A 140,338-nucleotide genomic window follows, 5' to 3' on the forward strand; every position below is an offset into this window, starting at 1 on the left:
TGGCATGAGAGTTCCTGGGTATGAAATCCCCGAATTTTTTTTCTTCATTTTTTTGATAAATGTCTTTGATGACGTCATATCCGGCTTTTCGTGAAAGTTGAGGCGGCACTGTCACGCCCTCATTTTTCAACCAAATTGGTTGAAATTTTGGTCAAGTAATGTTCGACAAAGCCCGGACTTCGGTATTGCATTTCAGCTTGGTGGCTTAAAAATTAATTAATGACTTTGGTCATTACAAATCTGAAAATTGTAAAAAAAAAATAAAAATTTATAAAACGATCCAAATTTACGTTTATCTTATTCTCCATCATTTGCTGATTCCAAAAACATATAAATATGTTATATTTGGATTAAAAACAAGCTCTGAAAATTAAATATATAAAAATTATTATCAACATTTTTTTTTCGAAATCAATTTAAAAACACGTTCATCTTATTCCTTGTCGGTTCCTGATTCCAAAAATATATAGATATGATATGTTTGGATTCAAAACACGCTCAGAAAGTTAAAACGAAGAGAGGTACAGAAAAGCGTGCTATCCTTCTCAGCGCAACGAATATCCCGCTCTTCTTGTCAATTCCACGGGCACTGCCTTTGCCACGGGCGGTGGAGTGACGATGCTACGAGTATACGGTCTTGCTGCGTTGCGTTGCGTTCAGTTTCATTCTGTGAGTTCGACAGCTACTTGACTAAATATTGTATTTTCGCCTTACGCGACTTGTTTGTTTTTGCTGTGTTTTAAGACGCGTGCAATGATTGGATCAGCAAATGTTTGTGTTTTGGGTGCTTGTAATGCCGTATATGACATTTTATTTTCATTAATAATATAAACATCCGTCAAGCTTTCACATAAGCAGCATTCTCGGAATTATGTTTGTATCGTAATCCTTGTTTGTTTGTTTGTCAGCTATTCTTCTTCTTCTTCTTCTTCTTCTTCTTCTTCTTCTTCTTCTTCTTCTTTCATGGGATGCAACTCCCACGTACACTCGTGTTCTTGTACGAACGGATGTTTACGCGTATGACCGTTTTTCCCCGCCTTTTTCTGAGGAAAGTATCCCCACAGGGACTTTTGAAGCCAACCTTTGACATGTGGTTGTGCGGGTTACTGCCAAAAAATGGCATCGTCTCTCGTCTTTGATTATCATGACCGTATCTTGATACTTTGACGAGAAAAACCTAATGCTGGAGTGTCGAAGAAGACAGCAACAACGGGCTTGTTCGAGTCAAAGTATCACACCATATCCTCAGCGTATTACCAATACCTGTCCCAATGTAAGAGAACGTAAAACCCAAATGGTCAGTCAGTCAGCCATCAGAGGCCGAGTGGACAATGGCCAGGCGTGCCATGTCCAGTGTCTGTGGGCTGGACTTGAGAAGCACGGTGGGTGTTCCGGTGTTAAAATGGCGTACGCATCGGCGGGGATTGTTAAAATTGGGTGTACCCACTGATCGAAATCTTTGATGTGTACCGATCGAGTGTCCGGTGTGGTTTACGTCGCGCTTTGTGTGATCATGTCGCTTTGATAGGTGCCGATCGAGTGTCCGGTGTGGTTTACGTCGCGCTTTGTGTGATCATGTCGCTTTGATAGATACCGATCGAGTGTCCGGTGTGGTTTACGTCGCGCTTTGTGTGATCATGTCGCTTTGATAGATACCGATCGAGTGTCCGGTGTGGTTTACGTCGCGCTTTGTGTGATCATGTCGCTTTGATAGGTACCGATCGAGTGTCCGGTGTGGTTTATGTCGCGCTTTGTGTGATCATGTCGCTTTGGTAGGTACCGATCGAGTGTCCGGTGTGGTTTACGTCGCGTTTTGTGTGATCATGTCGCTTTGATAGGTACCGATCGAGTGTCCGGTGTGGTTTACGTCGCGTTTTGTGTGATCATGTCGCTTTGATAGGTACCGATCGAGTGTCCGGTGTGGTTTACGTCGCGTTTTGTGTGATCATGTCGCTTTGATAGGTACCGATCGACGGGTACTTACTACTGATTTACAGCCGGTAATATCCAGTAATCATGACTCCGATCCCGGTACACCCGAGTTTAGCCTCCCGTCGATTGGTAGGCCCTGAAAAGGCGATTCGACGTCTTTATAAAAATCGTTTGGTTTCAACTTTATTTTATTCTGAAAACATAGGTTGGCGGATCACACAATCACTTTGGACAAGACAGCAAGCTTCTATATTTTATATACGACTTGTGTGTGTGTGTGTGTGTGTGTGTGTGTGTGTGTGTGTGTGTGTGTGTGTGTGTGTGTGTGTGTGTGTGTGTGTGTGTGTGTGTGTGTGTGTGTGTGTGTGTGTCCGCGATGCACGGCCAAAGTTCTCGATGGATCTCTTTCAAATTTGGTGGCCATATTCAGGTACACCCCGGACACAACCTGGTCGATGAGATATTTCAACACGTGATCTCAGCGCGCAGCGCTGAACCGATTTTGGTTTTTCTCTGGATCCATTCCCAGTAACTCTTCCTTATCTTCTCCAGTGTTTTCAGTGTTTATCTCCCTTCCTTCGTACGTGTGGCGTCAATCCATATTCCCGTTTCTATTTTTAGAAGGTCACTGTCGACAACGCTCAATCCATATTCCCGTTATACTATTTTTACTCTTCTCCAGTGTTTTGCGCGTTTATCTCCCTTCCTTCGTGCGGTGCGCCGGCGAAGCCGGCGTACACCCGGCGCAGCCGGGTCCCCGGCGCAGCCGGGTATTCAGCTCGACTTCTTCCCGGCGAAGCCGTACCCGGCGAAGCGGGTATTCATCTAGTTGCTTATATCCCAAGTGTGGTTACTATTGACATCTGAACAGGAATTAAGTATTGATTCAAAATAAAGAACCTACTTAATGATTTTAAGCAACACTTGAAAGCAACTTATAATATTTCCATTACTATTCCCAGAGTATTGTCTGAGTAATGTTCACGCAGGTTAACTTGAGTAGTCAGTGGTGGCTTAGAGTGCTGTTCAGTCGTGGTTTAGAGTGCTGTTCAGCGGTGGCTTAGAGTGCTGTTCAGCGGTGGCTTAGAGTGCTGTTCAGCGGTGGCTTAGAATGCTGTTCAGTGGTGGTTTAGAGTGCTGTTCAGCGGTGGCTTAGAGTGCTGTTCAGCGATGGCTTAGAATGCTGTTCAGCGGTGGCTTAGAGTGCTGTTCAGCGGTGGCTTAGAGTGCTGTTCAGCGGTGGCTTAGAGTGCTGTTCAGCGGTGGCTTAGAGTGCTGTTCAGCGGTGGCTTAGAGTGCTGTTCAGCGGTGGCTTAGAGTGCTGTTCAGCGGTGGCTTAGAGTGCTGTTCAGCGGTGGCTTAGGGCGGGGACGTAGCTCAGTTGGTAGCGCGCTGGCTTTGTAGCCAGTTGGTCGCTATCAGCGTGGGTTCGATCCCCACGTTCGGCGAGAGATTTATTTCTCGGAGTCAACTTTGTGCAGACTCTCTTCGGTGTCCGAACACCCCCGTGTGCACACATGCGCACGAAAAAGATCCCACGTTCACAGCGAAAGTCTCAGGGCTTGGAAGACACGAAGACACGCATGCATCATCTGTCGTCTCCGATTATCATGATCGTATTTCGATACTTTGACGAGACAAACCCAATGCTGGTGTGTCGAAGAAGACAGCCACAGCGGGCTTGTTCGAATCAAAGTATCACACCATATCTTCAACGTATTACCAATACCTGTCCCAACATAGACCAGTTGGTCTAAGAGGACGTTAAACCCTAATAGTCAGTCGGTGGCTTAGAGTGCTGTTCAGCGGTGGCTTAGAGTGCTGTTCAGCGGTGGCTTAGAATGCTGTTCAGTGGTGGCTTAGAATGCTGTTCAGCGGTGGCTTAGAATGCTGTTCAGCGGTGGCTTAGAATGCTGTTCAGTGGAACCCCCATTTTAAGACCTTCTAAAATCTCAGAAAATCAGGTCTTAAAAAGGAGGGAGTCTTAAAAACGGAGGTAAATGTACAGAGGTTATGAACAGAAAATGTCAAAAAGCAAGGTCTTAAAAGGGAGGAACCGTCGCGATATAACCTTGAATGGTTGAAAACGACGTTAAACACCAAATAAAGAAAGAAAGAAAGAAAGAAAAGGGAGGAAGTCTCAAATTGACGGGTCTTAAAATGGGGTCCCAAGCGGCGGTGATTGAAATCGGGTGTACTGCGGTCTGAGCTCAGTGGAGGAATCGGGGGTTGAGGGGTTGAGGGGTTGGTTTACGTCGAGCTTTTGATAACACGGACTTTTGGGGGTCTGGGTCAAGTGAGGATTATTATTTCTGAGTGGAGTGTTTACTGATGGTGTGGCGGGGTAAGATCGGAGAGTACTTTCATAACTTCCTGAGTTACACCAAGTTATTGGCTGCTGTTGCCCCCGTTTGCTCGGTTTCTGAGAGGTCGAACAAGATCTTTTGACTTTTGAACCAGCACTCCCCCCCCCCCCACCCCCTCCCCCTCTTCCTTCCGCCACCACCACCCCCGCGTTTCTCTGGTTTATTCCCATTAGTGAAACACCTATCTTTATTCTCCCTCTCTGTCTCTGTTTCTCTTTCTGTCTCTCTCTCTCTCTGTCTCTGTCTCGCTCTCTGTCTCTCTCTCTCTGTCTCTGTCTCTCTCTCTGTCTCTCTCTCTCTCTGTCTCTCTCTCTGTCTCTCTCTCTCTGTCTCTGTCTCTCTCTCTGTCTCTGTCTCTCAGTCACCCACAAACTCACACACACACACACATACACACTACACACACACACACACACACACACAAACACACGCACACACACACGCACACACATACACACACACACACACACACACACACACACACACACACACACACACACACACACACACACACACACACACTAAGTGAACTGAACGGTTCGGGTGCTCGAGAAACGATTGTCCTTTTAAGGTTTGAATCCTGTCCGGTTGCCCTTGATAAAAACGAAAGTTTACGTTGAAATACGTGACGTGCGTCGGCTTAGCTAGGTGTGGTGCCCTTTCATACTCGAAAATAGAGCAGTAGGGCAAATCATTTATAGTCTTTATTCAGTTAAAGAATATGTCTGTGTCACGCTTTAAAAAAACACACACAAAAACGGTAGATACTTTCAAACGAAGACATTATCATGAATCTGACTTTTTTTCTTCTTCGAATGATTGCCCATAAAAGTTTAAATATTAGGCAAAAGCGAATATGAATGTCAAGGACAGTCATAAGGGCTTGGAACGTACGGCCAGAATAAAGTTCTTACACAATATTTGTTGCCTGAATTAGGAAACCGAGGTTGAGGACGACGACGTGATTTAAACAACCATTCGTGCCGACTCTCAACCCTCAATGCTAACACGATCGCGTCAAAAGACTTATCAGTGCTAACTGCGGGGGCGGGGGAAGGGGGGCTGCATGGTGCTTGGCTTGTTTCTGACTGGGAGTTCGTGGTAAAATGTGTGCTTTTATTCCGGTCGATGCTCAGACAGATTTAACTAGCAACTATCTGCACATCCTGACCTCAGGTCAAAATGAGTTCGGCTCATCAGTTCTCTCCCTGACAGGATGCCTTGAGTTCAGAGCTTGTTGTAATGTATTATTGATATAAGCAGATTCGCGATCGTCGATAATGATTTTTCATGGTGTTTTGTAATGTTTAAAATTACAGAGGAATTTTTATTTTAGACAGTTTCAAGCGAGCTATTTTTCGCGGATGTATTTCCTGTGCAAACAACTCTAAATATGGCATAAGTGTCACGTGATAATCAACCGTTTGGTTTCGCGCTCGCTGGAGCAGACGATTTTTTTGACAGTGATGCAACCATATTATTACGGTCTCCTTCCAGCAGCAGTCCAAAAATTTCGACTTGTTTTGACCTTAGAACGATGTCTTTATCATGACTGTGAAGAACAGAACGGAGATCACTGTCGAAGTCGGCCAATCTGCAATCATTTTCGTCTCGCGAACACTGATCTCAAATTTAGATCATTGCTCGCGAAAAACATATGGGAGATAACTCTTGTATTCTTGTTTTGATATATTCGCGTAGGACTGTAGCGTTCGGTCAGAGAGACAACTGGCGATAGCCGTGGAGCGAGGATTATCAGAATGCTATCTGCAGTAATGGCCGGCGATGTCATTCTACCCTGTAACAAAAAGTATTGATATTTAAACTGTTCCCCATGGAAAAATGCAATTCACACTTAGGCAGAAATAAAGTTGTGCCATTCTAACCTTCAGTGAAAAGTATTGCTATTTAAACAGACTTGGCCAGAACTAAAGTTGAAGAATTAGTACTACCCCTGCCACACTAGGCCTGCGTCCTCACGGCGTTCCCGCGGCGTCCAAGAAAAATGAAAAACGCAGAGGTGCGGCGTTCCTACCACGCGCATATCAGAACGCCGAGCGACGGCGCGTACTTTGTGCATGCTTAAAGTGCGCGCCATTGCATAGCGTTGTTGACGACCCCACCACGTCAAATGGAGATGCCGCCGCGTTGCTCCGGCGCTGTAGGAGACCCTACTGCGCGCATCGCGGCGTTCTTCATTTTTCTTGGACGCCGCGGGAACGCCGCGAGGACGCAGCCCTAGTGTGACAGGGGTTTAAGGTCGTGAGCAAATGCCAGCAAAGAGTGAACTTTCCGTAGGGCTACACTCTTTGATGCCAGAGTCACACAAAGATAATTTTAGTGATCGCGCCACGTGTTTTGTACACCCGGATTGCCTGAAAGAGTTCCACATAATTATTGACTAAATGTGTTGATTTTGCTTTACGTGACTTGTTTCAGAATTAATGTTGCAGGTTGACTTGTGTCTCATTTACGAAAGTAATTCAGCCACACACAAACACCCTGCTGGGCCCGTATGCATGAACTGGGGAAGTCAGAAACACTGGAAGTGGAGGCCTCTTTTGAAAGTGGGAACTCCCAAAGTTAACTTTCTAACTGTTCCCTATGCATGAACGCCGTAGTGCTGACTTCGAGAGTATTCGGTCAAGGTCGCGAAAATTGGGGGAATCCCAACTAGTACATGCGTTTGTTAACTGTAAGCTTGGCGACCAGAAGAAACAAGTCTCATCGCGAGTTCAAAAGGTCGGTTCAAACCTGTGATGATTGTCTTGGAATCGAATGACTGCCTAGCTATGACAATGACTTTGTTGACCTGAATGTTAGGGAGAAAAATAAATGATTATGTTGAACTTTTTTTTCTCCTTTTTTAAATTTTTTATCTCAGTTGCATGCAGGCAGCTTCAACCCTTTCTTTTTTGCCTCTTTTTTTTTCTTCTTTTTTTTGGGGGTTATCGGGGAGCATCCGTCTTTATTGATCTTTTTTTCTGTTCTTTTTTCCTGCTTTTTATATTAATGTACAGTTGAAAGTCAAGATTGGATTTTTTTGTGAAAGCATAGGACAGTTTCTTTACGCAATTAAAAAAAAATGAACACAGAGACAAAAACCGGTTGTTGCAGCCTGAATGCAATTCAGGCCTATAAAGAAAAAGATTAATAAAAAAAAATTAAAAAAAATGTTTGCTCCCAGCGGCACTTGAACCCAGAGCGCCGGATCGAATTTCCGAATCCGTAACCACTGCACCATGCTAGCTACTCATGTGAAAAATGCGTGATGATAAGATGTAATATGAGTTATTCGTCGTGATGGTTTGAAAGCTCGCCACCTTCGCCGAATGACTCGAGCTCGTTTTTTTCGGTTAGTAACTGATCGAACTGTCGCTTTTGAGCCACTCTGTTTCAAGCATTTCACCTAAATTAAACAAGAATGTCACAGTTCGTGTCTATGGTGCAAGGTAGCCGACCGTCTCATTGTAGCCAAGTTACGACAGTTGCTCGATTGACGCATTTCACGTCTTCGATATTCTGTCTGAGCTCATTTCCCAATGAGCTGCCTAAAAAACAGGAATGTCCTGCAATTGTAGTATGCGTTGGAGGTTTCTTTTGGATGGGTAAGGACCCTTAAGAAGCGATATCGTCGTATAATGATGTCAAGTGTGAGACCCTGCAAATTAACATTGAAAGTGGGAACTTCGGAAGCAAAGTTGCCAGCTACTCGGTATGCAAGAGCTCAATTGAAAGCCGAAGTAGTGACTTCGAGAGTTCTGAGGTCAAGGTCGAGGAAATTGGGGGAATCCCAATTAGTGCGCATGCGTTTGTAAACGGTAGGCTTGGTGACCAGAGGAAACAAATCTTATCGCGAGTTCGTAAATGGGCGAACGTTGATCGCGCTGCAGCTAAATTTACTATAGTTGTTTCTTCTGCCTGGTTGAACGAAAGGTTCGGTTCAAAGCTGTGATGATTGTCTTGAAATTGAATGACTGTCTATAATAATGATTTTGTTCACAAGAATGTTGGGGAGAATAAAACATTTTTTGTTTATGTAGTAGCGAAGTCTTAAAAATCCTTGAACTTACGTAAAAACTACCTTTCAACACTGTCATGTTGCTTTTGACTACTCTTCCCAGGCGAGTTTTCTGTCAAAATTGGTCGAGGGTAGGGGTAAGCGAAATCAATCTATGTAGTTCATCTATCGGCTTTTCAGAATGAAACTGAACATACTGAATTTTCTTCACCGTCTGGCTGGCTATCCGTGCTGGCGTCAGTCTCTTTTAGTTATTACAGTGTTCTAGATGATCGAACGTGTAGCAAAGACCTGTACTCGTGACGTGTACGTGTAGATATTACGTCACCCGTGACTCACTTTTTTCTCCAATGTTCCAAATCATACGTTGTTTTGCTCCCACCAAGACTGCAGATCTTGGCAGACGCGTGACGTAAAAACTAGATTTGATGACGTTACCCGTACACGTTCCCGTACACGTCCTGAAAAGTACTGTTCTAGATCTTGCTATTGTGTGTATGCGTAGGCGTGTAAAATTCAGTACAGTCGAACCTGTCTAAAGAGACACCCAACGGACTGAGCTAAAGTGGTCTCTTTAGACAGGTGGTCTCTTTAGACAGGTGGTCTCTTTAGACAAGGTGGTCTCTTTAGACAAGGTGGTTTACATGGTCGTAAAAATCGTCGGGGATCTTATGGGTGGTCTTAATGGGCAGGTGGCCTTTTTGGAGAGGTGGTCTCGAGGGCCGGTTCGACTGTACCTAATATTTTTAAATCTCATTTAATCAGGTGTAGGATTTCGACACATCACCATCCTTTAGCAGGTACAGTCTCACCTGTCCCTGCAACCACCTCTCCACAGCGACTACCTGCCCACAACGACCAGCCTAAAGGATGCCAGACTGACGAGCTTTTCTATATCATGTACGCTTCCATAGCGACCACCTTTCTTCAAAGACCACTGTTCGGAGATCCCCGGCTTCCCGGCTGTTTGTTTCAACAAGTTCCACTGTATCTGTGATTGCGACAAGAACTGTGACTGTGACAATGTGCACGTGCGTTTGTGAGCACGTTCAGTCGCCTGGTGTTTGGCGTCACAGCCAGTCACCGCCACAGGTCACTGCACTCACTGGCACACCTCGCCCACGTGTTCCTCCGCCGACGTAGTCATACGCACACAGGGGAAAAGAATGCAGCGTACACTTTGCATACGCACACACACATACTCACGCACACTACTATACAAGCTATACACCAAGCCGTCAAAGCGTACGTTGCATTATTTTCCCATAGCGCAGCGAGATTGGTCCGAGCAAAGCACATTCACAACTTACACTTGCGTGGGTCGGTGGGCGGGAAAGGGATCCGAAAGATGAAGCTCTTTTCATGTGATGACGTCATCTCGTAGTCCGCGTGACGATATATGGCTGTGTTGAGTAGTGTGAGTCGAGTTGGTCCGGTGTCACGAACTGAAACTTCTGCTGAACAATCCTTCTCATTGTGGTCAATGCGCATGCGCCAATCTTGGACTTAAAAAATGCGACCCTTTGACCGAACGAACCATGTAGGGTTAGGTTTAGGATTAGGGTAAGGATTAGGGTAAGGGTTAGGGTTAGGGTTAGGTTGTTCACGACCTGATTAATCTCCCCATTTTAGGGTAAGTCATTCTAACATTGGATAGTTAGTATAGTCATAGGATAGTTGGGGTCATCTCATTGACCGCAATGAGAAGGATTGTTCAGGCAGAGTTTTCAGTTCGTGACACCGGCAAAAAAACGCTGCATTCGGCAAAATGAGCACTCTATTCCGATAGTCTCCGGTCAAAATAAAAATAAAATAAAAAAGCTGCATGGAAAAATAAAATTCATTTGTGGTGCTAGTATGTAGGCTAATGGCGATTTTACATACACACGTTTTTAATAAAAACAACACACACACACACACACACACACACACACACACACACACACACACACACACACACACACACACACACACACACACACACCGTGACTGGCCGAATAGCCCTCAGAAATGTTACAAACATCTCATATCTGTTCCGCAAGCAAAGATCGTTTTCTGATCAGCTTGCTAGTCAGTGTTCATACAGTACAGACAAAACCTCACTTTCTGTTGCACATCAAAACGTGCACGTTGATAAGCTTTGCTTGTTGTGCTCCATTACATCACTGATTGAATGCGGCATCGTTTTTTGCAATTCCATGTACCTGATTATGTGCATGAGTTGTTAATGCGAAAGAATGTGTATGAGTGCGCCTTGAGTCGCCTTGTGGTGAGATATGTGCGCGTAATAAATTATCGTATTATTATTATTGTTAATAAAACTGTTTGAACCGAAACGTACTGCCTGGGCCGGGCCACAAGATGACGTCATGGCAGGAAAAGAGCTACATCTTTCGCATCCCATAATCATGACAAAAAAGTTGCCTTGCAGGAGAGCAGCAGGCAGTGCGAGCGGCCCTGGGAATTTTCCACCGCCACACTGTCATGGCCCTGCTTCACCCTGCGTGGAAAGTGAACGCTCAACCACACAGTAAAGGGCATGAATAAAAATTTTAAAAGTCAGTGGACAGTGGAGGTTTTGACAATCTGAACAATCATGGTCTGAGGGAGTCTTATATTGGGGATCGGGGGTCGGGGGGGGGGGGGGTGTTTTAATGGGTGTTGCACTAGTTTCTGTGATTAGATAACCTTCTCAAGAGAGAAATAGTCAGTAAAATGGCGGAGGGTGGATAGGGGAACAGGGGGAGGGGGGGGGGGGGGGTCGAGTGAGGACAGTCCAATTGTTCTTTCTGTGGCCAGGAATATCTATTGAACTTTGAACTACTACAGGACGAAAGTTCTTTCTCAGCGGCAGCGCTTTTTTTTTAACATTTTTTTTTTTACTTTCTTACTTTTCAATAAACAAAATATTCCAGTTGCGGTTTGTTCATTATGCGCCAGTGTGTTCTGTGTATGCATGGGGTACGTGAGAAGGATTTACTATCACTGACGTTGGCGTTGAAATGACGTTGGCGTTGAAATGACGTTGGAAAAAACGATGGTGAGGCATTTTTTTATGATCTCCGATATTGCACACGGAACGTGCGTAGGTAAAAGAGGATTAACATATTTCTCGAACTCTTTTTTTCCTGCTTTTATTGGCTTCCATTCAGGTTTTTCGGGGAGGAACAAACTTAAAATGATGTATTATCTCATCTCATATATATGACTTTCCATCCTTTACATTTTGCCTTCGGCTTCCCTTTCATTTTCTCCTGCTTGTGTGGGGGAGGGGGTGTGTGGTAATGTTGTTGAATAACACACTTCGGGAGATGGATTTCAGGCATTCTATATTGTGTCCCTTCAGACTTGATTAAACAGGAGTCTTTGCTTTCTTACTTTGTGTTAATAGGTGTTATTTCTTTCTGTCTTATTTTCATTCTTTCTTTTTTTCTTTCTTTCTTTCTTTCTTTCTTTCTTTCTTTTTTTTATTTCTTTCGTTTATTCAATTTTTCTTAGAACAATAGTAAAGGCAGGGGCCTGAGATTTGTTTTTAGCGGGGTTCTTTTTTTCATTCACGCTTCGTTGTTGCTGTTCTTTGCTTTGTGGTTTGTTTGGGGTTTTGGGGATTTTTATTTTATTTTAATTTTTTTTGGTTTTTTTTTTTTTTTTTTTTTTGGGGGGGGGGGTCCTTTGTGTCTTACGTCTCTCGGCGTCTTGTACTTTCTATGCCACCGTCACGTATCAATTTTCTGGGCTAAGCCGTCATCACTCCGACTGGCAAACGCAATTACGTCTACAATCTAACGTCACTCCCATCTCTACCCCCACCACCGAAATCTGCAACCATGAACTGCTTCCATCAGCCCACAGGTTACAAGACATGCGCAGTAGCACTATACTCAGTCGCGACAACATCCAGCACCATTTGGTCCCCTCTGTCTCAGTGGAGCGATGCCAATTCCAGAACAAAAGAGCGTGCAGCATGATCTCCGGTTCACAAAAGTGATAATTGGGCAATAAAGCGGTTTTCTGTTATTTGCTAATTATCCGGTGATTTATTCTGCTTTTTTCAACTTTGCCACGTCAGGATGGCCGATCGGTAAGTGAGATTGTTTTCGTTAATGTTGCGAATAAGTAATTAAATGTTTTTCAATTAGATTCATGAAACTTAATGTCCTAAAATGTTGATGATCGAAACAATTGCTTGTTGGGCAGAATAAAGGAAGGTCAGAAGAAAATAGCTGAAAATATCTTGGCATGACAATAATTAACTCACAAATATCCAAAAACAAAATAATGGACTGCCAACGTTTCAAAATTTTGAATAAAAAAAACAAGAAAGGTATGTTGTTTGAACGTTTAATTATTGACAAATGAATTATTAATTGTGAACGTAACGTTTTGTTTTGTCAACAATTAAACGTTCAAACAACATACCTTTCTTGTTTTTTGATTCATGACAACTCACACAAAAGTCAACAGAAGATCGAGCCAGTGCGAATTGAATATTATTGTGAACATCTGCCATGCTCTTGAGTCTATTCTGCTTTTAGCTATCGCCCCTTTTCTGCTTTTGTCAATATCAGCGTTTTCCTTTGCCAGCTTTTATGTGTGAATATTTTGTGCACCTGTGCTGTGTATTGGACTGTCACTGTATGCCTGCATTATTAGTTGTCAGTAATTATTACATGTGCTGATTGCTCTCTTTGTCTGCGCGCGTATAGTATGTTGGTTATGTTTGGTCATAGTATGTTTGCTTATGTTTGGTCGTTATCTTTGCCTGTGCGTGTATTGTATGTTTGGTCGTTTTCTTTGCCTGTGCATGTATAGTTTGTTGGTTATGTTTGGTCGGTTTCTTTGCCTGTGCGTGTATAGTATGCTTGGTCGATGTATGTATTGTAAAGCGCTAAGAGTAGACATTTTTCTAGAATAGCGCTATAAAAGTTTGCATTATTATTATTATTATTAAAAGCGGCGATGGTGTTGATTGGTGTATGCACACCACTGCGCGGATCAAAGGAAACGTGACGGTAGCGCTGCCAGGCGCCAAGCCAGCACAGGCGTTTGGAACAGACTGTTAGACCTCTCTCTATGAGTGTGTGCTCTATATTTTATTATTGTGTGTGTGGGGGTGGGTGGGTGGTTGATTGTCGGCAAGTCAACACAGGTGTTTGTGACGAAGAGTGGGAAAGGAAGACAAGAAATTGTTTGCGTGCAGGAAGAGGATAAAGTAGTGTGTGTGTGTGTGTGTGTGTGTGTGTGTGTGTGTGTGTGTGTGTGTGTGTGTGTGTGTGTGTGTGTGTGTGTGTGTGTTCCTGTGTGTGAGTGTGCTTACTGTCAGTTAGCCAAAACTGCAATGGTCTTCATTACTAACTATTTTGAACAGAAAAGAAGACTCAAGGAAGAGAGAGAGACGAGAGAGGCACAGAGAGAGAGGAGAGAGAGAGAGAGAGAGAGAGAGAGAGAGAGAGAGAGAGAGAGAGAGGGGGGGGGTGGAGAGAGAGAGAGGCAGACAGACAGACACACAGACACAGACACAGAGAGAGACGAGACACAAAGACAGCCAGACACTGAGAGAGAGAGAGAGAGAGAGAGAGAGAGAGAGAGAGAGACAGAGAGAGAGAGAGAGACAGAGAGAGAGAGAGAGAGAGAGAGAGAGAGAGAGAGAGAGAGAGAGAGAGAGAGAGAGAGAGAGAACTGTAAGTATTGACAGCGAAGATCGTTCAATGCATCACAGTGAAATAAAATGTGCATTTCATCCTCAGGTGCTTTTTTCGCAGAATGGGCAAAACAAGTCCTGTAGGGTATGTGGGGAGTATCTCAATTTATGTGAGCGTAATTCGGACACGCCAGCTCTGAACCTAATGAGCACATCTCTTATATGCTTATTTTTGACAAAAGTAAAATATGTTTCCATGCAAACAGATAACTTAAATACGCTGTAAACCTCAAACCTTGCGCTGGTATTAATGCGCTCTTGCCAATTTTGAATATTACAATCTATTAACCTCTGTCTAAAACGTTTCAAAAAAGCTTTCTCGCATTGAACACCTTGGTTTTCCCACACACATCCGAAACCAAATTTATACAAAGTTAATCTTACTTGGGATGTCCAACAAAACTTGCCTTGCCTGTGCAAATACAACTGCATATTATAGGCTTTTTTAGGGAGTCTGGAATCATTCATCTTGACTAGGCGTAACTAATATTTTATACATGCAACATGAGACAAAATGTACAACGGATAGCGACCAGTTTCAGCATATGCTATGTCGTTTGGTGTTTTTGGCGCCACGTTTAAAATCTTTTTAAGCGCAAACGTGTGAATGATCTTCTCTATCTGTGTTTGTGGGTAAAGACCCCAAATTTCTGAACCATATAACAGGATAGGCTGTATCTGAGCATCAAATAGTTTCAAAAACAGGTTTGGGGAGAGAGAGAGAGAGAGAGAGAGAGAGAGAGAGAGAGAGAGAGAGAGAGAGAGAGAGAGAGAGAGAGAGACCGAGACCGAGACCGAGAGAGAGACCGAGACCGAGAGAGAGAGAGAGACCGAGACCGAGAGAGAGAGAGAGAGAGAGTAGTCTGTATCAATGTAAACATTGAAGGAATATAAAATAATCAATATTTGTTTCTAATTCGTGACAATTTGTGAATAGCCTGTGCTTGGAAGCAAACATGAGCAAAGAATTCAGTCACTGAAGTTGCCCGAAGGCTGGTAGCGACCATGAACGACCCGTGAAATTACTTATAGAATTTACCAGCCTCGCTTTTATGTTCCGTAGGGTCAAGGCTAGGTCAGGCAACATCTCAATCATTCGCCATTTGGCACCAAGTTGTGATCATCCCCCAATGACTGAGGCAGGTGGACAGAAGCTCTATGAGTGTTTATTTGTGTGTCACTATGTGTGTATGTGTTTGTGTGTGGGGGGGGAGGGTGTGTGGGTTGGAGGGAGAGTCTGTGTAAATATCAGTGTTTTTTGTAATTGTAAGTGTGTAGGTGTATTTCAGTGTGTGACAAGTGTGCGTGCGTGCGTGTGCGTCCGTGCGTGCGCTTGCGTGTACGTGCGCGTGCGTGCTTATGTGAGCGCGCGTTCGAGCGTGCATGCTCCGCGTGTGTGTGTGTGTGTGTGTGTGTGTCTGTGTGTGTGTGTGTGCGTGCGTGCGTGCGTGCGCGCGCGTGTCAGTGTGTGTGTGTGTATGTGTTTGTACTCCCACGTGCAAAGTGTGTTTAACAGGTTATCAAAATAAAAAGTCCGTATATAGTTCAGTCCTTATATAGTTCAGTCCTTATATAGTTCAGTTCGATCTATCATCAATGACGATGACCTTCATGGAACTAAAGCTTCAGTCCACTAGTAGAGCTCACAGTAATTTTGCAGCGTCTGTCCGTTTTGGACGGTACGCTCATTATTATATATAACTATATACTCGCTTCTATCACGTGTGACCGCTTAATGAGCACGCTGGTGATTATAGGGGACTTGATGTCAACATAACTGGCATATGCCGGCAGTTTCCTGTGCACAATCACTGACAGAATGGCCGCCGGGTAACTGACCGGTGATTGAGTCAGTCAGTGTGTAATTTGGATGAGAGAAAAGCAAGCTTGTAGGGACGGTCTAATCCACTGTAGATGGCCAGGTCTGAGAGAGTGATCCCAACTGTTTTTACGGAAGTTTATCCAGGGCTCCCCACGGACGCCCCTCCTACAGGGTCCATGGTCCCCCACTTTCACGTTTTACAGTGTCCATGGACCCCACTGCAGAATGTTAAAGGGTTCTAAGGATCCAAAAGCCGAAAAGTCCTGGTGTACTTATAAAACATTGTGGTCACGCACAATACAATAGCTGACGATTGCAGTCTGAAAAAGTATCTCCGGTACGCACAATAAAAAAAAATTAGTGCGTCCCAGGACCCGCTCTTTTTAAAGTTTAGTGCGTCCCGGGACCCCCTCTATAAATTTCCAGTACGTATTTTCGGCTTCTTGTGCGTATAGGACACAGGGACGCGCACCTTAGGGAGCCCTGGTTTATCCATATTCGGGTCGCCATTTGGAGGTCAGTTACAGTGTCAAAGGCATCCGTGCAAACAAAATTGGTAAGAAAACGGGGGTGTCGTTATTAGGAGGGATCGTTATGGGAGATTCCACTGTATTATCTCACTCCTGACCAAATCTGTAGTGGTTAACTTGATCGTTGATACGGACAGAAGGTACCTAAGCCTGGCTAATTGGAAATCACATTATCCGACTCACGAAGTGTTCGATATTTCTCCCAATCTGTATATCATTTCATGTATTTTTATTAAAAAATCTGCCATACGCTTTTCTCACCACAAACATGTTATGTTTCGAGCAGGACACTCTGACTCATACTTCATTGTTTGTTGATGTGCTAACTGAATTTTATATATATTTTGTTTGTATTAACATTTAATCACAATGTGACGAAATGTACACCAGAAGACCGAGAATTGAGAGGAAGGTCAGGGTATACACTGAGCACAAAAAGTTGAGGATATTTTTTTCAGTGGTAGAGCCCGGATGTTAAACACCAGTCTGACATGTTAGGTAAGACACCAAATAAACTTTCTGATGTAAAAAATGTAAAATATCGTTCAGTTATAGTCACCGTTTTGACGGTTGAACGTGAATCCTGCCGTGTGTAAAAAAGACTCAATTTTTTAGGGTAAGCGTACTCAAGAACCTGTGACGTCATACCCAAATATTTCTCAAACCCAAGAAATAAATTTGTGAGCCGAAGACAGGAATATCTTTAAATACACCTATGTTTCTGACCAAACAACTGCTGTTTTACAACTGGGCAATACCACTCATAAAATAGACCGGCACGGTTGGCCTAGTGGTAAGGCGTCCGCCCCGTGATCGGGAGGTCGTGGGTTCGAACCCCGGCCGGGTCATACCTAAGACTTTAAAATTGGCAATCTAGTGGCTGCTCCGCCTGGCGTCTGGCATTATGGGGTTAGTGCTAGGACTGGTTGGTCCGGTGTCAGAATAATGTGACTGGGTTAGACATGAAGCCTGTGCTGCGACTTCTGTCTTGTGTGTGGCGCACGTTATATGTCAAAGCAGCACCGCCCTGATATGGCCCTTCGTGGTCGGCTGGGCGTTAAGCAAACAAACAAAAAAACTCATAAAATATCCTTAACTTGTTATGCGCAGTGTATGCATGCATGTATCTATGAAGAAAAAAGATGTGTTGGCATATCACATGTTTTCCATAATTATCTCGTGACAACATTTTTTTTTTTGACGCAGCATGATCAGTTTTTAGGACAAAATAATAAGAGTTATAGTTTATTGTTACGTGTCAGAACATAGCTACCTGTACAATGAATACTGCTCTAACATTGCATCTACAAATGAGTCATTGGTTTGGAATTTAATCAACGATCAAACTTAGGGAACTACAATAGTATTATGCAAAATTAATAGTGTAGTTAACCGGCATATAAATTGGAATTATTTATAAACATGCACACTGTTGTTTCAGTCGCTACAGATAAACATGCACACTGTTGTTTCGCTACAGATAAACATGCACACTGTTGTTTCGCTACAGATAAACATGCACACTGTTGTTTCGCTACAGATAAACATGCACACTGTTGTTTCGCTACAGATAAACATGCACACTGTTGTTTCGCTACAGATAAACATGCACACTGTTGTTTCGCTACAGATAAACATTTGATATTGTGTTGGTTTGTAAGCCACATGCTACTCTTATTTTGTTTTCATGTGTTTCATTTGTGTGTGAAATATAAAGACGCGATTTAAGAAAAGAAAAGAAAGAGGTATTCAGTAAAGAGGCGATTCAATAGATGAAACATTAACACATGCATGAAGAGTGAGTCACATGTTACACACACAGCACGTGTTGTTCTGGGTTAAAGTAGAATGGGCATAGAACGCCAATAACTTTGTGGTATATGCTGTACAGATCTTTCACAAAATGTGTCATTGGAGCAAGCTGTAGACATACCACAATGGTGAGTCATGGAAGATCGAATTTAAAAGGTGCTGTAAAAGAATGACATTCAGAACACAATAATGAATAACAAATATAAGAAAAAACAAGGACAGAAAAATTCGCACGCTCACATACACACACACACACACACACACACACACACACATACACACACACACACACACACACACACACACACACGTACACACATACACACACACAAACAGACACGCGCGCAAACGACCTTGTTCTCTTTCTCTATTTTTCTCTTTTTTCTATTTTTCGACACTGTCTATCTGTCAGTCTATCTCTGTGACTGTCTGTCTGTCTGCCCGTCTGTCTGTCTGTCAGTCTGTTAGACTGTTTTTGTGTTCATCCAACATTCTGTATGTCTTTTTGTCTATTTTTTAAAGACAGAGACAGAAAGAGACACATACAGATGAATAGAGAGAGAGAGAGAGAGAGAGAGAGAGAGAGAGAGAGAGAGAGAGAGAGAGAGAGAGAGAGAGAGAGAGACAGAGAAGGGGGATGTGGAGAGAGAGAGATTGATTGATTGATTAAACTTTATTACAGAAGGATGGAGATTTTAGGCGTTGCCTAGTCTTACAATCTGTCCTTGCTAACTAACATGAATACAAAACAGACATGAAAACATAAGAGCAAAAGAGGTTGACGGCAAAAATAATCGTACATATGATAATAAATGGCATTTAAAGGCAAAGAAAAAGTTATAGTATTTGATACTATTAAATACAATAACAGCAATAGAAATATGAAAATAGAAATAATGGTAATGATGATGATGTCATAACGATAATAACAATACTGACTGAAAAAAACCCACAAAAAAACCGGATGATGATAAGCAAGCAACAAACAGCAAGTCAAGTGTACTCAAAAGTAAAGTAAAAAAAAAAATTTAAAAAAATTTAAAAAAAGTCACGAGCACTAGAAACATAATTATGGTCCAAATGAAACAACAACGGCAAGCAAGCAAAATAACAAACAGTAAGTCATTTGTATTTTACAAAGGATACCGACAACATAGCAAAAGGAAGAAAAGAACTACAACAAAGGATATACCAACACAACAGTAACAACAGAAACAGCAACCCTGAAAAGAGACTGATATAAGATAACCGGTATGTATGATAACATTAGGACGGTTTAATACATCGGAGTAAACCCATTTTGAATCACCACTAGGTTACGATAACGGTGGAACGCTCCACTTGGAATCAGATTTGAAACAAATGTCTGTGTATTTGCTTTTTAAAGGCTTTGACTGATGGAATATATTTTAATGCTGTTGGAAATGAATTCCACACTGATGACCCTGAAAATGCAAGACTAGACTTGTACAAATCTAGTCGGGGGCGAGGTGGAATGAATTTACTAGAACCATACCTGTTGGTTGCTTTTTGAAACAGCGACAGAATGTACTCTGGGACTTCCTTGTTCATAACTCTAAACATGAATAATGATTTATTCAGTTTAAGCTGCTGGTTCAACGGAAGGAGGCCAAGCAGTTTCAATTTTTCGTCAGTAGTGACCGATGAGTTAGGTATCAAAAGTTTAGCTGCACGACGATGGAGAGAATTCAGTTTGATCATGTGAACATCACTGCAGTTGTCCCATAACGTAGAAGCATAACTTAAATGCGAAAGAATGTGTGCATGATAAAATAATTTAAGAACTGAAGTGTCGACATAATATCGTAGCTGCGAGAATAAGAACATGTTTCTCGACAGCGTTTTGTTTATATTGTTTAAATGACATTTCCAGTTTAGCTCAGAATCTATTGTGACTCCTAGAACCCAATGTTCACGCACTTGCTCAATCGGTGATGATCCAAGGAAGGTAAGCTTTAGAACAAGTGGGGCCAGCTGATGTTTCTGTCTAGAAGTGATTACCATACTTTTGGTTTTTGCAGGATGAACTAGTACTATCATAGTATTAGTGTTACACCAAGTAAACATTTCATCGAGGCTTCTTTGAAGTGATGACTCTAACACGTTCAGATTTTTTGAGAAAGTGTACACAGATGAGTCGTCAGCAAAAAGGTCATTGATAACACGAGGATCAGAAATATGGAGTGGCAAGTCATTAATGAATATACAAAACAAAAGTGGACCAAGAACGGAACCTTGAGGAACCCCACTTGCGACACGACCTGTAGTAGACAGTTTCCCATTAAGAAGGACATATTGCTTTCGATCACTTAAATAAGAACGAAAGAAGGCTAGAAATGGAGACTTAGGGAGATACGTGGATAGCTTTGAAAGTAATGTAGTATGGTCCACTGTGTCGAAAGCTTTCTTGAAGTCGAGGAAGACAGTGCCCACTGAGAGAGAGAGAGAGAGAGAGAGAGAGAGAGAGAGAGAGAGAGAGAGAGAGAGAGGGAGGGAGGGAGAGAGAGAGAGAGAGAGGGATAGAGAGAGAGAGAGGGAGAGAGAGAGAGGGGGGGAGGGAGAGAGAGAAAGAGGGAGAGAGAGAGGGAGAAAAGGAGAGAGAGAGGGGGAGAGAGAGAGAGAGAGAGAGGGAGGGAGGGAGGGAGAGAGAGAGAGAGGGATAGAGAGAGAGGGAGAGAGGGAGAGAGAGAGAGAGGGGAGGGAGAGAGAGAGAAAGAGGGAGAGAGAGAGGGAGAAAAGGAGAGAGAGAGGGGGAGAGAGAGAGAGAGAGAGAGAGGGGGGAGAGAGGGAGAGAGAGAGAGAGAGAGGGGGGGCTAAATAGGGTCAGTGTGGCTACTCACTCAGTTCCAAACCTCGTACTTTTGAGTCAATCCCCGAGCGTAAAATTCAAACCATTAAAAATGAAAACTTTAAACTTTGTAAACTTATCACCCTCATATCTCAAGCCAATGTACCCCAAAAATGAAAGAATTCGCCGATCAAATTTAGGAGGATGTTAGTGGGTTTTGGGGGTCATCTTGTACATTTCAACGCGAGATTTTTTTATTTTATTTTTTTCATTTCTTATTCTTCAAATGTTGCGGTTGGTGTGTGTGTGTGAGGGGGGGGGGGGGGTAGTGTTTTTTGTAAACAATTGTTTAACAAAAGAGACAGGGTTTTCATATTTCAAATGAGTATTTTGATTTTGTCCGCCATCGTGTTAACTTCTTTTATGTTTCCCCTTGGATTCGTTAATATTAGCTTTATGCTTTGGTTCGATTACTCAATGTTGAACATTACATTATTATTACATCACATCTTTATGCTTTGGTTCGGTTACTCAATGTTGAACATTACATTATTATTACATCACATCTTTATGCTTTGGTTCGGTTACTCAATGTTGAACATTACATTATTATTACATCACATCTTTATGCTTTGGTTCGGTTACTCAATGTTGAACATTACATTATTATTACATCACATCTTTATGCTTTGGTTCGGTTACTCAATGTTGAACATTACATTATTATTACATCACATCTTTATGCTTTGGTTCGGTTACTCAATGTTGAACATTACATTATTATTACATCACATCTTTATGCTTTGGTTCGGTTACTCAATGTTGAACATTACATTATTATTACATCACATCTTAATGCTTTGGTTCGGTTACTCAATGTTGAACATTACATTATTATTACATCACATCTTAATGCTTTGGTTCGGTTACTCAATGTTGAACATTACATTATTATTACATCACATCTTAATGCTTTGGTTCGGTTACTCAATGTTGAACATTACATTATTATTACATCACATCTTTATGCTTTGGTTCGGTTACTCAATGTTGAACATTACATTATTATTACATCACATCTTAATGCTTTGGTTCGGTTACTCAATGTTGAACATTACATTATTATTACATCACATCTTTATGCTTTGGTTCGGTTACTCAATGTTGAACATTACATTATTATTACATCACATCTTTATGCTTTGGTTCGGTTACTCAATGTTGAACATTACATTATTATTACATCACATCTTTATGCTTTGGTTCGGTTACTCAATGTTGAACATTACATTATTATTACATCACATCTTTATGCTTTGGTTTGGTTACTCAATGTTGAACATTACATTATTATTACATCACATCTTTATGCTTTGGTTCGGTTACTCAATGTTGAACATTACATTATTATTACATCACATCTTAATGCTTTGGTTCGGTTACTCAATGTTGAACATTACATTATTATTACATCACATCTTTATGCTTTGGTTCGGTTACTCAATGTTGAACATTACATTATTATTACATCACATCTTTATGCTTTGGTTCGGTTACTCAATGTTGAACATTACATTATTATTACATCACATCTTAATGCTTTGGTTCGGTTACTCAATGTTGAACATTACATTATTATTACATCACATCTTTATGCTTTGGTTCGGTTACTCAATGTTGAACATTACATTATTATTACATCACATCTTTATGCTTTGGTTCGGTTACTCAATGTTGAACATTACATTATTATTACATCACATCTTTATGCTTTGGTTCGGTTACTCAATGTTGAACATTACATTATTATTACATCACATCTTTATGCTTTGGTTCGGTTACTCAATGTTGAACATTACATTATTATTACATCACATCTTTATGCTTTGGTTCGGTTACTCAATGTTGAACATTACATTATTATTACATCACATCTTTATGCTTTGGTTCGGTTACTCAATGTTGAACATTACATTATTATTACATCACATCTTTATGCTTTGGTTCGGTTACTCAATGTTGAACATTACATTATTATTACATCACATCTTTATGCTTTGGTTCGGTTACTCAATGTTGAACATTACATTATTATTACATCACATCTTAATCATCATCTTAACAATGCATGAACCTTTTTATAATAACTATTGTTTTTGTAAGTTTTAACCCGATTACAAAATCAGAGTTAATTTGTTATTGCTTTTGGCAGTGTAAAACGTGTTATATGAATATATTTCATACATGTGATGTATAATGTCTTATATGTCTAAAAGGGACAGGTTGGAATATTAGGCATCGCCTAAAACATTCATCCCTTCGCAAAAAAAAGTTTGGTATCTAAATCTTAATCTAACCCAGACAAAAACACATACATACCTGGCATTCCTAGCATACCACTTAAGCGGGAAGTAGCCTCTAATCGATTAACCTCGGGCATTCTTCTGTGTGTCACCCAGATACTCTCTCGGCTCATCGAGTGTTTGAGATACAGAGGCCAAAGTTCGATGTGAACAGAATGTCTACGTAGAGGCTTGCATGCCTATTGGTGTCAGTGTGAACGAATTTCGTCATTTTCTCAATGCAGATGTGGATTGATAGGACGAGAACCGGCAACCAGTCCTCGGATCCCGCCCCCCTGTCTCCGCCTCTCTCTCCCTCTGTCCGTTTGTCTCTCTCTCTCTCTCTGTCTCAGTCTGTCTCTATCTCTCTCTCTCTCTCTCTCTCTCTCTCTCTCTCTCTCTCTCTCTCTCTCTCTCTCTCTCTCTCTCTCTGTATCTCTCTCTCTCTCTGTATCTCTCTCTCTCTCTCCGTCTGTATCTCTCTCTCTCTCTCTCTCTCTCTCTCTCTCTCTCTCTCTCTCTCTCTCTCTCTCTCTCTCTATTAGCGACCCTCCTCGTTCTTCCGTTTTCTTCCTCACTGAAACCAACTTAAAACACGACCTTCACCTTGCCCTAAAGATGTGGACTTAATCGAGATCCGGACGAATGAATTAAGAAGAAAAAAAAAGCGGATCCTGTTTTAACAGTTTCAAATTTGTTCACGTTCCTTCAATAACCTTGACACGAACTTCGTTGCGCGTTGTGGCCTTGAATGGGGATAGGTCGCGAGCGTGGCACGAGCGTGTAGGGTCGTGGACGTAAACTTATTTAAAAGAAATAATGGCGATCCCTTAGACGAATTTCGGAAATAACTCTGTTCGTATTATATTTAATTTTTTCCGGTTTTTTTCAAATGTTTTTGAAGTTAGGAAAAAAGTTACTTTCCCTTGTTTTTTAAAACAATAATAACCAACCAACCCTTGTTTTTCCTTGCTTGTCCGTAGAAGGTACACGTGACATTTTAGGCTTGCCTCAGTGTTTCTATGGAAACAAAGGAAAGCAATTCTTCCACAACCTATAACAACTAAACAGAGTTATTTCTGAACATCTTCTTTTGAGAAGCTTTGACACAGACAGGCAAACGGACCGAAGGATGGTAATCAGTTGATGTACGTTTGGTCGTTTAGGCCGTTCTTAACTGACCCCAAAGTTGACTTCGCGAAGACTTTTATTTTAAATTTCGAATTCAGTTCGAGAGCTTCGTGAAGTAGACTTTGAGAAGTCAACGACGCCCAATTAATATCATACTTTACTACCTGATTGAGTGTATAATGTACCTGCTGCTTATTGTGGCAATGATATACAGGCGAGGACAGGTAACTTGACGAAGGCAACAATTGACTGAGAGTACCGTAGAGCATGACCAATCACTCCATAGAAGTACCGGTGTCCAATCACCTTTGATTATTTGTCAAATCTTTTTCCACTTTACTTCTTTCTGAATTTGCTTTGCTTGGTTGTTTGTGGTTGTTTGTGGTTGTTGTACTTGCATTGTTTCTGTGTGTGTATGTTTCAGTTTAGCTTTTTGTTGTTGAGAGACAGAGTGTCGAAAATAAGGAATTTTGGGTTTGCAATAGGAATATTTACCGAGAGTTTCACTCGCAGAACATCTCTTAAAATGCTACTTGGGGTTTAGGAGTGGTATTATATACATCACTAGCGATCGGGCACTTCTCTTATGCACGTTTCTTTTGTACAGGTGATTTAAAAGCTCACACTGTACTGGCTTAAATATATAGTATGCTCAAATATAGCGCAAGGCATATTTGTAAATACACATATTTGTTGCCGGCTAAAATGGGAACTTGGCATTACAGGAGCCGTCACAAGGACGTTTGTGAACGACGTCATTGCTGTCGACGTCACACCACTACACTTTATAGAGAGGTGGGTCAAAGATGGCCGCTTTTAGGTTCATCATTTGCATGTCATTGTCCGATATGAAAGCATATCATCCCGTCGTGACATTAACACCATAGGCTTCAAACTCAGCCCATTATTAGCTAGCTCATTTTGGGGTGAATGTCCCCCCAGTTATGCTCGTGTCACTTTCTGAAGTCGGTATCCAAGCATGCATGGGCGTCGGTGTAAGTTCAGGTTTGAATCATAAACTGTTAAGGACATTAAGATAAAACGAACATCTGCAGAGCGGAATGTCTGCTCTTTGAGATAACGATGTGAGTACAACCTAGGTATTGTCCACGTTGGTCTTTTTTAATTTTTTAATTGTTTTTTTGGGTTTTTTGGTATTTATCTCTGAAAAGGCCACAATGTGCTTACAACTCAACAGTTAAACACAGGCTGAAAGCTCGAGAGAAGATAGTTTAGGGGCGGGTGCTGTGTTTTACATTTGGAGGTAGAAGGAAAGCACTAGCCTTTACCTGAAAGGAAACATTATGGGGAATGGGGTGGCGGGTACACGATGGTTGTTGGGGGGGGGGGGGGGGGGGGCAAAAGGGAGTGGTTGCAAAAGCAAAGTACGTTTTCAAAGTTTCTCTTTTTGTCTGGGCCGGGGGAAGGGGGAGGGGGAGAATGGCCTTCCCAAACTTCCTTCTTTCGTGACCATTTTGCCTACATGATCAACATACACCCCCCTCCCGCTTTTTTTGCCTCCCGCCCCAGCCAGTTCTCAATACACACCGAAACTGCACACGGTGACATGCACTTTCTGACAAACCGGGCCGGCTCAGACGGAAAGTTACCCAATCTGACGTCATGGCTCACGTGCCAGGGGTCAAGGTCAAGGCCGCTGGGCCTGCCGTCGAAATTTTCTTTACAAAGAGAGAAAAATGGTGTGTTAAACAATGGTTAAACTAACAGAACATTGCATGTGTCCATGTGCTACACAAAGTGTCGCTAGCTCGTTGGAGTCTAATCTAATCTGAAACCTGTGATATAGTCGATGGTGACTTTTAACAAAAGAATTTAATCAGCGAGATAAACTTGGGTTTTGTGTGCAGCAGTTTATCTCGCCCTTGCGCAGTTATAATTATCTGCCCGTCGCTTCCGCCGATCAGTCAATAAGCGACTGATATGAGGCGCGTGTATCTGCATCGTTACACTGACACAATCAGTAGAGTGCAGTCTGACACGCAGTCAAGTCAAGTCAAGTCAAGTAGTCAAGTATTTCAGTACCGGTACAGTGCAGTATGACCTTCACGTTCTGTTTGCCTCCACATGTCACTTCATTTGCTTTAATTTTACTAGGTTGGTTTCTACGTCACAAAACGCAAATGGTGATCCATGTTTTATAATATTATTGGGAATTATTTTGTTTAAGAATAAATTAGTGTGCTTTGGAAAATTCCATTGACGAGAGCTTAAAAAAAAGGTTGTGTGTGCAGATTAGACGCTGGCATGTTGCTGTGCTTCTGTGCAACTTTCCCACTGCACTGCACATGGTTGAAATGATAATCTTATGACTTCTTGCCTGTCAGAAACACAGTTTCACTGTACTGCTAAACTCTTACAGATACCATGTTGTTTGTTGTTGTTGTTGGTGTTGTTGTTGTTGTTGTTGTTGTTGTTGTTGTTGTTGTTGTTGTTGTTGTTGTTGTTGTTGTTGTTGTTTACACGTAATCACAACATCGTTGAATCTAGACTAGTTGTTTTTATTTTTCTTCGTGCTGTTTCATGTTTCTATTGTTTCTCGTGTTTATTTTGTTTGTCAGACGATGGATATTCACGCAGGGTTGTCATTTGGGTGTATAGTTATATACTGGAAAAATAGCTGCACAGAAAATCGGGGGGGGGGGGGGGGGTTAAAAAGCGATTTGTGTTTGACAAGGTCACAGTCACGAGTCGGTACGAACGTCTTACAGGATTGGGCAGTCACACTGCGTGTAAAAATGCCTAGCTTCCAAAGGAAAACTATTTTCAACTATCACTCAAAATGTGAACAAAATAGCTGACCGGTCACTGAGTCTCTTTTTGGCTGGAGGGGGTGGAAGTGGAGGAGGAGGGAGGGGCAAGAAAGGCCGAAAACTGGGCTCTCTGTTGTATTTTAGTACAAGAGAGTATGCAATATACCCGTATCCGATCACTGAGAGCTTCTTTTTTTCTCAGCAAACATACAAACAAACAAGCACATAAACAAACAGACTACAGACACGTAAACAAACAAGCACCTAAACAAACAGACAAACAAAAACAAAACAAAAACAACAACAAAAACGCCAATAAAAGCAGTTTATTAAGTTGTGCAAGTTGATCATCATCGACAAACCGAGATCGGGAGTGTCTGATCCACCAAACCACACACAAGCATTTTAACACGTGCCGTTCTCTTCCGCTCTACCTTCACTGTATGCTCTGATTCTTAGTACTCCGATGTCGTCTTCAAAATGAACTTGAACGCGTGTAACTTGACATTTGCTAAGAAGTCAGGTTTACTGCGTGGCATTCCTGAATGAGCGTATTTAAGACTGAATTACACGGGGTTTTCCCCCTGGGGCTTAACTGCATGTTTACAAAAGATAGTGAGATTCAGCGGTAAAATGAGACGAATTACTTGCAACATGTGAAATGCGTTCTACCCCCCCTGTCAGGCGCGCGCCCTCTCTCTCTCTCTCTCTCTCTCTCTCTCTCTCTCTCTCTCTCTCTCTCTCTCTCTCTCTCTCTCTCTCTCTCTCTCTCTCTCTCTCTCTCCCTCCCTCTCCCTCCCTCTTTCTCTCTCCCTCCCACTCTCTCTTTCTCTCTCTCTCTTTCTCTCTCTCTCTCTCTCTCTCTCTCTCTCTCTCCCTCCCACTCTCTCTCTCTCTCTCTCTCTCTCTCTCTCTCTCTCTCTCTCTCTCTCTCTCTCTCTCTCTCTCTCTCTCTCTCTCTCTCTCTCTCTCTCTCTCTCTCTCTCTCTCTCTCTCTCTCTCTCTCTCTCTCTCTCTCTCTCTCTCTCTCTCTCTCTCTCTCTCTCTCTCTCTCTCTCTCTCTCTCTCTCTCTCTCTCTCTCTCTCATACATCTAGACACACAGGTAAGTGTCAAAAGTTGTTGCGATCTCCTGAAGGCATTCATGGGTATCATCACATTATGGTTTAAAAAAAAATGCCGCTTGCCTTTTTTGTTGTTTATGTGTTTCTTTTTTTTCTTCATTTTTATTATGTTAACTTGCACCATCACTGCATGTTTCCTTCTGTCCATGCCCTAAATAAAGGACGCGCTTTTTTCGCTGAAGGTTACGAAAACAAACCAGTTCCACTTTTACATGCATTCCGGAAGCAATCGATCTTTTTTTTCCTTTTTTTTTTTAGGCATTCCGCACATCAGTGTCAAGGTCACTGCTGTCTGCGCATTTCTGAGCACGTGCTGCGTTTGCTCGTCCAGTTTTCGCTGATTTGATGCTTGTCTCGTTGTAAAAGACTTTAATGCGATGAAACCGCAGTAGCTCTGGGCCGAGGTTTTAGTTTATTTGATTGAAACGTTGATTGGTCTGAACGGGGTCGAAGCGACCTCTGATAAAATCAGTCACTGGAACTACTAGGCTCAGTGTTAAAAAAAGAACAAATCACGTAAAGTGATATCAAAACATTGAGTCACTCTTTTGACCTTTAACTTTGTTTGTGTGCTTAACGCCCAGCCGACCACGAAGGGCCATATCAGGGCGGTGCTGCTTTGACATATAACGTGCGCCACACACAAGACAGAAGTCGCAGCACAGGCTTCACTGTCTCACCCAGTCACATTATTCTGACACCGGACCAACCAGTCCTAGCACTAACCCCATAATGCCAGACGCCAGGCGGAGCAGCCACTAGATTGCCAATTTTAAAGTCTTAGGTACAGGGTGACCCAAAAAAAAGAGTACCCAAACAAAACGTCATAAATTGAACAAAAATAAAGCAATCTTCATAAAATGTATTTACACACACAAGTAGCCTCTGCATGATTTCAACAGAAAATGTTAGCGTTCTAGCTTGTCTTTCAGGAAAGTTATGCTCATTCTACAGAACATGCTCCAAATGGCCTCCCCCGGATTTAAATCCCCCAGATTTCTATCTTTGGGGGTTCCTGAAAGACGACGTCTACAGGAACAACCCACAGACAATCGCAGAACTCAAGCGAGCCATCACAACAACCATTCGCGAAATCTCGCAACAGGAGTGTGTGCGGGTGATTGATAACTTTGCGCGGCGAGTTCAAGTTTGCCTGAATCGGCGCGGAGGCCATTTGGAGCATGTTCTGTAGAATGAGCATAACTTTCCTGAAAGACAAGCTAGAACGCTAACATTTTCTGTTGAAATCATGCAGAGGCTACTTGTGTGTGTAAATAAATTTAATGAAGATTGCTTTATTTTTGTTCAATTTATGACGTTTTGTTTGGGTACTCTTTTTTTTTGGTCACCCTGTATGACCCGGCCGGGGTTCGAACCCACGACCTCCCGATCACGGGGCGGACGCCTTACCACTAGGCCAACCGTGCCGGTGACCTGAAACTAAGAGATAGACACTGAAAACCAAAGATCAGACATTAGAACTAGGCTCAATGGTTTAAAAACAAGTCACGTAAAGCGATATCAAAACATTTAGTCACTCTTTTGACCTGAAACTAAACGATAGACACTGGAAACCAAAGATCAGACACTAAAACTAGGCTTAGTGGTTTAAAAACGAGTTGCGTAAAGTGATATCAAAACATTTAGTCAATCGTTTGATCTTAAACTAAAAGATAGAACCAAAGATCAGCCACAACCGAAGACTGACACGGGTTGCGCTCGTCTCCGGGAAGCATCATGCCAACATGGGACAGTTTTTCTGGACTTCTGATCATATTATAAGAGTAAATATGGCTTAACTATATATTTGCGGATTTAAAGAACGATTAAGAATACAATACAATCATGTGTGAATATGTTACTACAATTTCAATGTTTATGCGATTTTTTTAAATTTAAAGAACTAATTATTAAATTAATTGTTTAAAGGGCAGCTGTCGGGTTGTGGCTCTCAAAATCTGTTCCTTAGAATGAGCTATCATGTAACTGAAACTATACTTAAAAGTTACTTGGTGATTTTGACAGCTTGATAACACAAGTCCGAAGACTTTAGACATGCTACAATGTCTTTAATCGAAGAAAGTTTGCATTCTTGGCCGAGTCAATGCAGCCCGCTCGAAAATTACTTCCCTTGGACGCGTGACGTCAGCCGCGGAATCGGCCGGGTTGAACGGTGCTCTCTTTATGCCGTGTAATGGGCGCAATCGGGTTGTCTAGTCAAGCCCTCAAGCATACTTCACGGGTAGGTGAAGAGAAACTTAGGATGGGGTGACTTCTCCCAGGCCAAAATTTCGCAGTAAAAAACGGAGTTCATAACATGTCGTCCGTCCCCCTCCTGCTTTTGTTCCACTTGAACCCTGTTTTTGTTCAACTTATTGGCAGATATTGTCACGCGTCGAGGAACACAAACACACACACACAAACACACTCACACACAGACACACACAGACACACACACACACACACACACACACACACACACACACACACACACACACGTGTTATCACACATATACACACACACACACACATACGTGTTATCACACACACACACACACACACACACACACACACACGATAACCATCACAAACACAGTTTGACAAATTCATCTTTGATTTTTTGCGGCCGAACCCCCCTCCCCCATTTTCCACAATAGATCCACTGTTTCATCTTTGTCTCCGTCTCTCTTCCCTTTATCTTATCTCGTCTATCTACTTGAGTGAGTAACTGAAGATGTATTATCATCATCTCTTTCCTAGATTTTCCCACCGACAGAGTTGGCTTTTGTCTTGAATTCAGTACCTCACACGTACACGGTAATTGGTGTGACACCTCAAGCGGACCTTCTTCATAAGTGTACAGTGTCTGCTGACAAGGGACACGAGGGTCTGTGGTTGAGCAACTTTATGGTTTAACCGGGTGGACTGGAGGAGTAGCAACAGCATGTGAACCACTTTAGAAATGACTTGTAAAGGTTGCAGTCGGTCAGATCAAAGAAGAGAAAATGTGAACGTGGGTCTTGAGAAGATATTACCATCCTAATACTTTACTTTGTGCAAGAATCAATCACGCGTACAGCATTACAGATGTCCAGCTGTAGTCTACATTGTACTGTAAACTTCACAGCGGCCTTATCGGCTTCCTCGAGTGACGTCACAGCAAGGCTAACGCTGCGGCGTCTTTCTTGTGCTGACAGAGTTGTCGGTCGCGGATTTTGAGTCGTTTCGGCCTGCCAACTGCTTCGTTTTTTTGCGGATTGTCAGAACTAGCAGAAAGTTTCACGCATTTTAATGGTTTCAAACTAATGATGAAAGTGTCTTCTTCTGGACCAAATCAACAGTCTTTAGTTGAATCAACTCGGAAAACTCTTAAACGCGTTTTTGCACGCAACTCCGCGCATTTTTGAGACCAGGCAACCCGACAGCTGCCCTTTAAGCTTCGAAATTGAAATGCAATCCCATTGTGGGGACTGAGGCAAAGTTTATTTGCCTAAAATGTATATCGATTTGATTGAAAAATGAGGTCGTGACAGTACCGCCTCAATTAAAAAAAAATATCTAAAAAAATATACGTCGAAGATGTGGAACAATTCCCACGCAGAGTTTCATAAGGATCTGTCCCATCGGTTTTTTTCGCAAACGCTCTTCGAGCACGCACGCGCACGAGCACACACACACACACACACACACAGAGAGAGCACGCACGCGTACGAGCACACACACACACACACACACACACACACACACACACACACACACACACGCACACACACACACACACATACAAACACGTGAGTGCGCACACTCACGCACGCACGCACGCACGCACACACACACGCACGCACGCACGCACACACACACACACACACACACACACACACACACACACACACACGCACCGTACTGTACACACAAACTGAGAGTTGAAGACCATTTTATGCGCACACTTTATCACTGAATGTACAAAAAGGTACAGATATAATGAATATAAACCTACACAAATTACCAACTTTTTGTTCTAAAAAAAAACAAGTCGCGTAAGGCGAAAATACAACATTTAGTCAAGTAGCTGTCGAACTCACAGAATGAAACTGAACGCAACGCAGCAAGACCGTATACTCGTAGCATCGTCACTCCACCGCCCGTGGCAAAGGCAGTGCCAGTGGAATTGACAAGAAGAGCGGGGTATTCGTTGCGCTGAGAAGGATAGCACGCTTTTCTGTACCTCTCTTCGTTTTAACTTTCTGAGCGTGTTTTTAATCCAAACATATCATATCTATATGTTTTTGGAATCAGGAACCGACAAGGAATAAGATGAAAGTGTTTTTAAACTGATTTCGAAAAATAAATTTTGATCATAATTTTTATATATTTAATTTTCAGAGCTTGTTTTTAATCCAAATATAACATATGTATATGTTTTTGGAATCAGAAAATGATGGGGAATAAGATGAACGTAAATTTGGATCGTTTTATAAAAAAAAAATTTTTTTTACAATTTTGAGATTTTTAATGACCAAAGTCATTAATTAATTTTTAAGCCACCAAGCTGAAATGCAATACCGAAGTCCGGGCTTCGTCGAAGATTACTTGACCAAAATTTCAACCAATTTGGTTGAAAAATGAGGGCGTGACAGTGCCGCCTCAACTTTCACGAAAAGCCGGATATGACGTCATAAAAGACATTTATCAAAAAAATGAAAAAAAAACGTCTGGGGATTTCATACCCAGAAACTCTCATGTCAAATTTCATAAAGATCGGTCCAGTAGTTTAGTCTGAATCGCTCTACACACACACACAGACAGACACACAGACACACACGCACGCACGCACATACACCACGACCCTCGTCTCGATTCCCCCTCTACGTTAAAACATTTAGTCAAAACTTGACTAAATGTAAAAAGAAAGGAAACACATTATGCTTTCTGTCTTTGCATTTGCTCGTTCTGTGAATCATGGATGTTCTAAAACTGCTCGCTGGCCTATTGATGTAACACATATCCCTCCAAATCCTCACAACGATGGAAAAATACAAACCCCACATTTTAAAAAGTCTGTTTGTTCTGTCAAAAATAGGTCAACAGCAAATGACTCCACTTAGGGAGTGTTTAATCAGCTAATATCAAGAACCATCGACCGAATTTCAACACCTCTCCAAAATGCAAACGGGTCACAAAGTGAGCTCTACAAATTGTCAACTGTCACCGAACGATAGGTTGATTGTTGGATGTGTCGTGTCCCTTCAACCTCTCTGGCCAGCAACAACAACAAAAATGTTGGTTTAGGATAACGTGAGGGTCGGAGGGAAGGCTTTTTTTTAATTTATTTGTTATTTAGTCCAGTTTCGAAGGAGGTTACTTCCCTTAGTCTCGGTGTGTTTCGCAAAATGTGCCAAAAGTTTTGAGAAATGGAAAAAACGTTTTAGGGTTGGCGGGGAAAAAATAGGGTCGGTCGGGTTACCCTAAACCAACTTTTTTGTGTGTGCCTAAAGGTATATTATTGCTCTGACCGTGTGGGTGGAGTTTCTGGCGAATCTGACGAATCTGGGGGATTGACTGTGCCTTAATCTAGACGCCCACGGCACGATTTGCTCAAATACGCTCACAAGTATACAATCAAACAAGTCGCGTGAGGCGAAATTACTACATTTAGTCAAGCTGTCGAACTCACGGAATGAAACAGAACGCGCATTTTTTCAGCAAGATATAACAGTTCCGTCAATCCCTGCGACAAGGAAATCCCTCATTTTTCACGTGCAAAGCGAAGTAAAGTTGACAAGCCGGTAAAGCGCAGTAGCTTCTATTGCGCTAAGCAGGAAAGCACGCTTTTCTGTTTAAAAAAAAAAAATTCTGAGCTTGTTTTTGTATTCAAACATAACATATATATATGTTTTTGGAATCAGAAAACAAAAGAGAATAAGATGAAATCATTGATGGATCGATTACTCAAATTTAAATTTTAATTAGCATTTTGAGATATTTAATGACCAAACTTATCAATTAATTTTTAATTTTTAAGCTTCGACGCTGAAATGCAATCCCATAGTCCGGGCTTTGTCGAAGATTGCTTGGCTAACATTTCAATCAAATTGATCGAAAAATGAAGTGAGGCCTCATCTTTCACAAAAAGCCGGATATGACGTCATCAAAGACATTTATCAAAAAAATGAACAAACTATCCAGGGATACCATACTCAGAAACCTTCATGTAAAGTTTCATGAAGATCGGTCCAGTAGTCTTCTCTGAATCGCTCTACACACACACACACACACACACACACACACACACACACACACACATACACCACGACCCTCGTCTCGATTCCCCCTCCTTGTTAAAACATTTAGTCAAAACTTGACTAAATACAAGAAAGGTAGGTTGTTGGAACGTTTGTTATTGACAAAACAATACATTCACAGATATTCACAGATATACGCTCACAAATATAGTAATTAATTAAATACCGATACCGCCCTCCATGACGCTGCAGCCTAGTAACACTATCAAGTACGCAAACAAGGACAGTAACTCAGGGAAAGTAACTTATTCCAACCCACAAAAAGAGTGCTGTTTCTTAGCCTCTTTTCTTCATTTTATTATGCTTTTAAAACACTTTCTTGTGCAAAGTGAAGGCAGTCCCCCTGCGCGGTACCCTTATTTGCAACGTATAATCTTATGGTCAAACTATTGAAGCCACAGAAATGTTGTACAAGCAATCTTCGACAAATCCCGGACTATAGGATTGCATCATAGTTTCAGCTTGAAAGCTTAATAATTAATTGATAAGTTTGGTCATTAAAATCTCAAAATGTTTATTAAAATTTCTATTTTAGTAATCGTCCCAAAAAAGATTTAATCTTATTCTTTATCATTTCCTGATTTTAAAAACATACAAGCTCATAAAGTTAACAAGAATAGAGAAAAGCGTGCTTACCTTTGAAGCGCAATCGCTATTGCATATTGGCTAGTCAATTTTTGTACGTTATTCACGCCGCGGGGAATCGACGAAGTTATATTGTCTTGGTAAAAAAAAAAATATACATTGTGTTCAATTTCATAATGTGCGTTTGACAGTAATTTTTAATTTGAGTAAAATCAGTAATTTCCCTTTACGCGACTTGTTTTTCTTTGGTCAGTATTAGACCTTTGAACGCCAGACTGAGACTTGCAGGAGGACAGTCACGTCTGCCACTGAGTCAGGTGTCTCAGTGTCGTCTGCCACAGACAAACCTCTACCAATGCCATTGGTCGCGGTGGCATGCCGTCTGCTTTTGGCCTGGATCTTTTGATTAAAAGATCGATACAGAAAGAATGCCATCACCCGGATCGCTTTTTCTGTTCGTAACGAAAGTCTTTTCAGTTTTCCCGGTCGGTGGTCACAATTAAAGCCGTGCTTGAGAATTATCAAATATTTATTTTTCATTGAAATTGCTGCAATCGCAGATTGTTGTCCTTAAAATGGGACTGCGCACGCAATGTGTACATTTAAATGTCGCGCAATACAAACGCATAGTTCTTACTTCTGAACGCGGGGAACGGCCTTGGCCTTGGCACGATGTCATAGGTAACAAGAAAATTTTCCAGACAGACGCCTACAGACGCGGCGGCGGGTCAGCCGGGAAGACTATGGTAGGCCAAAGGCGACAACAGTAAGCTGCGTTTCTACACACCCACCCCCACCTCCCCCTGAAATGAGGGATGATGATGGTGTCATGTCACATTAACGCTCAACAGGTGCCAAAACCCGAGTTGTTCCCTGCTGAATCATCACTCGTCGTTCAATTAAGCTAACCTGCTTTGACGAGATTTACAATTCCTCATCTTTAAAGTTGTCCCAGTGGAAATTTTCCGTAGTGATGCCCCAGGGTCGCAGATCTGGCATGACATTTCAGTGGCATTTATCCAGAGTCTTTCACCGGGCGCACACGCCGCGTCATTTGTCACCTTTTTCGTCGGCGTTTAAAAGCAAAACGAACACGCAATTAGGAGACTGGATCGGCAGGGGCTCTCCCGGTTTCCTCAGTTATTATTACTTGTCAGACTGAGATTCATGATCTGCAGAAAACTTCTAGCTATTGAGTTTTGTCCAAAAACAACAAAACTGGTACTGATTACTTAACATACCGGTATTTATATTACCGGTAGGTGTATTACTGTCTGTCCTAAGAACAAAACACGACTGACTTATATTGTTTCTGTGCACTCGTTTACGTATATAACGTGCTGCAGAATCACGCTGACAGCAGTTCTGACAACGCATTTTGCTGATTCGGCGTGAGACAAAGACTGCAAGAAAAGAAACTCGTGAGTTTTTGGCTGATTTTTTTTTCCCCACTAACAATTTATTTTGCTTGCGGTTTGTGTCTTTCAAAGAAAGAAGGGAAAAAATAGAGGAAAGTGATATTTTCATCTTCGCCGGACTTTCCTTGTCGTTCGACTCATCTTGGTCAGAAGCCGTAAACATCACACAGAGAGAGAGGAAATTCATCTGATATATCTTCATGATGGGGTATGTTTGTTATGCACAAATATCGGTCATCGGTTTGGTATCCGTATGTTATCGATTTTTTTCCCCCGTTGTCGATTGTCTTTTGGTTTCAGTGGTGGTCTTCTGTTTTCCCCTCGTGTGGCAATCTATGTTATGTGAGAGATATACCGACTCAGTCGATTAGTAACAAATGTAGAAGGTCTATGTTTTGGGCCATAATTATGGCAAAATATGTAACGCGAGGGAGGGGCCGGCTCAATTTAGAAAATATATATTTGCTGGAGAGAGCACAAGTAATGGTGCATGCTTTGTTCTTGTTGTGTATTATCTTTCAGTATTTCTTTCTCTTATGTATCTCTCTCTGGTAGTTTTTTTTAAAACTTTTTCAATCACAAGGTAGACAAGACATGCGGAATGTGAAGTTTCTATGGCGGAGACTTGAAAATTATCCCGGAAAGGGCAGACGTAATAATTATGAGCACAAAAATGTAGGATTTGTCTGTCTGTGTATCTCACAGTCTGTCTGTCTGTCTGTCTGTCTGTCTGTCTGTCTGTCTGTCTGTCTGTCTGTCTGTGTCTACCTGACACACACACCCTCCCCCCTCTCTCTCTCTCTCTCTTTCTTTCTTTCTCTTTCTTTCTTTCTCTTTTTCTTTCTCTCTCTCTCTCTCTCTCTCTCTCTCTCTCTCTCTCTCTCTCTCTCTCTCTCTCTCTCTCTCTCTCTCTCTCTCTCTCTCTCTTAAAACACTAGGCCGAGAGCTTGGTGCAAAAAAGCATGTACATTTGCGTATCTGTTGCCCTAAAATAAAGTTCGTTCGTTCTCTCTCTCTCTCTCTCTCTCTCTCTCTCTCTCTCTCTCTCTCTCTCTCTCTCTCTCTCTCTCTCTCTCTCTCTCTCTCTCTCTCTCTCTCTCTCTCTCTCTCTCTCTCTCTCTTTCTCTGTTGCCTTTTTTTTTAAGCAACCAGCATTTGTTTTTTCTCAATATATGTATAACATTTTTGTAGGAAAATTTGATCCGATAAAGAAACCACTGTCTGACAGGTTTGAACAGTCAAGGTCATAACATTGTTTTGTTTACAGGTATGACCTGATGAGAAAAAAAGTCCTACATTGATTCCTTGTCGTTGTCTGTGAACACTGTTGACCAACTTCTTCACTCTTATATAATCATAATAAGTAAAGACAGTTTGTGAGTCGGCATGTACTTAAATGATTGTCATAGCACAGCTGGCGATGATTTAATTTCGTTGTGGGTGTTCTTTCCTCTTTGTTACATTTAGTCCTAGGTTTTTGTTTGTCTTTTTGTTTCTTTGTTGGTGGTTGTTTTTTCTCCGAATTAGAAACATCTTGTGCTAAGTTTGTTAAAGATACCTTGATTCCTTCTAGTGTGACCGATCATGTAAAACAGAACAGATCTATCCAGGCTTGTACATATACTCAGAGCATGCTTTCTCATGGACACATATATTACAAATCGTATAATTCTGAAAACTTGTCTTGCTTCAAACTGAGCAAAGTGTTATTTGATTTTTGTTTTTGTTTGTTCGCTGTTGTTGACTTTGTTGTTGTTGTCGTTGTGGTTTTCTTGTTTTGTTGTGGTGTTTTTTTTAAATTTTGTGTGTGCTTCATTACTTTGTAACTCGCACTGATATGATATCATCAAGTTTTGCGAGATTGATTCAGTAGAAAAAGCGCTTTGCACAGAAAGCAGTTCGAGTGTTAATTTGTATTACGTATCCAAATGGAAGGATGCTTCCATCCCAATGTACAATCCTGCACAGATCGCGTACAATCCTGCACAGATCGCGTACAATCCTGCACAGATCGCGTACAATCCTGCACAGATCGCGTACAATCCTGCACAGATCGCGTACAATCCTGCACAGATCGCGTACAAAGGCAGGATGGAAATATTTTTAAATGCTCTGTTCAGTGGGGTACATGGAAAGAAACTTGTACGTTGACCTCGCTTGACATTGAAAGCTGACTTGGCATAAATACAAAATGTGGTGTCCATCTCATTAGACACGCACATTTGTGGTCATCAGGTCTGTAGTGTGCCCTTCAGAGGACATCACACGTGTCCTGTAATTGAGGATATTTCATTCCTCTCACGAGCGTTTCTAAAGAACTCTGACACCAACATCATGTGATGAAGGTTTTCATGATAAGCGTGTCTGTTTCAGGAACATGCCCAGGGCATGAGGAATTGTCATGGTGTTTAATTTCGGGGTCGCTTAAAATTCTTAAAGAAGGAGCGCAAAACACACACCCACACTGACACGCACGCACGCACGCACACACGCACGCACACACACATACACAATCACACGGACACACACACACACATACACAATCACACGGACACACACACACACACACACACACACACACACACACATCCGCTACCATCATACGTCACTCTTACTTTTGCCGATGTGTTGCACCGCGTGAGGTTGCGAAGTTGAATTCCATAAACTGACGTCATGTTCGCTGTTTGGACTTTACAACTGGGACCATTTTATGATCAGAAAACCGCTGACTTGATTCTGTTTTTGTGTTTATCTGTTTGTTTTGTATTGTATTGGTGGGTTTTTTGCCGTTGATCATCATCATCGTCATCGTCATCATCGTCATCATCATCATCATCATCATCATCATCATCATCATCATCATCATCATCATCATCATCATCGTTCAGCCATGTTTTCTATAAACAGGGAGAAGGGGAAATTCACATGTAGTCCAAGTCAAATGTCCGATTTGCCTGGGTTACTTTTGGTTTGTTTGTTTGTTTGTTTGTTTGTTTTAAAATCGGTCACACAATCGAAGTATGCTAACTGCAACTGTAAGCTGTGTCACTGCAAATGAAAAGAAAATGTGGCCGTAAATTACTTGCGAGCGTTTGGGAAACACCTGTTCAAGCTTTTCCTGCCAAAACGATGAAAGATCACAAAATAAAAGTAAACAGCTGGAAAAAAAAACACCACAGTGCACTCTCAACAAGTCTAGTAACGCAGAAGATGACACCATAAAATAATCTTTGAAGCGAAGAAAGATGCTTGTATTAAGTATATATCTTTGCTCGAATTTCCAACGAGTGCTTTCAACAGTTGGCAGGATTTTGTGGGTTACGTTTTGTTTACAAAATCGTCAAGGATCAATTGCTTCTATGTTCTGAGTATTAACGGGGAGATCAAAGACTTCGACAAAACACATTCCTTTGAAAGATACGGGACTCTCTCTCCACACTCTGGAACATTTGTCAGTGTCTGGTGTTTACCTATGAGGCTGATGAGTAATTTTCGTTGAACGACTTTCCAGCTTTTGCGCAATGTTCGTTCCCGTGCTTTCGGGACCTTTTTCATAATTTCCCTGTCAGTTTTCTCTTTGTTCCTTTGCGCATCTTCTTCTACACAGCCTACATGTCAGTGCCTCGTGACGTCCACAGCCTACATGTCAGTGCCTCGTGACGTCCACAGCCTACATGTCAGTGCCTCGTGACGTCCACAGACATACACGTCCAGGGCACGAGAGAGAGGGGCTTCCAAAATGAGGCAGGGGTACAGAGGCTGACCCAGCTGCAGTTGAAATTTAGCATTTGAAAGGGGTATTTTGGCCGGGTCTCTAACTCAGAAATAAGGTACATTTGCCTAACAGGGGGGGGGGGGGGGAGGTCCGGAACTCACCCCCCCCCCCCTCCCCCAACCCACCCTCACCCGAGATCCAGCGGCAGGATCCAAAATACCGACTTCAGGCTGCACTCCGTGCTCTTGCGAGGAAACGTCACTGATCTTCATCTTGTGTATTTGTTTATTAGTTGGCGGCTTAAGAAGGTACACAAACTGAATCTTGTTTGGATGGGGGTATTTAACCAAATATGCGCCATTGAGACGCCGATTGTCACAGCAGCGTGGAATTAAGCCTTGCCTCTGTCGCACTTTTCATTCCCCTAGCCTCCCCCCCTCCCCCCTCCCGCCTCCCATGTCTCAAATCGATTTATATATTAATGACATCACAAAAAGTGAAGAGGATTGCATGACCGGCGCCCGTCACGTGTTTGTGTGGGCGTGGTGTTTAGCTGTACAGGTTTCTCGCCCCCCCCCCCCACCCCCCCCCCCCACCCCACCCCCTTCTTTTGTTTCTTACTGACTGGGTTTCCCGTACTTTGTCTTCGTACCATATGCAAAATGCAACCGGCGAAATTGCGCAGTAAACATGTGCACAGTCTTCTCTTCCTTCCCTCCCCCCAGGCATCGTGAACCACTTTGTGTTTCTATTACGCAGCAACATATTCGTTGGCCTGAATTCACTCTTAATTTTATACTAGAGTGTTACAATTTTGCACCAAACATGAAACGATTATACGTTTAGATTGGTAGTTGATAATTGCGGTGAAGAATTCTCCGTGCGTATAATACCATACGGTCGACGACCTAACCGTCTCGTCGCACTAACCCAAGTCCAAGTCAGAAATTGTGCCGTCATTTCAGGCTACATCTCAGGGCTCACCAGTCTGTGCATCTCTGCGTCCTACTCGCACTTGAAGCCGACAAAAACGTTCTAGAAATTCATAAAGGGGATCCCGAGGTGCACTAAAACTGAAAAAGAGCAGGTCCCGTGACGCACTAAACGTGAAAAGAGCAGGTCCCGTGACGCACTTAACGTGAAAAGAGCAGGTCCCGTGACGCACTAAACGTGAAAAGAGCAGGTCCCGTGACGCACTGAACGTGAAAAGAGAAGGTCACGTGACCACTAAACGTGAAAAGAGCAGGTCCCGTGACGCACTGAACGTGAAAAGAGAAGGTCACGTGACCACTAAACGTGAAAAGAGAAGGTCCCGTGACGCACTAAACGCCGTGAAAAGAGCAGGTCCCGTGACGCACTAAACGTGAAAAGAGAAGGTCACGTTACCACTAAACGTGAAAAGAGCAGGTCCCGTGACGCACTAAACGTGAAAAGAGCAGGTCCCGCGACACACTAAACCTGAAAAGAGCAGGTCCCGCGACACACTAAACCTGAAAAGAGCAGGTCCCGTGACACACTAAACCTGAAAAGAGCAGGTCCCGTGACACACTAAACCTGAAAAGAGCAGGTCCCGTGACACACTAAACCTGAAAAGAGCAGGTTCCGTGACGCACTGAACGTGAAAAGAGCAGGTCCCGTGACGCACTAAACGTGAAAAGAGCAGGTCCCGAGTTGCACTAAAACTGAAAAAGAGCAGGTCCCGTGACGCACTAAACGTGAAAAGAGCAGGTCCCGGGACGCACTAAACATGAAAAGAGCAGGTCATGTGACGCACTAAACGTGAAAAGAGCCGGTCCCGTGACGCACTAAACGTGAAAAGAGCAGGTCCCGTGACGCACTAAACGCGAAAAGAGCAGGTCCCGTGACGCACTAAACGTGAAAAGAGCAGGTCCCGGGACGCACTAAACATGAAAAGAGCAGGTCACCGGACGCACTAAACGTAAAAAGAGCAGGTCCCGTGACGCACTAAACGTGAAAAGAGCAGGTCCCGTGACGCACTAAACGTGAACATAGCAGATCCCGTGACGCACTAATCGTGAAAAGAGCCGGTCCCGTGACGCACTAAACGTGAAAAGAGCAGGTCCCGTGACGCACTAAACGTGAAAAGAGCAGGTCCCGTGACGCACTAAACGTGAAAAGAGCAGGTCCCGTGACGCACTAAACGTGAAAAGAGCAGGTCCCGTGATGCACTAAACGTGAAAAGAGCAGGTCCCGTGACGCACTAAACGTGAAAAGAGCAGGTCCCGTGATGCACTAAACGTGAAAAGAGCAGGTCCCGTGACGCACTAAACGTGAAAAGAGCAGGTCCCGTGACGCACTAAACCTGAAAAGAGCAGGTCCCGGGACGCACTAAACGTGAAAAGAGCAGGTCCCGTGACGCACTAAACGTGAAAAGAGCAGGTCCCGTGACGCACTAAACGTGAAAAGAGCAGGTACCGTGACGCACTAAACGTGAAAAGAGCAGGTCCCGTGACGCACTAAACGTGAAAAGAGCAGGTTCCGGGACGCACCGTGCTAAACTTGAAAAGAGCAGGTCCCGGGACGCACTAAGCCTGAAACAATCAGGTCCCGTAACGCACTACAAATCTCTTGACTCCGGAGTTCTCTTCAATCCATCGTCTTTGCTTCCCATTAAGCGCCATTCTGATTTCACCAAAAATATGACCAAAGAGTGCAACAGAAATATGTACGATTTTTTTACCACCTGTTCATCATTTGTATTGAGAGAAATGAACTACATTTTGCACGTGATCGACCAGCGATTTGTTGTCGGAGAGCTTTGTACTTCTGCCACAACAATTCGAAACTGCAACATTAATTTTATTGTGGTTGTTTGCTTGCTTAACGCCCAGCCGACCACGAAGGGCCATATCAGGGCGGTATTAATTTTATTCGACTGATGATAATCTAAATGTCAATAATTTGAAATAATTATGTTGATTTTCTAAAATGATACTTTTTAAAACTGCCACGTGTTCTATTGTTCTTAAGAAGTGAAAAGACCACAACTTTGCTGCACATCGTCACTGAACTGGAAATGAGACGCTAAAAAAAGACCTGATGAAATTGTAAACATTATTTTTTAGAAAACAATCATCCTAGCTTCTGTTTTGCTTGATAACAGGCATCATGGCTTCAGTTTTATTTAAAAACAAGCATCCTGGCTTCAGTTTTATTTGAAAACAAGCATTCTGGCTTCAGATTTATTTGATAACAAGCATCTTGGCTTCAGTTTTATTTGAAAACAAGCATCATGGCTTCAGTTGTATTTGACAACAAGCATTCTGGCTTCTGTTGTATTTGAAAACAAGCATCCTGGCTTCATTTGTATTTGATAACAAGTATCCTGGCTTCAGTTGTGCTTGAAAGCAAGCATCCTGGCTAAAAAAAACACCTAAGAAACAAGTCGCGTGAAGCAATATCAAAATATTTAGTCAATCTGTTGGCCTAAAACTAAGAGATTGACACTGAAATCTTGGCATCAGTCATTTAGCCAAAACCCGAACACAGAGACGGGTCGCGCTGGTCCACTGAGTGTGATAACATAGGACCTGTTTCGCATTAACTGACTTTTTTTTAGTTTTCAGAATGTTTTCAGAGTTAACAGGAAATATCTATATACTAGCCTGGGACACTCGATTGTCAGATTTTGCGCATTAGGGGCATTTTCTACTGCTGGGTATCTGGATTAGCAAATGAATGAGCTTTAGACTGGGAAGGAGATAAACACAAAAAAATTCTCACTTTTTGAGATTGTTTGAAACTAATTGGCATTGTCGACAACGGTTGAAAAGGAGCTGCATTCGTGTTGTCTATATTAGTCTAAAAAAACACGTTTTAAATCAAGAAAAAATGTATTAAATATAATCAAACAGACAAACAAAAACAAACAAAAAAACAATAATAAACAAACAATGCATGCATAAAACAATAAACAATAAACAAATTTATAAAATAATTGATAAGTAAATAAATAGACAAAAGTAAACGAAATAAATAAATAAATAGATGTACACGAATACACATCAAACCTGTTTAAACTGCAAATAACTTACAATTAAGTCGCTGTCAAAATACTGACAGAATAAAATATACCAAGAGATGCAGATAATTCATTATATATGCAGTCAAAACATAAAACTATTATAGGTGTCATTCCTTGTGCTTGCAAAATATGAAGTCGAGGCTGACATTCAAATGTTTGTTTCTCTGTGTATCGTGAAGTCGAACTATCCAGCCATCAAATCTTCGCCTTCAAGAAATGTTTTAAGTGTATTATTGTTGTTTAAGGTTTTATTGCCCTTTATAACCGACATTCGTGCCTTAAACTCAACAACAGCAAGAAAAGTCAAGAAATGTTTTAACTGTATTATTGTTGTTAAAGGTTTTATTGTCCTTTATAACCGACATTCGTGCCTTAAACTCAACAACAGCAAGAAAAGTCAAGAAGCACATAGGTCTAGCAGCGTCATTTATTTATGCAAATAAGCTTATTCTAATTGGTCATAACTTTTGTAAATTAAGTACGTGACTGGAGCGACTGCATTAAATCTGGGTTAAGACGTTCCACCAGAAATAAATCAAAATATGTCAATGAGTTAACTGGTTGTAATTATAACGCTACAGGAAGCGGAGAGTATAATTATATGCGTGTCCATTTTTATCATGACACTATTTTGGGTTCGCAGTGTCACGTGAACATCCAGAGTACTAGATATATAGATACATAGATAAAGAAAGAAAAAATGAATTAATCAATAAATCAATACATCGATAAATGAATAAATAAATAAATAAATGAGAATATCAAATGTATAGAGAGTACTTCCAGATCAAGTTATCGTTACATGTGCATTTCCAAATCAGTATGTTTTGTTTGTACCCATCTTTGGTTGGCAGTATTGTGTGAAGACAGTATCTGGAGTGCTGAAACACTTGCCGTCTTGCGGATTATGCAGTGCCGGAGTCAGAGAAATCAGGGCGAGTTATTTTGTTTACCTCCATCTTCTTATGCTAATGAGATGCTGATGAAGTCTGACGTATGTGTCACGTGCTAGGAGCTGAAGTTGCTAAGTGTATACATACATCAGAAAATCTGGGGTGACAGGGAATATATCTCCTCCCCCCCCCCCCCCTCAATCCCCAACCATCCGCACACCTTAATTCCCCCCCCTCCTCCACCCCCATTTCAGACAGACAGACATACTGTGACATGTAGGCAGAACACTGCGCACACACACACACACACACACACACACACACACACACACACACACACACACACACACACACACACACAAACAAGTTATACAAGATCTCTCACTAGAGCAGTGACTTCATGTCTTCCTGATGATGCAAAAACCACATATTATGTTTCTGTGTGACTGACCGAACCATACTTAACCGGTTACTGATCAGGGAGCAGCTGAGGTCGGCAGTATTTATTGTAGTACAAATCGGGTTATAGCCATGAAGTTTTGTTGTGAGCCTGTGGTCGGTAACTGACCGATTTCCGGGCTTCATTTCAAGGCGCGGGTTCACTGACGAGATTGGGGGGTGGGGGTGATAGGTTGGAGGTTACCAAAGCAAACAAGCTTTTGTTTTTTTATTGTTGTTGTTACATCCCCCGTATATTCGGGGATGTATAGGTTTCACTCTGTCTGTCTGTTTGTTTCTTTCTTTGTTGGTTGGTTGGTTGGTTGGTTGGTTGGTTGGTTGGTTGGTTGGTTGGTTGGTTGGTTTGTTCATCTGTTTGATTGTTTGTTTCTTTGTTGGTTGGTTGGTTTGTTGGTTGGTTGGTTTGTTTCTTTGTTGGTTGGTTTGTTCATCTGTTTGTTTGTTTGTTTGTTTCTTTGTTGGTTGGTTTGTTCATCTGTTTGATTGTTTGTCTCTTCAGGTTGTTAGTCCGCACTGTCAACTCTGGTTGTAGCTTTATTGTTATCTTGATTGGTTCGAAAAGCAGTATTGTGTAACATAAGTTTGGGAAATGAAATTAGAAAAAAATAACTGTTCATAATGAACGCCTGTCCGACACAGAACTTTCTCTGAAGTCAGGAGTCTGTCCAGTCTCCATCCACAACTTTGGAGGTGACGAAAATCAGTGCGTGCACTGACTGAAAACACCTCAATAACCCCGATTATACTTTGGAATTGACGAAAATCAGTGCGTACACTGACTCAAAGCACCTACAAATACAGCCGAGAATACTTTGGAATTGACGAAAATCAGTGCGTACGCTGACTGAAAACACCTAAAATACAGCCGAGAATACTTTGGAATTGACGAAATTAGTCAGTGCGTGCACTGACTGAAAACACCTAAAATACAGCCGAGAATACTTTAGAATTGAACACCTCAAACGAAAATCAGTGCGTGCACTGAGTGAAAATACCTTAAATACCGCCGAGAATACTTATGAAGTGACAAAAATCAGTGCGTGCTTCCACTGAAATAATAATAATAATAATAATAATAATAATAATAATAATTGTCAGTAAGTACTGGTGTCACATGACTGATGTGAACCAGTTGATTGGCTAATGGCGATGCGCTAAAACTGTTAGCGCACTCTTGGAGTGCGCTAACTTTTCCACAGAGCGTATTCTTCCGCCCTTTGCTTAAATGAGAGTGTACTCTCATCCTCAGAATTAATTAATGACATGTAGCTTATATTCTCCACAATACCAATGATTAAGACCATAAATTTCCTGCTTCTCAATTAAAGCAGAAGATGGGTTTTTTTCTGACAGATTGCATGTGCCTGTGCCACAGTTGCCACTGATCTAAAAATAGAACCCGCTGTGTCTAATTTTTCAGTTTCGACTTGCGAAGATTCCTCTAATAATTATGCCATGTTAGTGGCATGTAGTTTATTGTACACATTACCAAATGATGAGTTAGTATACAATTCCCAGCAGCTAACAGAAAACACAAGTGTTATTCCGATAACGTAGCAGCAGAGACGGTAGGTAGCAGCTAGATCCGCACGTAGCAGACTACACTGAAATACGACTGCATCTGTTCTGTAAATGAATGTTTTCCGAATTATTATTTCAAGGCAAGAACAATCGGAATCGAAAACGTGTAGGGTTTAGAACGTTCTTACCATATATACCCGTGTGACCTGGAATAATAGGCCGTGAAAGGTGGATGCAGCGCCCAAAGGCAGTCGATCTACTGGCCGATGTGAATGCGTGATATATTGTGTAAAAAATTCCATCTCACACGGCATTAATAGGTAACATGCGCCTTGAGTCGCCTTGTGTGGTGAGATACGTGCGCGATATAAATCCTCGTAAATAAAAAATAAAAAAATAAAAATATAAGACTTATTACCAGCCTGCCTCATGCGTGCAGACTCAGTGCAACGTGACGAGCAATTTTAGTTTTTGAGATGAGACTCAGTGCAGTAGCAGACGACATAAATCCCGCTCAGCAAATTAACATGTTGGGCAAATGTGAACGATAAAACGATGGGGATATAATACGTGTAGGGTTCAGAGCATTCTTACCGTTCATATTTAGTACCAGACTCCCCGATGAGTGAAGATACCACACGAGAAACATGCCACATTTATTTTGAAAATTTGCTTTCCGTCGACCTTGGCAAGGGGCAAAACTCTGCACTGTGACAGTCAATCTGTCGAAGCTCGAGGAAGGTTTCGAATCGCAAAGAACGAAGAGCACAGTCCTTTCTCCGAGCCAGTTTAAATGAGGTCTCTATGAAAGATCATCACTTTTTAGCTTAACGCTACACTGGAATTTACCAACAGAAATTAAAACAAGAGTTTGCGTGTGACGGAAGCACGACACACTTGAGACAGCCCACACAAAAGTAGATCCAGTGACACAAACCTGACCACACAGTTACGCCTATCCAAATGCGCGTTGCAAAATGTGCGTTTTGAATCTTCTTTTTTCTCTGGCGGTACTGACAATATCGTTATTGAAACAATCCCAGTGCACTAGGGGATTTATAGAGCAAATCTCGAAAATAATTATTGAACTCAGCGCTATGCGCTTCGTTCAATAATGAATTTTCTCGATTTGCTCTATAAATCCCTTAGTGCACTGGGATGTCTCAATAACTTAAATAATAATAATAATAATAATAATAATAATAATAATAATAATAATAATAATAATAATAATAATAATAATAAATGAGCATTTATATAGCGCAACATCATAACTTTACAATTATGCTCTTTGCGCTTGACACATTTAAAATTTAAAACACAGTTATACGTAGAGGTTACATGCCGAGTCTCAGTGATTATTAAAAATAATGGTCGAAGTTAGCGGATCATGAAAAATGCGAGCTTCAGCGAGCTTTTTCATGACCGCGAACTGAGACCATTATTTTTAATAATCACTGAGACGAGGTGTGTAACCTCTTTATTCCCCCTTTCTTCAGTTATTCAAAGAAAACAGGAGTTTTTGTGCGAAAGTTTGATCGAATCCGAATCACTCAACCAGTCAACCTGCGCAGGCGATCGATTAATGCGCGGTTGTATAGTTCCGTGCAAATCATTCCATTCTGTTAACACTTCTTGTCAGTTTCCCTGTTTTAGACTAAAATCAAGTACACAGATGTGCTTTTATTCTGCTGTGGCGGTAAAGGCAGATATTGTGTGTTCTGTTTATGTTTTAGTATCGCTTGAGATAATGTTCTTTCGTCAAATGGGACTAGCAGACGAACTTTTGCACCCGTGTTCCAACGTTAATTACTGTATGAAGTTCAGTTTTCTGGGGAAAATAGTGTATGAAACCGCTTTATGTTGTTTAAATTGATGAGGTGTGTGCATTTGGTTGCGTGTGATCTGTTTATAAAATGAAATATTGTTGAAAACTGACCGTCGGATTGCAGTCAGTGTTGTCGAAGAAACTGCGTTAAAAGAAGGGGAACTACTCTTGTCGGCTAGAGTATGAGTTACTTGCCTTGGGAATTTGCTTGTGATGAACGGGTTGTGCACGGCAGATCTAGATTCAGAAAACAACAACACTCATGGATTTTATATGGAGATTCATGTGTTCAGGCCTGTAGTTGTTAATTTAAACGCGGTATGTTTGTATTGTTTGCTCCAGAGATGTATACTTCGTACGTATAGAGCGTTCGGAACTTTTCAGTCGCAAAAGTAGTACCAAAACAGAACAGCTTCTCAACCCATTGCACTATCGAGGATTCAGGCTGTTGCTGGCTCGTTATTTGTTTGGTTGCTGGGTCATTATCGAAAAATAACTAGCTCTACAAGTTTACAGAGGTAAAGAAGCAGAGGGGGGAATAAAAGCATTTACATCTACATTCGTAGTCAGCAACGCTTAATTAAAAGCATACACCATCAAACATTCATTACAAAAGATTCTTCCACTAACTAAGTAATAAAAACATGAATAAAATAGGTAGTGAAAAAAAGGAAATACCAGCTGAATACCCTTAAAACAGAACATGTTATCAACAATACTGAAAACAGCCCTAGATGTTTATATACATTATCACATTATCACTAAAACAACAAATACACTACATGTAGCCTACTGATGGACTGAGAGAACAAAATCAGGGGTTGTATTTCTTGAAGAGGTGCGTTTTAAGTGCTCGTTTGAATGCTTGGGGTGACTGAGAGTGGCGGATGTGAAAGGGGAGAGAATTCCATTGTGTGGGTGCGCAGAAAGTAAAAGTGCGTTGTCCGTATGTTTTGGTTTTGCACGGTGTGTGGAATGGTGAGGATGCGACAGTCAGAAGAGGCACGGAGTTGTCTTGCTGGAGAATAGACGGTGAGGAGTTCAGAGAAGTAAGCAGGAGACGAGCCAGAAAAGAAGTTAAAGCAGAGGGTGGACAGTTTGTAGTCAATGCGGGCTTGAATAGGTAACCAGTGCAGTGTGTGAAGAAGTGGTGTTGCGTGATCTCGTTTTCGTGCTTTCAGAATGAGGCGTTCTGCCGAGTTTTGGACTTTTTGTTGTGTATGCAGGAGGTACAGAGGACAGCCAGAGAGAAGAGAGTTGCAGTAGTCAAGTTTAGAAAGAACAAAGGCACAGACAAGAGTGTTAGTTGTTTGAGAGGAGAGTGTGTGGCGAATGGTGCTGATCTTACGAAGCTCAAAATATGCTGCTCTACAGACTAAAGATATATGTTTGTTAAGGGTCATGTCAGATGAAAGGGTGAAAACACTTCAAATACAGCCAATAATACTTAGGAAGTGACGAAAATCAGTGCGTACACTGACTGAAAACACCTAAAATACAGCCGAGAATACTTTGGAATTGACGAAATTAGTCAGTGCGTGCACTGATTAAAAACACCTCAAACGAAAATCAGTGCGTGCACTGAGTGAAAATACCTTAAATACCGCCGAGAATACTTATGAAGATACGAAAACCAGTGCGTGCTTCCACTGAAAACACTTCAAATACAGCCAAAAATACCTTGGAAGTGATGAAAATCAGTGCGTGCACTGAGTGAAAATACCTCAAATACAGCCGATAATACTTTGGAAGTGACAAATATCAGTGCGTTCATGGACTGAAAATACCTCAAATACAGCCGAGAATACTTTGAAAGTGACAAAAATCAGTGCGTTCATGGACTGAAAATACCTCAAATACAGCCGAGAATACTTTGAAAGTGACAACAATCAGCGCGTTCATTGACTGAAAATACCTCAAATACAGCCGATAAGACTTTGGAAGTGACAAAAATCAGTGCGTTCATTGACTGAAAATACCTTAAATACAGCCGATAATACTTTGGGAGTGACAAAAATCGGTGTGTTCATTGACTGAAAATACCTCAAATACAGCCGATAATACTTTGGAAGTGACAAAAATCAGTGCGTTCATTGACTGAAAATACCTGAATTACAGCCGATAATACTTTGGAAGTGACAAAAATCAGTGCGTTCATTGACTGAAAATACCTCCAATACAGCCGATAATACTTTGGAAGTGACAAAAATCAGTGCGTTCATTGACTGAAAATACCTTAAATACAGCCGATAATACTTTGGAAGTGACAAAAATCAGTGCGTTCATTGACTGAAAATACCTCAAATACAGCCGATAATACTTTGGAAGTGACAAAAATCAGTGCGTTCATTGACTGAAAATACCTTGAATACAGCCGATAATACTTTGGAAGTGACAAAAATCGGTGCGTTCATTGACTGAAAATACCTTAAATACAGCCGATAATACTTTGGAAGTGACACAAATCAGTGCGTTCATTGACTGAAAATACCTTGAATACAGCCGATAATACTTTGGAAGTGACAAAAATCAGTGCGTTAATTGACTGAAAATACCTCAAATACAGCCGAGAATACTTTGGAATTAACGAAAATCAGTGCGTAGACCGACTGAAAACACATCAATACCGCTTAGAATACTTTGAGCATGACAGCATCATCATTTGACTTATTATTATTCTGCGATATGTTGTTTGTATTTTTGGTTGTGTTTGAATGTATTGAATATATTGGCAGGCAACATTGCTAGCGTGTTACACATGGTTGAAGCAAAATCTTTAATTTTAACATCTGAAATCTTAATATTTTAATATTGTTGGGGTGTGTGGTTTTTTTTGGCCGAACAAAAATCACCTTTATAGATAGAGAGACTGAACATTCCTTTCGCGTTAGTTATGTCAAGACAAGGCAAAGTAATTATTCAAGACACCCCATAGAGAGACTGAACATTCCTTTCGCGTTAGTGATGTCAACGACAAGGCAAAGTAAGTATTCAAGAAACCCCATAGAGAGACTGAACATTCCTTTCGCGTTAGTGATGTCAACGACAAGGCAAAGTAAGTATTCAAGAAACCCCATAGGGAGACTGAACATTCCTTTGGCGTTAGTGATGTCAACGACACGACAAAGTAAGTATTCAAGAAACCCCATAGAGAGACTGAACATTCCTTTCGCGTTAGTGATGTCAAGACAAGGCAAAGTAAGTATTCAAGAAAACCCATAGAGAGACTGAACATTCCTTTCGCGTTAGTGATGTCAACGACAAGGCAAAGTAAGTATTCAAGAAACCCCATAGAGAGACTGAACATTCCTTTCGCGTTAGTGATGTCAAGACAAGGCAAAGTAAGTATTCAAGAAACCCCATAGAGAGACTGAACATTCCTTTCGCGTTAGTGATGTCAACGACAAGGCAAAGTAAGTATTCAAGAAACCCCATAGAGGGACTGAACATTCCTTTCGCGTTGGTGATGTCAAGACAAGGCAAAGTATTCAAGAAACCCCATAGAGAGACTGAACATTCCTTTCGCGTTAGTGATGTCAAGACAAGGCAAAGTAAGTATTCAAGAAACCCCATAGAGAGACTGAACATTCCTTTCGCGTTAGTGATGTCAACTGACAAGGCAAAGTAAGTATTCAAGAAACCCCATAGAGAGACTGAACATTCCTTTCGCGTTAGTGATGTCAAGACAAGGCAAAGTAAGTATTCAAGAAACCCCATAGAGAGACTGAACATTCCTTTCGCGTTGTTGATGTCAAGACAAGGCAAAGTAAGTATTCAAGAAACCCCATAGAGAGACTGAACATTTCTTTCGCGTTATTGATGTCAAGACAAGGCAAAGTAAGTATTCAAGAAACCCCATGGAGGTACATGAAAAAAAAAAAAAAAAGAATTGCAACCTGTTTCATCCCTATACATTTAAGCTCATTCCGATGGAAAAAAAGAAAAGAAACAAGTCGCGTAAGGCGAAATTACTACATTTAGTCAAGCTGTGGAACTCACAGAATGAAACTGAACGTACTGCATTTCTTTTACAATGACCGTAGTCCGTCGCTTGTGCAAAACGGAGTCTTTAGCGCGGTAGTGGTTTCGCTGTGCTGCATAGCACGCTTTTCTGTGCCTCTCTTCGTTTTAAATTTCTGAGCGTGTTTTTAATCCAAACATATCATATCTATATGTTTTTGGAATCAGGAACCGACAAGGAATAAGATGAAATTGTTTTTGGATCGTTTGATAAAAAAATAATTTTAATTACACGTTTCCGATTTTTAATGACCAAACTCACTCATTAGTTTTTACCCCACCAAGCTGAAATGCAATACCAAACCCTGGCCTTTGTAAAGTAAATTTTAAGGGGCTTATTGTCCGTCAGGTCTTAATTGCCTATATTGGACATGAATTGGTTTATACGATTCGAGTTTTACGCCCTCGCGGCTTTTTGATGTTTGCGTGTTTAGGTGGTATCAGCCATCTGCACTTATGGTAGAATGACCAAGATCTTTAACGTGCCATTGTGGTGACACGGGGGTGGGAGATGGATACCGTCTCTGGGTCTGCACATAAAGTTGACCCGTGTCCGTCCCGGCCCGGATTCGAACCAGCGACCTCTCGATCACAAGTCCAGTGCTCTACCACCTGAGCTACCCGGGCCTTTGTCTAAGATTGCTTTGCAAACATTTCAATCAATTTAATTGAAAAATGAGGGTGTGACAGTGCCGCCTCAACGTTTACAAAAAGCCGGATATGACGTCATCAAAGACATTTATCGAAAAAAAGAAAAAGCCGGATATGACGTCATCAAAGACATTTATCGAAAAAAAGAAAAAAACGTCCGGGGATATCATACCCTGGAACTCTCATGTCAAATTTCATAAAGATCGGCCCAGTAGTTTAGTCTGAATCGCTCTACACACACACACACACACACACACACATACACCACGACCCTCTAGTCAAAACTTGACTAAATGTAAAAAGGATTTCATAACTCAAAAATAGAAATGCACGGGTTATATGACTATATATGCATGTTTACATATCATTGCGGAAACAGAACGGACAATATCATTTTAAAATACCAGCACCAATTTAGAATTCTTTTAAAATTAATTTAAATAAAGTGAATTAAGCTTAACAAAACCTTGTTCTTGGTTTTGGAAAACAAACGTTGGAACTTAATCACATTTGCGATACTGAAATAGAATAAATTTTTTCTCAGTTCACAAAAGAAACTGCAATTAAACACATAATGAATCGTCGCCTCTGTTGGATACTGACCCAGCGATGCGTGATGTACCTGTAGGATACTGACCCAGCGATGCGTGATGTACCTGTAGGATACTGACCCAGCGATGCGTGATGTACCTGCAGGAAAACGAGGCTGTGCCAAGCATGTCATGCAGTTGTGACTGATCAGGGCAAGAAAAAATATTCAATGTTTCCGATTCCCCAACTGACTCTTATGTTTTTCTTCTCGACCTTAGACCTTTGACAAGGAAAATGACGCTTCTCCCACACCCAGGCCGGGGACGCAGCGCACACGAGTGCCGGTTTCACGATTTCATCTTTCGCCTGTGTACATATTTCCCCCTCGATATATACTCAAGACTGAAATGTTGTTTCCTGGTAAAATTAAGAAGTGAAATTATTTATGGACGAAAAGCATGTCAGTTTCTTGCATGTGAAGAAAATTGGTGGTGAAATTTAATAGATTTCACTCCCAAAATCGAATTCTTCGAAAACGTGTACCGAGTGGTTACGTTCCCTGAATAAGAAGGGAAACATTTTAGGATGAATCAAATTTCTAAGTTAAATAAAAAAAATTGGTTGGACAAATTTGGCCCCATGAATGTAAGGTACACAAGGTCGCTCATCAGTACTATCGAAGGGTGGTTTTTTGTTCAGTGTAGAGTTTATACTAGATCAACGAGGCCGAGAATCGAAATATCAACACGGCGAAAGATGAAAACGCCACACCGGTCAGTAAAAAGTCACATGCGCCTGTGAAAAAAAAAAAAAAAAAAAAATTGTAATCAAACACCCCCCCCCCCCCCCCCCCCCCCCCCCAAAAAAAAAGTCAGTGACCTACCGACCGTCATATTGTTTTTGCCTTTTCGTCGTCGGAAAACAAACTTTTATTGTGTGTCTATGTTTTCGTTTTGTTTTTCCAAAACTCTAACCCTAACCCTAACTGTGTCAGTAACCAGAAACAGATCTCATGACGTAAAATTGCGCCTCACCCCCCCTCCCCCTCCTTACACTTAGCTAAATTCTGTAGTCATCTTATTTGACATTTTCGGAGAGGTCGTTAGCGTTAGTCGACATTCGTTATCATTTTAGTTGTGTTGTTCTGTATTGCTTTAACTACCTTTTAATAACATGGAATATTATTAAATGCAATTAACAAATACATTAATGAATAAATAGATGCATGAATGTATAGATAATTAAAAGAATTCATAATCAAATTAAATGATTAAATACAAAAACAATTCGAGAATAAAGGGATTGTAAGATAATTAATTTATAGTTAAATATGAAATTGAAATAATGAAAAATAAATACATGAATGTATAGATAGAAAAAACAATGAATAAATACATAAACAAATGATATAGTAAGATAAATAACTTAATAGTTCGATGACAAATGACATAGTAAGATAAATAACTTAATAGTTCGATGACAAATGACATAGTAAGATAATAAAGCAACATTGAAATGAAGAAATTGACGAATGAGTAGATACACCAATCAATAAACCGGATACATATTCAGGTAAATGAGTAAATAAATACAAATTTAAAGAAGAAACAAATACAATATCAAATAATATACGGAATACTTCTAGATCAAGAGCTGCAAATGTGTACCTGATTTTCTTTATATCATTAAATAGCTAAATGATGCACTCTTTCGTGGAATGATTGCATGAATAAATAAATAAATAAATGAGTAATACATAAATGAGTAAATAAATAAATGTAAAAGTTTGCTGGATAGTTTGCACGGTAGTGTAGTGACGTTAGACTGACCAGCCTGTATCTGATCTGTTTCAAGACAGTTTCACTGGTCGGATCAATTCGGAACGCAACACGCACTGAAACTGACAATGTATCACTAAAATCAGATGGGCAGTTTTTGGCGGGCAGTTGAGCATTTTCCTTTAAAATTACGCTCAAAATCTGCTCATTCAGTCACTCGACGCCGGCGTAAGGGCTTACGTTCATAGTTTAAGCTAAGCATAATTTGTGGCCAATCAGAGCACAGCTTGATAGCAAGGCCAACTGCTAAAGGGGCGGACAATATTTGGACTCTTCCATTTGGCTGCCGTAATGATCACGTACGTGAGGTATGCCCTCTATCAATTGAATAATATTGTTAATTTTATCAAGTGCTAAACGCTGGTGTTAAATTACCGAACCTAAAAGCGCAACGATTGCTTTGTAGCAGGCGTGAAAAGCCTGTCACCCCCGGCTAGAAAATAGAACGTTCCAGGAGAGGTGTCAGAAAACGGGCAATTTGCTTGGCTTCCCGTCAGTTGTCGTCTGCGCTCTCTCAGTGACCGCACGAGGTTGCGAGTGACTAAAGTCTCAGCGAGTTATAGTATTTTGTGTCGTTTGTGTACTTCATTTCTTCACCTTTGTGCCTTGAAGACTCTCAGTCTGAAGGTAAATGTATTTTCATTTCTCCTTCTTTGTTAGATAGTCTGTCGGTTTCCCCGATCGCAGGTATGATTTGCATATAAGCTTGCGCGGAATATCCCCAGCTGTGTTAAGGGGAAACCACGTGTCATGGCCGCAAGGGGGGAACGAACGCTGCTTTTGTTGAGAAATTGCAGCTTATTATCGAATTCCCGAAACGATTGCTCTACTTATGTGAGAAAGTATGCAAATGAACGTCTCAGCATTGCTGTAAAGCCGCAACGCAAGCTTGTCTACCTCCGCGCGCTGCTGTTGCGCTTGAAACATGCTCGTGCCCGACTTATTGATTCTCCAAATTTGGTATCAACCACGTGACTGCTCGGTGAATTTCCACTGCGGGGTCTAAGGTCAATCACTTCGCGCCATGCGGTGTACTGTGTACTCTATCTTGTGTTGTTTTTCTGCGTTGTCTCTCATCTCTGTTGATTGTTCGTTTGCTAATCTATTTTTTAACTTTGTTTTTGCAAGCTTTATTGAAAGGGGTATGACAAAGGAGTCATATTAATCATCTGGAAGGTTTTTCCCCTTCTTTTGCTCACGGCAGTCTGTCAGTGTCATTTTCCTCTCTCTATTTGGTATCGCCGCCTGCTTTCAGTTTCATTCTGTAAGATTCATGGAATTGGAAGACAGCAATAATTTTGCGCCTTCAATTACGTTTCAGACTCGATGTAATAATGTATGAAGTTAATCTCTTTTGAGCATTGGTGACTGATTCCGATTAACCGTACATTATAGTTACACACCCCACACCCCCCCCCCCCCCCACCACCACCATTTTGACTGATACTGATAGGTAAATGGTAGTGTGTAAAACAAAACAAAAATACTTGGCACGAACGCCACTAGGACCGCTAAAATTATAAATTCTTTTCAACAACACCGATAGAAAATCGAAATATGATCCACCGGCTTTAAATGTTCTCTTGTAACGTGTAATTGTAAGCGGACATGAGCTATTTTAGAATGGCTAATTAGCAACCGGTAACTGCAACAATAATGTCTGCATTGCCCGCCACAAATATAATGTTCTTCCTTGTTTACGTGGAAAATGTATCTGTGATTCTAACACCTGCCTTGACCCTTGCATTCCACGACCCCCCCCCCCCCCCCTCCCTTTGTTTTGCCAGAACGTGCATTTCAGTTTATTTTTGCGCACAAGAGCTACTCATTGTGGACTGTGTAGTATCCTGTTTTCGTGTCTTTGTGAAGCAAATGGCAAAGAAAGCAATGCGGAGTATGTATACTTGTTGGAACTGGAGTGGTGTAGTATCTTGACGGCTTCGATCTTGAAACGATCTATGTCTGACGGTGTGCAGTCCGTCTTCCTCTTGTTTTGTGTGCTGGCAACAAGCTTGAGAGTACGGTACATAAAACTGTTTTAAGTTCATACAATTGAAGAAACATGCCACTGATAAAGGACAGCCTGCATGCCGCCGTGCACATGGAATGCACGTTTGAGTGTACTCATTCTTCGTAAACAACATGTGTCAGATTAGAATGTCGTTGGATTAAAAGAAACAAGAAATGTATGTGAAACCGTGACAAATTCGCTGTCAGTGTCTGTCGCTTCCTGTCTCAGTGTCTGTCTTTCTTCAGTTCTCCCCCCACCACCCCCCCCCCCCCACCACCACCACTCAGGCTTTCTCTCTCTCTCTCTCTCTCTCTCTCTCTCTCTCTCTCTCCGTGTTATAATAATTATATTGGTCATCTTGAGTAGATGGTTTCAGTGTCGGAAGCACAATGTACGATGTCGATCTCCTCGTTGTATTCTCTCTCTCTCTCTCTCTCTCTCTCTCTCTCTCTCTCCGTGTTATAATATATTGGTCATCTTGAGTAGATGGTTTCAGTGTCGGAAGCACAATGTACGATGTCGTTCTCCTCGTTGTACTCTCTCTCTCTCTCTCTCTCTCTCTCTCTCTCTCTCTCTCTCTCTCTCTCTCCGTGTTATAATATATTGGTCATCTTGAGTAGATGATTTCAGTGTCGGAAGCACAATGTACGATGTCGGTCTCCTCGTTGTATTCTCTCTCTCTCTCTCTCTCTCTCTCTCTCTCTCTCTCTCTCTCTCTCTCTCTCTCTCTCTCTCTCTCTCTCTCCGTGTTATAATATATTGGTCATCTTGAGTAGATGGTTTGAGTGTCGGAAGCACAATGTACGATGTCGGTCTCCTCGTTGTATTCTCTCTCTCTCTCTCTCTCTCTCTCTCTCTCTCTCTCTCTCTCTCTCTCTCTCTCTCTCTCTCTCTCTCTCCGTGTTATATATAATATATTGGTCATCTTGAGTAGATGGTTTCAGTGTCGGAAGCACAATGTACGATGTCGGTCTCCTCGTTGTATTGTCAAGTTTCTCTCCGGCTTCTTGTCTTTTTCGCCTCTGATTTTCAAGTTTTTCGGTCGTTTTTGTTAACACATTCAAAGCCAGAGTCTCTCCCTCTCTCTCTCTCTCTCTCTCTCTCTCTCTCTCTCTCTCTCTCTCTCTCTCTCTCTTAAGTTGGAGGCTTTCACTCAATGTCATGCAAGACTTGCATCAGTTCGGGCCACCTCAGTTGTGGGTAAAGGGGGGGCATGCAGCTCTGGCAAGGATCTAGGTCAGTACATAGTGTACAGTACGTATTTACTGCGTTTTACTGTACATCAGTGTCTACGCGGCAAGTGCAGCACGTGCGTATCAGCTGAGCAGACGATGACATAGGATAGGCTACTTGACTTGCACACTCTGGTTTCCCGGGGGAACAGTCGTGGGCAGACAATAGGTAGTGTGACGGGTACAAATCACAGCCGTGCTACTACTAATCATGATTTAGCCAAACGTTCTTCTAGCTGCGATAGCGCTATTCCCCTCCAGATATAGCACTCTCAAGGCACTTACAAGAAGCTATCCATGTCAAACCCCATTACCGAGCATTTTTAGTCACCGTGGCGTAACGGTAGAACAATACATATAATTCTGTTGCGGTACACTTCTCTAGACAAAACGGATTAGTGTCAGTAACCTTTGTGTATGAAACTTCTCTTTGTGTAAAACAGCTGTCTCTGCTCCTTTTGTATATTCCGCATACAATAGCTCTGCTTGAGCCTTCTGCGGTATATATATATCGGCCCCCCAGTTGTAGGTTAAAAGTACTTGTGAGGACGTGTAGCAGGAAATTTTTTTCTCTTCTGTTTAATACGTCATTCTTTGCCCTTCTGTATAAAAACCCTATTCCATATATCTAATATAGGTCTATGCTCTATGTTACCGCTTTTTCCTCACATGAAAGCGCAGTCAGATCGGCTTACAAAATGAATCCTTTCAGCTTTAGGCGGTGTGAGATCCCGTAGCAGATATATGTATGTGTAAGCTATTGTGAACGAGTTGCGAATTTAGAGGGGAAACTGAGACTTACTGTACTCGCGGCCAGTCTATTGTGCATTGTGGATTTGTGGCCTACGGAGTAGACGCACGCTGTGTAGACTGATATAATACAGTGTATTCCTGTACAGTTGCCGCGCTGTGTGGACTGATATAATACAGTGTATTCCTGTACGGTTGCCGCGCTGTGTAGACTGATATAATACAGTGTATTCCTGTACAGTTGCCGCGCTGCGTGAGAAAGTCGGTAAGTATGACGGTTTACAAGCGCCAAAACTAAAAATTAGTAATTAACCCGTGAACGTTACTAATTTTCACGAGAAAATTACAATTCTGACGGGAAAATTACTAATTTTCACGTGTTAATTACTAATTTTCTAGTGTTAATAACTAATTTTCAAGTGTTAATGTCTAATTTTCAGTTTTGGCTCGCTTCCTGACGGCTTACTAGTGCCAAAACTAAAAATTAGTAATTTTCACGCGTTAATTACTAATTTTCTTGTACCTCGTGACTGTGGGGGCTCAATGCGCATGCGCGACTGTTTCACCTGCCAGAGCAAAACATCCTTCGATTCGAAACTTTTCTGGTCCATAGTTCTTTAATTAGATGCAAATTAACACTAAGAGCTGAGCGCATGTGTAGATAACCGTGACATACAACTGTCTGTCCGAAAACTTGTTGAATAACGAATTCTATCGGAAGATATTTGTGAAAGTGTGTGAGTCTCGATGAAGAGATCCGTCTGCTAGTCGTCGGACCTTTTGCACATGTCCGACCGGCCGCCATTTTTCCTCTCTCGGTTCGAACATTTTCGGATCGATTGTCCTTCCCTAATACACTTTTAAGCAAATGTATGAGTGTGGTAGTGGAAACAAATATGAAGTACAGCTGTCTGCCTGACAACTTGTCGAATAAGGTATTACAGTGAAACCCGGCTATATTGAAGTGGCACGGGACCCGGGAAGACCTTCAATATAGCCGGAATTTCAATATAGGCAATTTTCGGTTATATTGAATTTCCCTCCTTGTTCCTTCAGAAATTCAATATAACCGAACTTTTTTTCACTATACGTTCTTATTTCCGTGTCCACACATTGCGTTTGATGTGAGATATATTCCCATTAATCTTTCACCTGTTGGCTGTTGTTCTTCGAGCCTCCTTGCTTTTTTTCTGTACACACACACACGGACACACACTCACACACACGCACGCCCCCCCCCTCCCTTACACACACATTCCATATTCCTCAGCTACTTCCTTTCTTTTTTTGCAGCCAGTTTCCAGCTTCTGAATAAGCTCGATTTTTTTTTTAATTGTCAGACTCACCCTTTTTACATTTAGTCAAGTTTTGACTAAATGTTTTAGCATAGAGGGGGAATCAAGACGAGGGTCGTGGTGTGTGTGTGTGTGTGTGTGTGTGTGTGTGTGTGTGTGTGTGTGTGTGTGTTTCTGTCTGTCTGTGCGTGTGTGTGTATAGAGCGATTCAGAGTGAACTACTGGACCGATATTTATGAAATTTGACATGAGAGTTCCTGGGTATGATATCCCCGGACGTTTTTTTCATTTTTTGGATAAATGTCTTTGATGACGTCATATCCGACTTTTTGTAAAAGTTGAGGCGGCACTGTCACACCCTCATTTTTCAATCAAATTGATTGAAATTTTAGTCAAGCAATCTTCGACAAAGGCTGGACTTTAGTATTGCATTTCAGCTTGGAGGCTTAAAAATTAATTAATGACTTTGGTCATTAAAAATTCGAAAATTGTAATTAAATTATTTTTTTATAAAATGATCCAAATTTACTTTTATCTTAGTCTTCATCATTTTCTGATTCCAGAAACATATAAATATGTTATATTCGGATTAAAAACAAGCTCTAAAAATGAAAAATATAAAAATTATGATTAAAATTAAATTTCCGAAATCGATTTAAAAACAATTTCATCTTATTCCTTGTCGGTTCCTGATTCCAAAAACATATAGATATGATATGTTTGGACAAACACTGTACATAAGCCCATTGTAGTTTCTTTGGTTTGGATTAAAAACACGCTCAGAAAGTTAAAGCGAAGAGAGGTACATAAAAGCGTGCTTTGCAGCACAGCCCAACCACTACCGCGCTAAACAGGCTCGTTAATTTCACTGCCTTTTGTACGAGCGGCGGACTACGGTCATTGTGAAAAAAAATGCAGTGCGTTCAGTTTCATTCTGTGAGTTCGACAGCTTGACTAAATGTTGTTATTTCGCCTTACGCGACTTGTTTGTTTTGCAGCCATTTTTGCTAGTGTACAAAGGGAAACTACTCGCATGAACAAGAGAAATTAAGTCGGGGAAATCTACGCACCACAAGACTACATGGCGTAGCTGTCAGAGGCCCGCGGCATTGTTAGACTGTAATGTTATCAGAAACCTCCTGACTCGAAAGTTGATGCTGATCTGGCCTCTCCCCTTCCTCAACTGATTGCGCTGACAGAGGCGTCTCATATCATTCGGCGCCCGCGCAGTCATTGTTCTTAAAAATAAAAAGTTAAACAAATCTTTGGAGCAAACATTTAATATAGCCAGGTAAAAACGTCCCGTGGGCTGAATTTTTGTTTCAATATAGCCGGGATTTCAATATAGCCGACTTCAATGTAGCCAACATTTTTTAACAAAGAAAAAGTAGAGCTTCAGCCGGGACCTGAAAAATTCTTCAATATAGCCGGGATTTCAATATAGCCTACTTCAATATAGCCGGGTTTCACTGTATATTGTAAGATATCTGTGAAAGTGTGAGACCACAGCCGATCAAAAGTCCGTCTGCTACGAACAGCTTCGTTTCGAAAGTTTTCAGGGTCGATTATTCTTTTCTAAGATACCCAAAACAACGTTTAGGATAGCGCTATTGCAGAAAACAGTGACATGCATCTTCCCGTCGAATTACTTGCTCGATAAGGCCTTCTATTAAAAGATATTTTAGAAATAGTGTGAGAGTGATGTTTGCCGGGCGTTGAAGCCTCTCAGTGCGGACTCTTAAAATCCGACTACTGTGACCGAAAACGAGGCAAAAATGAAAATTAGTAATTAACACTGTTAATTACTAATTTTCACGTGAAAACGATAACCCTAGGTTTTGGCACAAGTAAGCCGTCATAGGTAAGGCCAGAACATGTACTACAATGTAGCAGGTATTTATTCGCGTGGAATACAGAATGATATTACACAGGTGCGGATGTTGAAAGCACATGTATAAACCCGTCCTTGGAAAAGTCCACATTGCAGGTCACTTGCTTTCATGGCAGGGATATTTTGGTCAAAATAACAGACCAAATGAATGGCTTTATTCTCATCGCACTTACCACTATACAGCTTCAAAGACACGCAAAAGGGTCGGCCTATTTCCTTTGTTGTATCGGTCTCATATAATCTATACATATAAATAAAAGAGAGTGTCTGTGTGTGTGTGTGTGTGTGTGTGTGTGTGTGTGTCTGTCTGTGATCGCCAAAGCTCCGAGAAGGGAGGGGGCAGGAAGACGATGTCGTGCATGCACACTCTCTAGGTGCCGCAGATGTGCACCTGGGTTTTAGTTTCTTGATTTATTGTTTCCTTTCTCAGATTATGGACCTCCCATTTATTGAATACAGCCTATATAATGCAAGGCCAGTTCAGTGCCTGGTGTTCACATGTAGTAAGCACACTATGCCAGGCATATTAGAGACTCTGTATGGCTCCTAGTATAAGGAGAAGAAATGAAGAAAGAAAATTAACTGGACAGTTCGAGAAATTTCTAGAAGCTAAGGGAGGTAACTCGTGCTTTGTTATCCATGGACAGGAGGTAACTCTTATCACACCAACACATCGCATCTACGGGTGTAGCATGATCAGTTGAACCTGCCTGTCAATTATCTGGAATTTTCTCAAGAAAGGGAGGTAACTCATTCTATAAAAACCATGTAAGTAGGAATTGAATATATATTGTGACACTCTCAGTGGGCAGCACATGCCTTTCAATGCTTTTGAGGCCACCCCCGGGCGAAGCCGGGCCCTGAGCTCTCTGAATGTAATAGTGGCGTTTTAATTTTTATTGCTGGGCATTATATCAAAATGGCATCTATCTATACATATAAATAAAAGAGAGTGTCTGTCTGTCTGTGTGTGTGTGTGTGTCTGTCTGTCTGTCTGTGGTCGCCATACCTCTGAGATGGCAAGAGGCAGGAACAAGATAGTGTGCACGTACACTCCCTAGGTGCCGCAGATGTGCACCTGGGTTTTAGTTTCTTGATTCATTGTTTCCTTTCTCAGATTATGGACCTCCCATTTATTGAATACAGCCTATATGGTGCAAGACCAGTTCAGTGCCTACTGTTCACCTGTAGCAAGCACATCATGCCAGTGATATTAGAGACTCGCTATTGCTCCTATGAGGGGAAGAAATGAAGAATGAAAAATTAACTGGACAGTTCCGGAAATTTCTAGAAGGTAAGGGAGATAACTCTTTTTTTGTCTGTGGTCGCCATACCTCTGAGATGGCAAGAGGCAGGAACAAGATAGTGTGCACGTACACTCCCTAGGTGCCGCAGATGTGCACCTGGGTTTTAGTTTCTTGATTCATTGTTTCCTTTTTCAGATTATGGACCTCCCATTTATTGAATACAGCCTATATGGTGCAAGACCAGTTCAGTGCCTACTGTTCACCTGTAGCAAGCACATCATGCCAGTGATATTAGAGACTCACTATTGCTCCTATGAGGGGAAGAAATGAAGAATGAAAAATTAACTGGACAGTTCCGGAAATTTCTAGAAGGTAAGGGAGATAACTCTTTTTTTGTATCCAAACAAAGGAGGTAAAGCTAATGATAATGGGATAGCGAGCGTCTTAAATTGCTACAGGACTCCGCTTACAGCCGGGCTTAACTGCTAGTATTTATATATATGCAGGCGATGATGCAGATCAAATCGATTCGGTCGCTGCATCGCTTTATTATAATTCATATATTATACACGTACACATTTTCGCGAGTATGAGTCAGTGTAGAAATGGGTCGTTGGGGGGGGGGGGGGGGGGGGGGGGGAGGGGAGGGAGGGGGGGGGGGGGGTGGGGTGAGGTTGACCCACTCGCCGTATTGTTATGTTGTTTTGTTTCTTCTCCCCAGTAATCATTGTTCTATGCCCAAGAGCTCTCTGGAAATCTGGGCTAACGGGTACTGAGCCCGTTTGGCCTTGGCTTCTTGCACGGTTCAGAATGTACACTGACAGAGAAATGCGATAGAAGTGAATGTCCTTTTGGCGCTTTTGTTCTTGTTGTTGTGTTATTGGCTTGAAGCGGTCTGAACAGGTTGTTGTTAATCTCTTTAGGGTACAGAACAGCGCATACACGCCAACCGGCTCGGCACTCTTGCTACAGTTACTATATATGTGAACACTGAACAAAGATATGTATAGTGCCTGTTATAATTCCGGTTTCGACCAGTGTAGGCTACAGAGAACGCTTCCGTGTACAATTACATTGCTTGACCAGTACGTACAGACCCAGTTTAGCCGGGACCTCTCTTTCTCTCTTTGTATGTTGAATGGACAGGTTGGAAGATTAGGCTAAGCCTAAAACCTTGATCCTTATGTAATACATTTCTGAGTTCTCTCTCTCTCTCTCTCTCAGTCTCTCTTTCTCTCTCTCTCTCTCTCTCTCTCTCTCTCTCTCTCTGAGTCTCTCTCTCTCTCTCTCTAATAACACATTTACTCATGCATGTGTATTCAGCATTGTTCAGTGTTTAACTACGTTACATATACGACGCTTAATATTTGTGTATAATATGTAATGTGTAAATATTCATATGTTGTTGTTTTTCTCTACCTTTTTTTCTACGTGAATATCCGTGTTAATATGGGATTAGATTAGTCCCCTCTCTGGGCGAGGGCAGGTTGAAAAACAGCTCGTTGTATTGCTTATGCCACAACCCTCGAAAAATAAAATGATTTGATCTCTCTCTCTATATGTGTGCGTTTGTCTGATGTTGTTTTTAAACATTGATATAACATAATTTTATTAGATTAGTCCGTCTCATGGAGGAAGGCTGGATGTAAAAAAAAAAAAAAAAAGCGCCTATTTGGTTATGCCATTGCCTTCGTTAATAAAGCTGTTTTTGGTTCTCTCTCGCTCCCTCCCTCTCTTCCTCCGTAACCCCCCCTTCTCTCTCGCTCCCTCCCTCTCTTCCTCCGTAACCCCCTCCCCCCCCCCTCTCTTTAGTTACGCTCTCTCTCGCTCTCTCTCTCAGCCGGTTATTTTACAGGGATCATTACCTTCGACGCGGGTTTTCTGTGGTGATTGTATGTTTCATACACTAGTGTCTGTTTTAGCTTAGAACTGCTAAAGTCCCCATGAACACGTGAAGCATACGATCATTGTGAGTGACATGAAAACCAGATCCTACCGGTTTCTCTTGAAACAGGCAGGGAGCTTTTCTGTCCCAAGGTTATCCGCGACATAAAAACTGCGCGGCAGGTAGCCGTATGATAAGGCAAAAAAAAAAAAGTCTGTTTACGGTAACAAGCAAAAAAAATAGGGTCGGTAGGTCGGGATTTTATTTTTGTTTATTTTTTCTTCCAAAAAAACATATTTTTAAGTTATTTTGCCAAAAAACAAAGACTTTTTTATTTATTTATTTTATTTCATTTTTTTAAATTTGTTTTCCCCCAAATGCCAAAAAAAAGTCTAGGGTCGCGCAAAAAAATAGGGTCGGTCGGGATACCGTAAGGTACCGTGTCCGGACTGAAATGAAGGTACCGACTTTGCAGACGCCGGGAGAGAAAAGTAGCAGTTTTGAAACGGAGGCTAAATCGTGGAGAATAACAGCGATAGTTTTGACTCCGATACTTTAAACGTAGCCTAATGTTCACGTTCAAGGGACATAACTACTTGGCAAATTGTTGACGGAGAGAGTTAATTTGGTACTCTGTTTTTGAATTTAAGCAGGGTTTAACCCTGGATACACCCGCTTTATAAATATTATTATTATTATTATTAATATTATTAATTTTACCCGGCATTCTAGGAAACTGGGACTTGTGAATTTCTTTGGCGCCCGTTTCTTTGGAGTCCCTTTCTACAAGGAGTGACAATAGAAAGTGAGTCCGTTTCTATAGTATAAGGAGTGACAACAGAAAGCCTGTTTGAGTGACAGAAAAGAGTAGTGCCAGCAAAGGACACAGGGGTACTCAGGGCCGGACTAGGGGGGGGGGGGGGTGTGTTATGGGGGTTTCGCAACCCCCCCCCCCCCCCCTAGCCTAAACATGTACCTCACTTATTTAAAACATTTTTTATTTTATGCCGTTTCATGCAAGGAGCGACCATTTTCCTATCTCAGAATATGACCTACCCATCAGCTGCCCCCCCCCCCCCCTCCTCTTAGCCTAGTCCGGCCCTGGTACTGCCACTGGCACCCCCCCCCCCTCCCCTTAGCCTAGTCCGGCCCTGGTACTGCCACTGGGTAGGTGTCTTACTGATGAGTTATAATGATCTCTTTCCTGTTTTTAGGTCTGTGACCTCCAATTAAGTTTATTTGTTTTCAGATGGTCTGTGACCTCCACTTAAGTTTATTTGTTTTCAGATGGTCTGTGACATCCACTTAAGTTTATTTGTTTTCAGATGGTCTGTGACCTCCACTTAAGTTTATTTGTCTTTGAGAGTTTTGTGGGATTTTCTTGGAGGAGGGCAAATTACTTAAAGCAATTTCTTTAAAAGGGTAGCCTGACAAAACATGACTCATCAGCATGTACTAGCTTGCTCGCTGTTTTTGTCTCTGTCCTCAATAATTGAACAACTTTGAAGTACAATCTGTTGAGATTAAATCTGCTTTATCTCGTTTGGTGGATTACAAATAAGATGCAAATAAGATGCGTAACCACAGTGGATGAGCTTGTAAGAGTCATTTAGCTGTGTCAACAGTACATCTTTGTTCTGGTTGGATATTTTCCAGTCCATTGAGGCAGGGAGGCGATTTGCTAATTTAAAATATGTATGCAAATTAAGGTGCACAGATTCTTATTGGTTAAGGAGAACTTATATTAACTTTGGCTGATGTGGTGAGCTTGTCAGTCTGGAGTTGACTTTGTGAAAAGAGAGTGAACAGGATTATTCATGTGTCTTCGGCAACATTTGTTTGGATGGGATTACTGTGTTCAAAATTCTTCAAACTTTGACTCTCTCAAACCAGAGACAACATTGTGTGAGACAGTGGTGTTTAAAATCAGAAATCAAGTAAGGTATGTTATAAGAACGTTTAATTGTGGAAAAAAACAACGATACAGTCACTGATCTTCGCCCCAGCGGTCTTTTATGTGCACAGATGAACACTTATAATACAGAAAACAAACTTATCTGACAAATTGTTCGGAAGACGCAAGGGAGACTGAGACACCGCAAGGGAGACTGAGACACCGCAAGGGAGACTGAGACACCGCAAGGGAGACTGAGACACCGCAAGGGAGACTGAGACACCGAGTGGTGTGTAAAGATGATTTGTTTACACACTAATGTGTACAACATTCTCAAACTTTGGCTGTGGACAGATTAAGTAGAACACTGTGTGTGAGCATTCTTTGAAAAGCTTCACATCAGACGGTTGCGCAAGCCGCAATGTTCTTTTTCCTCCCATCCAAATAATATACATATATCTTATTATCTCCTTTATTTTTGTTTCTATTGAGTTCAGAATCAGTTGCTTTATATAATAATAGTCTCACACTACAAGTGGGTGCAAGGACTTTCCTGGTAATTTAGAATTTCCTCTGTGCTTAGAGATGACTATATATATGTATTCAAAATGTTATCCTCATAATCCTGCTGGCCGGTTGCATGTAAGGTATATTTTCAGTGCATCACTGTATGTCCTTCCTCAGATAGAATGCTTGACTGTACGGTTTTATTTTCGATTCTTGCTCATTCACAGGCTCCTCGACCTTTTACTGAGAGTTTTGTGTTGTATTTGATTCGTTAACCTATCTTGTTTGGTTGTCTATTCTTGTTTGGTTGTCTAGCTATTCTTGTTTGGTTGTCTATTGTTTGGTTGTCTATTCTTGTTTTATTGTCTATTCTTGATTTGTTGTCTATTCTTGTTTGGTTGTCTATATTCTTGATTTGTTGTCTATTCTTGATTTGGGAATGTTAGAAGGCTGTGTCTCATTTGTTTCATTGCTAAACTTACATGTATTTAAGTGAAACAAACTGTTGATGGTGGAAAAGCCAACCGGGCTGTGGAAACATTGTACAGTGAAACCCCCTTTTAAGACCCCCCAACAAAATGAAAAATGAGAACATCAGGCCTTAAAAAAGAGGAAGTCATAAAATACTATACATTTACAAAGGATTTTTTTTTTATTAAAAAAGTGAAGGTCTCAAAATGGGGGGGGGGGGGGGGAGGGGAGGATGTCTTAAAGGGGGTTCCACTGTATTGCTTTTAGCACAAGCTCACTTCCCCTCAGGACTATTTTGAAGAAGATCAAATACCTGTGCAAATGTCAAACCCTTGACAACATCTATCTGCAGGGACACTCTCAGTGAACTCATTGGTATTTGATGATTGGCAGCTTTGTATAGCGGATCTCCCTATTTGTAAAGAAATCAGTCTTGTTGCCAACTTCCACACAGTGATATGCTCTCTCCCTCTCTCTCTCTCTCTCTCTCTCTCTCTGTCTGTGTGTGTCTGTCTCTCTGGTGACAGTAGTCCCAACCCCTCTGCGCCACCATGAATAGCAGAAACTGACTCCCTCTTGAAATAAATGCGGTACTGACAGGTCTAAGAAATCTTTTCTATGGGTTTCCAATTTGATTTGTTTGGTTGGATGTGCTGGTTTAATGATACACACAATTTGAATTGTACACTTAAAATTAATATTCAGCATTAAGCCCCGAATTAACCCCTTGGAAGTGACGTCATATTCTGAGCAACCGTTTGTGATCCAAATTTTGAGTTGTTTCTTTTTAATTATTATACCATGTTGTATGTTCCCCTCAGCATGAGTCATTCCAACAGTACCACAACTAAAAAAATCCTTGCTAGATATTCAAAACTTTTTATTCTTTTCTCGTTGCAGATTGATCCTCATTTCATCCGTCCTTCAAGACTTTGAATCGGAGTGTGATCATCATGGATACGATCAGCATACGCAGCAGTAGCTCTTCCAGCAACAGCATGGAGAAAGCAAAAGCTGCCAACGATGACCGAGGAGCGTGGGGAGGGAAGATGGACTTTATTCTCACCTGTATCGGCTACGCTGTGGGACTGGGGAACATCTGGCGCTTCCCTTACCTGTGTTACAAGAGTGGTGGAGGTGAGATATTACTTGATTCTGATGTAATAGAGTTACGTATTACAGATTCATTCTGGGTAACCCAACCACAAAACACACAAACATCCTCACACATGCTTTCAATTTGTGTGCAGGTGCATTTTGGAGTAACGCCTATCAAATCAAATCCTCTCCCCCTCATCAAAATAAAGAAGGAAAACATCAATTACAATTTCTTTGTGTTCAGGTGTATTTTTCATCCCCTTTGCAATAATTGAATAAAGAAAAGAACAGAAAGGACATTTATTCAAGTTCCTTGTTTGCGTGTGCATTTTCTTTCCTCTATATATATGCAAAAAACGAAAAAGAAAAAAGGATCATTGATTCAATTTTCTTTGTGTTTAGGTGCATCCAAAACACGCACACGCACACACACACACACACACACACACACACACACACACACACAAAACACACACAACAAAGACAAGAATTAAAAGAGTACGTGTCATTGATTCAATTTTCATGTTCATTGTGTGCAGGTGCGTTTTTCATCCCGTACTTTTTGTTCCTGATGCTGTGTGGACTGCCGCTGTTCTTCATGGAGGTGTCCTACGGCCAGTTCTCCTCCCTCTCCCCCCTCGCCATCTGGAGGATCTGCCCGCTCTTCAAAGGTCAGAGGTGTTTTATTAAAATGGTTTGAAGATTATTTGACAGGCAGGTTACAAGCCGTTGTTATCCAAGGCAGGAAATCGACATACGGACGTGTTTGTTCAGGTGTTCCCCAAGGTTCTGTTCTGGGGCCCTTGTTGTTCCTTGTGTACATTAACGATATTGTCATTAATATCGAATCTGTCATTAAACTTTTTGCTGATGATACCAGTTTGTATTTATCTCTAAATGATGCAAACACGCGGACACAGATCTTAAATGCAGACTTAGCCAAAATTGCACACTGGGCGGAAAAATGGAAAGTTAATTTCAATAATTTAAAAACAGATTTGATGACCTTTTCTGGAAATAGAATGCCTGAAACCCTTCCTCTTGTATTTGATGGAACAGTTCTGAGAGAAAACCACGTTCACAAACATCTTGGTGTACTGATTCAGAGCGACTGCAAATGGGAATCACATGTTCAGTCAATTATATCTAAAGTACGTGTTCTTCTCTCATGTTTTCGGTCCTATAAGTATCGCCTTAGCCGAAAGGCACTTGAACTCATGTATAAATCTTTTATTATTCCCCATTTTGATTTTTCTGACGTCATTTGGGATAACTGTTCTGACAGATTAGCTACTTTATTAGAAAACTTGCATCTTGATGCCATAAGAACCATTATAGGTGCAGTTCGTGGCACGAGTCACCAAAAATTGTACGATGAATCAGGATTTACAACACTGAAGGAGAGGCGAAAAAGACACAAATTGATTTTGTATTTCAAATTAGTTAATGCACGCGTGCCACCATACTTACTAGAACGTCTGCCTCCTCTCGTTGCTTCTGTGAACCCTTACCATAGACGAAGACCACTTGACAGACAGACTCCCCACTCTCGAACTGAATTGTATAAAAAGTCATTTTTTCTGTCTTCGACTTCCCTGTGGAATGAGCTTCCAGATACTGTAAAACAACTTGATTCTATTGGGTTATTTAAAAAACGTATTAGTTCTGATGATTCTGTTGTTCCCTCGTATCTATACACATCTGATCGAAAATCAGAAATTATCCATTGCAGACTGAGATTGAGGATCAGCAATCTAAATAGTGATCTATTTGACAGACATTTAATTCCCGACCCGTCGTGCACTTGTGGTTATCCTGTTGAAAATGCGGAGCACTATATTTTTCATTGCCCCTTATCTCTTCAAATACGTGAAGTCACCTTGTCAACACTGCCCAACTATGATTTGCTAACCGCTGATGATTTTCTGTATGGCAATAGAGACAAGTCAGACAGCGAAAATGCATTGATATTTGACCAGTTATTCAGGTTTATCTTATTAAGCAAACGTTTTGAATAATGAATGCATTTATCTCATCCACCATGTGCAGTACTGTTTACATTTCTTTGTTCTGGTAGTATTCTATTTTCAACCATGTGGAAGTCATTGTATGCGTGTGTGTGCGAGTGAGTGTGCGAGCGCGTGTGAGTACTGTTGTTAGTTTAGCATTGGTTTTTTTTTGTTTGTTGTTTTTTGTTGGTTTTGTTTTCACTTTTATTGTTACATGTTTGTCTACCATAATTTACCATTATTATTTTGACATTATTTCAAATTTGTTATATTAAAATCGTCCGCCAAATTTCATTTGCTTTTAAGAGTACGCTCATAAGCTTAGCTTGTTGTGCTCCATGTTCCTTATTCCATGTATGCGGTAATAGTACCAATGGAATTTACTGAATAAACTTGTTTAAACCAAAGGTCAGTGTGCCTTTTTTTCCATCATTTTTCATTAAAGGCACAGTGCAGCTCACAGCCTTCGTTTTGCGTTTTTGTTGCAGCTGAGTGCATTTACAGTTCAAAAATCCTCCTATGGTAGTAAAACAAACCCAAAACTACCCAACGACGACATCTGTGAAGCTCGACAGTTTCTTGTTCACGCGAGTGCATACATTAACCTAGTTATTACGTGGTGTTTGGTCAGAGTTCGATTCAACTGAGTAATTCCGGCCTCCATTTTGTTTTACACAAACTCATGATGACGTCTGACATAGTTTGCTTAGTGACGTGTCTTTTTGTGCATGATGTGGTGATCTACCTGATCTAAATTTAGATCCAAAAATAGGCCAAGACCAGCCGGGTCCGAGTACGAAATTAATTCGTAAAAAAATCGCATTTCTTGACTCTTTGGGTGCAAGTCAATGAAACTTGGTAGTTCTTCTAACGGATAGCTGCCTGAGGTATGACTAAAAGCCCCAGGGGCTCCGTGCACCTGAATTTGACAAGTTCAGTACCTTTAAATTTTATTTTTTTACTTTGTTTTATTGATTTTATTGATTTTAGTTTAGGTTTGCTATTGTACATCACGCTGAGCTCCGGTGAGAAGGGGCGATTAATAAGTGTTCATTATTATTATTATTATTACGTTGTAATGCATGTTACCTCTAGTTACAATCTTACTTTTGTATGACCTGCCATGCCAACAAAAACTGAGTTTAAAAAAAAAAAAATTGTTTTTAAATTTTTGTGTATACCAAGCCGGGTTTTTTTCTGCATCCTTTTCCTTGCACACTCGTCAAGTAAAGGAAGTAAAATGTCCAACAGTTACTCATGTCATGTTGTTTTCCTCTGGTTGTTAAGGCAAAAAAAAAAAAGGTCTGTTTACGGTAACATAGGCCAAAAAAATAGGGTCGGTAGGTCGGGATTTTGGTTTTTTTTTTATTCCAAAAAAACATATTTTTACGTTATTTTTTTATTTTTTTTAATTTTTTTCCCAAATGCCAAAAAAAAGTCTAGGGTCGCGCGAAAAAAATAGGGTCGGTCGGGTTACCGTAAACAGACTAATTTTTTTTTGTGCCTAATGTTAGGCCTGTGACAGTAGCACATTTTGCAAAGTGCATTTCTTTTTTATAACTTCTTTACAATGACATAATTGCTAACAGTGGAATAAAAACTGCAGCGTTACTTTGCTTGTTTAACAAATGCTTGCTAGAATTATGTGACCTTTTACATTTAGGAAGAGGCGTGTGTGTATGTGTGTTTGTATTGTGTGTGTGTGTGTGTGTGTGTTTGTATTGGTGTGTGTGTGTGTGTGTGTGTTTGTGTGTACGTGCGTGTGTGTGTTTGTATTGTGTGTGTGTGTGTGTGTGTGTGTGTGACAGAGAGAGGGAGATCTACTTTAGCTCTACAAAGGTGTATTACCCAGTCTACCCTGCACCATCAAATAACAGTTTTACTTTAAGCACATCTCAGCAATGAATTGACAATCAAAAATCAAGACAGGTAATTATGTTGTTGGAACATTTAACTATTGACAAAACAACACGTTGCCTTCACAGATATATTGACCCAGCGGTCTTTTAAGTGCACAAACACTAATTAGACAACACTAATTAGACAACGACAACACTAATTAGACAACACTAATTAGACAACACTTATATCAGGGATGTTGCCACAAATTCACACCTATAGGACAAATGTCCTGAGCTCTTCGGGATCAATAGGACATTTGACTGCTTTCAGACATTTAAATAGGACATTATAATTTTGTGAAAAACACAAAATCATGTGCACACACACATATCAGTATATGTACCAACATTGTGTGCGTATATTGTTTTATTACTTTTGTTTCAAACAGGACACACACAAAAAAGAATAAAAGAAACTAAAAAGCAACCAAACACTTAAGCACTCTTACTTTGATTGGGGAACGTCCCACTAGTCCGAGGGTTCACTAGTCCGAGGGTTCACTAGTCCGAGGGTTCACCAGCTTTTGTTGTTCTTTGGCAGGCTTTAGTTTTTTTCGGTGGTATAATTCAGTGCCGTGCGCTTCATCTCTAACCGAAAGCAATTTAATGCAGGCGCGAGCCTTGGTCAGTTGGAGTTGTCTCCCGTGCTGTAGACGGGTGTACGCAAACAGCTCATACCGCAAACGATTCGGAAAACGCAAGATCTGCACTGCATAACTTCAGTGCACATGTACGCGACAGCGCTTGGTCGCTTTTTGAAGATTTCTATCGTGAAAGGAAAATTATCAAATAACGCGCTGTCCGAAGCAATCGAGTTCTTATCGGACAATGACCGCGCTCAGTTGAAAACGATAGGACATCTGACCGCCATGCGACTCTGTGAATCGGACATTTGAGCCTTTTAATCGGTCTATGTCCGATGTCCGACGCCTATAACGACATCCCTGTTATATGACAAAATAAATTTACACCTTCCTTTGTCAACACAGGTGTGGGAATCGGCATGGTGATGGTGTCGTCTATCGTGTGCATCTACTACAACGTCATCATCGCTTGGACCATTTACTACCTCTTCATGTCCTTCCGCGCCACTCTGCCGTGGAGCCATTGCAACAATGCGTGGAACTCCGATACCTGCATTGACACCAACGAACGTCTGGCGGCTGAGCTGGCCGGCGGGAACGCTTCCGTAACTTTGTCTGTGATGGCAAACAAGTCTGGAACTGTCCAGGACGCCATGTACAACATGACCGTGAACGCGACGTCCGTAGTGGCTGCTGTGTCGAACAAGTCCATGTCTGCCAGCGAGGAATTCTGGGAGTAAGTTTGAGATTGGTGTTTAGTTGTGTCAGAAGGTAGTGTTGGAATAGATGTTTTGTGCTGGCAGTTTGTTGAGTGGTTTTAGGGATGTAAATTTGTTTGTACTTCTGCATCCCTGTTACAGTGGAACCCTCCCTATAAGACACCCCCAATTTAAGACTCGGATCCCTCCTTTTTAAGACCTTGCATTCTCAGACTTTCTGTTCATAACCTCTGTAAATTTACCCCAATTTTAAGACTACCTTCTTTTTAAGACCCGACTTTCTCAGATTTGTGGAGGTGATAAAAGATGGGTTCCACTGTACAGTATTGCTTGTTTTGGTGCATGTATGTTCTTCTGTCACCTGGAGTAGACTGACTCCATGAAATATGTGACTGCTTGGGTTTGGGTTTAATTGGTACAAATTGCAAATGGAGGAAGTGTATGTTTATTGGTTGGGAAGGAGGGGGGGAGATGGGGGGAATTAAAGTGAGCAAGCCATGACATTAAACAGGCCAACAGATGGACCTGGAAACACTTTCTTAGAAGTTGAGCTTAGAAACATCCATAACAGGCCAACAGATGGACTTGGAAACACTTTCTTAGAAGTTGAGCTTAGAAACACTCATAACAGGCCAACAGATGGACTCGGGAACACTTTCTTAGAAGTTTAGCTTAGAAACAACCCTTTTACAATCGTGAATGCCGGTAGTAAGCCGCTGCTCTCTTGCAGAGGATCCCAAGTGTTAGTTGTTGTTTCGTCCATCGCTGCGGGGCGTTCCAGGCAGGACTGCGGAGAAGGGGCAAGATAAGAACTAGAAGATTTCGCGTTATAGATTTCTGAAGGTACTGTCATGCTGACGAAAGGGAATTTTTGATGAGTAAGTCTTTCATTTAGAGAGTGTTTAGGGAAAGTTGGTGATTCTTGGTATCGAAGTGGAGGTGGATATTTGAGACCATCTTTGGACCACGAAAACATTTTCTACTTCTCATAAATAATCGTTTGAAGCCTGACCACAATGTGATGGTCTTAGACCTAACCAAGTTGTTAAAAAAATAATTACTGTATTGAATATGGAAAGAAAGATTAAATATTTATTCAGTTCAATCCCAAGAACAAAGATGGTCACTGAAAATATCAAACACAACTTTAGACACTTTTGTTTTTACCTTTCTAATGAAAACCCAACAAGTCACAAAAGAAGCATCTTCTATAGATCATGCTTTGCAAACCCCCCTCTGCTCAGATACCTTGTGTGCTTTTTTTAAATCCCATATCTCATCTAATAAACAAAGGGAAGTAAACACTCTAAATGCATACGATATGTGCAGAAGTCTAGTATTTCATCCACTTGTGATATGGGTAACAGAGTAAGTAAGAATTCTCAAGAGACTTGAGCTTGAAAGTCGCTTATTCATTTCAATGCTTGTTATTCTCTCAAGTACCAGGAGACTCTCTAAGTACCAGGAGACTCTCTCAAGTACCAGGAGACTCTCTCAAGTACCAGGAGACTCTCTCAAGTACCAGGAGACTCTCTCAAGTACCAGGAGACTCTCTCAAGTACCAGGAGACTCTCTCAAGTACCAGGAGACTGATTCGGAATAACTCTTACTTACTCTATGACACATGTGGTGTGCATTTAGAGCCCTTACTTCCCTTTCTTTATCAGATCTCTAAACAGCGCTCCACCTCATTTGTTTAAGATTCTCTCAGATCTTAAAAGAGCGCTCTGCCTCATTTGTTTAACTTCAAGATTCTAAGTGAAAGAGAATTGAGGTCAGTGTGTGTGTGCTGCAGGCGTCACGTGCTTCAGCTGTCCTCTGGTATTGACGACATGGGCAGCCTTCGCTGGCAGCTAGTCATCACCCTGGCTGTGTCTTGGCTCTGCGTCTTCCTCTGTCTCTTCAAGGGCGTCAAGGTCCTCGGAAAGGTCAGCTGATTTACCTTTGCAGGAAGAACATGTCGTTAATTTCAATTCAGACATGAAATGTCAAATCACGATTTTCTGTAAACTTCAAAGCAATAGCTGACGGGGTTTTGTGTTTTTGTTTCTCAAAATCAGCACTTTGAAGTCGGTGTAAACCACAGATGGGCGCAGTGGCCTGGTGGTGAAGACGTTGTTCTTAAACACGTCACGGCCAATCCGGCCTCTCCCATAATGCAACAGAAAAAGGGGCGGGGCTTAGCAAAAATAGCACAACGCGTGGCACGCGATGTAAACACGAACAGGCCAAAGTGCACTGGGGACGCGGGGGCATCAGGGCGCTCTAATAAATCAGCTTCAATGTTTTTGTCAATAAAAAAAGCACAAGATAGTGTCCACAAGCTCTTTGTTTGGATTTCCTTCTCCCAAAAATGTTTTAACCTTTTGAACTTGGGCGTAAATAAGATTAATTTCCTCTCTCTCACCGCTAAACTGAATTTTACCATCTGGCTTTCTGTCTGTGCGAGCAGCATTTCTTCTTTTCAGCTTCTTCAGAGTTTTTCACATATTTTCGTTTCTGAACATTTGTGATATCTTGCATATTGATTGCGTATTTTGTTTATATTTACAATACAATTGAACTTTCACACAGAGAACCTTTGTGTCAAAGAAATCAGTCACACAGAGAGAAACAGAATAACAATGTCAAGGCTGTAGATGTCAGGCTAGTCAAACGGACAAAATGAAACTTAGTCTTGGTTGCTGTAACTCAGTCACCGCTATGATGGTACTTTCGCTGATATTAACAGAAAAACAACACAGAATCAGCCAAAACCGCGAACAATAAACAAGTTTAGTACGTCACAACGTCAATGAACAGAATTCTCGAGTCAATTTTTGCATCAGACTCTGACTAAGTGAGTGGGGCAAGCGTCAAACACCACTGAAATGAGGAGGGAAATCTTGGCGCATTTTTTTGGCGGAATACTTGAACAAACCAATCATTTTCAAACTGACCAAGGACAAAAACAGGCTTGTGAACCGAATGGTGAGGGGGGAGGGTACCTCGAAATGTGTGGGTGATGATTTCACATCACCAGTCCATTGCTGCAGTCTTAGTATCTAGTAGCTCCACCGACCACTGTCCCCTCCGCCCTCCCCCCTCCCGTTCGTTCCCCCTTTCAACCCCCTACCACCTTGGAATAAACTGCAGAAGACCATTTGCATATCCTGGATTCTTCCATTTGTGTTGCCAGGGGCGACCCAAGATCCGAGTCCCTTTGTTTCCCATGTCCACTTAGAACAAACCGAGTTTAGATTACCCCTTTCTGTTTTGAAAGTAAACTTGCCCATCCTGTGAGGCACTTTCAGGGACAGTAATTATAGTTAGCGGGACCATGTAGACGAAGTCAACGGTGATAATCTGCGTAGTGTATACGCATACTTTGGAACACGGTCTGTTATTCCACCCAGCGAGAGCCTCTAACACAATCAGTGTTGTCGACAGATGGCGGGAAAACCTGAGTGTTTCACATTCCAACATCCGATGGTGATAGTAACTTAGTAAGGGCCAGGCTGCGGTCTGTAAGCTGTATTGCACTGACATCTCTTTCTGTCTGTGGAAATAAATGGCGAAATTTGATTTAACACTTCTCAACTTTTAAGTGACCAGGAGAACGCAATAAGGAGACTATTTACTGAGAATCAGTGGCCATTTGAAACTCGAATGTGTGTAATAAAAGATTCGACTTGTGTACCAAGAGGTGCTGGGCCATCATCGTGTGACCTCGATACAGAGGCGCTAGGCTGTCTCTCGTGTGTGTAGTACCGTTAGGGTGCAGACGTGGTTATCTGATCCTGGAGGCGATGGTGAAAGCGGAGACACGGGTCCTAGTACAGGGCTCTCCTCTGGGGTAGGCCAGTGTGCCTTTTGTTTTTGCAGCCCTTGTGTGACAAATCATCGCCAGAGGTGGCTAGGTACAGGCCAATTGCCACACCGCAGGAATTCCGGCGTTAGAAAAGTACTCTACAAGAAGTATTGGTCCATGCTAGACCGACGCGATGCTTGGAATTGTGCATTGTACTTGGCGAAAAAGACGTCTTCCTTACATCAAGACAATCCAACACGGGTAAACATTAACCGAGAAATGATGCCCGACTGTGTGCTCAAATTAGTGAGAGAGCTTTATCCCAACCCCACAGGAATACCCTATCAAGGCCACAACTGGTGGTAAAGGTTAGTTGCATTTCTTTCTTCATATCCGATGTAACAAATACACATGCACCTGAGACAGCATGTTCTGGAACCAAATTGCCGCATGCCACGTGTTTTGCTATTTTTGGAACGCATGGTGTAAATCTGTGACGTCGGAGAGTGTTGACTCCGCCCTTTTCTTTGAACAAGATCCCCATTGAAATGTTTGTTTACAAATATCTTCTTTATTATGGAGAATTAACCTTATCTAAGTGCATAGGGCGGTAAATGTGTGAAAACCAGCTGTGTGAACAAAAAATCTGACACCGTAACTCATGCTTAACTGAGATATTAAAGAAAATGTAGGAGCAGTATTTGTCCGTTGCCTGCAAGAGGTTTGAAATGATTTGCCAACGCAGAAGGTCAGGCTCCTTATATACTCCTGCCGGGCCTTTAAGTATGGAAGGTTCAGGGTTCGCCCCTGGTGGGTTAAGGGTAGAGATTTTTTTTATCATAAATCTCCCAGGTCAACTTATATGCAGACCTGCTAGTGCCTTATCTCCCTTCGTGTGTACACACAGGCACAAGACCAAGTACACCTGGAAAAGAACCTGTAATCCATGTCAGAGGTTGTTTGGCTATAGAAACACAAAAACACCCAGCCACATCCCCCGAAACAGAGTATGGCTGTCTAAATGGCGGGGGTAAAACCCCGCTCAGGCAAAACACAAGTGAACGTGGATATTGCGGCTCAAGAATGCAGAGGAAGAGGAAAAAATCCCTCGTTTGATGGGCAATAATTTCAGTTACTGCATGATTTGACTTACCCTGGTGTTTTACCTGTCCAGGTGATGCACTTTGCTGCCCCCTTCCCCTACCTGGTTCTGCTGGTGTTGCTGATCCGCGGCGTGACGCTGCCAGGTGCCATCGATGGCATCAGCTTCTACATCATCCCACGCTGGGAGAAACTGCTTGAGTTCCAGGTACGTGTGTGTTTGTGTGTGTGTGTGTGTGTGTGTGTTTGGGTGGAGTGAATGTTTCTTTACAGCAGCAAATTCAAGGCAAATTCCCAACCTTGGGTAGTGAGATATTCTGTGTTAGTGTTCACTGCAGAGAGCTTGCATGCTCTGCAGTTGGTGCACAATCAGGACAGCTCTTCATCAGCATCTGCAGGTTGAAATCTGTTTTGAGAACTTTGGTGAGATTATCTTGACAAGATAGTTGTTGAATGCAGTCAAAACTGGTAATAAAAAAATTGACAATATTCGCACTGGCACATGCGGCTTTTTATTGGCCGGAAAATGTGTGAGCTGTGTCCCCTGGATGGCGGAAAAGACTATCTTTCCCTGTAAAGTCTGTAAGATTGTGTAAACATTTTTTAAAAGGCAGAAAAAAAAGTTCTAGTCATGAGGCAAAAATAGGGTTGGTCGGGGAATCGAAAACATTGAACTTTTTTTTTGGCATCAGCAATTTGTTTTTCTGTATTTTCACATAAAAAGCGATAAAGCACCAAAGATTGTTGACCATGATGGCTATATGAGGGTGTATACTTTCCAGGTGTGGGGAGACGCTGCGCTGCAGATCTTTTACTCTGTGGGCATGGCGTGGGGCGGGATCATCACCATGGCCAGCTACAACCGCTTCAACAACAACGTCTACAGGTCAGAAACCAACCTTCCTTAAGCTTGTCCTTAATTGGGCGAAGTCGAATACATGTAGTATACTGTGCGACTTTGGGAAGTCGACTACATGTAGTATACTGTGCGACTTTGGGAAGTCGACTACATGTAGTATACTGTGCGACTTTGGGAAGTCGACTACATGTAATATACTGTGCGACTTTGGGAAGTCGACTACATGTAGTATACTGTGCGACTTTGGGAAGTCGACTACATGCAGTATACTGTGCGACTTTGGGAAGTCGACTACATGCAGTATACTGTGCGACTTTGGGAAGTCGACTACATGTAGTATACTGTGCGACTTTGGGAAGTCGACTACATGCAGTATACTGTGCGACTTTGGGAAGTCGACTACATGCAGTATACTGTGCGACTTTGGGAAGTCGACTACATGTAGTATACTGTGCGACTTTGGGAAGTCGACTACATGCAGTATACTGTGCGACTTTGGGAAGTCGACTACATGTAGTATACTGTGCGACTTTGGGAAGTCGACTACATGTAGTATACTGTGCGACTTTGGGAAGTCGACTACATGTGGTATACTGTGCGACTTTGGGAAGCTGGTCACACGAAGCTTTAGCACTGAGTTTTTGGTGAAAAGACTTCGAAGTCTTTGCGACTTTGGGAAGTTGACTTCAGGCTCAATTAAGGACCGCCTTTACATTGGTTCTTCACATAGCTTCTTTACATGGCTTCTTTACATGGCTTCTTTACATGGCTTCTTTACATGGCTTCTTTACACGGCTTCTTTACATTGGTTCTTTACATTGCTTCTTTACATTGGTTCTTCACATGGCTTCTTTACATTGGTTCTTCACATGGCTTCTTTACGTTGGTTCTTCACATGGCTTCTTTACATTGGTTCTTTACATTGATTCTTTACATGGCTTCTTTACATTGGTTCTTTACATTGCTTCTTTACATTGGTTCTTCACATGGCTTCTTTACATTGGTTCTTCACATGGCTTCTTTACATTGGTTCTTTACATTGGTTCTTCACATGGCTTCTTTACATTGGCAGACCTGTTTACACTACACATTGAGCGTAGTAAACTACGATTTTGGTCCCCAAACTACGCAACTACGCATGCTTGTCTTATACTACGCAAACGTTTCGTTTCGACTACACATTTTGACATTTTGAATACACAAAAACGCGAGCAAGTTCCGATCCATAATTTGTACTAACCGGTTGTGTACTGCGAGCAAAACATGCCCGGCGCCCGCGAGAGTAGCGTAGTCAGTTGGTCTTGCTGCTGTTATTACAACTATCGCGGGCGTTTCAGCACATACTTTTCTGAACGCGGTCACTTCGTAGCTCATTCTTTCTGGAGGGAAAAATATGGCTACAGCGACGAACACGGATTCAGAAGACTTTGGCGATCAACCGCCACGGAGCAAAAAAAAGAAGCTTGGTCAAACTCCCAGCCAGGCTTTTCTGCCAAAGTACTATGAGGAGCATCCATGCCCAGTTTCGTCGAGAAAAGGGAAGCATTTTGCCCACTGCACTGTGTGCAACACGGATTTTTCAGTGACGCACAGTGGGCTTTACGACCGTGTAACCGCCACAAGAAAAGCACTTCCCATCAGGAATTCGAGAAATCCCGACCAAAGCAGAGGAAACTGGACTGTTTTGTGAAGAAACCCGTGCCAGGGAAAGAAGACCAAGACAAGCTCACTTTTGAGAGATCGGTAACCAGAGCAGAGGCAATGATCTGCCATATTATTGCCGACGCAAACCTGTTCTGTTTATGTGCAAATTTGCCTTCATGTTGATACACATACTCCCAGTCCCTACTTTTTGTGACTTGATGTTCTCAGATTGTCACAGGTCTTGAATAGGGGGTCCCACTGTATAATGGACTGCATACCCCTCAACATAGCTTTTTTTTTAACAAATGTTCCAAACTAGACTTTAATAATTTTTTTCTTAACAAATAAACTTAATGCTTGGCTTGTATTTTTGTGGGGGCTTTGTTTGTATTTGTATGAGGAGTATTGTTCACATTGTAATAGTTTTGTTTTGAGTGTTGAGTGTTTGTTTTAGTACGGTATAAGTAACTGTTCTGTTTTGCGGTTTGGGTTGATCGAATTGAAATACTACACATTCACCTGCCAAACTACACATTTGCCTTATTGTCACACCCAAAACTACACATGGTACATTTCAGGGGTAGGCAGGTCTGCATTGGTTCTTTACATTGGTTCTTCACATGGCTTCTTTACATTGCTTCTTTACATTGCTTCTTTACATTGGTTCTTCACATGGCTTCTTTACATTGCTTCTTCACATGGCTTCTTTACATTGCTTCTTTACATTGGTTCTTCACATGGCTTCTTTACATTGATTCTTTACATGGCTTCTTTACATTGGTTCTTTACATGGCTTCTTTACATTGGTTCTTCACATGGCTTCTTTACATTGGTTCTTTACATGGCTACTTTACATGGCTTCTTTACATTGGTTCTTCACATGGCTTCTTTACATTGCTTCTTCACATGGCTTCTTTACATTGGTTCTTTACATGGCTTCTTCACATGGCTTATTTACATTGCTTCTTCACATTGCTTCATTACAATAGCGTCAACATTGTTTTGAAATTGCTGCAATAGATAATGTTCAGAGAAAACTATGTCTGGTTTTTATGGGTTGTAAAAGAATGAATACTCTTGCGTTTAGTGAGTCATTTACTGTCATTCTGCATTTAGTGAGTCGTTTACTGTCATTCTGCATTGAGTGAGTCGTTTACTGTCATTCTGCATTGAGTGAGTCATTTACTGTCATTCTGCATTTAGTGAGTCATTTACTGTCATTCTGCATTTAGTGAGTCATTTACTGTCATTCTGCATTTAGTGAGTCATTTACTGTCATTCTGTGTTTAGTGAGTCATTTGCTGTCATTCTGCATTGAGTGAGTCATTTACTGTCATTCTGCATTGAGTGAGTCATTTACTGTCATTCTGCATTGAGTGAGTCATTTACTGTCATTCTGCATTGAGTGAGTCATTTACTGTCATTCTGCATTTAGTGAGTCATTTACTGTCATTCTGCATTTAGTGAGTCATTTACTGTCATTCTGCATTGAGTGAGTCATTTACTGTCATTCTGCATTGAGTGAGTCATTTACAGTCAGGGTTCGTACAGAGTCCTTGAACCCTGGAAAACTCCTTGAAAATTGGAAAACCTTTTCCAGGCCTTGAAAAGTGCTTGAAAATAGAGTTTTGTTAAATAGTCATTGAAAAGTACTTGTTTTTTCCAAATTGTTGCCTATACATTTCGTCAGCAGCTTGTCTTATTTAAAAAAAAAATGCAACGCCCTTTTTTTTCGTCAAAAAAAAGTAAGTGTTTCATTGCGAGCTTTGAAGGTAAGAGGGTGCTTGATTTTCTCTTCAGAAGGTCTTGAAAGTCCTTGAAAAGTCCTTGAATTTTAGAACAAAAAAACTGTACGAACCCTGTTTACTGTCATTCTGCATTGAGTGAGTCAATTACTGTCATTCTGCATTTAGTGAGTCAATTACTGTCATTCTGCATTGAGTGAGTCATTTACTGTCATTCTGCATTTAGTAAGTCATTTACTGTCATTCTGCATTGAGTGAGTCATTTACTGTCATTCTGCATTGAGTGAGTCATTTACTGTCATTCTGCATTGAGTGAGTCATTTACTGTCATTCTGCATTGAGTGAGTCATTTACTGTCATTCTGCATTTAGTGAGTCATTTACTGTCATTCTGCGTTTAGTGAGTCATTTACTGTCATTCTGCATTGAGTCATTTAATGTCATTGTGCATTGAGTGAGTCATTTACTGTCATTCTGCGTTTAGTGAATCATTTACTGTCATTCTGCATTGAGTGAGTCATTTACTGTCATTCTGCATTGAGTGAGTCATTTACTGTCATTCTGCATTTAGTGAGTCATTTACTGTCATTCTGCGTTTAGTGAGTCACGTACTGTCATTCTGCATTGAGTTCAACCCGTTTATTTCAACCCATTTATTTCAACCCATTTATTTGTGTTTGTTATTCATGTGTCAAAATGCTTGTTGCAGGGACGCTATGATTGTTCCCCTGATCAACTGCGGAACCAGTATCTTTGCCGGCTTTGTCATTTTCTCCATTCTTGGCTTCATGGCGCACGAGGCCGGTAGCACTGTGGACAAAATCGTCACACAAGGTATGTACCACAATGTGTTCACAGTGTGCGTGTGTGTGTGTGTGTGTGTGTGTGTGTGTGTGTGTGTGTGTGTGTGTGTGTTCAGAGAATTGTAAGTTGACCATACTGTCCAAGTTGCTACACTAAAAATGAAACTTGTTATGTGAAAATGGCATTTAATGTTCCAACATCTTTTTCTGGTGTAAGCTTTTTAAATAACCCTAATTTCGAAATTGCCATTTCTAATATGAAACAGCATTATGCAAAGCCTTGTATTGATGGGGCAAAGTCTACTTCACGAATCTCGCTGCACGAAGTTTTGGCACTGAATTTTTGGTCAAAAGACTTCGGGAAGCGTTAGCGGAGTCGACTTTGAGCTCCATTAAGGACAACCTTTAAACTGGCGTCTAACATCCATGTTGCTTGCAGGTCCTGGTCTGACTTTCGTGGCGTACCCTGAGGCCGTGTCCAAGCTTCCCATCTCCCCTCTGTGGGCCGTACTCTTCTTCCTCATGTTGTTCGTCATCGGACTGGACAGCCAGGTAGGACACACTTTCAGTCTCTATAGATGTTTAGGGTTGTGACCTTGACCTGGTGCAAGGCCAGGCGTCAGAAAATCTCTGTGCACTTTTTGGTTGACAGGACAATTTTCTTCCTCTCTCTCTCTCTCTCTCTCTCTCTCTCTCTCTCTCTCTCTCTCTCTCTCTCTCTCTCTCTCTCTCTCTCTTGATCTTGCTGATTCATTTTGTGCTTTCTGGTTCATCTTCAGATTTTCTTTTATTTTACTGATGCTCTTCTCTGCTTATACTGTTTTCATCAGTTAGTCATCTTACTCTGATATTTCTCTGTTCTTCTTATCGTGGAAACAAGAAGCCTATATTTCAAATTGGGAATCATATGTCAATTGTTTTTGAAACCTTGATATATTTCGTCTCTGTCATCAGTAATCCCTTGACAAAAGCTGGTCTTCTTATGCCTTCATACAAAAATCCAACTAATGTCAAACATTTCTTTTCTTTCTCTCCCTCTGTTTCTTGAGCATAGAGGCCTTCTCCACTCTGAAACATTTGCTCTGGTGTGACGGTTTTGTAATTTGAACATGGAGTAACTCGATATCGCTGCATTTGACTTTGACACTGCTCATGTTGTACAAAGAGAATTGTCTTCACAAAACCAGAGTGCACATTGATTTATGATGCCTTTAAGGACTGTTACGACCAGTATACCTTCCGATACTGCTTCAAGAGGTAGATTCGTTTTGGGGGGAAAATGAATGCTTCCTGCATTCTGATTTTGTCTTTAAATTTCTCAGCTGATTTCATTATCAGTATGGTTTCATGTGTTATTGTGAAATTTATTTTCAAAAAGAGATCCAGTACAATTCAAAAAGGCAAACCTTTCTAATGTTTCAAATGATTTTGTAAGAAGGATATTCTGAAGAAAAAATTTGAAAGTTTTTGGAAAAAATCTGCATTATTTAATCTGCTTTTTATAAGAAAGTGCTTTACATGCATTTTCAGTGGACTTTGCTCTCCTGAAATTCTTTCCAAACAGGTTTCCCCCCCATTCGGTCTGTCTGTCTTTCAGTATCTTTTTCTCTCTTCTCAGTCTTTCTCTTTCTTCTTGATCTCAGATTTAAACAATGCAGAAAATCAATGAATTGCATAAAAACTTAATGATTTGAAAAGAGTGGTATGTAGCGATCTCCACAACAAAAGTGTTTGCCTTTTGGATGTGCTACAGAAGAAAAAAAATATTTGATATAACCTCAGCAAGTGTCGTTTGGTTTGCGGTCAATACAGTTCTTATTAGACTATTTTACTAAATAGCATTATTTTTTTTTTCATATTCATTTTTTTTTTTAAATCTTCAGTCTGGTTTTTCTAAATTTTATTATTGTTTAAAACTAGAACGGGAGAACAGGTTTGGGGGTGGTTGTAAGTTGAAAATATTTTTGTCTTTACAAAGAAAAGATTTGTTATTGTGTACGTTGAACCTTTTTTTTGAATTTGCAAAGAAAAGGTTTTTAAGGGAAGACACCACAGTGAAAAAAGTGATTTTTTTGTTCCCTGGTCATTTCCATTTTCTTTCTGATTTTGAATTTTGAACCTCTTCTGGTTACTCTGATATACTGATTTTAGATCAGAATTAATCATAAACGGTCAAAACGGCTAAATGAACAATGTATGTGTATGCAATTGTGTATTGAACAAACACAAAACAGCAAAAAAATGCGTATGTTTGAGAGGTGACTGCGAGTCAAACACATCGTCAACGGTGGTTGTTGCGTCCCATCTAGTCAGCGGCGCTTTTCCGGAAATGACCTGCGCTTTGTTGGAATTCCAACTATGGCCGCCATTGTTGGAATTCCAACTTCGCGCTACGCGATTCTGGAAATGAACCGCGCGCAGAGTGAGAATTTTGCTCTTTCTTAGAATGCGATGATTAAATGATAATTGATGGACTACAATGATCAGCGTATGTTTAAAATATCAATAGTTGGTTGTAATAAAACAGATGCATTAGACAAAATCATACCAACTGCTATTTTTCTTACTTACGAACCTTGGAAAAATAAACACTGACTTCAGTCGGACGTCGTTCTGAACAAACGATCGAGCGCTTCAGTTTGCCATTTTAACTGGTGCTAGTGAAGTTTACCCTTACAATTTAAGTAACGTTGACAACACTCATGCGTAACTTAATTGTCTTCTTCTTCAATGTACTGTGTTAAAGTTGAAACAGTATAGTTGGTTTGGGTATGTGTGTGGCTATATTTATGCATCCCCCCCTCCACACACACCCGCACACACACACCCCATCATCATCATGCCAAACCTATGAATGTATATAGTTGGGTTCAGGGTAGGTATTTGGTAACTGTAAGTAGGAGTCAAGGGACCAGTTAACATTATTTTAGTTTGGGTCAGTTTGCACAAAAATGTAACTTACTGAGTGGAAATTGTATTTGCACTTAATTCTTTTCTTTTATCTAAAAGTAAGTATGTTATATTATTGTGAAGTAAAATCCATTAACAAACTCGCTTGATAATTTCTGTGTATTCCGTAAACTTTTGCGTTCTTTATATTTTATTGTCAATACAAAAGCCACCAACAGCATTCACTAGTATCAAATTCATTATGATATGCCGCCTGCATCTTAACAGGTTTATTGTTAACATTATTGACTGTTAACTCATTGTGACCGGCCATTCTTGTGTCATTGGGAACACCCAGTGTCACAGAAATTGAAGATGCATGTATGTATATGTCCCAAGTGTGTTCTATGAGAGAAAGATTATATTCAATAGCTATATATATGGGCAGAAGCGCAGAACAATTTTTTATTACTTGCTTGAGAATGTGTAAATACTGAGAACAAAATGACATATTTTTGTGTTCAACACTTTTTTCATCATTAGAAACAGTTTAAGTAATGGTTGTGAACAACTTGTCCTAGCCTGGTGGCACAAGATCAACAGGAGTTACCATAATTTTCATACAGAGGGTGTAAGAATTTGAAAGGATTAAAGTCAGTTAATGCAAACATTAGCACTAAATGTGTGCTTGTGTGCATATGTGAAAAACCTGGTAATATGGTATATTTGAATACATCTCCAGTTTCAATGTACACAGTGTCTGCCTATCCCAATCATTATGATGCTGAGCAAGGTGTGTGTGTTTTTTTGTTTTTTTGGGGGGTACAAGGGATGCTCTTATATTTCTTTGGAACAACTGTGCTATGTTATATGTGCTACATTTTGTGTGCTTGATTGCATCATATAAGTTGAGTATGACTTTTCTTTGAATAATGCCTTTTGGTCTTTGATAAACAAAGGGAAGGAAGCACTAGCTGCCAATGCATACATTTCATGATTTGTTTAATTAAATTCACACACCACACAAGAGAGGTAGCTTTCTCAGAAGGAGAGAAGGTCACTTTTTTCAACCAAAGCAACAAAGCAAAGACCAAAACAGAGATCAATGAACTGAATTTACAAACAAACAGAATATGAAAACAAACTTATGACTGTGATTAATGGCTTTACACTACATGGGTGGGAGTCTGAATTTTGCCTGCGACTGAACTTTTTTTTTACTGCCGGGGTCCAAGGGCCGCCTAGGCCTTGGCGGATTGCAGGGGCAGCACGCAGCCAAAAACGAATTTTAGCATTTAAGGTGAGGATTAAGAAGCCTCGCCTGGCTTTAAAACGGAAAAAATAAGGTTGGTTCAGGTACTCAAACCATAACATCTTGTTAATTGAAGGGATTTATGCACGTTTTTAACACCTCACATGATTACAATTATATAAAAAAATTTTGTACGTCCCACATGCATTATGTTTCATTTGATTCACTCTGAATCACTTCTCTGTCTTCGTAGGAAAGCCGCATGAAATTATATATGTCATTATATTGAGACAAGAAAAGACAATTCATACATCATGATGCTTGAGGAGCAATGCACACACACACTCACACCCTAGGTCAAATGCTTGTCTTTGACCCCACAGTCTCACAGAAACACCAACACAAAGAAATCAGTGATGCAAATAAAAACTTCTAGGCCTTGGCGGATTGCAGGGGCAGCACGCAGCCAAAAACGAATTTTAGCATTTAAGGTGAGGATTAAGAAGCCTCGCCTGGCTTTAAAACGTAAAAAATAAGGTTGGTTCAGGTACTCAAACCATAACATCTTGTTAATTGAAGGGATTTATGCTGGGGTCAAACTGTACAGCACTACTTAAAACTCACATTCACAGGAGAACACCTCTGTAAAAACTTGGCACACCCACACACAAAAATAAACAGACGGCACAAATAAATTAATCACATCAAAATAATCACACAGCAAAAGCACTACTTGAAAACTGACGTCAAACTGTACAGCACAATTTAAAAATCATAAAATGCCTCTGTTTAAACTTTGCACAAGAATCCATAAGACAGACAGCAAAAATACATTAATCACATCTTGATGCTCAGCAGAAGCACTACTTGTAAACTGGCGTCAAACTGTACAGCACGACTAAAAAAAATTACAAAACACATCCGTTTAAACTTTGCACAAGAAACCCAGTGCCATTATGAAACAACAACAACATGATTTTTGAAAACACATCTATATACACATTCGTTCTGGACACCCCCTGAATATGTTGATTTAAACATATGGAAAATGTAACAAAGTTGTGCAATGCAATAATGACACAACGCAGTGACCCCAAAATGTGACAGGGGTATCTCAAACTAGATTCATGTTGGCTATCAACTACAACTACCCTTGAAGTTTTCATAGTTACAAAGCTTAAGATTCAATAACATCTGAGATAACTTCAACGTTAAGTTTTATGAAACAAACATGACTGCATGCCCCCTGTGACCCCAAAACTTGACAAGGGTCAATCAAACTTAGGTCAAGTCTGGAGATTATCAAACACTAGAAGTATACAAGGTTTCAAACCTGTAGCTTCAAAAACATCTGATATAGCTTCAACGCACAAGTTTTAATCCAATGAAACGAACATGACCCCGCTGTGATGCCAAAATTTGAAGAGGGTCAACCAAACTGAGGTCACTTTGTAAGATCTTTCTTTATTTGGTGTTTTATGTTGTTGTCAACCACGAAGGTTATATCACGACGGGGGAAGGGGGGAGATGGGATAGAGCCACTTGTCAATTGTTTCTTGTTCACAAAAGCACAAATCAAACATTTGCTCCAGGGGCTTGCAACGTAGTACAATATATTACCTTACTGGGAGAATGCAAGTTTCCAGTACAAAGGACTTTGTAAGATCATCGAACCCTAAATTTTTCAGAGGTCTAGCTTGAAAAACAACCAAGCTAACCTCAAATGTTAAGTTTTTTGGCCGGATATATGTATACATGTATATATGAATTCTTAGACTCGCCAATTACTCAGGTGAGTCAATAAGAGACGATTTGGAAAGAACAACAACATGATTTTTGAAAACACATACACACATACGTTCTGGACACCCCCTGAATATGTGCAGAGAAAAGTCTGTGAGTGAACATCATACAGCACTAATGAACAAATTGAGAAGGAAAAAACCCCATGCAGGTGGAAGGTAGAAGACATAAATCAACACTTCCTCATCAGTCCTTGCACACAACACACACAAAATGTACATCTTCTGCCGAGACCTCAGCTCTCGTCATCTCCACCCCAGCACAGTCAAAGTGGCACCAGGAGTGACATTTCTCACTCTGCACCCAGTCTGCCAAATCCGGTTTTGAGCAAAATGGCATGCCGCACATTTTTTTTTTCTCGAGGACGTCCATGTTGCAGAAGCCTCTGATGACTGTATTTTCTGAACATCTGGCAGTGACATTGTCGCATCACAGCCACTGGAATGTTTGCCAGCAGCGACTCAGCATTCTGCAAACAAGTAAGCAACAATCATAGCAAAACAACTCATTGAGGTCTGGATATATTAAAAAAAACAAAAAAACAACAACAACAACAACAACAGATCAAGTGGACACTTACATAATTAACTGAGAAATACTGAGAATTCAGAGCGCAAAATGATATTTCTTTATCATATTATATATATGCTGTTGTAACTATAGTGCTTTCTACTGGAATTAAGAGAGGGTACAAGTTCTACAACTGACAGATGACACTTGTTAAGTGTTACGATTAATCTGCATGAACAGTACAAAATGAATGAATTTAAGTCTAAGCAAGACCAATGTTGTAGGAATCAAAGGAACAAGGAAGTTTGGGGGCAAATATTGAAACTAGTTATATAAATATATATTAATGAACCTAATTAGCTTCTGTCTGAAGTAACTGAATAAATTTTAAGCCATGAGTTGTCATTGTTCAGATTAATTTTAAGCAAGATTAGTGTAAAGTTATGAACACCTTCATCTTTTATTACAATGATAGCTGAGCACTTAAAGTTAAAGAATATTCAATTAAATTGTAACTATGTCACGGTGTAACTGTAAAGTTATGAACAACAAAAGGTAATAACTTATTTTTCGGCCTGTGTTTAAGGTTTTAACTTGATTTCTGACTGGTTGTTGACATGGAAACCAAAATGTTTGACATGGATATGTTTTTGTTGCATGTCTGTGTTATTATAACTAGAGTATTACAGAAAAAAGTACAGAGAATGATACGAATCATTTAAACTTTAAAGGACTGAAAATGCATGACTCTAATGGCAGGCACACAGCTCGTATTACATGGACGATTGTTTAGGAAACCTGTTACACATTGAAATATCATTGATCACACATGGTTGCATAGAACTTTGAAACTGAGTTTTATTCACTGGATCTAATATAGGTCCCTGACTGGATGGACCATAGAACATGTCATCTGATACTTTCAGTCTCAATGTCAACAGAAATTTGGCTGACAGTGACACTGACAGCCATGGAATCAAGAACAGTTGAGATAACCATAACTCATTAACTGTACAAAAATAAACATGCGAAAAAATAAATAAAACAACATAGCGAAATACTTTCAGTCACGTTTCATAACTACGAACTTACCTCTTGTTTGCTGGGTATGCAGAGAACGTCGTTTAAGTCCAATCCTGGAAAGTTCACGAGCTGAAACTTCTTTTCACGCACCCACCACTTGAACTTCGAAGACTTCCCATCTTCAATGTGGTCCGTACGTTTTGTTTTTAGAAACAGCACAATGTTGTCATATTTCTTCTGCGTGAGCACGGTTGTATTTTCTGCGTAAGTTCCACGACAAAACTGTCCACCTCTTCCCTGTGGTCACCCATCATGGTCAAGGGCGAGAGGCAGACTGGCGATCAGACTGGCATCGCTAGTCGAAAGGAGGGCCATTTCTAGAATGAGTCGGTGCGTTTCCGGAAATGACGCGCTTTGTTGGAAATCTACTGAGGCGTGACGAAGTCCCGCGAGATTCCAACTCTGCCCCGGATTCTTACTATGCGCCCAACATGGTCACGTTAGCATGACTGGAATGAGTTGTCTTTTCTTTGCTACGATCAGTTCATACCGCGGACAACGGGAATTTCCGTTTACGGATTTCGCGCCGTTAGTAACAGCAACTAGAAGACATTCCAATGAGCCGATGAAGATTCCGGGAAATTCCGTATGAGCAATTTTCGCTGCTGACCAATCGAATCGCGGATATTAAACTTCGTTTATGCTCGGTCTCGTTCGGTTCGATTCGGCCTTCCCAGAATGCAATATTCTTCATTTCCGCCAGATCTTGCCAAAGGCGATGTGAAATAGCTACAGCTGCGATTTTCCTGGGATATCTTTGTGGAAACTTCAGTTAAATACACGTTTTGCCCCGATTTCAGTGCTTGACACGCAAAGGAGATGATTATCGAGTAAAATCAGATCAGTTGTAGAGGCTGGCGTGACGGAAGTTTAAAAAGAAAGTGCGAGTCGATAGTGTCGTCTGCTATTGCTACGAACGAATCGGAAGATCAAGTTTGTGCATTCTTCTTCGTCCAGAATGAAAATTGGCTGGAAACTATGCTGCTGCCCTTGCAACAGCTGGGACGGAGCAAGAAATCACCATCGGTGGTGTACGTTTGAAGCACGTTGCCATGAGTGTTTTGAGCCACGACTTATTTTAGAGTTGCTGAGCGGAATGCGTACGGCAATAAGGACAACACGGAGTTCGCCATTTATGGCGACGAGAAGGCAGACCCATATCTTTTCTCTGGAAAAAGCAAATAAACTGCTTAGAAAAAGAACAATCAATACAAAAATGACTTTGTTCAGCCATGGTGCAACACCATGCATCTCCTGGGAAATCTGGTGCAGTTGAATACTAGCCCAAGCAGAGCAGGGAAGATTCCAAGCAGCTGATAAGCAAGATGGTAGTAGGTAGGTAATTTTTTCTTCTTTTGACAAACATGTAGAAGTTTATATATTTGTTTGGTTATGTGTGCGGCTCTGGCTGTGTGTGTGTGTGTGTGTGTGTGTGTGTGTGTGTACGTGTGTGACTGTTATATGCTGAAGAGCAGAATGTAAGTAACAACACCCTGATGCAAAGAAACTGAATAGGATGCAAAGTCTGTTATGTGCTGCTACTGTGAAGCTTGGTTGTCACAAGGTTTGTCAGGGTTGGAGCAAAACATCTGTTCTTTCCTCATTTATTTTCTCGAGCATATTATATATAGGCCTAGCTTCCTCCTGTGATCACAGTTTTCTTGTGGCTCAAACAAACATGCATTCACATGGCTCAGTGAGTGAACATTGCTTGTGGTCATACTTCCCATATCACGGCATATGGTTTCTGCATGCAATGTATGTGCAATAGCTGTAAACCAAACCTGCACTGCCTTCGCAACATTTACATGATTTGTCAACATCTTTTTGTTCACTGCTTGACTATCAGCACTGACATGTGCATGCGCCCAAATATCGTGTTACATGTATCACATTACAATATCTTTTTCAAATGTGTGGGGGGGGGGGGGGGGGGGGGGGGTCATTGTTGGGAAAATGTGAATAGCAGTATTTGAGTTTGTCATAGACATATTAATTTTGAATCTATGTTGTCTCTACAGATGCAGAGGTGGAAGCTGGAGAGGAGCTTCCAAAGTACACATGGCATTGCAAGGCAATTCACAGAAGTCAACCCAAATATTGTAGTATAGAAAGTAAAGGACACTGCCATATGACTCCCTGATTATTCAAAGCAAGTCCAAAAGAGGTCCAAGATAAGAGGCTTCACTGGTAACAAGTTGGGAATTATGGATGGGCATACTTTACGCAGCGTGCACATAACGGATAAGAGTTGATCATTGTGACCTTGGAACAGGTTCCTTGGTGCTTGCAGAACACTGGCTGTTTTTTTTTTTAAATTTTGTTGAATTTTGTTTCCGTTTTTCTTGTGGAACTAAGCAATACCTGTTGTTTTGTTAGTGTTGTTTTGTTACATGTTTCATAAACGTTTGTGTAAAAAAAATACATTTTCTTCACGTTTTGTGTATTTTCTCAAAACTACTTTTTTGTCACTTCAAAAGCCTAAGGCTTTTTTTCTAATAAACTTGCGCTGTTGAAACTTTGCATACATCTCGAGTGCGTTTTTTCGCAGATTTTGTTAGAGCGTTTTGTTGAATTTTTTTTTTCGTGAGAAGTTATACCATTTTTGGGGGCGGTTTTTCATAAAATTCAAGGTCACTCATTTTTATCACTGATATCTTTTGAATGACTGTAGATTTCAAAAAAAGCCTCTAACAAAAGTTGGGTATTGTGCTAATGTATAAATAACAAGCACCAAAACAAAATTCCTTTCGGTTTTGTAAAAGCCTTAGGGTTTTAAAAAGTGGCAGTTTGGTGGCCATCTTGGATTGCTACCAAGGCAACCGGTGATCCAAAAAAATTTTTTTTTTCATTTTCTCAGGAGATGGACTGAGTTCTTTAATTGTGCAACAATTTTTGACCCAACACTTATGAAACAAAAAAAATCACTTTTAACACCAGTGTCTGCCCTTAATGGGGTTTAACAAGTGATTGGTTATTGTGTAAGTTGAAATATATTTGATATTAGAAAGAAAAGAAGGTTTTAATGGGGGTTTAAATTATTAACAAGTGATTGGTTTTCATTTTGAATTGTGCATGGTTTGTGACAAAAAGGATGTTAGAAGTTGAGGTTTGGAGGAGTATCAGCAGCTCTGAATTGACATGGTGTATTTTTCCTTACGCATGACTTAACTTCGCAAAATATATATAATCAGATCATTTGGATGATTGAGAACTGAATGTGCACCTTCTGGAATAATAACTTTTTGTTTTTTAGAAATAGGTTGATTTGATAAAGGTTAAAACTGATTCAAAGTTAAATAATCATGAAAGTAGCTGATTATTCTACTCAAAGAAGGGGGGGCATGTTTTTTAGTTTTTTTTTTATAGTTATTATTAAAGCATAGGTTTTGGAATTGATCAATTAACTTCAGGTGATCATTTAATCTTAAATTGGTATCAGAAACGTACTTAAGCTGAAATTGTAAAGATGACTATGCAGTTGAATATTCAGTGCCTTCCGTGCTCAGAATTGAGACCTGAAACCTCTTTATGTTACGTTTGAAATTTTGTAGGAGAGAATTGGTCAACTTCAGATTACAATGAAAAAGCTTATGGTTCTTTGGAGCTGAAAGGTTACTCAGTGCTTGTCAAAAATTCTAGAGAGAAAGGTTGCACTTTAAGATATATATATTGGTTATATTTATCTAATCATTGAATTCCTTGGCATGACTGAGACATGTTTTGAGGGCAATTGCCGGATGGTCACCGTGGTGAGTATTATGTGTTTGAAAGAGGGAAAGCTGATTCTAAGTACCGAGGTTCTCATTGAAAATGATCAGCTATTTTGACTATAGTATATGGGAGGTAACTCGATCTGTAATGAAGTGAAATGCCAAGGCACACGGATCTTATTTTTTTGTAAGATATGAAAGAAAGAAAATTGGTGGATAAGACTATTATGAAGTATGATGCGAATAGATGGGTTAGAAAAGAGAGTATGGGGGGAGGAATTAGAGGATAGCAGTTCGGATATTAGGCAAATGGTAGGGGGGAGGGGTGGGGGGGGGGGGGGGGGGGGGGAGGGTCGGTCTGAGTTGCAGAAAAAAGCTGGTGGTTTTTTTTTTTCAAGGGTAGAGAAAAAACAACTGGTGTCTCAAAATGTGTTTCTAATTAGGCGATTTTCGGAAATAACCGTCAGGTTTGCATGGGTTGTTGTACCCTTGCATTGTGCAAACAAACATTGCCATGTGCTTCCTGTAAACATGGTTGCAAAACACCCTCTCTCTAGTGACTGGCCGATAATGTCACATGGGAAATAATGTCACGTGGGAAATAATGTCACGTGGGGAAATAATGTGGGGAAACTTTCCCACGTGACATTACAGGCCAGTCACTAGCGAGAAGGTGTGTCAATCTGAACCACGTGTACAGGCCAGTCACCAGCCAGAAGGTGTGTGGATCTGAACCACGTGTACAGGCCAGTCACTAGCCAGAAGGTGTGTGGATCTAAACCACGTGTACAGGCCAGTCACTAGCCAGAAGGTGTGTGGATCTGAACCACGTGTACAGGCCAATCACTAGCCAGAAGGTGTGTCCATCTGAACCACGTGTACAGGCCAGTCACTAGCCAGAAGGTGTGTGGATCTGAACCACGTGTACAGGCCAGTCACTAGCCAGAAGGTGTGTCAATCTGAACCACGTGTACAGGCCAGTCACTAGCCAGAAGGTGTGTCAATCTGAACCACGTGTACAGGCCAGTCACTAGCCAGAAGGTGTGTCAATCTGAACCACGTGTACAGGCCAGTCACTAGCCAGAAGGTGTGTCAATCTGAACCACGTGTACAGGCCAGTCACTAGCCAGAAGGTGTGTCCATCTGAACCACGTGTACAGGCCAGTCACTAGCCAGAAGGTGTGTGGATCTGAACCACGTGTACAGGCCAGTCACTAGCCAGAAGGTGTGTGGATCTGAACCACGTGTACAGGCCAGTCACTAGCCAGAAGGTGTGTGGATCTGAACCACGTGTACAGGCCAGTCACTAGCCAGAAGGTGTGTGGATCTGAACCACGTGTACAGGCCAGTCACTAGCCAGAAGGTGTGTGGATCTGAACCACATGTACAGGCCAGTCACTAGCCAGAAGGTGTGTCAATCTGAACCACGTGTACAGGCCAGTCACTAGCCAGAAGGTGTGTGGATCTGAACCACGTGTACAGGCCAGTCACTAGCCAGAAGGTGTGTCCATCTGAACCACGTGTACAGGCCAGTCACTAGCCAGAAGGTGTGTGGATCTGAACCACGTGTACAGGCCAGTCACTAGCCAGAAGGTGTGTGGATCTGAACCACGTGTACAGGCCAGTCACTAGCCAGAAGGTGTGTGGATCTGAACCATGTGTACAGGCCAGTCACTAGCCAGAAGGTGTGTGGATCTGAACCACGTGTACAGGCCAGTCACTAGCCAGAAGGTGTGTGGATCTGAACCACGTGTACAGGCCAGTCACTAGCCAGAAGGTGTGTCAATCTGAACCACGTGTACATGCCAGTCACTAGCCAGAAGGTGTGTCAATCTGAACCACGTGTACAGGCCAGTCACTAGCCAGAAGGTGTGTCGATCTGAACCACGTGTACAGGAAGCACATGGTAATGGTTGTCGGGGCAAATGCAAGGGAACTCACTCTTTCACAACCCACACTAACCCGACAGAGTGATTTCCGGAATTCGTCTAACATTCCTTGGTGATGGTAGGATTGTGTTGTTGATGAGTAAACGTGGAAGCGTTTATTCATAAAATGTATTTTTCTCACTTGCAAGGAGAAGACTAGCAGCGGGTGCCTTGCGCGAATACGTCGCATGGTTGTTGACCGAGACGGGCGAGTCCTGTGTATATATACAACATATTTTTTTCCTCCATGTTTTAAATTCTGTGGCCTTAAAGCTCTCTTTGATTCTATTATAAGCGTAACTGCGCAATTTTGTAAGGCTTTACAGTTTTTGACTTGTGTTCATTGTTCATCACGTTGATTATCATTGTTTTATTATTCGTCTATTTTTTTCTTTCTTTCATCTTCTTTTCAAGTTCTTTGTGGCGTCATTTCATTTCAATTTTTTTGTTTTGATTGAGGTTATTTTTTGGGGACAGATGATTGGAAGGCCTTAGTGCGCTTGAGAACCTAATTACAAGGTACATGTGTGGTTGGAAAGGTATTTGAGATGCAAACTCGCCTCAGCGATTGAATCTCAAGATTAATTACCTGTTACTTCTTCAAGTGATCTGGTGCTCTGGTTTATGGTGGTTGGAAAAAAATACAGTGGAAACCTCTTGAGATAATAACCCTTTCAAAATGAGCTGTCCAAAAAGAAATCCACACATTGAAACTATTACAGATGAAACCTTCTTGGGGAGAATTTTGCTGGATATTAAATTTGGGGTAGCACCAACTCAAGGCTACATTGTGTGAAGATGTTAATTGCTAAATTGGCTGACATTTTGATGCTTAAGAGGATTCCACTGTGTGAATCAACAGGGGTGCGTGTGATGTTTAATCCCTCAGGCGAAAGGACACCTCCCATGAAAGGCAACCTGTTGTCCCTTTGTGACCAAGATGTACCTGTCAGGACAGGCCACCTGCAATGTAGGGACACTGTTGGCTGGTCCCAAGGGTGTCCCTTCATGGCAGGTTCAACTGTATTGCAAATGGAAGAAAGTTGTGATTGGACGAAAAGCTGGTGATGAAAGAATGAGATTTTCCTGGAAAAGGCCTTCCAATCACGAAAAATCTGAAATCGTCTAATTCTGAAAATTGGTCAATCCTAATGTTTTCAAAGTTTCTTTTGAATGCCAGAGAAGTTAATGGGGAAATGATGTGCACAAAGAATTTGTTTTTCTGTCTGTATTTTCCCCTTCAAAATCTTTTGTATTGTCTGCGTGAATCCATTCTCGAGCTGTTCCGTGAAGCCTTGCCCAGTTTAGACGATTTTTAAAATTGCGTATCCGTCTAAAAAGCAAAAGCAAAACTGAGTGTTTTTTCCCCCTTCCCTTTGTCTGAGTACATGCACACTTTAAACGGCAAAGTGAAGTCTGAGTACATGCTCACTTTAACGGCAAAGTGAAGTCTGAGTGCATGCAGACTTTAACGGCAAAGTGAAGTCTGAGTACATGCAGACTTTAACGGCAAAGTGAAGTCTGAGTACATGCAAAAGCAACAGTTTATTAAAGCAATTTGCAATTAAAAAAAAAATTCCATTCATAGAAAATTGTGAAATGAAATTCAGTGATGTACATTTTAGTCGGTCTCCGGTCTCTGACCGATCCAATTTCCCCAGGACCTATAGCTTTAACCCCAGCAGGACACAGGTCCGATTAACCTACAGAAGAAGTGGTCAAGGGTCCGATCGTTTTTGACAATGAAGCGGACATGCGGACTGTTCAATTTTCAAGAGGAAAGCTTGTTTCGGTTTTGCCAAGCGAAAGTAAACACTGCGTGAGGAAAGCTGGTTTCGGTTTTGCCAAGCGAAAGTATGCACTGCGTGTGACCAGTTTGTTCACATGGGATCTGATTCTTTGAATTAATTTATCCTCAAGTTGGATCAAGAAGAAAAAAAGAAAACCGAACCCATATGGTGCCTCGGGTGCATTCATTGGCTCAGCAATAAATCGTTTAAACCAATGGGAACCACCCGTGCATGTTCGCACATGCGCAAGGCATTACTTTTCGTCATAATATCCAGAAAAAACGTTGTGCTCGAAGAAACCGATTGTGTGTCAAAACCCAGGACATGATCCTGAAAGCAAAACTTCAGGGACCCGCAGAACGGTCAGATGCCTACCTGAAAAACATTGTCGACAGATGGGCAGTGAAAAAAACCCGACAACTGTTCAAATAACTTTGAAATGTGATTCAATCCTTTGAGTATATAGTCATGACAGTCACGGAAGGTGAAAGAAGAATTTAAACTGAAAAATCTTTTTAAATGCGGTTTTACGAGTCGTGTTCTTGTCCTATTGAAATTGCAATCTCAGGACACTGTGTCCTATTGATTTTCAGTCTTCAGGACAATTGTCCTAAAGGCTGCCAGAAAAATGTACATCACTGGAAATTGAAGTGAGAATTTACTTTTAGCCAAGTGTGAAATATATCTTTCATGGTAGAATTCAACCACTGAACTTAACTGGCTTGGATTCTGGAACAGTTCATCTTCATTGACTTGTGACCATCAGTTTGTTGTGTTATTATTAAGAGTCATATTTTTAACAGTGAGAGTTTGGATGGTTAGGCTCTGTGCTGAGAAATGAACAGCTTCAAGATGGACTTTGGTTTTAACACAGAGAGAGAGGGAGGTTAAGAAGTGATAGGAAAAATTCCAAATTCCAAAAGATGTCAATCTATCCCCCCCCCCCCCCCCACCTCCTCCCTTCAGAAAAAAAGGATCATTGGAAAGCAGAAATGTGCGTTTGTGGGCAGAATTCACAATCGGCTTATACTTTGGCGCCTAAAATAAATTGCAAGAAAGCATTCCATGGAAGCTGTTCATCTCTGAGGAAGGATGTTTGTTTGAAAGGGGCAGTTTTATGCATGGGTGACTTAGGCATTCCATGTTTCCCTTAGCAACAGCAGTTCTGTGTACTCCGGTGATAGATGTTGGTTTGTGGTGTGTACGTAGTGAAGCACTGGCTTTGTTGTCTCTACTTTTTCACCTTGAACGTTAGATCTAACACCCAACAAAACTGTTACAAAAGTGGCTTTGTTGTCTTTACTTTTTCACCTTGAACGTTAGATCTAACACCCAACAAAACCGTTACAAAAGTGGCTTTGTTGTCTCTACTTTTTCACCTTGAACGTTAGATCTAACACCCAACAAAACCGTTACAAAAATGGCTTTGTTGTCTCTACTTTTTCACCTTGAACGTTAGATCTAACACCCAGCAAAACCGTTACAAAAGTAAAATTGTGGAAATGATTTCTTGCAAAGCACCATCTTTGTTGATAAGATCTAACACCCAGCAAAATCGTTACAAAAGTAAAATTGTGGAAATGATTTCTTGCAAAGCACCATCTTTGTTGATTCTTCTTCTTCTGCGTTCGATGTTGGATAATTGTACGGCCATATTATCGTGGGAGCGTAGACAGCCGATTTTCTCCCCACGCCAAGTTGGCTGCTGTCTTCCGTCTTCGGTGGTTGAGGTTCTTACTCAGGGTTGCCTCCTCCCCAAGAGTAGCTGCCTTGCTGGGCTGTCGAGTCCACTCTACCCGGGTTTGACGTCGAAGTTTTCCTTCTTGTAGCCTTTGCCTTTCCCAAGGCGCACACAAGGCAGTGCGGGTTTTGAAATCGGAGTTGTCCTTCTCCTAGATGAGCGACCATCCAAGGTTAACGAGCCCCATCTGCCCGAAGCAGCTGGTTTTAAGGCGCCAGTAACCCGCCTGCATCCCTTCTCCTGTTAGTCGAAGACAGGGCCCGCCACGTGAAGGCCAGGAGCTGGATTTGACTGTCAGAGGTGTTTGGAGACACGAAGCCATTTGGAGCATTTCTTGGGAAGTAGGCGCTTATCTCTACTTCCACCCCGGCATAACAGTCCTTGGGTCCCATCTTTGTTGATAAGATCTAACACCCAGCGCAAAATCGTTACAAAAGTAAAATTGTGGAAATGATTTCATGCAAAGCACCATTTTTGTTGATAAAATCCAACACCCAGCAATATCGTTACAAAAGTAAAATTGTGGAAATGATTTCTTGGAAAGCACCATCTTTGTTGATAGATCTAACACCCATCAAAATCGTTACAAAAGTAAAATTGTGGAAATGAGTTCATGCAAAGCACCAACTTTGTTAGATATTTTCCTTCTTTGCCTTCTTGGCAAAAAACAACAACAACAAAAAACACAAATATTATGTACATGTAGCTGCATTTGGAGCTGTAAAAGTTAATGGAATGTGTGTCTGTTTCATTTTTTTATTTATTTTTTTCCTTAATGGTAGCTAGTTTGCCTGCTACAGCATCTGGATGTTAGTGACATTGTATGCCTGCCTTTTGATACGAATGGTGTTGGTGAAATCTGTAGGCTTGACAAAACTATGAAAGTCTAATCTGCAAAAAGTTTAAAAGGCCTTGTCAACCACAGTCCCTCCCCACTTCCGTTGTAGGTCTTTTTGGGGGGTGCGTTTCCTTGGTTATGCAACTTTATTTTATTTCTATTTTTTATTTTATTTTTGCAGAGATTTTGTGACTCACAAATCAACTAATTCGTATGTGTTGTTTTCCTGGTTTCTTTTTATGTGTTTAGGCTGTAGAGTTTTTGTGGTATTGACCAGGTTAGCTTGCCCTGCACTTTGAGTAGGTAGCTTAAAAAATGAATTATCAGTTTGAAAAGAATTTTTTTTACTGATGCAAGAAGGCCAGAAATAGATCTTTTTTGGTCTGATGCAGCTGCTTTTATTAATTAACCCCTTCACTGCCCACCCCGTATGTAATACGTGGTCATTTTCAGTTTGTCGTACGCCCATAATCATACGTGGGATTTGTGTCAACAACATTTCAGGACATTTCTGAAAACTAAATGGGAGGTAACCACTGTCCAACAACTTGTAGGGGTTCTAAACACAGTTCTTTCCCATAGACCTTTCGGATAAGTTGCTAAAGTTGCTACCGTACCAGTGTTGAAAATGCTGTTATACTGTGGCAGTGAAGGGGTTAAACTGCTAATGTAAGTTTTCGTCAGGGAAAGATCCAGCTTGTAGCTGAACTGTTGGTGGGTTGTAAAATGTACCTTTCTCGGGTAAGGTTATGCGAAATGCGCTGTGTGACTGAAGATATGAATGCTTCTGTAGCTCACACTAAGTCTATATGGCTTAATACAGAATCAGGGAAACCCTAACAAGAAGTTAAAATGATAACTGCTTTATGTGGTAATTGGAAGGGGAGTAACAAATTGTAGTGGCCCTGATCTTGACAGAATCAGGGAAATATGAACAAGAAGTTAAAGTGATAACTGTTTTAGGCCAAAAAGAAAAATATGTCTGTTTCCGGTAACCCGACCGACCCTATTTTTAAGTGCCGACCCTAAAGGTTTTTTTCGCTTTTCGCACCAAAAAACCCCACAAAAACGGGAGGTAATCGGTTGATGAGACTTCACAATCGAAGAGACTTACCTCCCGTTTCCGTCGTCACGTGAAAAAACATGGCGGCCAATGACGCCGGGAAAAAAACAAAGACGTAAAAAGACGTTAACAAAACGTAAGAAAAAGGTTTTATAAAAAAAAAAAAAAAAAAAACCAACGACCAACCGACCCTATTTTTTTCGGCGATGTTACCGGAAACAAGACATTTTTCTTTTTGGCCTTACAGGGTAATTGGAAAGGGAATAACAAATTGCAGTAGCCCTGATTTTCTCAATAATTTTTTTATTTTTATTTTTCACTTTTTAAATTTAGTAAATGGCTTAACTTGGGAGTATGACATCAGTGCGTGCCAGACTAGAGCAAAGCAGAAAAGAGAATCTGAAACAAATAGAGCGCTTACTTCCCTTGGTTTCTCACATCATATAATGATAATTAAGCTTTTTTTTCATTGTCATTTCTTATAGTATATGGCTGTACTGGGATGTCATTGCCTGCCAGACTGAAGAGCTACGCCAGTCATATAAAGATGAAGCTTCAGCAACTAACTTTTAATACTGCACCCTGCTTGAAGAACACAAAGTGTATGATTGCATCATCCCCACAACTAGTCCTTCCCCTAACTCCTCACACTCTTCATTTGCACCGTCAAGAGTTTGCAGCATAATCTTGTAAGCTTTGTTAGGCCCTATATCCAAGGATTCAAATATTAATTCCAGCTGAGCTTTTAATGTTCATTTTGTAAGCTTTATTGGGGCCTAGGATCAAACATTAATTTCAGCAGAGCTTTGAGTTTTAATTTAAGCTTTAGGAGGGTCTAGATACGAGGATCAAACATTAATTTCACCATCTTGACAACGGAAGAAGCTTTTGTTGTGGACAGCCGCCAGGACTGGAAATTTATGGTGTGGGTTTAAAGAAAATTGGGCTAACTTGACCTAGATCTATTGCTGACGTAGATTTATTGCTTTCGTTAATATCTCTGTTGGAATGACTGTGAAATGCACCACTGCATGCTGCCCCTTTCAACTTGTGTCCGGCTTTTGAAATGTAAAAATTATCAGACAAATCTCGCGTAAAAATTGGAAAAAAAGTGGAACACTTATATTTCCTTGCATTCTATTTTTGTTAAACTGATGTGAGAATTTGATGGTTTCTGCAAAACCAGCAATTTCTTCATAATGTTATGTATCTAATTATACTGCAGCAGCTGATGATAACAAAGAAACTTGGAAGAGAAGAAGAGATTTGTCTGGTAGTTTATGGAAAAGAAAAACAAAATCCAGAAATTTGTAGAACTATTGTGACAAAGGTTTTCAGGTTCTGTTTTTAATCACAACGAGTTATGTCATTGCATTCCACAGCTTGAAAAAAACTCAAAAACCATAAATACTGTGGTAAACATCTCGGACATTTTCAGTACAAAATATCCTCGTCTCGTTCCAGTTTGGCATGTTTGAAACCATGTTGAGCGGATTGATCGACGAGTTCCCTAACCTCCTGCGCAACAAGAAGACTATCGTGACCGCCGTGGCGTGCTTCGTCGAGTTCCTCCTGGGCCTGCCGTGCATCTGTCAGGGCGGCATCTACGTTCTGCAGATCATGGACTGGTACTGCGCCAGCTTCTCTCTCATGCTCATCTCGTTCTTCGAGTGCTTCGCCATCTCCTGGATCTATGGTACGTAAAGATGGACTCATTTATTGTTTACAGTGGAACGCCCCTTGTTAAGACCTTAACAAATATGAGAAAATCAGGTCTTAAAATGAGTGAGTCTTAGAAAGAGTGAGTCTTATAAGGAGTGAGTCTTAAAATGAGTGAGTCTTAAAAGGAGTGAGTCTTAAAACGAGTGAGTCTTAAAACGAGTGAGTCTTAAAATGGAGGTAAATTTACAGAGGTTATGAACAGAACCTTTAACTCATCTCGTTCTTCAAGTGCTTCGCCATCTCCTGGATCTATGGTACGTATAACGACGGGGAACATTCTGGCTGTACAGTGCAACCCCCCTTTTAAGACCACCGGCACGGTTGGCCTAGTGGTAAGGCGTCCGCCCCGTGATCGGGAGGTCGTGGGTTCGAACCCCGGCCGGGTCATACCTAAGACTTTAAAATTGGCAATCTAGTGGCTGCTCCGCCTGGCGTCTAGCATTATGGGGTTAGTGCTAGGACTGGTTGGTCCGGTGTCAGAATAATGTGACTGGGTGAGACATGAAGCCTGTGCTGCGACTTCTGTCTTGTGTGTGGCGCACGTCATATGTCAAAGCAGCACCGCCCTGATATGGCCCTTCGTGGTCGGCTAGGCGTTAAGCAAACAAACAAACAAACAAACAAACAAACCTTTTAAGAGCCCCTGATTTAAGACTCCCTGTTTTCTCAGACTTTGTGTTCATAACCTCTGTACAGTTACCCCCCCCCTTTTAAAACACTCCTTTTTAAGACCTGATTTTCTCGAATTTGTTAAGCTCTTATTGAGATCTTAACGTAAGTTTTATAATAACACTTCTGGTCCTGTATATGTTTTCAGGTGTTTTGGGTTTGTTTGTTTGTTTGCTTAACGCCCAGCCGACCACGAAGGGCCATATCAGGGCGGTGCTGCTTTGACATATAACGTGCGCCACACACAAGACAGAAGTCGCAGCACAGGCTTCATGTCTCACCCAGTCACATTATTCTGACACCGGACCAACCAGTCCTAGCACTAACCCCATAATGCCAGACGCCAGGCGGAGCAGCCACTAGATTGCCAATTTTAAAGTCTTAGGTATGACCCTGCCGGGGTTCGAACCCACGACCTCCCGATCACGGGGCGGACGCCTTACCACTAGGCCAACCGTGCCGGTTTCTCAGGTGTTGAAATTCTGACTTTGTTCAATTTTGGATAAGTATGATGTATAACCAAGAAACACTTCCAAACCTTTGTCAAAGTTTGAATGTAATTGCAATTTAAATTGTTATCTGTACAGGTCTGGACCGATTCTTCAAGGATATCGCTCTGATGATTGGATATGAGCCTCACAGCATCTGGAAATTCATGTGGAGATTTGTGACACCTGTCACTATCGTGGTAAGTAATCTTTGTTATTGGGTTTTCACCCCTGTCGCTGTTTCTCAGCTCACACTCACACATGCATGCAGAAACAGACACGCACGCATGCATGTATACGCGCACACACACACACATACACGCACGCACGCAAGCATGCATGCACACAAAAACACACATGCATACACACACACAAACACGTGCATACACATGTTGTATTGCGTGGTTACAAAGTAGACAAGACAGTTGAGGAACCTGGTGTAGCCATCTTTATTACCCGAAGTTCCCAGTTGCAAAGCGGGAGTTCTTTCCCTTGCGTCGTCTGCATGGTAGGCAGAAGTGGGCGTACTTCGACCTATCCAACAACACACACACACACACACACACACACACACACACACACACACACACACACACACACACACACACACACACACACACAGAGTCTTTCAGTGTATAACCTTTCTGCTTAAATATTTGGTCTCTCTCCCCCCCCCCCTCCCCCATGAAAGTAATGATAATGAGAAAAATGAGTTCTCACAATAAGAGTTGCCAAGTAGATGTGCTTGTTATCTTTATTTTGGACAAAATTGCAAAAAAAAGATGTCTTAAAGAGGACTTTTATTCCAATAGCTGTTTGGGTGTAGCAGGGATACATTCTGTCCAAGTGCAGTTTTCTTGTTCTTCTCACCTGTAGTCTCTTGTTCCTACTCTGTACTCTTATGGGCCCGTATGCATGAGGAAGAAGCCAAAAACACTGGAAGTAGAGGCCTCTTTTGGAAGTGGGAACTCCCGAAGTTAACTTTCCAACTGTTCCCTATGCATGAACGCCGTAGTGGTGACTTCGAGAGGATTCGGTCAAGGTTGCGAAAATTGGGGGAATCCCAACTAGTACGCATGCGTTAACGGTAAGCTTGGCGACCAGAAGAAACAAATCTCATCGCGAGTTCAAAAAGACAAACGTTGAGCGTGCTATATTTCTAACAGCGTTATTGCGGTTGTTTTTTGAATAGTTAAACGAAAGGGTCGGTTCAAACCTGTGACGATTGTCTTGGAATCGAATGACTGCCTATGACAATGACTGCCTATGACAATGACTTTGTTGGCCTGAATGTTAGGCAGAAGAATAAATGATTATGTTGTACTTTTAATTTTTTATTTTTTTTTATCTCAGTTGCATTCAGGCAGCTTCAACCCTTTCTTTTTTGCCTCTTTTTGTTGTTGTTGTTTTTTTGTTGTTGGCGCGGAGCATCCTTCTTCATTGATCTTTTTTTCTTTTCTTTTTTTCTGCTTTTTATATTAATGTACAGTTGAAAGTCAAGATTGGATTTTTTTTTTGAAAGCATAGGACAGTTTCTTTACGCAATTAAAAAAAAATTAACACAGAGGCAAAAACCGGTTGTTGCAGCCTGAATGCAATTGAGGCCTATAAAGTATAAAGAAATAGATTAATAAAAAAATTTTTTTTTTAATGTTTTGCTCCCAGCGGCACTTGAACCCAGAGCGTCGGATCGAAATTCCGAATCCGTAACCACTGCACTATGCTACTCGTGTGAAAAATGCGTGATGAAAAGATGTAATATGAGTTATTCAGTCGTGATAGTTTGAAAGCTCGCCACCTTCGCCGAATGACTCGAGCACGTTTTTTTCGGTCAGTAACTGATCGAACTGTCGGTTTTGAGCCACTCTGTTTCAAGCATTTCACCTAAATTAAACAAGAATGTCACAGTTCGTGTCTGTAGTGCAAGGTAGGCGACCGTCTCATTGTAGCCAAGTTACGACAGTTGCTCGATTGACGCATTTCACGTCTTCGATATTGTGTCTGAGCTCATTTCCCAATGAGCTGCCTTTAAAACCGGAATGTCCTGCAATTGTAGTATGCGTTGGAGGTTTCTTTTAGATGGGTAAGGACCCTTAAGATGCGATATCGTCATATAATGATGTCAAGTGAGAGCCCTGGAAATTAACTTTGAAAGTGGGAACTTCGGAAGCAAAGTTGCCAGCTACTCGGTATGCACGAGCTAACTTGAACGCCAAAGTAGTGGCTTTGAGAGTCCTGAGGTCAAGGTCAAGGAAATTGGGGGAATCCCAATTAGTGCGCATGCGTTTGTAAACGGTAGGCTTGGCGACCAGAAGAAACAAATCTCATCGCGAGTTCGTAAATGGGCGAACGTTGATCGCGCTGTAGCTTTTACTATAGTTGTTGTTTTTGACTGGTTGAACGAAAGGGTCGGTTCAAAGCTGTGATGATTGTCTTGAAATTAAATGACTGTCTATAATGATTGTCTATAATGACTGTCTATAATGACTGTCTATAATAATGATTTTGTTGACCAGAGTACTGTTGGGGAGAATAAAACATTTTTTGTTTATGTGGTAGCGAAGTCGGTTATGTTAAACCTCTTTTTATTTTATTTTAATGATTGTGTATCGGTAAAACTGTTTTGAACAAAAGAGGTTGGTTAGAGTGAAAGTTTGGGTTACTGGAAAATTTGAAAAGGCAGAACTAAATTTTTGGGGAATCAAGATATAAGGTGAAGTGAAAAGAAGATGAGTTCAGTGACTTTCATATTAATTGGGAAAATGTGTGTCCGAATTTTTACAAAAGATAAATTGTTGTACTATGTGTGTTTGTAAATTATGTTTGTCCTCGTTAATTGTGAACAGAATGTATGTTTATATCATACCTGTCAAGCTCTTGTGGACTCTCACCATAAGATTTTGCTAACAAAACCATAAGTTTGCACCAAAAAGCATAAGACAACGTGCAAAACTGCAGAAGTCGTTAGATTAATCACCACAAGAACTAAATACATGCACACACACACACACACACACAAACAAGAAATCAGCCTTATTTCACACATAATAAGAAAAAAAACTTTTCTCAACACTGAACTGCACTGTTTTATGTAATTTTGAAATGCAAAGCATGTTTAAATGTAAATTGTACTGAGAATCACCTAAATTGTACAAAGACAGTACACTTCCAACCAGACACACATTTAGTGATTTACACCCCTCACACAAATGTTACCAGAATGCACAAAAACACCACTTGATAGTAAAGGCACAAGACAAGTGTGTTTCAACATTCATTCATTGAGCACAGTGATTCAATCATGAATGGAAACCCCCACCACAATGTGCAAAAGAGAACATTTTAGCCAAACAGTACATGTAAAACACACAGGTTACAAGTCATAAACTCATGTGTGTCTCAACAATCAAGGACAAATACCAGATCAACAAAAGTATGACATGTAAATGCTTTAGTTTGAGGTCGCGCATGTTCTAAAAACAAGTCCTATTATGATCGGTTGTGACAGACATCCGGTGCCAACTTTCGCTCTCTACCTTTTCGAAAATGCATCATAACGCCCTTATTTTTAGTTATATGGCTTCACACTAGGTACAACGTGAGAAAATACCGTGTAGATACTAGAACAACAAACATATTACATGTAAATGCTTTAGTTTTAGGTCGCGCATGTTCTAAAAACAAGTCCGACATGATCAGATGTGACAGGAATGAGGAATCCGGCTGCTTTCACTTTCGATCGCTAGCTCTTTGAAAATGCATCACAACTCCCTTAGTTTCATTTCTATGACTTAAAACTTCGCACAACGTGAGAAAATACCTTGAAGATACCGAGAACAACAACAATAGTACATGTAACTGCTTTAATTTGAGGTCACGTGTGGTCAAGCGTGGTCGCACAGTACTCAGTCAGATCGTGCTGACGGTGTGCACATGCGCGTTGCCTTGTACTTCCGCCGGATCAGTTACCGCAAGTTTTTTTTAGCTGTTACTTTGTTCTCAGACGAACCTTTGCGATCTTTATTTTATTTGACCAAATTGTTTTGTAAAAACCGTAAGATCTTTGGCTTACGCCGTAAGACTTGAAAAACATCAAAATTCCGTAAGAATTACGCGAAAAACGTAAGACTTGACAGGTATGTGATATAAAGGTGAAAGTCCAGATTGGATTTGTTTAGCCTACGCGCGTGTGTGTTAGACATAGACATAGAACACTTTATTATCTCAATTACGAGAAACTCGGGTGTGGTGAATCATAATAAACAACATAAAACGTAAGAACATAAATAAAATATCGAGGCGCAAATAGTCAGCTCATAATAGTGTAGGGGGGGTGGGGGTGTACACACACACACACACACACACAAACACATAAACACACACACACACCGTGGAAACACACACACACACACACACACGCACGAACGCGCACGCAAACAAACGCACAATTATACCCGCATGCACACACAGGCAGGCAGGCACTCGCACACACACAAACACACCCCTCCCCCCTCACACACTTCGGGAGTTTTCGCGAACTTCCCCCATAAGCATACGGGTCATGGTCACAGCTTTGATGGTTTAATCAAATGAATGTGGAACTGCTTTTCCAGTTCATCTGGATGTTCAGTGTGATCACCCTGGGCCCAGTGACGTACGGTGACTACCACTACCCCTCGTGGGCCATCGTCATGGGGTGGAGTATCGGCTTCATCTCCATCATCCCCATCCCCGCCTATGCAATCTACAAGATCGCCAACACTGATGGACCTCTCTTCCAGGTGAGGATCCACGTCTTTAGTAGGGTTGTCAGGGATGGCCAAATCGTCCGCCCAATCGCCAGGGGCGAGTAAAAAACCAAGCCCCATCTACAAGCCAGTAAAAAATCCGCCGGCCTAGTAGAAACCACCTGGCAACTCACCCGGCTGACCAGTGAAAATTCTGGTCTAATGCAACACTTTGGGTTGTAATATCGAGTTTCAAAGCCATAGAAACACGACAGATGCAGCAACTGTGGTATTCACCTGGCTGAGCGACATTTCTGGCGGGCTAGTAACTTTCTTGAAGTTAGTAGCCTGGTTGGTGAGTTAAAATTTTGAGATTTGGCCATCCCTGGTTGTATATCCATACCAAAAACGTATCAATATAATGGTGATTCCCCCCCCCCCATATCAATTTATTTGAAATTTTGATATTTTGTCCCTGCATTAATATTTTTGAGCAAGATATATCGGCAGCTGCTAAAAGTTTTACCAAGTTACAAACTCAAGTGTGCACACTCGCCCTCGTCTTGCAAGCGCGATTTGTCAATGATTTTGAGATAAATTCATTATCTGTATCATAAGTGTTTGTCTGCCTGTAAATGTAACATTTTGTTTGTCAAATAATTAAACGTTGCAATAACCTACCAGTCTTGTTTTTTTATTCTGAAATTTTGGAACGTTAGCAGTCCATATATATTTTGATTTCTAAGATTGATTAATTGTGTCGCTGTGCTGAGAATACGATTGGTTAATTGTGTGTGTGCCGCTGTGCTGAGAATACGATTGATTAATTGTGTGTGTGCCGCTGTGCTGAGAATACGATTGGTTAATTGTGTGTGTGCCGCTGTGCTGAGAATATGATTGGTTAATTCTGCATGTACCGCTGTGCAGAGAATATGATTGGTTAATTCTGTGTGTGCCGCTGTGCTGAGAATACGATTGATTAATTTTTTAGATTAATTGTGTGTGTGTCGCTGAGCAGAAATTATGATTGGTTAATTCTGTGTGTGTCGCTGTGCTGAGAATACGATTAATTTTTGAGATTTATTGTGTGTGTTGCTGAGCAGAAAATACGATTGGTTAATTCTGTGTGTGTCGCTGTGCTGAGAATACGATTGATTAATTTTTTAGATTAATTGTGTGTGTGTCGCTGAGCAGAAAATATGATTGGTTAATTCACAGTGTGTGTGTCGCTGTGCAGAGAATCAAGTTCCTGCTGAAACCCACCCCTGAGTGGGGACCTGGGCAGCCGGAGGATCGCAAGCGCTACCTGGCCTGCAGGGGCATCGTGGACCCCGAAACCATCGAAACCTTGACGGAAAAACCAAGCCCCATCTACAAGCCAAGCCTTCCAGAAAACGAGTCATTGACAAGATCAGTGGTGTGATTGTGAAAAAAATGGAGACTAAGCAGACTGATAATCGTGTGCCACAAAGTGTGTGGCATGATTCTGAAGAAAGCTGGAGATAAATGTAGACTCGTTAAGTGTGGTGTGGTGGTCCTGTCGTGGATTTCTAAACACAGAAAAAATCTCAGTCCATCCAAACCATAATCCAGCCATTGTTACCTGTGGGTGGGTGAAGTCATTTTCACGCTTCAGATCATTTGGTCGCGCCTGCTGATCGATACAGTGTGACTTTCTCCAGTCAAGCGGAAAAGACAACCCACAATTCCACGTCAACCCTCCTACTGCTGACTACTGCTGCTGCTGGGGAATCCTACCTGGCATCTCATGTTTCATGATAATGTCCAAGTTTCACATTCACAATAACAAAGTGAAAGATGTTCTCCAGTTAAAAGAAAAGACAATCCATAATGTCACACGTCAATCTTTTTGCTGTTGACTTCTGCTGCTGGTTTACCCTGCGATCTGGCCGTTATAATTTATGAACAGTTGGAGTTTCTCTGTCTGAATATCAACACAAAAGAAAGGGAAAATGTTAATGGTAAATTAACCTACCTAACAACATGAATCGGGTTTCATTACTTTAATATCGGAGTTTCGATACTGTGAGATTAACTGTGAAAGAAGAACAAATTTCCCATAATAATAACGACAAAAAAGATTGCATTTACCTTGCTTGCTTGTGTTGGCTAGGTTTAGCAAAATGTTTTGGGAGGGAAAAGTTCAGCTGAAACTTTGAGCTACCTCTTGCTTTAGGATTGTCTAGGAACCGAAATAATTATGTTAAAAGCCTTGCCTGAAAGACAAACATTCCAGGTCTGGGTTAAGGGAATTCAGAGTATTGCCTTCTGCCATTTGACTGAGATCACCTATACCCCACCCTCTATGCAAGGGTGTTAGAAGCAGATCTGAATTTGTTCTGCCCAGTATAGCCTATCCGAGCACACAGACAGAGACGCCAATAGAAAAAATATAGCGAACTGTGAACTGACGTGCGTACAGCATTATAATTCTCAAGTCCAGATTTCAAGGCCTGAATGAATTTCTGTCTCTAGTTATTGAAAACAAAATGCAATGGTTGTGTGAATGGGAAACTTAAAGTGTTCCAGTAAAAAAAAAATTGTTTAAAGGGCCAAAATTACTAAAGGGTTTCATTTGTGAAGAAAGGTTTTGAAAATGCTAGTTTACTAAAGCAGGCAGAGACTAGGAGAGGTTCGGGAATTCTTTGAGGTTAAAGAATAGTTCGTGAGATACTTGATCTCAACTCTTTGATATCAGAAGATAAACATGCATACTGGTAGAAATCACATTCTGTTGTTGGAGATGACAAAAACTCAGAAATGGTCATTTTTCAGAAAAGCCAATCATCTGCTTCATTCAACATTCTCCATTATTCCACAATATTATAATCATAATAATAAACCCCACGAGAAAAGTATTAAAATTAATTGTAATATTAGTTAAGCCACGTACGAGGCCTTACACTTGGGCTTGATATTTTTCTGTGTGATCCCCAACTGTGTATGCAAGAGTCGTCCATTCCGACTCATCGCCTTGACCTTGACCCCTTGCCACTCGGCTCGGGGCGACACCAGCCATATCCTATCGGCCCAGTTGTTCACACAGCTTGTACTACATCGTGTAGCATTCTCTGAAAGTCATTCTAATTTGTACATTTGAGAACTATAAGTAGATGAGAGAGAGAAAGGTACATTTGAAAATTTCAGTTACACGAAAGAGAAAGAGAGATGTATGGATGCGGCTCAAAATATCTGTGCTTTTTTGCTGTAATTGGTGCAAAATAAATCAGATGAAATCGCCAGCTTTTTTTGAAAATATATAATTTTCAAAATGTTTTATGTATATAAGTCACTGTGAATTAACACGTGTGAACTAACAAGTGTTGTACTGTTCCTGGTTGAAATTGTGTGTATGTCAGATTTCATTACCAGGAGGGCCTCTAGTCCGAGTTGGACGACAGTGAAATGGGAAAGGCAGGGTTGGGGGTGGGAAGAAGGATTATGTTTTGTGAGCCTGTTTCCCCCCCGCGGGTTAGGGGGAAGAATTTACCCGATGCTCCCCAGCATGTCGTAAGAGGCAACTAACGGATTCTGTTTCTCCTTTTACCCTTGTTAAGTGTTTCTTGTGAAGAATATAGTCAATTTTTGTAAAGATTTTAGTCAAGCAGTATGTAAAAAATGTTAAGTCCTTTGTACTGGAAACTTGCATTCTCCCAGTAAGGTAATATATTGTACTACGTTGCAAGCCCCTGGAGCAAATTTTTGATTAGTGCTTTTGTGAACAAGAAACAATTGACAAGTGGCTCTATCCCATCTCCCCCCTTTCCCCGTCGCGATATAACCTTCGTGGTTGAAAACGACGTTAAACACCAAATAAAGAAAGAATGTGAGCCTGTTTACACGTTATGTATTTTCTATCATGGTTGTAAGGAAATGCGGCCATCTTGTATCACAAATGCCAGAGTACAAAGACATTTGCTTCATTTACTCTGCTTCATTAGTTATGATTACAGTGTTTCAGGGGTATAAGCTCACAGCAGGATACGTATTGTGTCACATTTTGTCTTAGTTTATAATTCTGTATCTTCCTAGTCAACGGTTACTCTTGAATTCTTTATTTTTTCCTTTAAAAATCCATTGTTGTTGGCAACAAATCTGATAGATTTGTGCTGGCTTTGATTTTGTTTTTGTTACGAATCTGGTTCATACCTTTGTATGTTTGTTATGCTTCATGGCAATTGTAGGACACAGACTTCTATCACTCTTGTTGATATGTTATTGCTTAATTCCTCCTGAGAATATATTCTTTTTGTTTATGTTAATGACTCTGAGAAACAGAACTGGTTTCCTGTCACTTGGGTAAAGTTGAAAGGGCGCCGTTTGGGACTGATCTTTTTTGTGATAAGTTGAAATTCTGCTCCAGGCATTATATTCTTGATTTTATAGGCTTGTTTCCTGGTTGTTCTTCGATCTTCGTTAACTAATTCAGAATTTTCCTACTACTCAGAGTATAACTATTGTCAAATTCATAATCAGATGAAACTGTTTGAGATTAAAGACCATGTACATTTTGTTCGCATTTTTGTTTAGGATCTCGCTGAATGGGAAGGGGAAGATTGGAAATGTAAATTAAGGGGGGGCCAGGGGCTGTGTTTTACAGGTGTGACTTTCAACACTAGCAGGCATGGGAATTAAGAGGGGGGGGGGGGGGGGGGGCAGGGGCTGTGTTTTACAGGTGTGACTTTCAACACTAGCAGGCATGGGAATTAAGAGGGGGGGGGGGCAGGGGCTGTGTTTTACAGGTGTGACTTTCAACACTAGCAGGCATGGGAATTAAGAGGGGGGGGGGGGGGGGCAGGGGCTGTGTTTTACAGGTGTGACTTTCAACACTAGCAGGCATGGGAATTAAGGGGAAGATTGGACATTTAAATTAAGGGGAGGCCAGGGGCTGTGTTTTAGAGGTGTGAATTTCAACACTAGCAGGCATGGGAATTAAGAGGAAGATTGGAAATGTAAATTAAGGGGGGGCCAGGGGCTGTGTTTTACAGGTGTCAATTTCAACACTAGCAGGCATGGGAATTAAGGGGGGGCGCCAGGGGCTGTGTTTTACAGGTGTCAATTTCAACACTAGGTTTCAGAAAGTACAATTGTTGTGTCAAAAATATTCATTTGCATCTTGTAAATATTCATTGAAAGCATCGCAGACATGAATAAATGCTGTTACGGTAGCCTTTCTCCACCCATGAATATAAGATTTATTGGTTGCTTTGTATCATTTGTGTGAATGGATGGAGAAGGCTGTATATGTACAATATGTCACTGCTATGGTATGAAAGATGAAAGTGTGTACATAGTGCTTAATGTCATGGTAAACATCAGTTACTTGTTTGATGAAAATGATAAAGGACTTTGTGTATAAAATATTCATGGTAAATCCAACTTGGCACTTTAATCACTTGCAAAAAAAGAAGAAAAAAGACTTGTAAGTGATGCCAAATTAGACCCGCTTTTAGTAATGTATATTATAGTAAAAACATCACAGCGCTAATGATGGGTTTTCTTAACCAAAAATATCTAATCCCTATAAAATAAGATAAAAGAAGAAAATAAAGGAAAGTTCTTGGAGTTTGCAGCAATCTTTACGATTAGTCACAACTTGGTTATCTTATTCTGATTAATGTAAATCTGCTCATTTTTTTCCACCCGTAAAAACTTGAACAGATATTGTATATCTATTGTATTCGCCATCTGCACCTCAATGCATGTTTTTGTGTGTGTATACTATCTTTAGCAAATAAGGCAATCTACGATTTTAAAATCAATTTTTTTCCATCATATTTTTAAAATTAATGAACCCTAAATGGTAATGGTAACATGTAAGCTTAAATCTGAGTTTTCTTACTGTTATTTTGTTCCATAGGTCTTCTTCTTTGTGGAACGAGAGCTGCGCAGCGTTCAAATTGCAGTGCATACGTTTAGTAAAATCGGTGTCTGTGTTTATCTCTGTGTGACTTGGAATACCCGTGTGACTTGAAATAATAGGCCGTGAAAAGTAGGATATGCGCCGAAATGGCTGCAATCTGCTGGTCGATGTGAGTGCGTGATGTATTGTGTACAAAATTCCATCTCACACGGCATAAATAGATCCCTGCGCCTTGAGTCCGAGTCTGGAGATACGCGCGCGTTATAAGACTTCATATAACAAGGAATATAATAATAATATAACAATCTCTCTCTCCAGATAGCGCTGGGTTTAAGAATAGAACTGCGGAAATCCCATTGTGTGATGTGGCATTAGTTCTGGGGTCTTCCCGGCAGAAAACGAATCTGGCCTTTCTTCACAATGTTGACATATATAATCCTACATTTTTATGTATTTTTTGGATTCACTTGTATATCTCTTATGTGGATACTTCATTTTCAAACATTTGAAGGTGAAACCCCAAACTCTAGAAAGCAATGCAGAAGAACATACGAATACGAATACGAATACGAATACTTTATTATCTCATACAGAGAAATTTCAGTGTGGTGCACATTAAAAGACATTTGAGATTAATAATCATTTTCCTTTTTACATTTAGTCAAATTTTGACTAAATGTTTTAACATAGACGAGGGTTGTGGTCTGTGTGTGTGTGTGTGTGTGTGTAGAGCGATTCAGACTAAACTACTGGGCCGATCTTTATGAAATTTTACATGAGAGTTCCTGGATATGATATCCCTGGACTTTTTTTTTCATTTTTTCGATAAATACCTTTGATGACGTCATATCCGGCTTTTTGTAAAAGTTGAGGCGGCACTGTCACACCCTCATTATATTTAGTCAAGTTTTGACTAAATATTTTAACATCGAGGGGGAATCGAAACGAGGGTCGTGGTGTATGTGCGTGTGTGTGTGCGTGTGTGTGTCTGTGTGTGTGTGTAGAGCGATTCAGACTAAACTACTGGACCGATCTTTATGAAATTTGACATGAGAGTTCCTGGGTATGAAATCCCCGAACGTTTTTTTCATTTTTTGGATAGATGTCTTTGATGACGTCATATCCGGCTTTTCGTGAAAGTTGAGGCGGCACTGTCACGCCCTCATTTTTCAACCAAATTGGTTGAAATTTTGGTCAAGTAATCTTTGACGAAGCCCGGACTTCGGTATTGCATTTCAGCTTGGTGGCTTAAAAATTAATTAATGACTTTGGTCATTAAAAATCTGAAAATTGTAAAAAAAAATAAAAATTTATAAAACGATCCAAATTTACGTTCATCTTATTCTCCATCATTTGCTGATTCCAAAAACATATAAATATGTTATATTTGGATTAAAAACAAGCTCTGAAAATTAAATATATAAAAATTATTATCAAAATTAAATTGTCGAAATCAATTTAAAAACACTTTCATCTTATTCCTTGTCGGTTCCTGATTCCAAAAACATATAGATATGATATGTTTGGATTAAAAACACGCTCAGAAAGTTAAAACAAAGAGAGGTACAGAAAAGCGTGCTATCCTTCTTAGCGCAACTACTACCCCGCTCTTCTTGTCAATTTCACTGCCTTTGCCATGAGCGGTGGACTGACGATGCTACGAGTATACGGTCTTGCTGAAAAATGGCATTGCGTTCAGTTTCATTCTGTGAGTTCGACAGCTACTTGACTAGATATTGTATTTTCGCCTTACGCGACTTGTTTTTCAATTAAATTGATTGAAATTTTGGCAAAGCAATCTTCGACGAAGGCCGGGGTTTGGTATTGCATTTCAGCTTGGTGGCTTAAAAGCTAATGAGTGAGTTTGGTCATTAAAAATCGGAAACTTGTAATTAAAATTATTTTTTTATTAAATGATCCAAAAACAATTTCATCTTATTCTTCGTCATTTTCTTATTCAAAAAACATATACATATGTTATATTTGGATTAAAAACTATCTCTGAAAATTAAAAATATAAAAATTATGATCAAAATTAAATTTCCGAAATCGATTTAAAAACAATTTCATCTTATTCCTTGTCGGTTCCTGATTCCAAAAACATATAGGTATGATATGTTTGGATTAAAAACACGCTCAGAAAGTTAAAACGAAGAGAGGTACAGAAAAGCGTGCTATGTAGCACAGCGAAACCACTACCGCGCTAAACAGGCTCGTCAGTTTCACTCTGTTTTGCACAAGCGGCGGACTACGGTCAATGATAAAAAAAATGCAGTGCGTTCAGTTTTATTCTGTGAGTTCCACAGCTTGACTAAATGTAATTTCGCCTTACGCGACTTGTTTTTCTTGAATTCAAGATTTATATCACTTTTTATTTCCGTTTTCACCAATTCAAAACCAGTTTTATGTTTGATGATTGAAAGAGAAATTTGCAATGAATGAAGTTTGTATATTTTTCTTAATTAGGTTAAATAAAGAATCTGACACTTACATTGTCACCGTGTGAGTTTGGGTATGGAAAAGAGAGAAAGTGAGAGCGATTCAGATTGTTGCTTGTCTCCATTGCCTCCCTTGACTGACTCTTTCTTCAGGAGAGACACCATTTGCTGGGGCTCTCCTTTTTTCTTTGTTTCAACTCTGAATTTCAATCACTCCCAACTATGAAGCGGGCTTCTCTAAAAGACAGCCTTGCCACTCTGCTGAGAGAGAAACAACAATTGGAACGTGAAGTGGTTATATTCCTGTCCTGGCATTTATTGGGTTCTGCATGTGATAACAAACACTCTCTCTCTCTGACATACACATGCACACACACACACACACACATCATATCATATCTGACAATGATAGAAAATCGAAATCACAGGACAGCTTTAAGTCGATTAAGAACTAGTCACAATCTAAAAATAGAAACTGGAAGACATCATAACATACAAAGAGAAAATCGTTTGTGTATGGTATGTAACATTGTTGAAGATGAATATCATCTTCTGGATGAATGCGTAAAATTCCATGAAAGTAGAGAAAAGTTTAAAAAAGACGTGACTAATATTGATGTAGATTATATTAATTATAAACCAAGTGAAATATTTATGGACAAAGATGTTCAAATATGTCTCGGAAGGTTTGTCGCAGAATGCTTTAGAATTCATAGCAATGTGTCAATAACCTTTTTGGTTTGAGGACAATAAACATTTGTTCTTGTTCTTGTTCACACATACAAACACACACACAAACACGTGCACACACACATAAACACACACACAAACACACATGGGCAGACAACATCAACACCAAGCAACTGAAAGGATTTGGAAACAACATGTGCAAAAATCCCTACTTCAAAAGGTACCATTATTAACAATGGGGGTGATGGGTTATTCCATTTTGAATATGGAAGATACCAACACCATATAAGGGGTGATGGGTTATTCCATGTGGTGGAAAAGGCCTAATATTCGGACTTTATGGACTCGTCCGGGAGGGGTGTCAGGTTAGTCCATTATAGACATTTTAGGGGGGACAGGTTGGAACATTTTGATGAAATTTTAGAAAACTTTGCAATGTACCCTTATAAGAGTGCATTCTCGGTACATTTTGGGTACAATATTAGTACATTAAGAGTACACTAAAAGTACATATGTTCAGGGTCAGTTTGAGGTTCTGGACGAGTCCACTTTAATGGACTCTTCCGTTATAAGGGAGGTGAGGTTATCCCCACCTTTGATCCGGTTTTTTTCTGACTTTTTTTCAACTGGTTTGTTTTGCGTGCATTTTGAGTCTTTCATTCAAAGGTACATTTGAACACACACTCACACACACATGCAGAAAAAGAGAGCCAAAAAGCAATGAACTCATCTTTCCTCATTCAAATCAAGCATCCATTCAAAAACAGGTTTCCACATCTCCAGTTTTCTTATGTTTCTATTTTATTTGCTTGTACCAAAGTTTCATCAATCAAATTACACAAGAACATGTCTCTTTCAAATGTCCATACATCTCATCATCAAAGTACTACCTATAGTGCAATATCAAACAGCATGAGAATAGAAAATGACCAACCCTGAAAACACACAAATCAAACTTTTTTCATGAAGGATGTGTACACCTTTCTTTCTTTATTTGGTGTTTAACGTCGTTTTCAACCACGAAGGTTATATCGCGACGGGGAAAGGGGGGAGATGGGATAGAGCCACTTGTCAATTGTTTCTTGTTCACAAAAGCACTAATCAAAAATTTGCTCCAGGGGCTTGCAACGTAGTACAATGTATTACCTTACTGGGAGAATGCAAGTTTCCAGTACAAAGGACTTAACATTTCTTACATACTGCTTGACTAAAATCTTTACAAAAATTGACCATATTCTATACAAGAAACACTTAACAAGGGTAAAAAGAGAAACAGAATCCGTTAGTCGCCTCTTACGACATGCTGGGGAGTATCGGGTAAATTCTTCCCCCTAACCCGCGGGGGGAATGTGTACACCTTCGTACCAAATACACAAGGAATAAATAGCATGAGAGATGAATAATCACTCTAGTCAAATATAATAAACAACTTTCAAAACAACAGCCACTTAGATTTGTGAAAACTGAGACTCTCATAAAACTTCTAGATCTATGCAGATCCAAGTCCCATCAGACATAATGTATAACCCACTTGAGGCTTGCTTTGATATTACTGTTTCAAAATACAGTATCTGACGATCGACACATTTTGATACATGTGTGTGAAAAAGAACAAAACCATTTGTCAAAAATGGACAAAATTTAATTTGCATTTGCTTCAGTCACTCTGGCTTACAACTCCTTCATTAATTCTACTAACACTGATCAAAAGGTTGCCCCCCCTTCCCAGGCCTCCAACCACGTTTCCATGATAATACAGGTATGCTTTGTTTTCATCTGTGGGGCTCTACATGTACCTGTTTTGGTCAACTCTTGCTGTGATGATCCGACTATAGACTGCGGGCCATGTGTCATGCATGCATGAGTGACAAATATATCCCCCCCCCCCCCCCCCCCCAACAATTTTTTTTTTAAAAGGTTGTGGTAACAGTATTTTTTCTGCAAACCTAAATAGTCCTGTACTTGTTTAAAAGTCCCGTGTACATTTCGGAGTTGAGAGAATTTCTCACTTGATTTGAGTCAAGGGGTACCCATACATGAACAATCACGGAGTTGATCGGGCACCACCCTGGTACATTTTGCGTAATGGCCGATTCCAAGATGGCCGCCATCGGCCGCATTGAAAATCATAACTTTTGTGTTTTTGACAATATTTTCACTTGCAATACCTCTAATCCAAATGATTTTGATGTGTTGAGTTCATTTCTGGTATTATTTTGTTCATTTAGGGTCATCTTGGCCGAATCCAATATGGCCGCCACTGTCCGCAGTGAAAATCCTAACTTTTGTGTTTTTGACAATATATACACTTGTGACATATCTAATCCATCTGATATTGGTGTGCTGAGTTCATTTCTGGTATTATTGTGTGAATTTGGGGTCATCTTGACCTTCCAATGTCAAGGTAATTTTCTTATACCGACAGTCTTGAACGTAACCAGGCGATATTCTCAGTAGCAGTAACAACTGGGCTCCTATACACAATGCTATTAGTTCTGACATGCATTTTCACAGTATGATTCACTGTTAAAGGTATAAGTCATTCTGATCTTGAATTCACAAGTAAACACCCTATTTACCTATTCAACTAAAACTGTCTTTGCTGCTTTTTCACTTTGTTTCTGTTTTGTGTGGTCAATGACACATTCCAACACGAACAGAAAAGTTATCCAGTATGCATGCAAGTAGTATACATTCTCAATGTAACTGCAAGTGTCTCTTTCCCTCACTGATTGGAACATGGAGAATTATCTGCTTTTCCATGGCAGAATATGACGCATGAAACTCCAGCAGAACAGCACCCACACCGTCGTGTGTCACACTTGCCTGCACACTTGCATATTGTGAGCAAAGTGGGTGGCAGGGGCTTCATGCATTTAGATGGCAACAGGGTGCCAAAATGTTGCTCCCACCCATGTTCTAGTGGTTCTAGATTGTCCTCACGTTGTTGACTGGTCGCCCCAAGCAGATGGCATGCTTTGTACACCAGAAAGGCTGCTCTGCGGATGTGGCCTCTGATGACATTGCTTGTGGGTGGGAGAGAGTCAATTCCAGCTTTGGCACAGCTGTAGTACTCCACTCTGAGCTGGTGGAACGTTTCCGCTGTTGTTTTTGATCTTACACCCACCCAGACACGTACAAGGTACTTTTCTGCCAGAGCTTCATCTTGCTCTGACAAGCTGTCTGTCTCTCCAAAGTTCATCAGATACCGTACAGGGTCAGTGGCTATAGCAGCGTGCTTCGTTCCAACCTTACTCATACAGTCATCTCCAGTCAGTATGTGTGCTTTGATCACACACTTGGCCAGCAGTGCTCCAAGCTTAGAAACTGCTAGTAGGTGCAGTGGAAGCATCCGCCGCTTCTCACCTGTACTGTACTGCTGCCAGATTTCCTTCAACCCCAGCGCTTGGAACTGAGGGGTGTAGTGAAGCAGTAGAGCGAACGTGTCCGTGTCGTTGGAACATACTACAACTCTCTTGCACTGTTTGACACAAACGGCCCACTCCACATGTACCACCAGTCTGGCGTCTGCCTCTTCAATCCAGCTGTGCAGGTCCGAGATTTCTTCACCGCCAGCTGCTTTGGCTGGAAGCACCTCATCATCAGAGACGACAGAGCTGGCGATGATGACAGGATTTCCTTCAGCTCGATTGCTCACCATATCTCGAACCAGCAGCTGAAGATTCCGTTTGTTCTTCTCGGATGCCCAAAACTTATCAAGCTGCCGAGGGATGGGTGTGTTTGCGTTCATGCCAATAATGTCAATAGGCGTCACATTAGTTCGCCTCATGCGCTCTCCTTCTTTCAGGGAAAATTCAATGTATGAATCTAGCACCAGGTGAATGTAGTCCGACTCATGGCAGAGGCTTGTGGCTGATGTGATGACTGCAGTGACTACATCCCCGAGGGTAGAAAATTCTGCTAGCGGCATCTGTCGCATCTTTGACATGAAGTCCACCACAACATGAGTGGGGAGAAGAAACGTCAGATTCCATTGAGTGAGGTCCAGTTGAGATTCAATTTCAACAACAAGTGCTGACTTGTTGGCGTGAGCGGGAAGATCACCATCAAACAGTGGAGTCACTGGCAGCAGATCGTGATCAAGTATCTGCTTGATGTCCATGCCACGCTCCTTTGCAATGTCCATGCTTCTCTGTGCCTCCGCAACGTCCTTGGATGAGAGATCCTTCTTTTCTGTGAGAATGGTTGCTGGTGTTTTCTGTGGCTGTTCGTTGAACTGGGGCAGCTTCCTCTTTGATATGGTTGCGCTCATTTTCTTGGTCTTCTCGACCAGCACCTCCTGCCTGTATGACTGATAGACACGCTCGCCCTTCTCGAGACACTTGAGAAGACGCTCAGCCACTTGTCGGTCAACAGCCAGCTTGGTCAACAGGTGATGCAGTGGCACGGGTTCTTGAACCACCACCGAGTAAGGATTCTGTCACTCAATCACAAAGTCTAGCAGCTTCTCAACATTCTGATTGAATTTGACACGGCGAGTAGAGCTTAGAGCATGCCGAAGATGGCTTTCTGTGTGGTCCATGGGGTGGTTGGTGGTGAGCTGGTTGAGGAGATTGGTTATACACCCAATCTCGTGGAACAAGAGTTCAAATTCTGCCACAGAACCAGCATTTCGTGTAGCTCCCACTACATAGTGACCTCCAGGTCCCTTGGACACTCGCTGGATGGTCTGCTCAACCTTCATGTCGCCTCCTACAGCACAGAACCAGCCTGGACGATCCTGACCAACCCACTGGCCCATAGAGAATCGTCGATAGAGCTCAGGATGGGTGAACTCTAGCACCTTGATTTGCTCAAGATACCACGAGCCGTAACGCCGATAATTGATGCAGTCAAATTCTGCAAAGATCGGCATAGAGTCCTCGACACTAGCTGCATGTAGATTCCAATTTCCTTCTCTGTCGGAGGCAACAGTGTTTTTGATGACGGCGACTATCCGCAGCCAAACACCAAAGAATTGGCAGAGCTCAGACTTGGCCTCACACTCCTTCTCAAACTCCACAAAGTCCCGATACAACTTCTCAACTTGTCCACTCAGGGTCTTGAACTCCTCAGAACAACGCATGTTTGCAGCAAGTGAAGTTTGCAGAGCCTTCACCTGCTCTAGCTCTGGATATGCAGTTTCTTCTTTGTGTTGCCAGAACATCTGCCACTGGAGCGACCGAATCAGGTCCTCCACAATCAGCATTCCAGTGAGAGCTCGGACATAATGGCTGCCATTCAAGGCCGACTCGATCACTCCACGTCCAAACACGCCACATTCAACCAGCGCGTCATCCAGGCCAGAACCTTGAAGCAGTTTGCCCTGGCACCTGAGCAGAATGCGAGTCCAGTGGAAGGGTCCCAAGCAAAGGAGCAGATCCTTGAACTGTTCTGTCTCATGCAGGTAAACATCTGCTGCCACAGCGAACACGCCTTCATCGCACCAAACTGCCATTGATGCTTGGTTCAGCTGTCTGCGACAACTTTGAAAGTTTGTGAGACAGTGTCTCACTGTAGCACGCTCAGTAATGGGTCTTGGTACCACGGGAAGGAAGCCAACACGAATCATTGGCACTACTGCAGAAGACACAAGTGTGTGCACGGCAGCCCAGATTTGAGGAGGGTCGCCTTCCGAGTCACCCAGGCGGATCAAACTGATCAAGAATTCCCTCTTGTTTGCTTTATTGTGTTTGTTTGTCTGTTTGTTTGTTTGTACATGCTTAAACGCTTCTATTTAGATTACTACACCTGGGATTATTGCTAAAAAAATTGTCACAGGTTACGGATAAGGTCATCAGTATACGAACATTACATTGAACATGGCATTTGAAGGCCAAAATGACTGCAAAGGGACAAAATAATACCAGAAATGAACTCAGCACATCAAAATCAGTTGGATTAGAGGTATTACAAGTGGTTATATTGTCAAACACGCAAAAATTAGGATTGTCACTGCGGCCGATGGCGGCCATATTGGATTAGGCCAAGATGACCCCAAATAAACAAAATAATACCAGAAATGAACTCAACACATCAAAATCATTTGGATTAGAGGTATTGCAAGTGAAAATATTGTCAAAAACACAAAAGTTAGGATTTTCAATGCGGCCGATGGCGGCCATCTTGGATTCGGCCATTACGCAAAATGTACCAGGGTGGTGCCCGATCAACTCCGTGATTTTTCATGTCTGGGTACCCCTTGACTCAAATCAAGTGAGAAATTCTCTCAACTCCGAAATGTACACGGGACATATAGCAAAGTACTGGACTAAAACTTTTTGTCCCACACACACACACAGATAATGTCATAGTGTCATAACTCTGTTAAAGTACATGCTACCTCACCCATTACTGTCCTAATCTTCATACCTGAACAACTATAGTGACTATGTAAATCATCAACAACAAATACAAAAGTATGAGTAATTTATGTACAAAACAAAAATTCAAGTAGAGATAGTAAAACGTAACTCTAGAGCTGCTTACCTTATCTACAAAATGCACAATGAGCCTGCATGCATAATTTGAACAATGTTCTTATTACTCTGTACATTCATAATACACAAAACTAATGAACAAAGCGAACAAAACAGTGTTCAAACATAAATTATAACCAAGTTACACAGTTAGATCAATACAGTGTTCAAACATAAATTATAACCAAGTTACACAGTTAGATCAATACAGTGTTCAAACATAAATTATAACCAAGTTACACAGTTAGATCAATACAGTGTTCAAACATAAATTATAACCAAGTTACACAGTTAGATCAATACAGTGTTCAAACATAAATTATAACCAAGTTACACAGTTAGATCAATACAGTGTTCAAACATAAATTATAACCAAGTTACACAGTTAGATCAATACAGTGTTCAAACATAAATTATAACCAAGTTACACAGTTAGATCAATACAGTGTTCAAACATAAATTATAACCAAGTTACACAGTTAGATCAATACAGTGTTCAAACATAAATTATAACCAAGATACACAGTTAGATCAATACAGTGTTCAAACCTTTCTTTCTTTCTTTATTTGGTGTTTAACGTCGTTTTCAACCACAAAGGTTATATCGAGACAGGGGAAGGGCGGAGATGGGATAGAGCCACTTGTCAATTGTTTCTTGTTCACAAAAGCACTAATAAAAAATTTGCTCCAGGGGCTTGCAACGTACTGGGAGAATGCAAGTTTCCAGTACAAAGGACTTAACACATTTCTTACATACTGCTTGACTAAAATCTTTACAAACATTGACTATCATAATTCTATACAAGAAACACTTAACAAGGGTAAAAGGAGAAACAGAATCCGTTAGTCGCCTCTTACGACATGCTGGGGAGCATCGGGTAAATTCTTCCCCCTAACCTGCGGGGGGTTGAATATGAGATTTGTTAATGTGATTTCAACCAATCAGACCCCGTGGATGGCTCCCACCCAGCTGGGTAGCACCCACTTTCACTTTGTGTACATCGACCCTGGAGACTGGTTCTGCATGAGAACTCATTTATGGTTGTGTTTGATTCCCTTTGTTAGTTTATTTCATTCCTGTCCAAACATTATAAGTTGGTGCAGAACATTATTACTGACAAACACCTGCCAGTGACTGTAAATAAACACATCAAAATATAATGTACACTTACATAATTCATTTCATAAATGCACAATTTTCCTACTGTAATGTACAGATCGTGAAAGCAAGTATTGCACAGATTCATCTTTTCTGTTAGTACAAAAATGGAAAGTATTATATAACTTTTCTGTACAGCACTCACATTTGTTTGCAAGACCAATTACAGTACATATGTATTTTCTGATTGCAAGACTAACACCAGACCTGGGAACCCCTGTTTTGCACTTTGAGTATTCTCAAACAAACTTGGTGTATTTTCAAAAAAATGAGCGTACTCCACACAGCGTTTGCACATCCATGATTAAAACATGCCTCATGCGCGTCCGTCACACCGTTAATTAAGTTTACCTATACATTTAAAACAAATGCTTTTTTTCAATTTTTACTGACAAAAACTGTACCGTATTTGACGGACTACAAGCCGCGACTTTAAAAAAAAAAAATCGCATTGCCGCTTATAAAAAGATGCGGCTAAAACGTTACCTAAACTTGAATAGCATTCACCTAATGGAAGTCGCCGCGGATTTTCATTTCGCTCGATTAGCGATTACCGGTACTTTATTAGCTTTCTACTCAAGACTCAGCGCTTTTTTCTTTCATTCGCAAATCTTCGTTTGTCAACAAGTCGTCGTGACAAGCGTACAGAGAAAGAAGAAGAAAGAAAAAAAAAAAAAAAAAAAAAAAAAGCGTACAGAGAAACACCGGATGTATCAGGATCTCGCGCGCGCGAGATTTCATTTTTTTGTGTCTCACGATAGTTGGAGGAGCGAGAGCCGCCATGTTGTGTTTTCGTCTGCTCGAAATGTGCGCAAAAGTCATAAATCATCCCAAAAAAGCTTATTCCGGGTGGGACTACATGTGTGTGTTGGTTAGAAATTGTGTGTGTGTGTGATATTTTTCTTCAAACTTTTTCACTTTTCTTCTTTGTTTCACTTGTTTATTCTCAGAGCCGATTTCGCCAAATACCGTACATGTACTTTCGTTTGCCTGGTTGTTTTGATCGATTGACACGATCCGATTATATTTTTTTGTACAGCGGCTAATATAGTGACTTAATCATGTGCCAAAATACTGGATCGGCTTCAGGATGGGCTTGTGAAGAAAAGTAGTCTAGGAATTTTTCTCGTCGTATTTTTGTCCCACTGACCGTACTGAGCGTATTCTCGACAATCATGCGTACAAAATACGGCGAAATCGTATGGGTTCCCAGGTCTGTAACACATACAATGTATTTCAAACAGAATGAGGCAGAGCGATGTTAAGATATCAAATAACCAAAGGGAAGTAATCACTCTTAATGCATACCACATGTGTAATAGAGTAAGCGAGAGTTGTACGGAACCTTTGTTCTCTCAGGTGCCAGGAGAAAAGGTACCGTACAACTCTCGCTTACTCTATTACACATGTCGTATGCATTAAGAGCGGTTACTTCCCTTTGGTTATTTGATACATACAATGTATGGTAAATAAATGGGCTGAAACAAATTAACTCACCGTCTATATATCTAATGTATAAAAACAAAGCTAAATATTTACACAGTACACAATGTTCACGCTACATGGTTTTGTAAACGAGTACAGTACGTGGAACAATTTTTTAAGACACACCTCCCTCCCCACATTTAAGACCCCCCCCCCCCCCATTTCTAGTTTGATATGAACAACTATCATATTCAATCACAACCAGTCAGATTAACCCGGCTGGCGATCATTTTTCTGGTATTTTCACATAAAAATGAGTGAAATGCCAACAGGTTCCGGTTAATGCTAACACTGTATACCGCCTTAGTATACGGTAATATTAAGTAACAACTTCACCACTGTTCTATTGTGAAGACTGAAAATAAACCTTTCCTCAAAACAGTGTCATGTTTGTATACAGGTTTACTTTTAACTAATATATGAGGGGAAATACTAGTCACCTGTTTTGGAATAAGTCACATGAAAGACAATGGACAAAACAAGATGAAAGATGAAAAATATTATATCACAGAGCGTCTCATTTCACCATGTGTATATGAAAAATGTCAGACTAAAAAAACACATTACACAATATATATATATATATATATATATATATCAAATTACATATGTATGAAAAATAAAAGTGGTGAATGATCACAAAGAGCTATTTCACACGATCACAGAGCTATTTCACATGATCACAAAGAGCTAATTTTCACATGATCACAAAGAGCTATTTCACACATAAAACAATCACAGGGAACACAGATCTGCTCCATGCATAATCGCAACACATGTGCCTGAATAAACATCACAGTATTTTTTCTATCAAACACTGAGATTTATTCTCAAGTCTGCAAGCATTCTTTCAAATATGCTCAATAAATTACAATACAAGCTGTGAGTTCATATACACACAGACTCACACACACACACATACACACACACACGAACACACACACACACACACACACACACACACACACACAGCAACACACACACAGTGTCACACACACAGTGTCACACACACACACACACACACACACACACACACACACACACACACACACACTGCCTATTTGTATTCTAATTCAGATATTCAAAGAGCACAATCAACTAAACTTTCACAGCAACTTTCTGTCACTATAATCGTACATGTTAAATAATTTTAATAAAAAAACCCACTCCAGCAACCAATTCAGGTACTTTTCTATGTTAAATGATGTCATGATTCCAACACACATTTACAACTCACACACTGGAGTTAATGTTAACAACGTCACTGTTTCCATATCACATTTCACAACCACACTGTGCAGGTTAAAAAAAAAACAACAACAAACAAACTAATGAAATTGAAAAAAATCCCTAGTACAGCATGTAATCGTTAATTTATAATGAAATGTAACTGAGATTTTACTTGATTTGAATGAAGTCTTTTGTTTGTTTGTTTATTTGTTGCTTAACGTCCAGCCTACTACGCAGAGCCATATCAGGACGAGGAAGGGGGGGATGAAGGGGGCCACTTGTCAAGCGATTCCTGTTTACAAATGCACTAACCTATTACTTGTGTCCCAGCAGGCTTTAGTAAAACGAAATTAATACCTACTGGAAGATTACCAGTTTCCAGTATGTTAAAATAGGCTTAACCTATCTACTGCTGGACTTACATCAGAACACTAACAGATTAAACTATACATGAATCGCGAGACAAGCGGCAAGAGAAGAGATTTTTGGAAAAAATACAGGTGAATGAGCAAGAAGGCAGAAAAAAGAAAAGAATTCATGAAGAAAAAGAGAGCATGACAGGAAAGAGGAACCAAAAATCTACCTAACAGCAAACTAGAAAGCTCCTGCGGTTCCAAAAACAGGAGGGGCCTTTAATTTCATAACCGCAGTGCCCCACTGCGGGAGAATGAAGTCTAAACAACATATAAACAAAGAAGCCGTATGTACATGTACATTCATAATACAATAGAAACAACATATACAACTAAAGAAAAGAAGAAGCAAGCCATGCACAACAAACTGTGTTATCAAACAAGAGATATTTCTCCACGATGTAACAGATTACTACAAATATGAAATGAAAATAGTTAGTGAAAAAGAAAGTTGAATAGACAGCCGCAGAACAACAGGTATTTTCTGTGAATGAACTGCACTGTCACTGATGCAGGTCGACATTTGTCATGCTTGGTTTAAACAGTGTTTATTCAACAATTTATATGTATTTGAACATGATACATGTTACGGATCATCAACAAGCTCAAGCTTATGGTGGTGACCCTAACGGGAGAATTTAACATATGGATTACGATAACTTGCGACGAGACTTCGACAAGTACTTTTTAAACCAAAACAAATGAGAAACAAACAAAATGTGCAAACATACATATATATATATATTTATACATATTTGACAAAAAGCAAAGGCATAATGGAGACAGGACACGACAATAGAATGGACAAAGAATATAAAAGGGAAAGAGAGAGAGGAAAGTAGAGCGAGAGAGAGAGAGAGTAAGCGAGAGAGAAAGAGAGAGAAAGAGAGAGAGAGAGAGAGAGAGAGAGAGAGAGAGAGAGAGAGAGAGAGAGAGAGAGAGAGAGAGAGAGAGAGAGAGAGAGAGAGAGAGAGAGAGTACATAAAAGTATACATCACAATTGCATATATATACCAATAACAATCGCTATAACTTCTTAATTAAATTTAGACTTAAATTATCTATAATGAATGGGGCATACTGCACTCAAATTCGTTTTGCCCCAAGTCGGCCAGTTGAAATAATATATTCCTGGACTTTATCAAAAACAGATTCGTTTAATTCTTTTGACAAACTTGCATCACCAAATAAGAGTGTTGATATCGTAATTTGATCAGTGGGGAGAGTACTTATTGTTCTGGTTCGGTCTCTATCGTATTGAGGGCAATCTAAAAGAAAGTGTTTTACGACTCTTCTGATGCGTGGCCACAGGCACACGCTGGATTATTGCTCAAATGCCTATCGACTAGGTGCTGGTTTAAATCGGTCATGCCTAACCTTAATTTACTGTGAATCACTTGGACCTGTCGTTCTCCAATATAAAAATACGGATCGTTAGCAGTTAAATATCTTTTAAATTGGTTTATGGATTCGATAAGTTTGATTTCATCAAGCAAGGCAATCCATAGATGTGTTGATGGGAAAAACGATGATTTATACAATTCTGTTTTATACGATGGAATCTTGCGTTCTAATGGGTGTCTCCTGTGATACGGGTTTTCTGCAGATACGAGAGGTGGGAGTTCAGCACTTAAATAAGGGGGAACTTTGTTATGAACAATTTTATGAAATAATATTAATCTATGGCGTTCAATTGTGTCGTTCAGAGAGTGCAGTAAAACCCGATTCTTGATATAATTGTCGGTGACTTGTTCCTCGCGTATTGCCTCTAAGTGAAGACCTAATTCATCTGCCAATCCGGTAGTGCAATTATCCCATACAACGTCTGCGTAATCAATACTTGGCAATATGAATGATTTATACATGTTCTCTAGGGATTTTCTGCTTAATCTATATTTATATGAGCGCAGACAAGAAATCAATAAGCGGCATTTGGCTACGATAGATTTTGTTTGGGACTCCCATTTACAATTATTTTGAACGATTACACCTATTGGTGCTTGTGCTTTTCTACATCTTGTAATGTGTTATCGCCAAACTTTAATTCAGTAAAATCCGGATTCTGTTGCCTGCCTAAATTTAATAATTCGGTTTTAGTTTGATTGAAAAGAACTTTCCACTTTTTTGCCCATTCAAAAATTTTACTCAGGTCTGAATTTAAAATCTCGGCTCTGAGAACAGGATTTTCAATGGATAAATTTGTGTCATCAGCGAATAATTTAATAACAGATTCAATATTTTTAACTATATCGTTAATATAAACGAGGAACAACGTAGGGCCTAATGCTGATCCTTGTGGCACTCCTGCTGAGACGGGTAAATATATTGACTTATTTCCTTTTAAAACAACTGCCTGTTTACGCCCAGAGAGGTAATCTTGGAACCAGATTAAGAGCCGTCCACGTATTCCGATTGCTTCCAGTTTCCTAATGAGGCCCTTGTGCCATACTTTATCAAACGCTTGTCATGCTTCCTGCTTATATTGCTCTCAGCAAAATAACAGAAATGGTGAGAGTCTTTACTTACAAGTTTTATAACTAAGTACACATTACACCTTGTAGTACAGTGGAACCCCCTTTTAAGACCCCCCTCCCCTCCTTTTTAAGACCCTTTTATCTCAGACTTTCTCTCCATAACCTCTGTAAATTGACCCCCATTTTATCTCAGACTTTCTGAGGTCCTAAAAGGGAGGATCCACAACACGTTGCTGCTCAAGGACTAGCTGCTGCTTCAAATATAACCTCTAACCACACATGACAAGAGGTATTTGCACCATGCCTGGTGCTGACAAATCTTCAAGGTATTACACCACAATACTAGCTATCTTTCAAAATAGCTTAATATTTCAAATTCACAGAAACACTAACATTTGTAACAAGCATAAACATTCCGTTTACTTATCTGTTTACAAACTCAGTAATTAAGTCAAATCCTTCGGCCACAGAGCTTCCTTATTTACAAACCACAGCTTTATCAGTGAAAAATACTGTACAAACATACACAGCTTTATCAGTGAAAAATACTGTACAAACATACACAGCTTTATCAGTGAACAATACAGTACAGACATACACAGCTTTATCAGTGAACAATACTGTACAAACATACACGCACATGTATGCTGTTTGCTACATTATCCAAGTCAGTTACTGAAGCATAAATGCACACAAAATTATATTATGCAGATCGTGTACAATATCTCTTTCCTCTAGATGTTTGGTCGGTGCTAACCAATACACACTTAGCACTGTTATAATCTTATGGTCGGTGCTAACCAATACACACTTAGCACTGTTATAATCTTATGGTCGGTGCTAACCAATACACACTTAGCACTGACAAATTTCACTTGCCTATTAAATTATTAATGGCCCAACACAATGATGACTGGCCTATTAAATTATTAATGGCCCAACACATAAGCACAGCATTATTTAGTCTTACAACCAACAAAACAAATATTAACAAAATTGCATAAGAAAAATCTAGAATAACCCAGACCACACTGGTCATACCTTCGATGATATTTTCACGCTTTGAAACATCTAGGTTTAGACCTGACAAATTCTTGTAGGCCAAAATCTCATCTTCGTGTATGAAGACTGGAATATTTTAAAATTTATATCCAGCGTATATTTGAAGTTTATTATATCTACCACAGAAGAATCACTAATAATTCTTGAAAGTTGACCACAGAAATACATGATAGGGCATAGGGCCGTTTTCTCTCAAGAACACTTGTGTATAAACTTTCGACTGATAATAGCGTTACAGCCCATTAACAGCTTGGGAAGCATACAGAGGGTGCTAGTTAGCACACAACTCTGTCATACTTTTTATTTTCTCAGGTGCAAAGTTGATGCCCATCAATCACCGCTGTCTTCTTCTCCTTTCTCTTATTTGACCTGCGTCCGTTTTGTAGTCCATCATTTTCACAATTATTTATCACGAGAGATATGTGTTGGATAAATACCACTGAGTTTGTGATATCAACGGGGGGTGGCATTAAGCGTCCACGTATGTGCCTGTACAACCTCCATACAAATGGAACGTTGATTGTGAATGAAGTGACAAGGGAGGTAACCAACTCCCCTGCAAAATTGTGTCCTGGCTTTCCTCTTTTGGCAAAGTCTTTGCACAAGGTGCACTTGAAAAATAAGCTGTGAAATCACATCACCATTTGGTAAGTTCCACTGAAACAAATGAGCACATCCCACACAGAACCACAAAAGGTCTCAAGTTTCTAGAACCTTAATCTTCTTCAGCGTTCGACGGTTGTGTCACTCATAGTCTTAGACCTGCTAATCTTATGAACTGGCAAATTCGGCGCCAAAAAAAAAATGAACTGGCAAGTTCGGCGCAAGTGAGTTCCTAAAATCATGTCAAAACTTGGCTGTTTTTCAGGCAACATACTGACTTCACAAAGCACAAACATGATGTTTTTCAGTGGCAACATACTTCACAAAGCACAAACATGTTTTTCAGTGGCAACATACTGACTTCACAAAGCACAAACATGATGTTTTTCAGTGGCAACATACTGACTTCACAAAGCACAAACATGATGTTTTTCAGACAACATACTGACTTCACAAAGCACAAACATGATTTGGCTGTTTTTCACTGGCAACATACTGACTTCACAAAGCACAAACATGATTTGGCTGTTTTTCAGGCAACATACTGACTTCACAAAGCACAAACATGATGAACATTTTTCAACCCATCTGTTCTCCATTACTTCACTTCAAGTCTCTTTTTTCAGGGAGTTTCACATACAAACATAATAAACGCATGGAGGTTAAAGCGGAAATCATAAGAACAGCTGATTCCATAAGAACTGAGGTAATCTCTAAACCTACCACAGGAGGCATATGATTCAATGTCAAAGATGGAACAGAATGAGTGAAGAGAGGAAAAAGTTGTCTTCAGACTGAAAACAGTTCTATCACAGCACGTTGTTTAACACCACCAGAATTCAGTTTTCCTCCATACCTATCACAGGAGGCCAAATGGTGTTCGACTGTCACACAAAATAAAGTTTTAGAGTGAACTTTATCACTGTAGCATTCACAACTGAGAGATTTCCACCTCCATAGCAATGGGCCGAGCTTGAAGAGTTTCACGGTTGCTTTCAGAAATGAGATTTACATTCCATAACAACGGGCCAAACTTGAAGAGTTTCACGGTTGCCTTCACAAATGAGATTTCCTCCTCCATAACAGTGGCTTGGCCAAGATTGAATTTGCAAAGTATTTCTTTGTTGCGTTTGGGAAACAAGGGATCTCCATGCACTTTCCAGACAGCAGGGTGTTGCTTGTTGCTTGTTGCTTGATGCTTGTTGCTGCTCCAGTGAGAAAGGAGTGATTTCCACTTCATAACAGCGTGTGACAATGAAAGCATACAGTTTTTCCCCGGCTAGAATCGGGTGACCTCCACCTCTATAACGGCAGGTTCTCCTTCCTGCATCCAGGACATGGAACGCGGGAGAGCATCTCTCGGGGTCGGTGGAGTTGTGGCCCTTCCAATCGGCTCCTGTCAACAAAGAGGCACAAGTTATGTTCAAAGACAGTGCATGATTCAATACACACACACACACATATGATGAGACACACACACACACACACACACACACACACACACACACACACACACACACACACACACACACACACACACACACACACACACACACACATATGAGACACAGACACACACACACACACACACACACGCATGCACCCACACACACACACACACACACACACACACACACACATCAAAATAAAACAAAACACACACACAAAACCTGAAGATACACATAATTGGAATAATGTTTAAAAAAAATCAAAACCTATATTCCACCCACAAGAAAGGAATCAAGTTAGAAAACATGAACTGGACATTAAAACAATTTTGAAAAGACATGTTATGAGTAATCTGAGTGTAGCGCATTTGCAAAATGAGTCATTGTACCTCAAACACAAAGTGCACTAGCAGATATACACACACCACATTCCTCTAAACGTCCTCCTCTCTCTCTCTATAACCCAACCCTTTCCTCTCACCAAACTGCACTCACATCATTCTTCCTTCATCTTCACTTTGCTCACTTGTTTGACATACAGTTGAACCTGTCTGTAACAACCCCCCAAGGGACCCCCCAAAAGTAGTCCTTATAAACAGGTGGTTGTCATAGAAAGGTTCATTATGTAGGAAACCAATAGTACGGGATCCTTTGGGGTGGTCATTATGTAGGAACACAATAGTACGGGATCCTTTGGGCTGGTCATTATGTAGGAACAAAATAGTACGGGATCCTTTGGGCTGGTCATTAACAAGAGGTGGTCACATGGGCAGGTTTGAATATATATCAATAACACACACTTTTTAGGAAAACTCTACCCAACAAACAATTCAAAGCATTTTTCTTACTGATGTTTGTCTTTTGATCTTTTCGAAGCAGCTGACAATGGTTTGCGTGCTGGCGTCCTTCATGACTTTGCGGATCCGGATCCTGGGCGTGATGACGACATCGTTCAGAGCTCCGTCACTTGAGGAATTCTGCCGCGTGGTTTGTGTCAGCTTCTCTATGGACCCTGTTGCACAATCACAAAGATAAGTACAGTGGAACAGGGCCCTTAACAAAAAAATATGTAAGACTCCCTCCTTTTCAAGACCATGTTTTCTCAGACTTTCTGTTCATAACCTCTGTTAATTACCCCCATTTTAAAGGACTCCCTCCTTTCTAAAACCCTGTTTTCTCAGACTTTCTGTTCATAACCTCTGTAAATTACCCCCATTTTAAAGGACTCCCTCCTTTCTAAAACCCTGTTTTCTCAGACTTTCTGTTCATAACCTCTGTAAATTACCCCCATTTTAAAGGACTCCCTCCTTTCTAAAACCCTGTTTTCTCAGACTTTTTGTTTATAACCTCTGTAAATTACCCCCATTTTAAAGGACTCCCTCCTTTCTAAAACCCTGTTTTCTCAGACTTTCTGTTCATAACCTCTGTAAATTACCCCCATTTTAAAGGACTCCCTCCTTTCTAAAACCCTGTTTTCTCAGACTTTCTGTTCATAACCTCTGTAAATTACCCCCATTTTAAAGGACTCCCTCCTGTTCTAAAACCCTGTTTTCTCAGACTTTCTGTTCATAACCTCTGTAAATTACCCCCATTTTAAAGGACTCCCTCCTTTCTAAAACCCTGTTTTCTCAGATTTCCAAAAGTCTTAAAAGTAAACGAGGGTTGCTGTTTACATGCTATGTCATTGAAAACAAAAGGTGATAGTCACCATTAGACAGAAGGTGAGCAGTCATATTAGACAAAAGGTGAGCAGTCACCATTAGACAGAAGGTGAGCAGTCATATTAGACAGAAGGTGAGCAGTCACCATTAGACAGAAGGTGAGCAGTCACCATTAGACAGAAGGTGAGCAGTCACCATTAGACAGAAGGTGAGCAGTCACCATTAGACAGAAGGTGAGCAGTCACCATTAGACAGAAGGTGAGCAGTCACCATTAGACAGAAGGTGAGCAGTCACCATTAGACAGAAGGTGAGCAGTCACCATTAGACAGAAGGTGAGCAGTCACCATTAGACAGAAGGTGAGCAGTCACCATTAGACAGAAGGTGAGCAGTCACCATTAGACAGAAGGTGAGCAGTCACCATTAGACAGAAGGTGAGCAGTCACCATTAGACAGAAGGTGAGCAGTCACCATTAGACAGAAGGTGAGCAGTCACCATTAGACAGAAAGTGAGCAGTCACCATTAGACAGAAGGTGAGCAGTCACCATTAGACAGAAGGTGAGCAGTCATATTAGACAAAAGGTGATAGTCACCATTAGACAGAAGGTGAGCAGTCATATTAGACAGAAGGTGAGCAGTCATATTAGACAAAAGGTGATAGTCACCATCAGACAGAAGGTGAGCAGTCACCATTAAACAGAAGGTGAGCAGTCATAATAGACAGAAGGTGAGCAGTCATATTAGACAAAAGGTGATAGTCACCATTAGACAGAAGGTGAGCAGTCACCATTAGACAGAAGTTGAGCAGTCATATTAGACAAAAGGTGATAGTCACCATTAGACAAAAGGTGATAGTCACCATTAGACAGAAGGTGATAGTCACCATTAGACAGAAGGTGAGCAGTCATATTAGACAAAAGGTGAGCAGTCACCATTAGACAGAAGGTGAGCAGTCATATTAGACAAAAGGTGATAGTCACCATTAGACAGAAGGTGAGCAGTCACCATTAGACAGAAGGTGAGCAGTCACCATTAGACAGAAGGTGAGCTGCGTCACCATTAGACAGAAGGTGAGCAGTCACCATTAGACAGAAGGCATTAGGGGCAGTGAGCATGGAAACAAAAGGTGAGCAGTCACCATTAGACAGAAGGTGAGCAGTCACCATTAGACAGAAGGCATTGGGGGCAGGGGCTCACATCCACAAGAGGTGGCATAGGACAAATGTCCTGGACAATGCAAAAGTGATAGGACATTTGTCCTGAACAAAAATAAATCAATAGCACATTTTTTTTTCTCGCAACAAAAGGTAAATTTAAACGGTGGCAGATTGCTTTTTTTGGAAAAAAAACCCGCGAAGGGAGGCAACTGTCAACCGGCTTGGAGCATTCAGAGTTGCCACCCTTGGAAGCTATTCTATATAAAAAGCACATAAAGTCTCCTCAAGTTTCGTCTGCTTGGAGAGATCGAGACACATCGCTTCGCAAAACATTAATT

General features: G+C 40.9%; 3 protein-coding genes and 1 long non-coding RNA gene across 9 annotated transcripts in view; 2 read left to right on the forward strand and 2 right to left on the reverse strand.

Annotated features, from left to right (window-relative positions):
• Positions 1-12,014: 12,014 nt before the first annotated feature.
• LOC138968367 (sodium- and chloride-dependent glycine transporter 1-like) lies at positions 12,015-120,191 on the forward strand. Of its 6 annotated transcripts, XM_070340926.1 has the most exons (15): positions 56,643-56,793; positions 70,250-70,486; positions 70,987-71,118; positions 75,347-75,677; positions 77,456-77,588; positions 80,625-80,759; positions 81,334-81,437; positions 85,508-85,632; positions 86,041-86,153; positions 105,676-105,907; positions 107,190-107,290; positions 111,704-111,871; positions 113,055-116,438; positions 116,653-116,739; positions 116,891-120,191. In XM_070340926.1, exons 2-13 carry the CDS (start codon positions 70,303-70,305, stop codon positions 113,238-113,240), a joined length of 1,944 nt encoding a protein of 647 aa, XP_070197027.1. In that variant the 5' UTR covers positions 56,643-56,793; positions 70,250-70,302; the 3' UTR covers positions 113,241-116,438; positions 116,653-116,739; positions 116,891-120,191. The 6 variants fall into 6 exon arrangements, with proteins under 6 accessions (XP_070197023.1, XP_070197026.1, XP_070197025.1 ...); XM_070340922.1 differs by lacking the exon at positions 56,643-56,793 and adding an exon at positions 12,015-12,400 and having other exon boundaries at positions 116,653-120,191; XM_070340925.1 differs by lacking the exon at positions 56,643-56,793 and adding an exon at positions 36,390-36,668 and having other exon boundaries at positions 116,653-120,191.
• LOC138969603 (uncharacterized) lies at positions 81,501-82,058 on the forward strand (the record flags this gene model as incomplete). Its single annotated transcript, XM_070342460.1, has 1 exon — positions 81,501-82,058. A coding segment is annotated over one exon (558 nt), but the record flags the coding sequence as incomplete, so codon positions are not given.
• On the reverse strand, positions 91,660-93,505 carry LOC138968376 (uncharacterized). The gene is made up of 2 exons (XR_011456155.1): positions 93,148-93,505; positions 91,660-92,014 (listed from the first exon to the last, which is right to left on the reverse strand). It is a non-coding gene; the product is annotated as an uncharacterized lncRNA (long non-coding RNA).
• Positions 120,192-129,680: 9,489 nt separating the features above from the next.
• Positions 129,681-140,338, reverse strand: part of LOC138969604 (uncharacterized) — a gene marked incomplete at its 5' end in the record, with an annotated part of 53,845 nt that continues 43,187 nt past the window's right edge. The window contains 2 exon segments of the mRNA XM_070342461.1: positions 129,681-137,130; positions 138,031-138,194. Of these exon segments, the coding sequence (XP_070198562.1) occupies positions 137,014-137,130; positions 138,031-138,194 (281 nt within the window).

Source organism: Littorina saxatilis, linkage group LG6 (genome assembly GCF_037325665.1).
Source record: "Littorina saxatilis isolate snail1 linkage group LG6, US_GU_Lsax_2.0, whole genome shotgun sequence".
Taxonomy (NCBI): Eukaryota; Metazoa; Mollusca; class Gastropoda; order Littorinimorpha; family Littorinidae; genus Littorina; species Littorina saxatilis.

What these genes read in the sequence shown, in the direction of transcription:
- LOC138968367 (XM_070340922.1), top strand. Translation starts at nt 70,303, where the DNA reads ATGGATACGATCAGCATACGCAGCAGTAGCTCTTCCAGCAACAGCATG. An exon ending in GATCTGCCCGCTCTTCAAAG is followed by an intron (nt 71,119 to 75,346) that starts GTCAGAGGTGTT and finishes TTGTCAACACAG; the next exon opens with GTGTGGGAATCGGCATGGTG. An exon ending in CGCCATCTCCTGGATCTATG is followed by an intron (nt 105,908 to 107,189) that starts GTACGTAAAGAT and finishes TTATCTGTACAG; the next exon opens with GTCTGGACCGATTCTTCAAG.